Source organism: Sorghum bicolor, chromosome 2 (assembly GCF_000003195.3).
Source record: "Sorghum bicolor cultivar BTx623 chromosome 2, Sorghum_bicolor_NCBIv3, whole genome shotgun sequence".
Lineage (NCBI taxonomy): Eukaryota > Viridiplantae > Streptophyta > Magnoliopsida > Poales > Poaceae > Sorghum > Sorghum bicolor.
Genome location: NC_012871.2, coordinates 71,716,712 through 71,839,515, shown reverse-complemented (window position 1 = coordinate 71,839,515; position 122,804 = coordinate 71,716,712). Strand labels below are relative to the sequence as shown.

The following is a 122,804-nucleotide window of genomic DNA, read 5'->3' as shown; positions in this document are numbered from 1 at the left end:
GAGGTCGTCGTCCATGACTCCTCCATGGTATAATACTACTGTTCCGCTGTGGAAACCCGGGTGGGCATGCATCGATCGGGAAGCCGCCAAACTCCCGTGCGCCTGCCTGCTCCTCCCTGATTGACCGGTCGATTGCAGCGCGTGTGGTGAGGGAGGGTGACCACCCGCTCCCCCGCTCGTGTCGAGACTTCTCGAGGTCTCGTGGCGCTCGTGGGCCATGGCAATTTGGCGATGGCGTATTGAGATCGGCGGCGGGGAAACTTCAACCCGGCTTTGGTAGTACAGTGTATTTGTTTTGTTTCGGTGGAAAACGACTGACCGGCGGCGAGACGTCGGGTCGCAAGAGGGCTGCGACGCCCGTGATTCACATCTGAGTGCTTTCGGGGTCTACTATATGCAAAAAGCATCGCGTATTGCGTTCAAAAAGAAGGGCATCCATCGCGTTCCAACTTCCTTCCTAGGACAAAATGCTTGCGATAACAGGATGCAATTACGATGAAACTTTGGTACCTTGATTTTTTTTCCTTGGCGTTCCAACTTTCTGGTAGGGTTCTCAACAAATGTAAAGTTTCTATGATTGTTTTAGTTTATATTCTTCTAGAGTATCCGAAGCTCCAAACAAATTTTAGCTATGAATAACATCCTTGTTCAGAAATCATACCATATCCAAAATTACAAGAAGCAGCAGATTGAGCGTACTTCCTCCCTCTCAAAAAGACCGTTGTTGTTGACTTTGACCAATCATATTTGACCGTTCGTCTTATTCAAAATTTTTGTACAAATTCTAAAATAGATAAACCATTATTAAAATATCTCTAATGATCAAATAAGTCATATAAAAATAGATGATATCTATACAAAAAGTTCTAAGAAGACGGATGGTCAAACAAGATGTCTGAAACAACAATAACAGTCTTCTTAAGACAGAGGGAGTAAGTTCTTAATCTATTCTTGGAAGAAAACCCACCGTTATTTTAGTGTTGGTCGATGTGCACGTGTAGTTTACGTGAAAATTTACATGTTTGGCACGGCTCCTCCTTGAGTGTTGCTCCGGAGCCCAGAGATTTGTAGCGCGAAGAGTAGACACTTTTTGCAGCTCCAACTCCTTGCCCCAAAACACCTCCGTCACCCCTATAGCTCATCAAAAAACAGCTCCTCCTCAAGTGATTAGTATGGCTTCTCTGCACAAACTATTGCTAGAGCTGGAACTAAAGCCATACCAAATAGACCCTTAATGGCCACTTAATTCAAGGGCTTCTTTGGCACGACTCTTCTTATGACATTTTGTCGTGGAGCTGTGTTAAACAGTCATCTAAAAAATGTCTTCTTGCAAGGATCCTGGAGTAGCTAGAACAATTTTTTTTAATAGAGAAGCTAGAGCTACGAAAATATAGCTTCTCTCAGCTTCTGCTCACAAACTTCACATAATTATTAGAAAAATACCACTAAAGACATTTTTGCTAAATATTTTTGTAATGACTTTAGCTTTGTCAAACAAGTTGCCCTACAAGAGGAGCCAAAACCAGAGCTCTTTTAAGAGAAGCCAAAGTCCAGCCAGACTGGCACAAAAGAAGCAAAAGTCCTACCAAACTAGCACAAAATTATGGGAGCAATATATATGATGAGTATTCTATTATGGTTTACTTTAGACTATATTCAGTAGTATTCTATTTTTAGAAACATAATAGATTAATTAATGATTATTATAATCAGTTAAAATCTACTTAATATATGACTGGATCTTTTGTTCTTTTGCTTTTATATTTATATCTTTTTAGGGGGTGTTTAGTTTCCTTTTCATTCCAAAAAATATGAGTTTTGGTCCATCATTCTGCATAATGTAACTAAACATCATGCAAAATTTTTGACAAAATGGTTGTCAATCTCCATTTTAGATTTTGGCATCAAGAGACCAAAAAAGCCCAAAAGTGCCTCAAGTGGCCATAATAAGGGCAATAAATTCTGCATTTTAGATGAAACTAAATATAACCCTAATTTTTTGGCATTTTGTATTTTATCGTTCCAAAGTAGTTAGCATTTTGCATTCCATGGGAAACTAAACATGGCCCTTAGCATGTGTCTGCAGAATTATCATGGAGAATCTGAGAAAGGATAGCAGTAGTAAGGGCATGCTGATTCATCTTGGATCATAGCCGTAATTAGAGCATCTCCAACAGTTTTGTATCTTTATTCCTCATCTTTTCTAATTTGACATATGTCATGTATAGCGTGCAAATATGCACGCGGGCTCTGTGCTTGACATCAATTTTTCTCCTTATGCTTAGCGGGGCTCTTCATTCGTTTAGCGGGACTCTTCATTCGCTTAGCGGGACTCTTCGTTTTGTTAGCGGTTTTTTTTTGTTTTTGCAAAGGAAATTTGTCAAACTGTTGGAGATGAGATCTTTTTTCCCTATATTATTTTAGGAGTTGACAAACAACAACATTTGAGAAACGAATTTTGCCAAACGGTTGGAGATGCTCTTAGATAACATGGACACCCTAGATTATTGGTTGGATTCAACAGATTATTATAATCTTGTAGTCCATCTTTTTTTAGAATAATCCTATAATCCATTTCGACCATGCTAATAGAATACAGGCAAAATCATGGGCCTCCAAACACTTAACCCTTCCTTAATAAATAAAGATTTCCACAAGTTATTGATGAGATTCTAATTTGGATCGAAACTTGTCATATTAGAACGGTTTAGCCAATAACCCAACTAATCAAAACATGGAGTTGAGGTCTTGAGAAGTTTATTGTCGTGTTTGGTCTAATAAATTTGCCTCCTGGCTATATGCACGTGCCAGTTCAATGACAAATCACCATGTGAAAAGTCAAGATAACTCTCCCCTCGTAACAATCATTGGAAATAACAATTCTTGACACGTCGATATGTAACCCTTTGCCGATTTGATCAGATATTAGAATTACATATTTTACAGGCTCCAAAGGAATTTACAAAACTTGATATTTAATTATGCCAACACATGGATGGCATGAAAATTGAAGTTATTATATAGTTACAAGAAAATATGTTAATTCTTTATAATGGGAGGAAACAATCTTTACAGGTTGTATTTTTATTTGATACTGACTTAGTAGGCTGCGAACATTAACTCAAATTATCCATGTCATAATTAGAAAAAAAATAAATATATACATAGCATTACCCGTCTTTATTACCCATGGGCGTTGGATAGCTATTTTCTCTCTCGTTGCAACACATAAACATATTTACTAGTTATTAACCCATAATATAGATTATTACAATCTTATTAATAATCTAGATTATAATAATCCAAATGTGATCCAAGCAAACCCTAAGATTATTACCATTTGAAAACGTCAAATAGCTAGAGTGGTAAGAATATTGTGGCTTGCAAAAGGCTATGACCAATAAATGTTTGTGTTGTGTTGCAGCAAGGGTTGTGTTTTGTTCAACTTTTGAAAAGCGCTTGTGATGTAAAAAAAAGGCAGAACGTCAATCAAATGGATGAAATCTGAAGTTGCCTTGCTCTCGCATAGTATATCTTTTGAGCGCCTTGGACTCTATTTTTGGTTTTCACATTTTTGTCTTCCAAATAACTAGAAATAGAGTGGTGTTTCACATCCGATTCAAGACATATGGAGGAAGAGAGTAGGTTTCAGAGTTGCTCTAACCAAATAACTGAAAACTTTTTCACAGTACGTAACTTTTTAACCAAACAGACCTTGCAACTTACAAGGGAAAGCACTCGTGACGCAAGGAGGCATTCATCCATATCTCTATTGTTTTATTATTCTGAGTCAAATTTTCTCGATTCATGTAAACTCTTTTAACATTTTTAAACCTGGTTCGGAAATCTGATGAAGTTTTGTAGAACAAAATTTAAACCTTTCCACCAAATCATGTAGGAACTTATTGTTTATGAGATGAAAGTTTGTCCGATCTAGCTGTACATACGTGGAATATTTAAACGGGATGAATTAAATTTAAATAAAAATTAAAAATGGGAACAAGGAATGATCACTAAGCTTGTCACGCTAGATAGTCGTTAGCGGCTTGCGTGAATCATTTATTCCGTACCTCAAGTCCTAATATATCCGCGTTGATCCAATTGCACAGTTTGATGTTATATTGGATCATGCAAGATTAATTTTACCAATGTCATGCTAGGTCGTCCTTCTATCTTACTTTTTTTGTGATTCCAGATGAGGCTACTTTGACGCTTTCTTTCTGCTCTGTGATAACTCCACTACACTTTTTTCTTTCGTTCATGTTTGTTTTTTTCAAATACATATTATTATTAATCAATACAATATATTTGTCGCGCATCTAAATCGATTAGACCCTATTTCAATCCATTAGCTACTGATAGTTAACCACTTCATTCTAAATTAATAGTCATTTTGATTTATCTAAATATATAGGTTTTCTATATACTTAGATATACACTATTTGTAGATATATAGTAAAATCAATCTACATAGAAAATAAAAGTTCTTATAATTTAAAACGGAAGGAGTAGCTAACACTGGTAGCTCATAGCTAATATAGCTAACTAACTAGCTCTTATCAGCTGGTTTGGCCCCATTGATGAGATAGTTATTAGTTAGTTATTCGGCTAAAAATTATCTAGACTATTAGTTCGACATATTTGGATCAAAAGAGCTAATTATTAGCTCTATATGGACTACATTGGGCTTAATTTATGGATCAGATGGAGTCATCGAGAGTATTATAGTTTAGCTTGAATTCTATCTGGGCCAGTCATTACCTTAGCCCATAGACATATACTACTAGCCATTCCAATCGGCCCACCCGAGCTGTTCTTGGCTTTGCCTCAACTTAGCTAGTCAAACCCTCAAACTTGATTTTTTTTGAGAAATCGGGTTTGTATTCCAAGACTTGCAAAGACACCCTTAAAGAAAGAAAACAATACAACATCCCTGCACAGTCATCCTCCCGATCGCCCTCGTCAACAGTAGGGATGAAAATGGATTGGATACGAATGGATATCACTAATATCATATTTGTTTTTATATTTTTGGTCGAATTCGGATTCGAATACGGATAATATCAACCATGTCGGAAAAGATAGGATTGGATATCGACATCATAAATATACGATTTAAGTATTCGAATACGGATACGAAATCGGATATTGAATATTCGAACTCTAATACGGACAAATCTAAACTCATCTAAACGAATTCGGTCTCGAATATGATCGGAAAATATCCATACTGTTTTCATCCTTAGTCACCACTCACCAGCGGAATCGATGGGGGAACGCGAGCTGATCAGCCCAGATCATGCAATAGTTTATTTATCCGAGTTAATCCTGCTATATGCTTCGCAGTTGACCTGCAAAAGGTAAGCCGTGATGGTCCCTTCAGACTTCACAGATGTGGCCTGGCTGACCGCCTGGCCGTGTTTGGTTGCCGCTAGTAACGTTTGCCTATATCATGGATTCTATCAGGAACAGTCTGTCTGCATATATCTTGCAGTCACAGCTGCCCACGAATCCATGATGTTCCTGATGCGTCAAGGGACGAGAAGCTCAAGAAGGTCGACGCTTGGCTTGCGGCCATACGTCCATGCCACAGCCCCAGGCCGGGCCCCGGGCAGATTCAGGCCAGGACGCTGCCCTCGTGTCTCTCACGTCTACAGGAGTAGATCCATATCAGCTGTTCAGTGTATTCCGGCATCCATGGCGGTATCCAGCTCAGGGAAAACCACTGTTTGAAAGATTCAGCACGCAAAGTCAAATACAGCGCTTCATCTCGCGCAAAGCCAACAACAATTATTGGTACAGATACAGTGAACAAACTAGTCGATCGCCGGTGAGACGTAAATTAAACAATCTATACACACTTGCAATAATCGCTCGCCGGCCATGAATTCACTAAGACCAGCAATCCCTGAATTCTAAAACACGTTAACACGCGCCAGCTGATACAGAAGCAGAATAATTAACGCTGGGAGCAAGTGGAACACGGTCGGTCAGTCCAGCCGGAGCCCGGCGAGGTCGTCGACGTAGCTCCGCGGGCGTGGCACGGCCGGCGCGCCGGCGACGACGCTGCAGGCATCAGCAAGCGCGTCGTCGTCGTCCCCGCCGCGGATGCCGTTGAAGAACGGGTCCTGCAGGAGCTCGGCGGCCGAGGGCCGGTTCCGGGGCTGGCCGATGCATCGCTCGATGAATCCCCGCAGCTCGGGGTCCTTGAGCCGCTTGAGCGCCGCGGGCGGGACGCCCCGGGTGACGTTGTGGAAGATCTGCACGACGCTGCCGCACTCGGCGTAGGGCACCTCCCGCGTCACCATCTCCAGCACGCACATCCCGTACGAGTAGATGTCCACCGACTCCGTGTACGTCTCCGTGTATAGCTCCGGCGCCATGAACTCCGGCGTGCCCAGGATGGTGTGCGCCACGTGCGTCTTGTCCACGATCGCCGCCAGCCCGAGGTCGCCAATCTTCACCTGCACGAGCGCGCGTGCGTGCCGTTAGATTTAGATTTAGCCCGAGGTTCCAACACGCATCGTCATTCGTATCGTATGGATCGAAAGCAACATCTAACTAACAGACGCGGCACTTTCAACCAAAAAAAAAAAAAAAGCAGGCAGGCAAGCAAGCAGCGCGTGCGGAATCTCGCGCGGCGCCCGCGCGCCGACGGCTCATTGCTTGGTGCTGCTGCTGCTGCTGCTTATGGAAGCTTAGCTGGATTAACAAGAAAGCGATCGATGGTGTCAATATAACCAGCGTAGCAAAATTAAAGAGCGCCACTCTCAGCGTGCATCCCTTGGGAGGCTTCTCCTTTATTCCAAAGGCGCGCAGCCAGCACAGGAGCAGCAGCGCGTATCTCTCCATCTCGCCCGCTTGACGCGGAGGGAGGGAGAGAGGTACAGGTCGTCACAGAAAAGAAGCGGAAAGGGCAGCAGATAGGCCCCGCCACCAATCCCCTAGTGCCCTAATGCGCGGGTCGTTGTACATCTGGAGCACCAGCGCCAACAACCAGCACCAAATGACGGATCCAATTCAAAATTTATATACTTACTACGTATATTCTAATAATATATATGTATATATATCCTATTTTTCCATTATTATAAATCCTATAAAATTTGGCCTTATCGCGTTGTAATTGTAACTGAATAAAACAGGATCGCGCAGATAGCGTCGAACACGATGAAAGAATCTTGAATTGACGAAACAAATGATGTATCATCAAGCGCGGGGAGGGGGATCAGGGGGATTGGGATTGGGCAAGGCGATACCTGGCCGTTGTTGCCATTGATGAAGACGTTGCTGCAGTTGAGGTCGCGGTGGATGATGCAGGGGTCGTGGGTGTGGAGGTGGTTGAGACCCTCCAGGATCTGGCGCGCCCACTTCTTGAGCGCCTTGACGGAGACGTGGCGGTGGCGGTGGCGGTACTCGCGGAGGCTCCCGGAGGTGCAGACCTCGGTGATGAAGTTGAGCACGCCGGCGTCGCGGTCCAGCCACACCTTGTGGAAGCCGATGATGTGGTCGTGGCTGAGCGAGCGGAGGAGGCGCACCTCGGCGTGGAGGCGGTCCACCATGCCGGGGTCGCGGTCCGCCAGCGCGCGCAGCCGGACGCGGTTCCACGCCACCTCGATCCCTTCCTCCTGGTCGAACCCGCGGTACACCTTCTTGACGGACCCGAGCCCCAGCACGTCCGCGTATCGCCCGAACCGACCCGTCGGGTCCACCTCCTCGAACGCCTCCTCGCCGTCCACGCGGTCCACCGCCATGGCCGCCGCTACCTGCCCCGGCGCGACGGCGGGCGCTGCTGCGGTGGAGCGGCGGCGCCGGTTTTCGCGGGCACGGCGGGATGCGACGCGACGCGACGCGACGCGACGTGCCGCGGTGCGGCCGTGCGCGCGAGTTGGGGTGGGCGCGAGCGCGAGGCGGGCGGCCAGCAAGATCGAGGAGAGGGAAGGAGAGGACCGTTGCGCCGGCGCCTATTTATAGCGGATAGCGGTGAGGGAGGGGATAGCCGTGGATAGGGAGGAGGTTGGATGGCGTGGAGCGGCGCGGTTGGAGAGGAAGCGGCCCGCGCGGGCGCGGCGTACCGTGAAGAGTAGTACGCGCCTGCACCAGGCGGAGCCTGGACGCGCGAGTGGGCGGCCGGCAGTGGAGGGAGGCTACGAGTCGGGGACACGTATTCTGCTTCTGCTGCGCTTGTGCTAGGGCGTGCGTGCCTTGTGCACTATCAGGGATTTGACTGGGCTTCTTTGGGGCGCTCGCTGCGGATGGGCCGCACGGCGGGCGAGTGACGTGGTTTCTGAAGTCCTCGCGTGGACTGGCCCGTCGGGTGAGTGTGATCGAGCTGCTCTGGTTCGTTTTGTTATCTCGTCTGTTTTGATTGCGGCTTTGACGGAAACTCGATAAACCGATTGGCAGTTTGTTTGTCATAGCCACGCAGAATGGTACTAGAAAAGGTGTGGGTGAGGCAGGCTTACCTGGGTTAGCGTTGCTTGGCCTCTTCAACAAACTTTCCAAATAGCAAGATGGCTGTGAGAGAAGAAGCACAATCAAAGGATCAAGCCATCGGTTTAAGGGAACAAAGAGAGGCCAAGTCCCATTTTTTCATCAAAAATATGTGCAAAGTATGGCCCTATAGTGTGTCTTTGGTTGGCTAGCCAATCCCTAGCCTGGCTCTATATAGTTAATTTCAGGCTGTTTGGTTGCATGAAAATGCGTTGGAGCCAAGCTAGAGCTGACCATCCGTACCCCTTTAAGCTTGACTAAGATTGAACGCACGAATTAGTTGTTCTCCTAGAGCCAGGCCCGATGCAACCCCGTGCTCTCTCCGCTCACCTCCTATCTTATTCCACACCACAGCCGCACCTCGCCGCCGGCCTCGAGATGGTGCACGGTCTTCCCTCCCGATCTCATCGCTCCTCCATGGTTGCGCGCCTGTCGACAAAAGAGGCTCGACAGTCCAACCATGGGGATCCCCCGCGATGGTAGATTGTATAGTAGAGGTGCACATGATCAGGAACCGGATGGTAACAGAAACACGAGACACAAGATTTGCTCTGTTCATTTGATTTGATTGAGTATGACGTGAGTTGATGTTGACTAGGGGACCCCTCATCCAACGTGGACATTGTAGAGGTGGGTCGACGACATGGGCGCGGGAGCAGGCGATGCGGTTGGAGAGATCCGGTGTATGGAGCTGATGGCTAGTGAGATCTGGTTTGAGGAGGTGGCGGCGAGTGACTTTCGGCCTAAGGAGGTGGTGTTGGAAATAAAAGCAATTTAGCGATGCATAAATTAATTCCGACAACAAGAAAAAGGCTAACAACATATATCACAAATATATGAATTGTGGGGTATAAACCCCTATACCCTTACGGCTAGACTTCAGCTAGGAGGCTGGGCCCACTACGAGACGAGTTCAAGGCTTGATCCGACAGCTCGAGTTTCGCGCAAGGAAACAAGACGTGGAGATCAAGCAGGATTCTAGTCGGTTAGAATAGGAATTGATATCGAATTATCTATGGCAATTGTAACCGGCTAGGATTAGTTTCTAGATCTGTAACCCTGCCCTCCAGACTATATAAGGAGGGGCAAGGGGACCCCCTAGGACAGATTATCGCTCAACACAATCCAATACAACCAGACGCAGGACGTAGGTATTACGCCAACTCGGCGGCCGAACCTGGATAAAAAGCTTGTCCGTGTCTTGCGTCACCATCGAGTTCGTAGTTTGCGCACCGTCTACCGATAAACTACTACCGTGGGTATACCCCAAGGTAGACTGCCGACTAGCTTTCGTCGACAGTGGCGCGCCAGGTAGGGGGTGTGCGTGCAACTTTTCCGGCGAACAAGATGGTCACGATCCCAGCTTCCGCGACCGTGCCCGAAGGCCTCACGTTTACCGTCGGCCAGATCACGTGGACGACGTGCAGCGGCGGCTTCCCGACCACGGTCCCGAAAGAGATCCAGATCCAATCTGAGATCACGCCGTCTCCGACCACACGCATGACGGCACCAAACTCCCGACCACCGTTCCCACTCTACAAGGGAAAGGAGATCGACTGCTCGGACCTCCTCCAAGCGCTCGATCGCGCTGACTCCAAGCTACTCGAAGTCTCCCAACTAATAGATGGAGTTCTGCGCCAGCCCGACCAAGCCGCTCGAGCGGATTTTTCGAAATTCCGCCGGCCAACTCGTGTCGCTACACACGAACGGCTGGGAACGTCCCTGACGATAACCTCAACCCCCGCAGGACGATCCGTCGAGCTCAAAAAGGAAGACTATCCTTGCGGCCTGAACAACTCGGCCTCTGTTTACTCACAGCATGTCCAATCCGTTTTCAGCAAAGCGGGCTGGTCGCCGACAAGGAACAATCGTCACCACGTCAACATGGTGACCATCCGAGAGCTACGGGACGGCCAGGTGTCCAGCACCAACTCAAGCACCGGCTCCGTCCCCACCGAGGTTGTGAACACCGAAGACGAGGACTACGACCTGGATTTCCCTTCACACCCTCCGGGTTTCGACCGGTTCCCGATATTCCCCCCCCCCGGCGAGGGGATATTGTATTCAATGTCAGCGCCGACGAACCGGTCGTTGACGGAGAAACAGACGACCAGAGGCAACTCCGCGAACAGCGTAACGCCGATCGCGCCCGACGGCGTGCGGACGAGCAACAACAGACGCCACCGGGTAACCTCAACGATGCCTTTGACATGGTCGGGGACCAGCCGGTCTACAAAACGCCAAGCGCCAACGTGGCTGTCGCCATGGCCAACCTGGATCGGCTTCCTGACACACCCGAATGCCAGGGAGTTCGGACCAGTATCCGAGCACACCTGATCGCCGCGATGGGACAGACAGCAACTCTGCTTAAGAGAGTCCAGGACGTCTCTTATACGGAAGCCGCCTCCGACCAGACTCATCGTAGCCGGGCCTCGCCCAGCAGGCGTCGCCGCAGCCGCTCCCCCGACAACCGTCGAGGGGACTCACGGCGCGACGATGGTGGTCGAGACGCCGATGGCCGCCGCCAGCAGAACCGCGTACGCGGCCAGGAAGAAGAAGATCAACACAGGGATCTCCGCCACAACATCCCTCCCAAAGATGCCCGGGACCGCATCAACAGGCGCGCCGCAGAGAGAGCAGTCCACGAAAACCTGCGCCGCATCGAGTACGATGCGACCCATGGTCCCCCGGGCCTAAGGCAGTTCTCCTCACACCTCCGCCAGGTCGTGTGGCCCAGAAATTTCAAGCTCGAAAAACTTAAAAAATACGACGGCAAGGAAAATCCAGAGAACTGGATCACCCTCTACGAAATCGCCGTCCGATCAGCGGCAGGAGATGAGCACGTCATGGCTAACTACTTCCCCGTAGTCCTCGACCAAGCTGGTCATCAGTGGCTTCTCGGCTTGCCCGAGGACTCCTTCGACTCTTGGGAAGAGCTACGACAGGCTTTCATTGACAACTTCATCGCTACATGCGAACAGCCCGGAAACAAGTATGACCTTGAAAGGATAAGAGATAGGAAGAATGAACCTCTGCGTGATTACATCCGACGATTCTCGGATATGCGTCTCAAAATCCCGAAGATTTCTCATGACGAGGCCATATCAGCCTTTATCAAGGGCTTACGTTTCCATGAAGCGCTGAGGAACAAGCTGTTGCGTAAGCGTCCATCAACGGTAGCAGAGCTCCTCGCCACGGCTAAAAATTATGCCGATGCTGATGACGCAGAAAAACTAATCCGAGACGATGCGAGAGGCACCGACCAGCCCTCCCGGCGAGACGACGGTCGTGGCCGCTACGACAACAGAAATCATCGTCGCCCCGACAACCGCGATCACCGAGAGGGTTGGGATCGGCGGCGCGACAGCCGCGACGACTTCAGAGGAAAGCGCCCTCGCGAATACGACCACGAAGTAAACACGGTCAAACGTCCCAATGGACGACGGGACTACCAAGACGACTACAACAAAACGTTGAAGGGACCGTGCCAGCTACACCCAAAGTCTAACCATACCATGGAAGAGTGCCGCGTCCTCAAAAATATCTACACACGACGGGCCGCCCAAGAAGACACCGCCAAGAAAAGTAACAAACGCGACGGGCACGACCACGAAGATGAGGATGAGGACCAAGACAGGGACCCCCGACACCAATACGTCAGCCCCACCGACGTGGTCCACTCCATTTTCGGGGGCAAGGTCTCCACTGAGTCCAAGCGAGAAAGAAAGCTGTTGAAGAGAGCCTGCCTCAACATAGACAGCACGGACGGGCTGATCGCAGATCCGAAATTTCCCACCTGGTCCCACAGGGAGATCGCGTTCAGCAGGAAGGACCAGTGGGCCGCTATCCCAGAGCCGGGTCGTTTCCCACTAATTCTTGATCCTTGCATCAATAGCATCAGATTCGAGCGCGTGCTCGTGGACGGGGGAAGCTCCATTGACATCCTCTTCCGCAACAGCCTGCCCGCCCTCAAGATATCACCGGCCCAACTAAAACCTTACGACGCCCAATTCTGGGGGGTTTTGCCAGGTCAAAGTTCGGTGCCCCTCGGACAGATAACATTGCGTGTCCAATTCGGCACACCCGATCACTTCCGGACGGAGTTCATCAACTTCGTAGTCGCGGACTTCGACGGGACCTACCACGCCATACTGGGCCGCCCATCGCTGACAAAGTTCATGGCAGTCCCGCACTACTCATACCTAGTGCTTAAGATGCCCACGGAGAAGGGTGTCCTGACCGTCAGAGGCAACGTCTACACTGCGTACACCTGCGAAGAAGAAAGTTTCAAGATCACCGAGGCAATTGACCTCTCAATCCGCATGGCGGAAACAACAAACCAAGCCGCACAGCTGCCCCCCGACCAGCTCCGATTACCTGAGCAGGAGATAGCCAGAAAGAATTCGAAATCCAAGGAGTACAAAGAAGTGCAGCTGGTCGAGGGCAACCCCGAGAAGACAGCCCTCATCGGGGCTAACCTGGATCCAAAATAGGAAGACGCGCTCGTCAGGTTTCTAAGGGACAACGTGAGCGTTTTCGCATGGAAACCCGCAGACATGCCCGGCGTCCCACGAAACCTGATCGAGCACTCCTTAAACGTCTCGAAGACCGCAAGACCAATCAAGCAAAAACTGCGACGGTTCGCTCGTGACAAAAAGGAGGCTATTAGGACAGAAATAACACGGCTTCTAGCAGCCGGATTCATAAAAGAGGTGTATCATCCCGATTGGCTCGCCAATCCGGTTCTTGTACGCAAAAAGAATAATGAATGGAGAATGTGCGTTGATTACACCGATCTCAACAAACACTGTCCTAAAGATCCTTTTGGTCTTCCTCGCATCGACGAGGTGGTCGACTCAACGGCCGGATGCGAACTCCTCTCCTTTCTAGATTGCTACTCTGGTTATCACCAGATCTCGTTAAAAGAAGAAGATCAGATCAAAACATCTTTCATCACACCTTTCGGCGCATACTGTTACACTACCATGTCTTTCGGACTTAAAAACGCCGGGGCCACTTATCAAAGGGCCATCCAGCAATGCCTCCGCGACGAGATTCGCGACGACCTCGTCGAGGCCTATGTGGACGACGTGGTCGTAAAAACAAGGGATGCGAGCACCCTAATCGACAACTTAGACCGAACCTTCAAGGCACTCAATAGGTACAAGTGGAAGCTCAACCCCAAGAAATGCATTTTCGGCGTTCCTTTCGGTCTACTGCTCGGCAACGTCGTCAGTTGCGACGGCATACGACCAAACCCTTCAAAAGTCAAAGCCGTACTCGACATGCGACCACCAAAGAACGTCAAGGATATTCAGAAGCTAACCGGATGCATGGCCGCCCTCAGTCGTTTCATCTCAAGGCTGGGAGAAAAAGGCCTCCCCTTTTTTAAACTATTGAAAGCGTCAGAAAAATTCTCCTGGACAGAAGACGCCGACGCTGCGTTCACTCAGCTTAAGACCTTCCTCACTTCACCGCCTGTTCTCACAGCGCCTCAGCCCAATGAAGACCTGCTCCTTTACATTGCTGCAACCGACAGAGTCGTTTCCACGGCAATAGTGGTCGAGCGAGATGAACCAGGTCACGTCTTCAAGGTCCAGAGGCCCGTTTACTTCATAAGCGAAGTTTTAAACGAATCCAAGGCCAGGTACCCACAAATACAGAAGCTTATATACGCCATCCTGATAACGTCAAGAAAACTGAAGCACTACTTCGACGGCCATCGAGTCCTGGTGACAACCAGCTTTCCCCTCGGTGACATCCTGCGCAATAAAGACGCCAATGGCAGAATCGTGAAATGGGCAATGGAATTATGTCCATTTTCCCTAGAGTTCCAGAGTCGCACCACTGTCAAGTCTCAAGCCCTGGTCGATTTCATTGCCGAATGGACGGACCTCAATGAACCTTCCGTTCCAGATGTCTCAGACCACTGGTCAATGTTCTTTGATGGGTCCTTGAACATCAACGGTGCAGGCGCTGGGATATTGTTCGTATCACCAAACAAGGACAAACTCCGCTACGTCCTTCGGATCCTTTTTCCGGCGTCAAACAATGTCGCCGAATACGAAGCTTGCTTACACGGCGTACGACTAGCCGTCGAACTGGGGGTCAAGCGCCTCTATGTCTACGGCGACTCCGCTTTGGTCAACCCACGAGAAGATGGATCTCTACTGCAAAGAAATTCGCAGATGGGAAACTAACTTCTATGGCATAGAGTACATCCACGTGGTCCGGGACAAGAACCAAGCAGCAGATGCGTTGTCAAAGTTAGGCTCGTCTCGGGCCCAAATCCCGCGCGGTATTTTCGTCCAGGACATCCATGAGCCGAGCGTAAGCTCCCCCCTGGTCGACAAGCAACCCACCGAGGCAATGCTCATAGATGACGCCACCCCGACAACCGGCGGGCGCGACTGGCGTATCCCGTTCATCAAATACATCTCAGACGGGACAGGTTTTCAGGACAAAACAGAGAACGAGCGTCTCATCCGACGATCAAAGAACTACATCCTGGTCGACGGAAAACTCATGCGGAAAAACGCAAGCTCCGAGGTACTGCTCAAGTGCATACCCCAAGACGATGGTATCAAGCTCTTGGAGGACATACACGCCGGATCCTGCGGCAACCACGCCGCATCTAGAACGCTGGTCGGAAAGGCTTTCCGAGCAGGTTTTTACTGGCCGACCGCGGTCAGCGACGCAGAAAAACTGGTTCGGCGTTGCGAAGGATGTCAGTTTTTCGCTAAGAGGACCCACGTACCTGCCCATGAAATTCAAACCATCCCGTCGTCTTGGCCCTTTGCTTGCTGGGGGCTTGACATGATCGGACCATTTAAACCAGCCCCGGGCAACTTCAAGTTTGTCTTCGTGTTAATCGACAAGTTCTCCAAGTGGATTGAATACATGCCCCTGGTCAAGGCAACCTCCGAGAAGGCTGTGGAGTTCCTCAATCAAATCATACACAGATTCGGCATCCCGAACAGCATAATCACCGACCTGGGCACTCAGTTTACTGGCACCACTTTTTGGGATTTCTGCGATGACAGAGGCATAGTCATAAAATATGTGTCAGTGGCACATCCACGTGCCAACGGTCAGGTCGAACGTGCTAACGGAATGATCGTCGACGCCCTAAAGAAAAGATTGTACACCGAGAACGACAGAGCACCCGGTCGATGGATGAAAGAATTGCCGGCAGTGGTCTGGGGCCTCCGAACTCAGACCAGTCGAAACACAGGGGTGTCTCCCTACTTCATGGTGTACGGTGCAGAGGCGGTCTTGCCGTCCGACATACACTTCGGATCTCCCAGAATCGAGCACTTCGACCAGGCGACCGCCGACAACGCCAGAGAACTCGAAATCAATTGCATGGAGGAAAAGCGTTTAGTTTCATGTCTCCGAACAGCAAAATATCTCGCGGCAGTCAGGCGATACTACAACAGGAACGTCAAGGACCGTTCCTTCGTGGTCGGCGATCTGGTGCTCCGATGGAAAACAAGCCAGGAGGGAATGCACAAGTTATCCACTCCCTGGGAAGGACCCTTCGTCGTGACCGAGGTCACACGACCTACGTCCTACAGATTGGCATACCCAGACGGAACACGAGTACCTAACTCTTGGCACATCGACAAACTGCGACGTTTCTATCCATAAAGTTTTAATGACTTTCTTTTGTAAGTATCTTATAATTTTTTGATAATAAGATTCTCTATTTTTCGCTTATACCTTGTCATACACAGCACTCGGCAAAACTCATGCAATGGATGCTCTTGGCGACAACCAAGACAAACACGGTGACACGTCACTCAGATATTGTACAGCGCTCAAAACAACAGTCATGACAAAAAAGAAAACTTTATTACAAACTTTACATACAAAGTTTACAATAAATACCCTGACGGGCAGATACTAGTCTATTCCTACAGACTACTTTATTGGCCTAGCTGCTCGGGCTGATCACCCGCCTGGCCCTGCTGCCCGGACGAAGGGGTCGGGGCCACCGGCGCCTGGCTGGTCGAGACCGCAGGCGTCGACCGCCCATCTCCAGCAAAGGACGCGCCCGACAACTCCCTGGCCGACCTATCTGAGCTCGGCTGGTCTGGAGGAGTGGCCGTTCCGCACAGGTTGATGTCGCCGATCACTGTCGACGACAAGTCCAGCAGACTACCCCGAAGTTCGTCCGCTTCCTGTGGGCCGACTTCCTTCGGGTACCCCTTCTCCAGCCTGCTCAAGTCGACAAGGGGGTAGTGGGCGCGTACCATGCTGAGGACGTGCGCGCCGGCAAACTCCCCGGCGTCCTTCACAAACTGCTGGAGCCAGTCCCACGCCCGTTGCGCCTTCTGAACCGGGGTCAACGGCGGCGCGCGGGGCTGGCTCTCCGGGAGCTCGGGACTCATCAGGTCCAGGACCGGGGACACTCCCTTCCAGATCCTGCAACAGTTGACCTTCCAGGAGTCCCGGTCCTTGACCAGCTCATCCAGGTGCTTCTTGGCGTTCGCCTTGAGCACTGCAAACAAAACGAAACGTTACTTTCGGCATACCAGACAAGCAAAGGGGCAGGTAGCAACCAACAAGGCGGCACCCATTACCAGCTAACTCCCGGTCTTTTCGACTTAATTCCTCTTCCGCCCGCCGTCCGGACTCCTGTACACTGGCGAGCTGTTGGCCGAGCTGCTCCTTCTCTTGTTGGAGGCTCGCCACCTCCTCCTCCAAGTCTGCGTGAATCCTAAACTGGTCAGCGAAGCAAACTATACAAGTCTGCGAAACTGCTCGGAGCGTGAGACTAACCTTCCTGCAGCCGGTACTGGTCGGCCAGGCGACGAGCGAGGTCGAGACGACGCTCCTTCTCGGTGCTCATCTCGACCACCTTCTCTCCGACCTCCGCCCGCAACCGGTCTACCTCCGCGGCAAGGGCCTTGTTCTCGGCCATGACGCCTTCTATCTGGTCAAAGCACCGTTTCCGGTACTTCGCCGTTTTCATAACGTCCTACAAAGCAAGCATATAACAATGCGCAGAAGACAAGGCAAAAGAATGCGCGGCAGCTCAAAACGACGCTTACCTTGACTTCGTCGACAAGGCGCTTGGCCGCGCGCTCCACCCTGGCAGCCTCTTCGGACTCGGCAAGCTCCTCATGACCGATAAAGTGATCCCCGCGTTGGCGCCACACATACACGTGTTGGCGGCCATCACGGGGACGACCCTCGATCTCTTCTACCTCGTCGTCGGAGGCCGCCCTGGTTTCCTCCTCCTGGGCTGCGTCACCCCCGGTGGCGGTCCCAGGCGTCACCGTCCCTTGGACCAGACCTGGGGAGCACGCAGCCGGAGAGGCTCCTGCTCGGGGCGGCGGGGGGACCTCACTCCCCCCCGGCAGGAGGAGCGGTCGGAGACTTTCCCTTCTCCGAGGAGTCAGATGGGGGAGCCTCCCCAGCCCTGGTCGGGCTGCTTGTTGCAGTCGGCGCCGCGCTCGGGAGCTCCTCGGTGCTCCCAGGCGCGACTGCAGCAGTCGGCTGTTCTGTGGTCTTGGGGGCCGCATCCCCAGAACCGCGGGCAGGCTCGCCCGTTCCCTGGCCGGCAGTTTGGCCAGGGTCGACATCCGATGCCGCACTACAGGAACTAAAGTTAAAAAAAAAAGGGAGTCCAAAATACGTAAGTCGAACACTTACAGGTCTGACCGGCGATGGGTCGCGGTGAACCTCCTCCTCGCCCGGCCGGTCGGCGCCTGTGCCCCCACCTCGGCAACTTGCGGGGCAGCCGCGCCGCTGGCCACTCGATCAGTGGCGACCGGTGCAGCGTCTGGGCGGCCCCGAGGCCGTCGGACCAACGATGGCGCAGCCTCCTCGTCGTCGTCGTCGTCGTCGACGATCCGCACGAGCCGACGACGCTTCGGCGCTTGGCTGCTCTCCGCCGGTAGGTCTGCCGGCAGCTCCGGCGTCGGCAGGGGATCCACCGGCAATGGCCTTTTCCCCGCCACCCTCTCCTCGGAGGTCGGGACGGGGCGGGCTCTGCCTTCCTCTGGCGGGACCTCTCCCACAGGATCTTCCATCCCCGGTGCTAGTGATACGTACACTACGCACCGGTCGACATCACCGACCTGCAAAAGTAACAGAGATGAGCCAACTACAGGCGACATACGAATGATCAAACGAAGTCTGCTACATACCTTTGGTGCTGGTCGTCCTAGCTTGAAGGCTTGCACCCGATCACTGCTACGGGTGAAGCCCCCATCCGCGAAGTTAAACAGCTCGTTCAGCAGCTGTTGTACCTCCGCCTTCTCCAGGATCTCCGACCGCATCCTGGTCGGGTCTGTGCTTCCGGCATACTCATACGCCGAGTGCACCCTCTTCTGGCAGGGCATCACCCGGCGGCAAATGAAGTTGCCGACCACGCTAAGCCCATCCAGGCGCGACCAGTCGATCAGCTTCATCAGATCCGCCACTTGACCGTCGAACTCTGGGCGGTCAGTCCAGCTCGCCCTCTTCTCGGGAACGTACCCCACGTCGCAGAACGTGGAGCTGCCCGGTTCCTCCCTGACGTAGAACCACTTCCTGTACCATTCGGTCAAGGAGGTGTTCCATGGGCAGTGCAGGTAGCGATTCTTCATCCCATCACGGAGGTTGAGGTATACTCCACCTGCAACCTTGGAGCCTCCAACTGCTTCCTTCTTCCTCAGACAGAAAAGATACCGGAAAAGATCAAAGTGCGGCTCTATGCCAACATAGGCCTCGCACAGATGGATGAAGGTGGAAATAAGGAGAATTGAGTTCGGGTGCAGATTGCAAATCCCGATCTCATAGTACAAAAGAAGACCTTGAAGAAAAGGATGGACAGGAACACCAAAACCTCTCTTAACGAAGTCTTCAAAAACGACGACCTCACCGGCGCGAGGATCGGGGTAGCTCTCCCCCTCTGGTGCCCTCCAGCCGCCGAGCTCTGCGTCGTGCAGCAGCCCCATATCGACGAGGTCACCAAGAGATTTTGTGGTGCTGCGAGACTTCTTCCATTCCTTGGCCATCAGGTCGGCCCTCTTCCTGGAGTCGCTCTTCGCCATTAGAGGTGCAAATGTGGGCCGGAGTTAGGAAGATGCAGGTGATTGGAGAAGATGAGAACGGAAGGTTTGAAGGCAATGGCCGGAGAAGCGGTACAGGCGGTCCTATTAGGCCCTTATAAACCAGCGACCCCACCTCTCCCACTTCCTGTAATCTCGGGAAGTGGGCAGGCCATGCGGCGGACGCGGCGTTTCGGTTTACAATGATTATAGACAATTAATGCGGCGGAGTTTTCGTACCAATTGATGGTTTCCTTTTCTCAAACCACGCAAAGAGCGGTTGTACAGTTGCCAGGCACAGCTTTTCATGCATCCGTCTGACATATCGTCAGGAGACCCCGTCACGTCAACTTTAAATTTGAAAGACCTTTTCAAAAGTAAGAAGACACATACGCCAGTGAGTCAGCAATCCGGGGACTGCACCGACCACCGAGCACTCGACGCTCGGGGACTGGTCGCCCAGTTTATCAGCTCGGAAATTCAAGGACTGCACCGACCACCGAGCACTCGACGCTCGGGGACTGGTCGCCCAGTCTATTAGCTCGGAACTTCAAAGACTGCACCGACCACCGAGCACTCGACGCTCGGGGACTGGTCGCCCAGTTTATCAGCTCGGAACTTCAAAGACTACACCGACCACCGAGCACTCGACGCTCGGGAACTGGTTGCCCAGTCTATCAACTCTGAACCTCAAGGACTGCACCGACCACCGAGCACTCGACGCTCGGGGACTGGTCTCTCAGTCTATCAGCTCAAAGCTTTAAAGCATGCACCGACCACTGAGCACTCGATGCTCGGGGACTGGTCGTACAGTATAGTAACATGTAATTCCAGGCAGCGCACTAAGTGCCTGGGGACTGGTCGATTGGTCTTTTCGATTGCAGACGAGCATGACATGCTCGGGGACTGGTAAATTCAATTCTTTAGACCTTGCTACAAGGCTCATACTTCGCCTTCCAGCAAGCTCGGGGACTACATCGGTACGATGCATCTAGCGATGCATCTCAGTCTCAAAAACTACTTTGGGGAATTTTCTTTTGACCCTGGCACCACGTGCCTACGACACCTACTACCAGGCTCGGGGACTAAGTGGGCACACTTCACCTAGCGGTGAATTTGCTTGCTTTTTTGTTGCTTCTACCTTTCAGAAAGGCAAAGTGGGCACACTTCACCAGGAAAGAAATTTTTTTTAGAGCACCATGCATTCTTCGAACAACCTGCTTCTTCGATGACAACGTTGATCAATGAACCGTTTGGGCGATTTCCCCGCTCATTGAAGACGACAGGCCACGCTGATCGAAGAAGCTCAAGACGGAGTGTTGCATCACAATACATGGCGCTCGGGGACTAGCTGTGGGGGTATAAACCCCTATACCCTTACGGCTAGACTTCAGCTAGGAGGCTGGGCCCACTACGAGACGAGTTCAAGGCTTGATCCGACAGCTCGAGTTTCGCGCAAGGAAACAAGACGTGGAGATCAAGCAGGATTCTAGTCGGTTAGAATAGGAATTGATATCGAATTATCTATGGCAATTGTAACCGGCTAGGATTAGTTTCTAGATCTGTAACCCTGCCCTCCAGACTATATAAGGAGGGGCAAGGGGACCCCCTAGGACAGATTATCGCTCAACACAATCCAATACAACCAGACGCAGGACATAGGTATTACGCCAACTCGGCGGCCGAACCTGGATAAAAAGCTTGTCCGTGTCTTGCGTCACCATCGAGTTCGTAGTTTGCGCACCGTCTACCGATAAACTACTACCGTGGGTATACCCCAAGGTAGACTGCCGACTAGCTTTCGTCGACATGAATCGAAACTAGCACTACGGTTTGAACCAAGTTCACAGAATCTAGTGCTAGCAACAGAAATGATATGAAACCGAATAACACGGAAAGGATAGACATCCTTACAGTGATTGTCGGCGCGAAGGAAGAAGAAGAAGAAGACCGTCGATGGAGATCGGCGAACACCGGGCGTAGTGCGAAGAAGACGTCCAGCGAGCAGTCGCGACAGCGCTTCCCAAAAACCTGATACGTCCCCTACCCCGTGCAGGGACGCGAGGAGACGTAGGCTTCGGAGCCTGCTCTCCCGACACCGATGGCACGTCGGCGACGGGATGGGGAAGACGGCGGCAGCGCAGTAGTGTGACGAGGAAGAGATGAATCTCAGGTACAAGGGACGACGTCTCGCCCCATATTTATACACGCGTCGCACGCAGCAAATAGGTAAGCAATCAATCACCGTATTATGGAAACTTTACCTGCCGTTTACGCACTTGCCATAATACAAAAATAATTGAAACTTCCAAGTAGCAAAAGGAAGCCGCGCACCCGCAAGGGATGAAGCGGGAAATCGCCGGACCATTCACGCGCATGTCGTGCATGCGCGCCCATTGGCCCCGCCCCGCGAGGCGAGGCGAGCGAGCGCGCGTGTGGTTCTTCCTTTTCCTCTCCCCAATTGCTTCAACAAGATGGAGATAGCTCAACTTTTTAAGTTGGCCTCACTCCACTTGAAGTAGCAAGGTGGGACTAAAGTCCCCTACCTTTCCATATATACATGCATGTATGAGTGGGCCTTTGGGATTTATTTGAAATTGTTTGGCCCAAGGCCCAAAACATCTAACAATCCCCCACCACATCCCAAGGCACGCGAGTCATACTCCCTGTACCATAGTACTGTTAATATACCAACTATTCAGTGGAGACCGGTTAATAGGTGGCAGCCAGTGACTTCCCGCGCGAGGAAGCGCCCTCCTTGGCTCTCCCTCTTTGGTGTGTCCTTCTCTTGTGACGACACCCGGCTGTGGCACGCGAGGAAGTCGCTGGATGCCCTCCTCCATCGTGGATCTAACGTGAGGTAGTGTGGGGCGGCGTGGATCTCCTCCTCCGTGGCGGATCCAACGAGCAGCGGTGCAAATCTAGTGAGTAGAGCGGCAACGTGTGGTTGGGCTTGTTAGGCCCGTGGGTGGGCTTGGCGTGCTTATCGATAGCTTTTTGTTCTTGTTTTTTGTTTTTATTCTATTAAACGATGTGACTAGCAAATCACATTGGAATAGGTCACATTAACAGTGACATTTGCTTCGAGGCGTTTTTTATGTCCGTCTCAAAAAGTACCTTCTGTCCGCCTTAGAAAAGTTTTTTATGTTTGTACATTTTTTTGAATAAAATGAACGACCAAACTTGAAGTTAAGAAAGTCAAATATTTAATAATTAGGGATGGAGGAAGTACCAGACAAGTAGGTTACTTGCAATGATGAGCAGTAATGAACAAGAGAGAATTAGGTGTATGGCTCTGAAAAAACTTATCTTAGATAAATGGTCCTCTCTTTTTTTGACTTTGGCTCTATGGCCTCAAAACAAGATTTATTTGGCTTTATAGCCTTATGTTGGTTTTATGCAGCTAACGATGTTAAGTCAGGGGTAAAAAGATCGTTTTACCCTTAGCGAAAAAATAAAAAACAGAGTTTCTATATTGTTTATAACACCGTTAGTTGTTCAAAACTGACAGGAGGTCATATAGCCAAATATATTTTGTTTTGAAGTCATAGAGCTATTTTTTTTTAAAAAAAGAGAACCATACACTTAAAGACATGTTTTTTTGACCGTACAGCTAATTCTCCTAATAAACTGTGATTCGTCTGTCGTCCGATGGCTGCTTTGTTGAGCCACTGCATGTGATACATGAGTACATGACCGATGACCGATAACCGATGAGGAGTGTACCAACGCTATGAGAACCGACGGATTTCCATGATCAGGCCTAGAACCAGTACTTCTTCTGTATGTTGTTTTAGAATTTTAGATATTTTATTTGACTATTTATCTTATTTAAATTTTGTACAAAAATATTATTTATTTTGTTAAAACTTTAACTTTTCATTAGAGATATTTTACTTATAATTTATTTGTTTTATAATTTATATATTTAAATAAAATAAACAGTCAAACATGATATCTGAAAGTAAAAAATGTTACTTTTTTTTTTTGGACGGAATGAGCACTCTGTGAACTCGTTCGAGGGCGCTTTCGCCTTCACGTACGCAAAAAGATTGTGGCATAGAAATGTGTACACCCGCGTCTCAGCCTTGACTTGTCAAATTGTGCTGTGCCCACGACATGCGCACGTCATGCGCCAGGTTTTAGTGCTTCACAGTTAGGCCTTGTTTTAGTTTCCAAAATATTTTTTAAAAAAAATTTAGATTATTCATCACATCAAATCTTACGATATGGAGCATTAAATATAGATAAAAATAATAACTAATTATATAATTTATTTGTAATTTACGAGACGAATTTTTTAAATCTAGATAATCTACAATTGAACAATATTTGTTAAAAATAAACGAAAATATTATATTGCTCATTTTATAAAAAAAATAGAACTAAACAAGGCCTTACATGACGTATACGCCCACCCGAGTCAGCTCCATGGAGGCCCACGTAGACAACAGACATGCTGGGCACGGCTCCGCTGGATCCGGTGCCTGTATAGGCCGACATCTTCAGCGGTCGTGCCCGTGCTGCACCACCTAACGGCCCGCACATAGTCGTTGCTGTGCTCCTCCACACGTGGGCCGGCACGTGAAAGATAGGCAGCCTAGGCTCTCAGCCTCTCACATGGTTGCGCCGATGAGGTCAAGCGGATTGTTCAGGCCTTGTTTAATTTTATTTTTTTTCAAAATAGATAATATAGTATTTTCGTTTGTATTTGATAAATATTATTTAATTATGAACTAATTAGGTTCAAAAAATTCATCTCTCAAATTACAAAAAAATGTGTAATTAGTTATTTCTTTTATTTATATTTAATGTTACGTGCATGTGGCGCAAGATTTGATGTAACGGGAAATCTAGAAATTTTTGCAAAACTTTTTGAGAACTAAACAAGGCCTCAGTATGGCGCGGTTTGAATCCATATAGCTAATTTATTGAAATCTAAATAGATACAACTAATTGTTAGCTAATACTCATTAATATTTAGCTATGAGCTAATTACTATGGTGCGATTTTATTGAAATCTAAATAGATCTAACTAATCGTTAGCTAACACTCATTGATAACTATTGCACTAGTTGGATCAAACCATATAATAGTTAGCTATAAGCTATTAGTTATGAGTAGACAAAGTAGTTATTAATTATTAGATACTAATAAATCCAAACACGACCACATAGCCATATTTCAAGCATAGTAGAATACATATGTGCACTCTCCGTTTCAAATTATAAGTCATTCTAGCTTTTCCAGCTACATACTCCATTTGGCTAGAGTTTGGTGCAAAAACAGTCATGGTTTTTTTTTTTTGCGATGGGCTCCAATTCCAAAATCTTTGAACGAACCACCTTATAAAAATATAGCAAAAAAAAGACTACTCCTTCAAGGTTCATCTCTAGCACATTACTTAAACCATGTAGGTCCTACATATATGATTTTTAACAGTCTAACCAATCTCACGCCAATGAAGCATGGATCACATCACATTTTCTTTCTTGAAGAAGAGATAGCACACTCTCATATCGGTTTCTCTCTTCCACCAAACCAACAATCTAACCTAGTTCCTGAATGCTCACTCACATTCATCGACCTTGAGTATGTGCACTTCCAGTTCTACACAACAGAAACTACCACAGCTAAAGGTGATGTAATCAATCTTGACCGATAGCATGCAAAACAAAATCGAGTGACGCTGTCAAAGCCCTAATTTTGTAGCCGCTCACTGTCCCTGCTCCGACTGCTGCCGGCGCTGCGAGTGCAGATTCCTGGATCTGCTAATCTATGGCCTTGTTTAGTTTTGAAAAGTGAAAAGTTTTAGGTACTGTAGCACTTTCGTTTGTTTGTGACAAATATTATCTAATCATGGACTAACTAGAATTAAAAGATTTGTCTCATGATTTACAGCTAAATTGTATAATTAGTTTTTGTTTTCGTTTATATTTAATATTTCATGTATCACAAGATTTGATGTGACGGGAAATCTTGAAAACATCAAGCCTATAACCGCAGTCGAAACATCATACACCAGCCAACGTGCAGCTCCTGTAATCAATTCAGGCCAGACCCATCTGTGGCCTTGTTTAGTTCCCAGAAAATTTTGCAAAATTTTTCACATTCTCCGTCACATCGAATTTTTAGACGCATGCATGAAGTATTAAATATAGACGAAAATAAAAACTAATTACACAGTTTGATCGGAATTGACGAGACGAATCTTTTGAGCCTAGTTAGTTTATAATTAGATAATATTTTTTAAATACAAACGAAAGTGCTACAGTGTCGATTTACCAAAAATTTTCGGAACTAAACACGGCCTGTTTCACATTCATGCCCCCAGGATGATGATGATACGTGGATGGGGTACTGCTCTGCGCCTCTGCCCTCTGACAGGCATCCCATGCAGAATTTAACACACACATTTGCCCACCCGAGCATTTCCCCACAGGTCCACCACGGCCCCAACGCACGTGAAACGTCATTCGTCACTGCCAACGGGACCACCCGAGCGCGGGGCCCAGGATCCAGGGACGTAACAAAAAGAGCGCTTCCGGTGCCCCCAAAGAGCCGACCCCGCAGGCAGCCAAGGTCGCTGTCTGCACTCCACTGCAGGGATCCCACCACCGGTTTCGTGCCGCGGTTGCTCTGCTCACACCCACGCCACGCGACGACGCCCCACGCCACGCTTGCTCCGCTTCCGGCCAGCGCCCAGCCAGCCCCTGCGATTTCGCGCACGTCGCAGGGGCACAAGGGGCAATCCACGTGCCCCCATTAATTAAGTCAACATGAGTCGCGGCCTCCCACCCCACGCTGCCCCCGCCACCAGACGGGGCCACTTTCCCCAAACTGCCCTTCCCACCACCCCCTCCAAAACCACCACCTAGCTCCGCTCCCTGTCTTCGTCCCCCTTCACTCTCCGCTCCCCACATCCCGGCACCGCCAATGGCCGATTCGCCAAACCCTAGCTCCGGGGACCTCCCCGCCGGCGCTGGGGGCTCGACGGAGAAGCCGGTCCTGGCGGATCGACGTGTGGCTGCGCTCGCCGGCGCCGGCGCCAGGTACAAGGCCATGTCCCCCGCTCGGCTGCCGATCTCGCGGGAGCCGTGCCTCACCATCCCCGCCGGCTTCAGCCCCGGCGCTCTCCTCGAGTCCCCCGTCCTCCTCAACAACTTCAAGGTAATTTACCGCGCCTCCCTGTAACTGTCGCCCGCGCCACTCACTGCTCCCGCGGGATCTGCGAATTCCCGGGGCCTCCATGTCACGCCGAGGTTGATTCGGGACGGGGGAAAGAGGGATTCCGATGCGCATTAGCTTTATGGCCTAGTTTATGAGACATTTGCGCCGGTGGGATTGGCTTGTGGCGCCGGAATATCGCGCTTTTGCCCCGCGCTTTCGCATTTCCGGTGGTGATATGCGGCTTCTGGAGCTGCCTTTCCCGCTGGGTTCTCGGGGATATGGTTGTTTTTGCCCGGCTCCTCCTTTTGGGGCGCCCCTGCGCCATCTATTTGGTGCGGGGTGATGGGGAGAGCTGTTGCTTGTGCGTCTCGGGGAATTATTCTGTCCGGCACACACTTGGTGGCTCAGAGAACAAATCATCGCTTGGCATTTCTCTTGTGGGGGCTTTAAAGGGCCTTATTTAAGGAAATGTCTCCTCAGCCTCGGGTGCTATGGTACTGGTCTCGAGTGCTAAGGGATGGTACACTTCCATAAAGAAAACACCAAACTGCTGGGGGAAGGAAAGAGCGAATTTTGCAGGCTTGCTTGGACTATGGATGACCATTTCGTTGCTATTGTTTCTTGAGATTGGTTTAAGTGCCGTTTCTGGTTTTCATTCTTCTTTCTGACTACCCACAACCCAAAATAAGTGAGGATAGGATGCTTGATTACAGATTCATAATTATTGCTCTGTTCCAGTTTGTTGTTACTGTTGACATTCTGTTCTGTTCATTAGATGCTTGGCAAATATATTCTTCTGACTAAAGTAAAAATTAATGAAGTTAGTATTCATTTCAGATTTTACTGGTGGTTCTAATAAACCTTTAAGGGCTTAACTAATACAATATTGTCATAACAGAAACACTATGAACAAGTTGTGTGAACGTTGTTCTACACAATTTGATATTCAATTATTCATATAGATATAGTTTATCCTGCTGGACAGATAATCAATAAGCATTTGTTTCTATTTAGGTTGAACCGTCTCCCACAACTGGTACTCTGAGCATGGCTGCAATCATCAACAAGAGCACTCATCGAGACATACTGCCTTCGCCTAGGGATAATTCAGCTGGTAGTGGCCAGGAAGATGGAGGCTCTCGGGATTTTGAATTCAAGCCTCATCTCAATTCTCAATTGGCGGTATGGAACCATTATTGGAATGATTATTTTTGTAATTCTCTAGCACCATAGAACACACATCTTGAGGGTCTTGTTTATATGTGAGCTACCCCAAAAAAAAACTTTATCTTGTATAGCAGCAAAGGGAGTTTAAGCATTTTGTTTGTATGATATCACTAAAATATAATGTAGAAATTATCTTTAAGCTCTGAGGAGGGAAGTTATATTTCTGATGTACTTTACACCACTTCCTTTTAGCAGCATGATGCTCACTTATTGTTCAACCCGTATCTTATTAGTATTCAGAGATACAGCTAATTGGTTTCAGTGTTTTACATTTTAGATAGGATCATAGGAGCTATATATTGCATTCTGATTCATGGAATCATTTTTTTTTTGGTTCTTGTTTCGTATGAAAAAAAACACCCTCCTTTCTACTTTGTTCTACTACCTCTGTTCCGTAATAACAGGTGTATTCTCGTTTTTCATTTTGTCCATAATACTGTGTGGGCTGGAGTATCGAGGGAGACACTTAATTAGACCACTCAAAACTGAAACGTCTCATGCATGCGGGTATCCCAGCGCCGAAACGTTACATGCATTAATGGCACTTTTGGTCCATTAAATGAAGATGTGGATGCAAACGTGGCCCGTATACTGCTGGGCAGAAACGGAACGACGGTTAGCCTTCGTGCCCGGGGACACAAACGAGTATGCGAGTTCATACAATTTGCATGTGATTGAAGTTTGTCCTTGGTATCTGCAAACAGACAGCCTTGCCACGACTGGTAAAAGGGAACGGAGGGAGTAGCACTTATGTGCATGTTTCTTTGACTAAAATAGTAATTACCAATTTACCAACACCTTGATCTGTTACCGTTCTTTAATAGCTGAGTCATAACCGGTTACCTAGTGCCCCCCCCCCCCCCCCCCCCCCCCCGGGCTGTTTATTTTGGTAGTTCCTGAGTGAATTCTGGCATGAAGTTAATTTGAACTCTTGACTGTTATATTGGAATCCGACTACCCCAGTTTTGTTGGGTCTAGTCATGTTGTCACTAGTCTAAGTTTTTCTTCTTGGATTTGCTAGAAATAAAAAGAAGGTGACACTGTTTATTATCATGGTTTGGGAAAAAAATCCCTTTTGTGCCTTTGTGTATACCACAATTTCAAGTCTGAATGAGTTATGGTTCTGTTACATTTTGGCTTGATAACCTATAAAATGCTACACTGGAAAATGGATTGATTTAGGAATATATGTTATGATTTAGTGTTAGGACAGTTCATAGTGTGCTTACACATTTACAACAAGCCTGTGAAATTAGAATATAAATAGGAAAATCTGCAGGAATTTCATAGGAATAGTCCACGACTGAAGTGGTGTGGATGTTTCCTTATAAAATTTCCATGGCATTCCTGTTGCAGTGCTGAAAGGATTACTCTTTTTGTGGCTTCAGTTATTATCAACAAAATAGGGTGTTCTAACTTCAACATCGAATGAAATTGATATACGTATATTTTGTGCTGGGTCTTAACTAGTCTATTCTCATATGTGTAACAGTTTTCTTTTTATATAACTGATTAGTTTTTATGGAAAAAACTTCAGTATTTATTGTGATATACCCATATGGGGCTTCTGCGTTCTTATTCTTGTTGACTTACACTGCAAATAGTTTTGTATTCCATGACATTCATAGTGCTCACATGCAGGCTCCTGCGGTCAACAATCAAAATCGTCATGACACCCCTATGCAAAATCATAGCTCAAATCATGCCTCACCATCTAGCAATTTGATGACTGAAAATAAACCTCTCTGCTCACGGGAATCGAGTCACACAGCAAATGTTTCAAGTGCTCCAAACCAACCTGTTTCAATAGTTTGTCCATCTGACAATATGCCTGCTGAAGTTGGTACATCAGAGATGCACCAGATAAATAGCTCTGAAAATGCTGCCCAGGAGGCACAAACTGAAAATGTAGCTGAAAAATCAGCAGAGGATGGCTATAATTGGCGCAAATATGGACAGAAGCATGTCAAGGGAAGTGAAAATCCTAGAAGTTATTACAAGTGCACGCATCCTAATTGTGAAGTTAAAAAGCTATTAGAGCGTTCGCTTGATGGTCAGATTACTGAAGTTGTTTATAAAGGGCGTCATAATCATCCTAAGCCCCAACCGAATAGAAGGTTAGCTGCTGGTGCAGTTCCTTCAAGCCAAGGTGAAGAAAGATATGATGGTGTGGCACCTATTGAAGGTGAGTGTGCCATGTTTTTCTGTAATTACATTTTTCCATTGCATTGCAATTTCGACTTGAGCATACATATATCTAGTTTGCATTATGAAGTATTTTCTTGCTCATTTTGCATGTCTGTTTCAATTGCTTTTGTAACAACTTTAGTTCCTGAGTCTTCCAAAATCTTGAGAAGGAATGATTTGAACATACAATGATCATTTGATACTAAGTTTCTTAATGTTTACCTGTGACATTTTGTTGGGTCTGAGAATTCCTGTTAATATGCAGACAAGCCTTCAAATATTTATTCCAACCTCTGTAACCAAGTACATTCAGCTGGCATGATTGATACTGTTCCGGGTCCAGCTAGTGATGATGATGTTGATGCTGGAGGTGGAAGGCCCTACCCTGGGGATGACGCTAACGATGATGATGATTTGGACTCGAAACGCAGGTAAGACATGGTTTGTACTTTGGATTCAATATGCCCTAAAGGCTCTCCCCTGTCAATTGCTAATCCTGTACTCCACAACTGTGTGACTAGGAAAATGGAATCTGCTGGTATCGACGCTGCTTTGATGGGTAAACCGAATCGCGAGCCCCGTGTTGTTGTACAAACTGTTAGTGAAGTTGATATCTTGGATGATGGGTATCGCTGGCGCAAATATGGGCAGAAAGTAGTGAAAGGAAACCCCAACCCACGGTCAGTACTCATTTTGTTCATTATTTTTGCCACTATTATGTTTTCCTTCCTTTTGTGTTTGACATTCCAAGAGAATTTGAACCATTATCGGATAAAGTCGGGTTACATTATTTGGACTATAAACTAAGAAATGTTTGTAATCAGCATATCTTATTGCAATTGATCATTTGCATACCTATTGATTTTTGGCCCTTTCTAAAAAGAATTGTTATTACTATACTGGTTACTTGTGCCTTCTAGAAACTTCAGTCCAGAGTGGAAATGACCAAGAAACAACAAAATTTTCTACTTTAACTCTGATAAGCTGAAAGGTTGGCTTTCAACAAATTAGGAGACAGTTCTGGTAAAGATGTATGGTGGAAAGATGCAAAAACTGCTATGGACATCTATCTTAAATATGGAGAAGGAAGCCTTCTTATTAAGATCTGTCCATGTGTCCCTTCAAGCCTTCTTATTATTCTGTTGATTTGTGCTGCCATTTTGTACTGTTTGGCACCTGATTTGGGCAGATACTAGCTAATACTATTATGATGTGTTCTATTCCCTTCGCATAGATTGCATCTAACTGCACAAGAATTGAAGTTATGAGATATATGTAAAGTGTATAAGGAATATGAGGTGCTTCACATTTTGTTTATACCATCATACAAGTATCTGTTGATTTATTTATATACCCTAGCCTATCACCCTACCCTGCAAAAGTACATTTGATGTAGAAAATAAGCATTGTCTTGCACTGTTTTCCAAATATATGTAGTTTGCATAAGCAAAGTGTATGTTTTTAATTAATGGCATGAAGTCAAGGCAATCGGTTGGTTGGGATTTGTCTTCTACGCTTGGTTTGAAGCCTTTCATGTAGTTTAATTTTGCTGGGAAGTAAAACTTGAAAGAACTTACTCTGAATTGGGTTGCTAGCTAGGCATTTGGACTAATTCGTGTTGGTTTGATACCTACGGTTGCCAAAATTTTGATGGCACTGTCCTGGTGATAAGATTGGCAGGCCTCTAGTTTTCTGCACTTTCTTTTTTAAAAAAGACTTATTAGGCAGTGCATTCATATGGAAAAACATATTCACTTCTGTTCTTGATTGCAGGAGTTACTACAAATGCACACATACAGGATGCCCGGTCAGGAAGCATGTTGAGAGAGCATCACATGACCCGAAGTCAGTGATCACAACATATGAAGGAAAACATAACCATGAAGTCCCTGCTTCCAGGAATGCAAGCCATGAGATGTCCACAGCTCCCATGAAGCCTGTGGTGCATCCTATTAACAGCAACATGCCAGGCCTTGGTGGCATGATGAGAGCATGTGATGCCAGGGCCTTCACCAATCAATATTCTCAGGCAGCTGAAAGTGACACCATCAGCCTTGACCTTGGTGTAGGTATCAGCCCTAACCACAGCGATGCAACAAACCAAATGCAGCCCTCAGTTCCAGAACCTATGCAGTATCAAATGCAACACATGGCTCCTGTTTATGGTAGCATGGGACTTCCAGGAATGCCTGTGGCAGCAGTACCTGGAAATGCAGCTAGCAGTATTTACGGTTCCAGAGACGAAAAAGGAAATGAAGGGTTTACTTTCAAAGCCACACCTTTGGACCGATCAGCTAACTTTTACAGTAGTGCTGGTAACTTAGTGATGGGTCCATGAGTGTCTTGCTGATGGTTATACCTCCATGAATCACATTACTGTCGTCATGAAAATCTCTTCAGAAGATGCATCCGCACACAATTGGAGGCGGTCAAGGTGTACCTCCGGAGCTGCAGCGATGACACATGATGTCTTTGCTGCTTGGATGTACTCGCTGTATTGAACGCTGCAGCTCAACATTCGTTGTACAGCAAAACCAGTTATGATTAATTAGATTATGATAATTTGGTTATGTAAACTTCTTTCTGTACTGGAATATGGGATAGAACCAAAGAGCCATCTGGTGGCAAAGCTTTGTTATCTCCTGCATATGAACGATGCTAGTTTGATATTCATATATGAAATGAAATATATCATTTCACAAGTGCGGTTTCTTCAGATATACAAAAACCCGCTAGATTTCTGCAAACTGAGCTGAATTATTTCTCTGTTGATTTTCGGCCCCACTAGCGAAGATTTCAGAAGGGTTAGTTAAAAGGGTTGATGGCCTTTCTGATTGAGATCGCTCTTCAGGATCAGGATGCACACAGATTTTCAAAGCAAAACTGATTAACTGAAACATATACCCAAACTTACTACTACACATTATCAGGCTGGTAGTGACTGCCATCACAGCATCAGGCTATAGGTGTTCTACTCCGACTCAGTATCACTACAGGCTTCCTATATATAGTTTTAGTGCTCAGCCAAACATATCTAAACTACTACGAGGTTCTTAGAAAGTTACAAGAAACATTCTCCCATCAGATCAACATTCTCTGAAGTCAACACTAATGTCTAGTGCCATGCCGACGAGACAATCAGGGGCCTGTTCTTCCACCCGAGGTAGAGCACGCCGTCCCTCTCGGCGAGCTTGTAGTCCGGCGAGTAGCTCTGCAGCAGCGTCTTGATGGTGGCGTTGACCAGCGCGCTGAGCGGGGACGGCCTGAACCCGGCCATCATCAGCCGCGCCTTCCACTTGCCGAACACCTCGTGCCGTTCCACCCGTTCCTCGCCCTCGCAGGCCACCAGGTTCACGATCTCCCGAGCCAAGCAGTGCTGCTCGATGTTGATCCGCTCCCTGTCGTCCCTCGGCAGCGCCAGGTCGATGGACTCGAAGATGGCAGTATAGTAGTCCAGCGTCTCCGCGAACCGCTGCGCGAAGGGGGCCGTGTTGGTGTTGGACTCCTGCTCCACCAGCGTGAGCACCTTGGGCGACAGGCCCTTCACCAGCCTCAGGATCCGATCTCGGTGGTTCGCCGTGCTCACGGTCTCGTCGGGGATGTGGTGCAGCTCCAGGGTGAAGTTGACAGCGACGGCTTCGCCAGGGACGATGCCGAGATGCCCCTCCTCCACTTCGCTGCTGGAGATAGCGACTGCGTCGAACTGAAATGGCACCTTGTAGAGGCCAGCAATGTGTGACAGCCTCCTGCCAACCAACTCCAGACCACCGCCTCGGGCGTAAGCTGAGACTGAATCATCAATGCCGGTGATCCTCACGAACGGTGGCCCGCCAGGCCTGGCTGCAAGGGCTTGAAGGAGAGAGATCCACTGAGCCCCTTGAGCGATGTGGAAGTCAATGATATGGATCCTGTCTTCTCCCTTGACAGCCTCTGCGATTGCGCCGTTCGCTGACATGTAGCCGAACTTGAAGTAGGGGCAGGCCTCATACAGGAAGTGCATGTAGGAGAGGAGATCAGAACTCCTGGGCTCCTTACACTTCAAAGCTTTGTAGATTGAGCTGCCAGAGGCGGCGAGCCTGGCAACAAGACCTTCCACCATGTAGGCTCCCAGCCTCTCAAGTGGTTCACCAGACACTGAAACCTTCTTCCTCAGCTCTGGGATCATCAGATCAATGGCGTAGCTGTTGTTATATTCCACCGCTCTAGCGCAGGCAATCAGCAGCTCCTTCAGGTTCCCTCCGGGCATGCTCATCATGTGCTTCCACTCCTCGGGCTCCAACGAAAGTTGGTCTGCTATGGAGATCTCGAGACTGTTGACGATCTCTGGGTCTGTACCCAGCATTGCAGCCTCAAGATCCTTCAGTTTCTGCTTGAGATCAGTAGGGTCCTCAGTGACACACGATGCACTCACAGGTGATCCATTGCCATTTGTAGAGCCAGAGTGGCTGTCTTCAAGAGATACAGGGCTGCCACTCCCAGCATGGACACTTTGACTGGAGGGAGAATCATGCCTTGAACAACCAGAAGTTGCTGAGGAGTCCAGTGTGTACTGCTTGTGATTATCATGGTCTTCAGAGCCAGCATCTGGTGAATGAGACCTCATGGTGCAATGACGCTGCGGCACGACATGGGTGTCCGAAGCTGACTGGTATGGATAACAGAGGTGCTGTGAGTTACCAGAATACAGGAACTGCTTGGGAGTCTGCCTTGGGACGTCGCCAAAGGGGTGCACCATGCGGGAAGTTGGAGTGTCAGCCATACTGGTTCACTAGAGAGTCCGGTAGACTACAACTCCAAGTTATCAATTGCTTCTGGTAAGACAAGCATGTCAAATTTGAAGTCAATTCGTAGTTTGCAATTTGATTGCTGATATGTGTGAATATGTCTTCTAGTTGTCTAGGAGTAGTTTATGAAGATCAAACAGAATCTGCAACAGTAAATTAAGCATGTTAGAACAAAACCTACAGAGTAATGTACCAGTAAGAGAATTGGTACTGAAGTTTGACAGTGAAATATGAGAACTAAGTACGCAGCCTTGTCCCTTACAGAAATAAATTAGGTGTGCTAACTCAACAGCAAGCACTCACAGAAAATTAACTCCGCAAAAAACTTTTTTTTTTGAGAATTCAGGAGGGCAACAAGCATAGTTTGCTGTGTTCCTCAGAAAGCAAGTTGTGAAAATTCTACAGTTAGCACATTCGTTTAACTGCATCTCTAGTCAATCAGGAAAAAAAAAGAGTATCTCTCCCTCGAAAAGGTTCTCTTTAGTCTTTACTGAAGGTAGCATACAGCTATTTTCATCCATGCTAATGCTGAAAGGCATGACAGATCATATAACTAGTTAGCCTAATCAGAAAATGCTAGTTGTGAAAGCCAGCTGTACACCAAATAGCAGTCCCCAAATCCTCCAAGCAACTCCAAGAGAAGAGCTATCCATGTTATGTATTCTATATTTGGCTATTTTGGAAGAGAAAAGAAAGTCCAACAGCTATTGTATTTGGTTTGCTAAAATAGCAAGTCATCTATCCCGGAGTTATTGCATGGTAAATATAGCTTGCATGTCCCGCTAGCCATATGATTTGCCGTATAGAAAGACTGTTAGAGATTTTTATTTTTTTACATAATTTTCTATTTTAGAATTTAGCTAAATCTTGAATTTAGCCATCTATTTTTGTCAACTCTCTTGGAGTTGCTCTAAACCGGGCCAAAAATAGGACCACAGTAGCACACCAAACCTCAACGAACACAAGCACGACCAGCTATCTCCAAATTCCTGCTGACAGAAAGGGAACCCAGGTGGGCAGCAGGAGGATGCTGTAAGGCTGACCAAAGAAAAGCTACGATTCTGCGTCATGGCAAGGCATGTACACCGTACAATCTCCAAACCTTAACGTGCTAGTACGTACTGAATTGAGGTACGAACAGTCAACAGAAGGGAGGCTGCAGACGAGAGTCATAAAGAAGTATCGCCTTCGGTCTCGCAGAATTTTCTGCGGCAAACCAACCCCCGCACAAGGAGTTTGACCCGTACGTTGAACCACTGCCGGCACAAGAATTTTTTTTATCCTCTTAATATATATAAAAATTCAGAACATTAGGTGGTCAAAAGCTTCTAAGTTCTGTTTTTTTTCGGTCGCGGATGAAGAGATCCTTGTAAACGCGTACTAACCACCACTCGTGTGCATCGTGCTCATCCTAAGACCTAATCGATTGATTGACATGGTTTTTTTTAAAAAAAAAATAGAAACAAGAAATTCCCCACAATTTCACCATTCACCACAGAGCAAGGCCATGAAGGCATGAATGATGATGAATGTGCTGTACGAGCCTATGGGGGTTGTAGGCTGTTCTTGCAGGATACTTGCAGAAAAAACAATCACTTTTTAAGGAAAATGGAGAAAGTAAAAAAAAATCATCATTCACCAAGAAAAGCTCCCTTCAGAGTGGATCCCCCTTCAGAGTTCAGAGCAGCTTCGTTCTACTAATATTTTTTTTTTGTGGGTGGGTGGGTGGGTATTGGGGGGGGGGGGGGGGGGGCGCAGTTCCCACGTCTCTCAGTGTCACAGGGCAGAGAACAACGAACTGAGCGTCTAGATCGATTCACGCAAACCACTGCCACATGCCAAGGTCAAGGCAGCCGCAGTGAGACAGCGAGGCTCCGAAGCGGCACTAACAGGGGCAACCAGAGACGACACGCAGCCGGAGCAGAGTTACAGGAGCTTGAACCTGAACCGAGACTTGAAGCAAAGCAAGCAAAGACAGCAGCTTCCCATCCGTTTCGGTTGCCAACCACACACACACAGGCCCGAGCCCGAGCTAGTACCAGCTACCCAAGAACAAGAAGGCAAGCAAAGCAAGGCAGGAGGCAAGCACGTCGTACCTCTCCCGTCGTCCGGCGGGCGCCCAGGCGAGATCCTCCAGCTGCTGAGGCTACCGTACTCGGAGAGCGGAGCGAATAGCCAGGCCCAGGTAGCTGAGCCCCTGCTGGTCGAGCAGACAGGGAAGAAGAGGGAGGGCCGGAGGGGGGGCGCGGTAGCTGGGGAGAAGAGGCGGGGATGGTGCGCGCTGGGCAGTGGGCACGGGCAGGCAGGTGGTGGTGGCCCGGGGAGTGGGATGTTTCCGCCGAGGGAGGAGGGGAGTGGGGGCGTTATCGGTGTGGCGCCGCGTATTTCTACCCGCGTCGCGCGTCGCGCCTCGCCGTCCGTGCGTGGCTGCGTGCTGCGCCTGTGCACTGTGCTCGCCCGTGCGCGTCGTCCGCGGTTTTCGTCGCGTGACGCGCGGGCGGGGGCGCGCGGGACCCGCCGCCCGCCTATGTTCAGACCGTGGGTGGGTCCGGAACCAGACGCAGCACGGTGCACGCACTGACGCACTGCCCTGAACTCGCACCACGCGCGGGGACAGCAGCCCTGTTTAGGCCCTGTTTATCCAACCTAAAATTTTTTTATGCATCCCATCGAATCTTTAGACACATGCATGAAACATTAAATATATATAAAAAAATAAACTAATTACACAGTTTGGTTGAAAATCGCGAGACGAATCTTTTAAGCCTAGTTACTCCATAATTAGACTTAAGTGCTACAGTAACTCACATGTGCTAATGATAGATTAATTATACTCCCTCCCTATTGAAAAAAGGGACGTACTAGAGGGGAGACCTGATTTCGTAAAAACAGACGTCCTACACAGCTGAGGCATATCGTGGACGCGTTTGCCCTGCGAGCCGCCCGTTCGCGTGCTCCTCGGCAATCGCCCGCATTGAAGCCGAAGCGAGCCGTTTCACATTCACATGCATCGCCCGCTCGCCCGCAGTCTGCACCGCCCGCATGCTCGTCTCTCTCTGCCACCGATCCGTTCACATCGCCGAGCCGTTCGCAGTCTGCCGCGCGCTCGCCTGCACCTCTCCGCCACCGATGGCTCGTCGCGAGATCGCCGCTCGCCGCGTGCTCGCCGCGCGGTCGCGGCTCGCCGTGCGGTCGCTCCTCGCCGCGCTCTCGCCGACGCCGGTTGCTCTTCGCATGACATCGCAGCCTCGTCGGGATCCATTGCGCTGGAGGCGGCAGACTCCGTCGACATGGTTCCGGACTCCATCGACATGGTGCCGCCGTGCTGGACTCCGTCGACATGGTTCCGGACTCCGTCGACATGGTGCCGGACTCCGTCGAGTCTCTGTGTTCTCGCTGCGGCACGCTCCACGTTGTTGGTGGCGTATTAGGAAGAGATGCTTGCTACGAAGCTCGCCGGAATGCTCGGAGGTGTGGCCGTTGTGGCCTTCTTCACGAAGAATATGATATCCCAGTGAAGTTCCTCCATCTAATGGACAAGTTCGATTGCGAGTTCTACATTCCTGATGTCGATAAACTGGTTATGAGAGGTTCAAGCATCTACGTGACTGATGAAGTGCTGGAGAAGGTGGAGGCACACATCAGGAAGATGCAAGCAAAAACCAACAACGATGAAGAAAAAACCAGCACAAATGAAGAAAAAAACAGCAAGGTATTGTAGTACTCCCTACATCCATCTTACAATGACGTTTACCAAGCAAAAAAAACTAACTTGCATCCTCTAACTTGTATCAGGAAGAGTAGCAAGTGCCTCGGCTAGCAATGAAGGTTCACAAGGGATTTGCAATGGCAGCCTATCTTCCCTATCTAGTTTTTCTTTCTGAATGTGAGGAATCTTAATTTTGTTGCAACCTTTTATCTTCATTGCTTCCTTCAAAACAGTTTGTAGTGTCACAAAGATCCTATTTGCTCTCCATGGATTGTACTCCAAAAATGACTGCAAAAACATGAGAGAAAGAAATTAGATCATTTAAGCAGTCTTTGTTGTAATGAGACAAGAAATGCATTATCATGTAGTACCTGTTGAACTGCAGGAATTAAATCTTTTAATGTCTTAGCATCTTTCCTGTATTGAATTGCTTGAATTGCCCGAAAAAAGCCCAAATCTAGGATGTTAAAATCTGGAGAATTGGGTGGTTGACATATAAGCCTAATATCAAATCCATCTTGCTTAGCAATGTCACAAAATTGAGGATCATCCACTTTTAAATGTGATGGAGCATTATCTTGTTGAATGAATATTGGCTTGTTCACATCTTCTATTGGCCACTTTGCTCTAATTGCGGGCAGCACCTTATTTATCATGAAATCTCTTATCACCTCCCTTGTGATTGATTGAATTGGTTTGATTACTTCCGCTCCACGAAGACGGTTGTGGCTTCCTCTAATAGCTTGTTCAAAAGTGACTAGTGGAAAGCAACCTATTTTGCCATCAAACACACATTCACCATTTCTAAATCTTGGACGAGCACATACACACAAGAACATGATTCTAGGGATGTAGTTCTTGTTCTTGCAAGTGCGGTGTGGTTCATCTTCTTCGGGTAGCAAGTAGTACCTCTCTGATTTTTGAGAGAGGTAGAACCACTTCTCATCAATAAACACAAAGTCAAACAAATCTTTGAACTTTGGATCATCAAGCAAACCTTGGTCAATCATGTCAATGCACCACTTCAACCTAGTCTTCTTGTTAGCATCGGTAAGGTAAGGTTTGATGCTACTAGAGTGGCGCCTAAGCAAACCCCTTTTCAAATACCTTTGTATCCTACATTTGCTAACACCAATTCTACTAGACACATCTTCAATTGTCATTCTTTGTTTGAGAGGAATGTCCCGCAGTTTTTCCAAATCAATAGGAATTGCTTTACGACCACTTCTACCTTTCTTTCGATTATGAACCACAACTGGTATGTTTTGAGCTAATTGGTTTTTACCTTGCTTCCATATGCGCTGAACAGTTCGAATCTTAACTCCAAATTGGCTCATTGATATCAAAAAAATAAGGAAGACTGTCGTTATCATCTTCTAAACGAACGTTCAAATCAAATGGATTAGCCATTGCTTCTATGGAAAGAGAAGAAGTGGAGAAGGAAAGAAATGAAGTGGAGAAGGAAAGAATGGACACATCTTTTATATACGAAGGGGCTGGGCAGACGGACAGACGGCTCAGCGGCGTGCAGTTTAGGTAAACGAAAAAAAGCGCCAACAAAAGCGCGCTGAACGTCAAACGAAAAAAAAAGCGGCAAACAATGTGCTCAACACGGCCAACAGAATCAACGAAATAAGCGCGCGCCATCCAAAAACATGTGAAAATCTACTGCCAAAAAATAGCGTGGCCACCAGGGATCGAACCGACCACCTAACGGCCAACCTCCCAACTCGCGCTTGCTAGCCAATAGAACTACGAATCTTTCTTAGATAACAGGCACCCCGCAGCCTATTTAATAAGGGCAAAGAAGGAAAAATACCAATGACTCCTTGGTTATCATAATCATGTCCTAAACGTCCCTTTTTTCCAGTATGGAGGGAGTACTTAGGCCCTGTTTAGTTCTCCACCCAAAAAATTTTCATCCATCCTATCGAATCTTTGGACACATGCATGAAACATTAAATTTAGATAAAAAATAAACTAATTACATAGTTTGGATGAAAATCGCGAGACGAATCTTTTAAGCCTAGTTAGTCCATGATTAGCCTTAAGTGCTACAGTAACCCACATGTGCTAATGACAGATTAATTATACTTAATAGATTCGTCTTGCAGTTTTCTGACGAGTCATGTAATTTGTTTTTTTATTAGTTTCTAAAAACCCCTCCCGACATCCTTTCGACATATCCGATGTGACACCCAGAAAATTTTCATCTTTAATCTAAACAGGCCCTTAATAGATTTGTCTTGCAGTTTCCTGACGAGCTATGTAATTTGTTTTTTTATTAGTTTCTAAAAACCCCTCCCGACATTCTTTCGACATATCCGATGTGACACCCAAAAAATTTTCATTTCCAATCTAAACAGGACCTTAGGCCTTGTTTAGATACACAAAAAAACCAAAACTTTACAAGATTTCCCGTCACATCAAATTTTGCAGCACATGCATATTAAATATAGATAAAAAAGATAACTAATTATACAGTTACCAGTAAATCACGAGACGAATCTTTTAAGCCTAGTTGCTCCATGATTGGATAATATTTGTCAAATAAAAACGAAAGTAATACAGTGTTAAAATTCAAAAAAAATTAGATCTAACCCCTAAAAAAATTTTCATCCATCCCATCGAATCTTTGAACACATGCATGAAACATTGAATGTAAATAAAAAATAAACTAATTACACAGTTTGGTTGAGAATCACGAAACGAATGTTTTAAGCCTAGTAGTCCATGATTAGCCTTAAGTGCTACATTAACTTATATGTGCTAATGACAGATTAATTATACTTAATAGATTTATCATACCGTTTCCAGACGAGCTATGTAATTTATTTTTTTATTAGTTTCTAAAAACACTTTCTAACATCCTTCTAACACATTCAATGTGACACCTAAATATTTTTCATCTCCGATATAAACAGAGCGTAAAAAAATCTGGACCGCGCCCCGCGCCTGCCCGTTGGCCGTTGCCCGATGCCGATTGCCGCGGACGCGGAGCGAAACGGGGGCGGTAGGCGTCGCCGGAGTAAAGATGGAGAGGGGGCATATAATAGACGGGGGAATCGCGGGTCGCCGTCCACGGGAGTCGATTCTGACGAGTAGCGGTAGCTCGGCAGAATTTGATTCGAGACCGGAGACAACATTTGGGCCTTGTTTAGGCCTGGTTTAGTTCACCTTGAAAATTTTCTTCGTCACATCGAATCTTACGGCACATGCATAAAACATTAAATATAGACGAAAACAAAAACTAATTACACAGTTTACCTGTAAATCGCGAGACAAATCTTTTAACTCTAGTTAGTCTATGATTGGACAATATTTACCACAAACATACGAAAATGCTACAGTAGCGAAATCCGAAAAAATTTCGCATCTAAACAAGGCCTTAGTTCATCCCGAAAACCAAAAAGTATTCAAGATTCACCGTCACATCGAATCTTTCGACACATGTATAAATCATTAAATATAGACAAAAATAAAAACTAATTGCATAGTTTATCTGTAAATCGCGAGACAAATCTTTTGATACTAGTTAGTCCATAATTAGACAATATTTGCTACAAACAAACGAGAGTGTTATAGTAGCGAAATCTAAAATCTTTTCGCATCTAAAGGTTGCATCAAATTAACTGCAACTTGTTGCGGCTTGATGCCCACATTTCGGCGTTCAATCATGGTGACATGTGAGATGACGACGATATAATCGCTCTGCCAGCGACGGAAACTGCACGAGATCTCACGTGCGCTGGACTAAACGAGGGGTAGGTTCAGGGTAGTTTTTTTCGGGCTTGTTTACCCAAAAATCCAAAAACTTGTTTCTTTAAAAAAAAGCCAAAAAACTTTTCAAGCTATTATGGCCTTGTTTAGATCCAATTTTTTTTTTTTGGATTTTGACACCGTAGCATTTTCGTTTTTATTTGACAAACATTGTCTAAACATAGAGTAACTAGGCTTAAAAGATTCATCTCGTGACTTACATGTAAACTGTGCAATTAGTTATCATTTTTATCTATATTTAATGTTGCATGCATGTGCCGTAAGATTCGATGTGATGGGGAATCTTGTAAAGTTTTGGGTTTTTGGGTGCATCTAAACAAGGCCTATATCAAATCTTGGGACACATATATGTAGCATTAAATATATATATATATAAACTAATTGCTCAGTTTGTATATAATTTGCGAGACGAATTTTTTAAGCCTATTTAGTATCTAATTGAACAATAATTATTAAATACAAAAAAAATGGTATAGTGTCATCTACGAAAAATTTAGATCTAAACCAGGCCTAAAGGCGGTACTACAGTGTATGTACCAGATCGCAATTATTAACTTCTTCAAACACAAGCTGCTAGTGTTTTATCGCATTTGATGACCAAATTGAATAAAGGAGCTTCTCTCATAAAATTTTTTAATTATTTGATTCTCTTGTAAATTCAACTTTCGAATTGCTTTGTACCTCGCTTAATTTCGAATTACCTTGTACCTCACTTAAGGACCCATGGGTGTCTTTTTTTTTCTTTTTCTCCACAAGACATCTGGATTCACTTGCTCATGGTTGTTGCCGTTGTTACCTTGAACAAATGCTAGTTGGTCCCATCATTGCACCAACATCCAATGGCACAAGCACTCCAAAAACCAACTATGGAATCAACACTCACACTGGTGTTCGCAATCTGCTAGTCATTCAGCAGTATTTTTTGTTCTTATAATAAATCAGCCAACGATACTTTCTACCATGGCTTATCAGCCAACAAACAATCGAGTTATGCGTTTTCTAACATAGCAATACATAGTTTTTTTATTTATGTGTTTTCTAACATATATAAATCAAACTATTATTTTTTATTTTCAATGCTAAATTTAGATATTTTTATATTACAATTTATATTGACTACTAATTTAGATATTCTCTTTCCATTTCAACATCATTCAAATTTCGCCTCCACAAATCGTGTTCTATGTGGACCCTTTATTAGGTATTTTTCTTTTCCGATCTAGAGTTCTTCTGTTTAACTTATTGTTCTAAACTTACTTTTTATTAACTATACTAGGTGTATTTCCCTTTTATTTAATATAATACATATATCATCATAAAATCCAAAGTTTCATAGTGTTTTTTATTAATCTCATAATTCGTAGATTCTCTTGTTGAATGTGGGTCTCCTTTAATTTCAGTATTATTCTATGGATATAATAGATATATGCCACATCTTTTTATACCCTTACTTATATATATACTCCTACCATACGTACTAAAAGTACAAGGGGGAAAGTAAAATAAAAAAGTGAAATGATTGTGATAGTATTGCACATGTAAATATTCTTTTTGCCTTTGTACTGCACAAGTATGTCGGTACTGGCATAATACGATTAAAAACAAGTGCAAGCTCATGGTTTTCATTCGAGTACCGCACGAAGCACGCACCTTTTGCAGCGGAGCTCTCCCACACGCAGACGCAGGGCATCTCCATATATACTGATTTACAGCAGCCATACAACCATATCCCTTAGCTTTTCCAGCTCATCACAGCCTGATTTTTTCCTGTGTACACACAATTAAAAAAGCGCCGACGTCCTAATCATGCCGTAATCTTTATCATTACTTTCTCTCTTTCTAATAAGTGCGATGATTTCTTATCTGTCTCAATGTTATCCCCCCGTCACCTCCTTTTTTTTTTTCTCTCTCCTTTGATTTTGACAGTACTTTTGCATTGAGAAACCATTTTTATACGTCTCCTTTTTACTTCTAGTCGCCTGGTGGGGTCCATCGACACACCCTAGCTAACCATAGTGTGGCACTGGTATGTATAATCAAATAACAATAATAAATACAACAAAATGATACGGTACGCGCAATTGGATTTTTGAGAGATACTGACATGATGGCCGGGTTCGTATCCTTCTGGCAAACCAGAACGGTAGGCATCATGATGTAAATATGACTCTTTGGTTAATCATGGACCGCCAAAATTGTGGAAATCCGGAGGGGATCATGCTGCTTGAGCCTGGGGAGTAGCAGACTAGCTAGCTACTACGTACCGCCTTTTCTCGCACGCGACTATGAAGTATAGGAAAGCAACATGAAAGGTGTTTGTTTCTTGACGACAAAGAGGTGTCTATAACAAAATTTGAGCACTTCGCGTAGAGAAGGATCCATTTTCTTTACAAATTATACAAGGCGTCACCCTCACCCGTATCCGTATGCCACAGTCGTAGACCATATGGGTGCTTATGCTTTTGGGCTTCTGTTGCTGTACACCTACGATGTCTGTCACCAATCGCGAAGGAGACTCCACGTCTATCCTCAAGTGACGCTTGGGAATGTTCACATTAATACTCACTAGTACATGAGCTAGGAAAAACGATAGGTTTTAGAAATTTTCTCATAAAGTCAGAAATAATTGGCCATTCATTCTTCAGGCTTTAACTATTGATGATGGCAATAATAGCTACTACACCTGTTCTGTCTTTCAGATCTTGCTTGGCTATCTATTTGTTCTTGTTTGTACTAACTACATGACGGTGATGGCCTGATGGGTGGGGAACGACATATTGTTGCACCACGAGATGAGTGTAGGTACGTGTTGTGGACATCTACTTTGTACTGTGTAATTATAAAAAGATACAAATTAAGATTCTCAAATAATTTTGAAAAAAAAACAGCATTATTTAACATATTGTGAATTTGATCAGACAAGTTATCCTTTATAGGGAAACAAAGTGTCGTGATTGTATTTTTGAAAAAAGGTGAGTGCGGTGATTTGGAACGTATCACCGCGCCCAGCTCCCTCTGCAAGTATTGGACTCGTCAGTCTTCACTTCACTTCACTCTTCTGATTCTGAATTTCTGATTAGCGTGTGTTTGACACTGCTCCACAAACTCCACCATAGAGCAGCTCTAAAAAAAACTAAAGTTCGTAGATTATCTCTTTAGGTGCTCTCATAACTCTACAATTTTTTCTCGAACTGAGTGCAGAAACTGAAACTGTTTGGCTAAAAAACATAAAGTGAAGCTGAAAAACGTAGAGCAAAGCAATCTCAAATACCCCTAAAGTGAAACCAGCTTCTGCCGCCACTTCCACATGCTGATAACGTCTATGTTTACGTCCTGCGTACGTTGAGTGGAAGTGCAGAAACATCAAAACAATGACATGCCCATGTACGCCAAAATACTCGTCTTAAGAAATGTACCCGTCCCTCTTGCCAGTCTTCGGTACGAAACAGAAAAGACAGGGACCGAAGACTGAAGTGAAGCCGGCCGACCTGGGGGAAATTGCGGAGCTGTTGATCGAGGTGACAGTGGTGAACTTGCTTTGTCTCTCAAATAGGAGCTGTTGGTGGTCAATCTTAGACCAAACAGCTCGGTAAATGGTTTGACCTCAACCGTACCATGATCTAGAAAGAAAAGGCAGGATCGGCCAATACGTCGCGACAGCGTCGATGGGCTACGGCGACTTTCTTGAGGTTCAGGCGTTCAGCTAGTCTATGGCATAGTGGTGTTTGGTGGTGTATGCCATGTTGCCATTTGGTGGTGTATTTGCTCAGTCCAGTGATTGGAACTTGACCAGACAATAGTAGTACTGGAGTACTTGTTAGTCAGCTTCGTGTTATGTAAGCAAGTGGAATAGAGAAGATCGCGTCCGCCTCCTCGTGAGTCAGCTTGCTTTCATCTCGACTGACTTTGTCTGTGCCCCTTGTTAATATAAATAAAATAGCACAGGAGTGTAGTATAGTACAGGTCCTTTTCTGGATTCTCCATGTCAACATATGCATCATCCATGATGCCGTTTTGGCATGCTGCATTTATTCCTTCGGTTTGGTTTTGTATATGAGGCCGTGTATCCGCGGCCTTTTCTCGTCCTAACAAACAGATTTTTAGGCCTTGTTTAGTTCCAATTTTTTTTTTTTTGCAAAATATGAATATTGACACTTTTGTTTGTATTTGATAAATATTATCCAATCATGGACTAACTAGGGTCAAAAGATTTGTCTCGTCAATTTCGACCAAACTGTGCAATTAGTTTTTGTTTTCGTCTATATTTAATACTCCATGCATGAGTCTAAAGATTCGATGTGATGGAGAATCTGAAAAATTTTGCAAAATATTTTGGAAACTAAACAAGGCCCGAGAGATTTTTGGCGGGCAGCAAATGAAGTGGAGAAGGACGAAATAAGCGGCTGCCATACGAGTCACGCGTGACTCAGGCCCCGGCACTCCGGCAGCCGGCAGCGCTGTTGCTATCCGCAGTGCATCGGCAGTGGGAAGTGTGCCCTTCTAGATTCCCAAAGCCAGCATGCATGGCAGCGTGACACGACCAACTGATCTTCGATCGAGCGACGTATTCCGTACAGTATTTTTCCGGGTCGTTTGTTTGTTTTCTCCATGGGGTCAGTGGCCCACGCGTGGTCGCATGATCGCATCCATCTACGCGGTTTCGGCCTTCCGGGACCTCGGTTTCGTTTGTTCGTTTGCGACGCCCCGGGGAGATTCCACCCGGCATCGGGGTCGGGCGCGCGGTCCCGCTGGCGCCTCGCGGAGTCGCGGTTCACACGTGCCCGTGCGCCGGCCGACGGCGTCGTGTCGTGCCACTGCCATTCCTCGTGCACGCTGGCCAGCCGACCACGCCGCGTCGCGCGATCCGATGCCGATGCGACCCGCCTTGCGCGACCACAAGATCTCAGTGGCGGTCACGACACCAGGACACGAACTCGCGACGTGGCGCACGCAGGTTTTTTTTCCCCCGGGAACGAGAAACCGGCAGCCGCCGCGGGTGGCTGCTGCGTGCTCCGCTTTTGGGGCGCCCAGGGGGCCTAGCTAGCGCCGCGGTCGCCGCGCGTTTCCACGGTCTCGGCGTAAGCTTCACACCTGCCCCGTCTCCATCCACGGTCTCGCGCTGCTGTTTTCGCAGGCCGAAGCGAAACAGTACCAAGTTCCCCTCTAGATGATGGACCGGACCATGAGCACTTTCAACCAAAGCCCAACGCACGACCATGGATACCCACGCGGCCTGCTCCACGATTTGGCGGCCTCCCTGCCAAAAGCAACCAGCCCACCTCCCGTTCCGCAGGAGCAGGACCGCAGTCCGCAGCGCGCCAGCGGCCCAGCGCCGTTTCCACTTCCCAGCGCACGGTGTAAACCCCTCTCCCCCCAACTGGCAAAAGGCGGAGGCGGTTCCATCCCCGGCCAAATTGGCCATTAGCGCGCGGAGTCCCAATTCCGCGGCGAGCCTGCGCGCGCGGAGTCCCATTTCCGCGGCGACCCTGCGCGCGCGGCGTACGGCGTTGGTGCTTCGTCGCTCTCGAGCCCTAGCGCCGCTCCATCTCCCTCTATCTTCTCCTCGCCGCTGCGCTGCTTGGCGCCGCATGCTCCTGTGCTCCCCCGAGGAAGATGAGGTTAGGGCTTTGTGACCGTAAAGCACTACTCCTTCCTGTTTACCGAGGGGGTTTTCCCGGTGCATGTGGTACAGTACAGTCGAAGTGGTGGTTTTGGTGGCCTTAATTTGGTTCAATTATGGAGGCGGGGGGCTTAACGCGCTAGTGCTGTTCGTGGTCGCGGGTGCGCTAGTCTATTGCGTTTCCTCTTGTTCTGTGATTGCACGGTGGCAGTGCGGTGGTTCGGTTGGATCCTGTGGACGGATTTTTGAAACTAGATTTTCGTGATCATCGGTTCGTTCTAATGCACTGGAGATTTTGGGGGTTAATTTGGTGCCGATTAAAGTCGCTAATTCTGCTAGTAAAAGCAGCTAAAGAAATCTTCTAGTAAAGGCGAATTCTGACCATTTGTTCGTTAATCTCGGAAATATAAAAGAGGAAAACACTGATTCGTGCAATACTAGTTCTTTTCTGTCGGCATACACGGAGGATGATGAGTGCCTTTCATTCTCAGTTGTGTTACTGCTATCCAAGCTGTGGTTTACTTGTTCTTTGAGCTTCCTGCAAAGGAGCCACCTAGCGTTTGCTGATGCCGAATCTTCCTTCCCAAATTGTACTGATTTGCAACATCTTGTTCTCTGCTGCAGTGAACATGAAATGGACACAACGGAATGCAAGAGCTCACTGCTGGATAGGGACCGGCAGCTTCATCCATGTAACCCCGAAGGGATCGTTGCTGACATCGTCTCATGCAAAACACGTGCAGAGATTGGACAACTACTCAACTCGGGTGACAAAATAGCCCCCTCGATTGTTGAGGCGGTGCAACAATTCCCACAGCTACCACCACTACAGCCACCTACCGTGCACCATGGCTTACTAAGATTCCCCCATTCACACCCTCATCCAATTGACTGTTTTCAAGGAATTCAGACTCCATTGCACTGGTCCCATTCATGGCCTCAGTCTCATCCAAGTTGTGTTTCTGATGAATTTCAGGCCCCATTCATCCTTCCCCATCTGCAGCCTCAGTTTCACTCAAGTGGCACCTTTTATGGATTTCATGCTCCATTCCCCTTGCCCCATCCACAGCCTCAGTTTGGCTTCAGTGGCAAATCTCATGGGTTTCATGCTCCATTACCACTCAATGTTCAAACTGGATCATTGCACCTTGGGCTGCCTCAGTTACATCCAAGCCTCGGTTTTCATGCTCCGTTCACCCCCATTGGTCCCCCTGGCACTTTTCAAAGCCAATCTCCTGAATTCACTGGCTCTGGTGAACTCATGTTGGAGAAGGAGATAAGAGAACTCCTGTTTTTGCTGCAACCACCAAGTCTCCAGGTTGAATCTCTTGCAAATATGTACATGGACAGGTACGGAAAGCCTCTGCGAAATGAGGGACTCATCATAGATGGCCAGCAGCAAGGAAAGGCTGGTTGCAGCCTAACAGATGTGCTCATGCGACTTAACACCACCAGAGTGATCGAAAGGTTTCTTCTGATCTTATTCATCTCAGCTAGTTTTACTTTAGATAGATGTTTGCTTCTTAGGTTGCATTCTCAATATGACTCTGTCTGTTTCAACTTCAGAAAGGGACATCAGTATATTGTCCCAGTGGAAGATGCTCCTATGTACTTGGCACATGCTTTCAAATTGGGGATGTCTCCTGCTAGCAGCAATTCTAATCAGATTTTTGTTGTTTTCATGCCTGGAAGCAAATTCACTGAAGAAGATGTTCACAGCTACTTCAGGTACTGCTGTCTAACTTCAACGCTTGATGCATCTTGAGCCTTGACATGAACCATCCACCTATTATGTAGTTATGCATCTGTAAATAACATTATAATGATATTTTGGCCAGTCAATATGGCACTGTCAATGACGTGCGAATTCCACCTCATCAAGGAAGGCGAAAGTATGGTTTTGTGAGCTTCCATGACCCTGGAACAGCAAAACAGATCTTATCAGAAAGGATCCCTCATTTCATCTGTGGAGATCCAGTTCTTGTCGAAGAGTACAAGGAAAAACATGAATTAGAGTAAGGATACAATATGGTTGTATTTTGTTGCTTGCTACTACACATTGATATTGCATTACCATATGGTGTAGACCTACTACTACCATTTCCTGTTAAATGATATCTCTTGAATGGTTTAGCATGATAAAGCCTACTATATATATATATATATATGAGCTATTCCCTCTGATTCCAAATGCAGATCGTTTTAGACTTGTGCACAAGAACAAGGAATTGGATTAATAACCTTAGTGCCATTAATTTATTATGTATTGGGAAAGATGACTCGTTCTTTTTAATCTTGAGCTTCGAGGCTGGACACATCACCACGCTTGTGCACTATGCAATGGCCCACTGGAGACTAGCTACCACCTATGCTTGGCCTGCCCCTTCGCCCAGGCGGTCTGGAGCCTTGTTATTTCATGGGTTTCATGCGCCATTACCACTCAATGTTCAAACTGGATCGTTGCACCTTGGGCTGCCTCAGTTACATAAAAAAAAGAGTCATTCTTTTGTTTGAATGATAATATTTCTTAAATTGAGTCAAAAGATAGGACGAAAGTGTCAAATATGCATAGATGTTCTAAATCAACCTACGTTTAGAGAATACTCCCTTAGTTTTTCTTACAAAGCGTTTTCTGTGTCATTAGGACAAGGCTTTTATTGACAATTACTTTACTCCACCGATATTTACTTTATGTGATAATAATATAATTATAAGTAAGTACTTTTAGATAAGAATAGAATATCATCAATTTTGTGTCAACTATTAATATAGTAGTAATTATTGGTCAAAGGCTTGTCATGAAATGAAAAAAATCTTATAATTACAAATAGAGGGAGTAGTTGACAAGGGTAAGACGACCTACACTTGGAAAATGGAGGGACTATGTTTTAAGTACTCTTATAACTGTCATTATTCAAGACAGTTTCAGAAAGTTAACTCTACAGTTGTTTACTTGTTTCAACTTCAGACAGGAACGTCCTCCTAAGTACTTGGCTCATAGTTCCAAACTGGGGGTGCCTCCTGCTAGAAGGGATTCTAACCAGATTTATGTTGTTTTCGTGCGTGAAAGCAAATTCACTGAAGATGATGTTCGGAACTACTTCAGGTACTGCCGGTTAACTTTGGTGCTCAGTGCATTTGACAGAAGCCTCTACTTGTTATGCAACTGTAAATAACATTATCATGATGTTTCTGCCAGTCAGTATGGTACTGTCAGTAATGTGCGAATTCCACCTCAAGGAAAACGCATGTACGGTTTTGTGAGCTTCCAGGACCCCGGAACGGCAGAACGGATCTTATCAGAAAGGACCCCTCATTTCATCTGTGGAGATCGAGTTTGTGTCAAAGCGTACAAGGATAAAGATGAACTAGAGTAAGCACCCCCTCATTTCATCTGTGGAGAGCAATTTGGTTGTCTGTTGCTTGCTGCTTACATTTCCTGCCACACAGTGCAAACCTACTATTTCATTTCCATTAAATGGCATGCCTTGCATGGTTTAGCATGTTAGCACCTTGAATCCTTTTTGTTTACCATGTTCATGATTTTTTTGTGAGCTATGTCTTGATCTTGTAAATATTGTTCCTCAATACGATTTTGGAAAGTTAACTCTACATATGTTTTTAACTTCAGATGCGAACAGCATCATGGTTTTGAATTGGTGTTACCTTCTGCAAGATATGCTTCTAACCAGATTTTTATTACCTTCGATCCTGAAAGCTCATTCACCAAAAATGATGCTTGGAAATACTTTAGGTATTGCTGTCTAATTTTAGTGTTTGGTGAAGCCTCTACTTTTTGTGGCTTTATGTAACTGTAAACAATACTATCCTATTATTTCTTTCAGCCACTATGGTCCTGTGAATGATGTGCGAAAGAAACGCATGTTCGGTTATGTGAGCTTCAAGCACCCTGAGACGGTAAAACGGATCTTATCAGAAAGATGTTTAAGGACCTCCCACTTCATCTGTGGAGATCATGTTTTCGTCGAACCTTACAGGGAAAAAGATGGACCAGAGTAAGGATCTAATATTTTGCTGTTTTTCGTTGCTTGCTGCATACACTGTACTACCAACAGTGAACTTAGGAAAGTCACTGTTAATGCAGTGGGCATCATGCTACTGGGTTACCAGTTTACCACCATTTATTACTTCACTAGCCTTTGTTTCTTTAAATAAGTTATAAACTAAAATGTATTTACTGTTAAGCCTTTTTAGGCCTTAAATTTTTGGGTTTGGCTACCGTAGCACTTTCGTTTTTATTTGACAATTATTGTCCAATCATAGACTAACTAGGCTCAAAAGATTCGTCTCGTAAATTACAGGTAAACTGTACAATTAGTTATCTTTTTTATCTATATTTAGTGCTCCATACATGTACCGCAAGATTTGATTTGATGAAGAATCTTGAAAAATTTTGGGAACTAAACAAGACCTTAGTCTTGTTAGATAAGTAAGTCCCTGCAAGATAAGTTTATATACTAAAAAACATGAAGTAGTTTGGTATTCGTGGACTATTTCTTTGTCACCTTTGTGCAAGCTATTTTTCTTTTCTTTTTCTTTACATGTTCTGGAATAAAACATTTGTAATTTCGTTGCTTCATGGCAATGAAATTTGGGTTTGTGTGGAGAAAAAAAGGTTTCAATGTGTTGAAAAATACAGGATGTTGGCTCGGGAAGTTGCTGATTTTGTCCTTGAACCACATGCGGTATCAGATGTTGATGTTATTCATGAGCATCATACAGGTGAGTGCTGCACTTGCATTCGTCATTTGTCGCTGCAGGTGCATTTTCTAACCTGAAATGTGGCAATATATTTTCCATCGAGTTATTTCTCTGTCCATATCTACAGGAAAACAATTATTGAGTAACCATGATTTTTATGGGGAGAAGCTGAATAAAGGGCGTGATCAAGGAATTGTTACTGAAAAGAGCAGTATTAATGTTGCACCAGTCATGGCTTCACCACGAACACGAAACCTGTCTGTTCATTCTGTTAGTGAAGAAAGTCCTTCACAAGGTTGAAGCATTGTCCATGTTTGGCCTGTATTTTGCTGCACCTTTTCCAGTTATTTTTGTAGTATAACCTTACCTGCTTCTGTAAACCTTGTAGGTGACAATATTGTAGAATCATCACATGTTTTAAATCATTTGGATGATGCATCAGCAGATCTAGACAGGTGAGATTTTCTGTTTATATGTTAGCTACACACCGCTGCCATGTATTGACTTGTATAATTCGTTGATCTGATGGGTACTCTAGTCGTTATACAACATAGTAACACTGAAAACATTCCTTTGACTCAAGCTTCAAATTGCAAATGCAGATAGCCATTTAGAGCTTCAAAATATTTTTCTTTTTCAGATAATTCTAGTATTTGAGCACTTCGGACGTTGCTGTGCTATTGTATATCTTCTCTTTGTTTTCTCACTCATGGACAGTGCAGTCTATTTTGCAGCCATGGCTTGAGGCTTCCAGAAACCCTCGAGGATGTTTTCTGATGGGAATAACCCAATCTGCCAATGCACTAGGAACAGACTTAATATCGTTAAACACTCTGATGGGGCACTATATTGTTAGTTGTGTCTTGCTGATACATCTAGACAGATACTCGAAGTAGGTTCTTGTGGGGAAGGCGTACATACATCAAGGCCTAGGTGGATTATGTTGTCATGATAAGATCATTTTGCAATTCTGCTAATGTTGAAGCATCCTTGTGAATTGACAGTAACCATGCAATATAGTCCAAGATGGAAATGATATATGCAAAGGTAAGCCTCAGCTATGAGAATGGAATGATCCTTGCGTAGTCTACCTGTTCGCTTGCTTTTTGACATCCTCTGTTAATTTGTTGGGTCGTGCTTAATGAATCTCCAATTACGGACAGTTCTGCTGCCTTCGTGTATGGCGAAACATGTTGCTAATAGATTCCAGTGCTGGCCTTGTCACATCTTCCACCAGTCCGTGGCATGCTACCAAGGCCTTGTTTAGTTCCTAAAAAATTTTGCAAAATTTTTCAGATTCCCCGTCACATCAAATCTTTAGACACATGCATAGAGTATTAAATATAGACAAAAATAAAAACTAATTGCACAGTTTGGATGGAATTGACGAGACGAATCTTTTGAGACTAGTTAGAGCATCTCCAACAACTTGGTATTTCAACATGCTATACTACCAAATTTGCTAAAAGCATAAAAATCCTCCTCCAACAACTCCTTATCTCAACTTGCTAAATTTACCAAGTTGCTATCCAGAGGTTTCTACTGCCGAGATTTGTCAAGTTGCTATCCCAAGTTGCTATCCCGAGCGCAACTTGTTGGAGACTCATATTCTTTTACCAAGTGAGCGGGTCCCATCTGTCATCCTCTATTTTTACCAAGTGAGAATAGCAACTTATTGGAGACACATCATTTTTTCTTTTGCTAAACGAATTAGCAACTTGCTATAACTCAAGATTTGACAAGTGAATTTTACCAAGTTGTTGGAGATGCTCTTAGTTTATAATTGGACAATATTTGTCAAATACAAACGAAAGTGCTACTATTCTTATTTTGCAAAAAAATTTAGAACTAAACAAGGCCCAAAGTACCAAGTTTTGCACCTGTGCTGCCACCTCGACTGTAGTGGAGAAGCGAACGGCACCCCACGAGCTAGCCCGATCGCCAGAGTTCTGATAACGAGATTTCCCTGCGGGGACTAGCCATTTTAATTTTTTATTTACAAAACTGGATTGTGGGTCGGCACAGCACGAAGTCAGCCTGTGGGCCCATGCTTGAGCCGAAGGCCAAGCATGCAGGCCGCTGAGGCACGGCACGGTAGGCACACAGGCTAAGTCAATACGGCATATGCTGTGGGCCATGTCTGGCCCAAGCCCAGCCTAGCCTGGCCTGATGGCCATCTATACCTAGTCCACAGTTTTCTCTGTGCGTCGTTGGGCGCTTAGGGCGGCCCGTGCCGTGGGACCTCGTTAGACCGCACGTGCTAGGAGAAAAGTTCATTTTCAAATTTTTACTACATACTTATTATTTTTAGAAAGATACATGTATAATCTTTTCTAGACAAATTTTCTGCGACAGTTTCTTTATCTAAATTTTCAGCATGACTTATACGAGAATGTTCTTATGAGAACTTCATTAGGTACTCCCTTTATCCTGTAATATAATGTATTCTATCATTTAAAACTTGTCCTCAAATATAATATATTCTAGAAGACAAAAATTAATTTTATATTAAATATTTTATATTTATCAACCAATTACTATTAATTATATTGATAATAGCGTTTGATTAGGAAATAAATAAAATAAAGGTACATGTGTCTTTTATGTTCTTTCTTAATTTGTCTTAGAATTTCTAAAATGCACTATACTACGAGATGGAGGGAGTATTAGAACCAATGTTTTTTTATCAGCTTATCGTTTCTAATCAGTCTGGTACTAAAGGATGATTAATCGACGATCAGAATGATTAATCAACCTCTGATCCATCTAATTATCCGTATAATCGTCCAACATATAGCAGGATTATATATCATATATGTATATAGTTGTAGACTTACAGTTACAGCAGGGAAGAGGGAGGAGAAAGAGGAGGGAGGAGGAAGCAGCAAGCAACAGCAGACTGCTTAGATTGGAACTGAAAGGGAGCAACTCAGCAGATGCACGAGCAGCAAGCTCAGCAGCTGAAGGCTGGAGTTGTGGGTGAGGGCTGAGAAGAGAGAGTGGGGATGAGGTATATAAGAGAAACTTTAATAGGCCTGACCCCAATAAATATAGCCCATGTCAAAAGCAGCCCAACTGCCAATTTAACTCTGATCAGCTAAGAGGCCTGATCGGACGATCAGGTTCTTAATCGCTCTGATCGAATCAGAGGCCCTAATCGAGTGCTAAGTACCGATAAAGATGATTAATCATGATTAATTAGACGATCAGAATATATTGATTGGAACTACACCCAACTTTATACCACTTCAGCTAAACTTTAGCTAGCTAAAATTTAATTTGACGTGTTTGGATCCACCAGCTAATTGAAAACTTTAACCATTTTACCCTTCGTTAATGTCGTACCCGACCATCCAAGCTTTGCAAACTTATATAGGGACCTAAATACCTTTTTTTTTCTAAAGAGAAACTGTTCTTCTCCAACTGTTATTGTGCCAGTGTTCTCGATCTTTCTATAGGCAACTAAGACATGAGTAATTCATTTGGAACAAATTATCTAAGAAAATTCATTTTGAACACGAGCTGGATTGTTGAAATCAAGACGTACGATACATGGTGATGGATCCATCCATTACAGTCTGGGCTTGCAAAGGGCACCAAATTCAGATGAAATCTAAGACCTACGAAAACACAGAAAACTCATTCAAATTCAAATTCTAACACCATAAACTAGCTGCGTAGTAAGTACTCCTCCATTATCTAAAACAGCATCATTAGTCGCATGATCACACTTGCTTCGGTAGCTGAAGAAACCAGCGGTCTGAGTCCTGATCCGATCGATGAAGTGCGTGCAGTGCAGCGCTATGCAACGGGAACCAAGAACGCTGTCGGCATGGGAAGCATGCTGCGTTCCGGCGCGGCGGCGGTGAAGCCAGGTCCTGCGTACATGGCCCGTGCAGTGGCTTCCATAGTATCTCCTCCGTTCCGATGTCGCCGTTGCTGCCACTGCCAGTACTGCTGCTCTCGCCGTCGTCGAGCAACTCGGCCTGCGGCGGGCAGCGCTTGTTGTGCACGTCCCAGCGCTCGGCGGATGATACGCGGCTGATCGAGCACTTGCTACTTACGACGGAAGACGTGTGCCTGATGACGAAGACGACGAAGCTGGGATCGCCGCCTTCTTGTGCGCGTCTCATCGTTCTGCGGAGTCGCCCCCGGCCAAGCCTGAGCGGCGCGATGTCGGGCTCTTGCGGGAGGATCCACGACCGGCGCAGCTCTTGACGCTGTCAGCGGAAGTGGAACAAGGGCTTGATGACGCTGAGGATTCTGTGCTGGCTGATTTGGTCTTGTGCGCGTCCCACCTCTCGTCGGAGTCGGCGCGGCCGGGCCTGGCGAGCGGCTTTGGGAGGATGGCGGCGACGCACGGCGTCGGGAGCAGTGGCAGCATCTTCCACTTGGGCGGGATCGGGAGCAGCGCCGGGAGAGCTGCGTGTGTGCCACCTTGAGGTGCACGTGGCCAACCGAGATCGCCATGACGCACGGAGACGCACACGATCGAGAAGTGCCTCAAGTGGAGCTGAGCAGAGGAGATGAAGCGAAGAGGCGACGATGAGATGATCGTCGGTAGCGCAGGGACGCCGGGCGCGAGTCGGTGGTATCATCAGCCATCAGGCGATCGAGTCCAATCGGAGTCGTCAGAATTCATTGAGCAACGTGCCGCGTGGGCGCCACGCCATCTCTGTTCGATTACGTTTCGGTGCTCGATCCGACGCTGTGCTGTGCACCGGAGATGGTGGCCGCGGCTGTCCTTAATTTGCATCTTTTTTTTTCTATAAACATAGTGGCATCGGCTTCCAGCTCTTGCTAATGGGATTAGCTGGTTCCGATCAATTAGGATGTCTTTAGCTGGGTTTAGCGGTGTCTGTTTGATCTAAAATTTAGCTGGCGAATCTAAACAAGAGCCACATGAAGAGCTAAGGAACTACATCAGACTGCTTCGCTCTAGGCTTTCTACTATGCTCTAAAAACAGTCCATGACGGAGGAGATCACCTCCTCTAAAAAGTGGATTCATTGAACAATTTTTTGGTTGCTCCATCAGAATGAACTAATAGCAAAGTTAGCTTCCAGTCTCGTTGCACATAAACGAAAATAAAATCCGTTTCTAGTGGCCGGGTTGGCATAGTGCGTTTTCCATGCATTTTAATTTGGGTTGTACCCGTGTCTCAACCCAACCAACAATTGAACACAAATTAGGCCTTGTTTAGATACCAAAGATTTTAGATTTTGCTACTGTAACACTTTCGTTTGTTTGTGGCAAATATTATCTAATTATGGACTAACTAGGATCAAAAGATTCGTCTCGCGATTTATAGGTAAATTGTGCAATTAGTTTTTATTTTCGTCTATATTTAATGCTTCATGCATGTGTCGAAAGATTCGATGTGACTGGTAATCTTGAAAACTTTTTAGTTTTTGGGTGAACTAAACATGTAGACCTTAGCATAATAATTATCACCCGTACTTTTTCTGCCAACCAAGAGTGTTTTTCTCTCACAATAAATCAGCCAACAGTAATTTCAACCATGATTTTTCAGATCAGTGAACAGGCTCGAGCTCCATGAGAGCATGTTGTTGGCTACTGTAGCATTTTCGTTTTTATTTGACAAACATTGTCTAAACACGGAGTAACTAGGCTTAAAAGATTCATCTCGCAAATTACTTTTTATTCTTATCTATATTTAACATTCCATGCATACGACTAAAGATTCGATGGACGGAAAATCTTGAATTTTTTTTTGAACTAAACAAAGCCCAAGTTCCAGTCCTACCCAAGTCCACGCTGCCCCCCCCCCCCCCCACCCACCCAACCAATCACGCCCTAAGATACTACTTGTTGCTCGAAAAAAAATATATATTTTGAGATGTTTCGATTATTGGAAATTTAGAGTGGAGTTTGGAGTTAGAGTATGTAATGACGTCTGTGGTAGATTGTGGTATATATGGTGCACTTCCTACCAAGTGTTACACCTAACTTAACAATAATGCTGTAGAATTAAAATGCATTTTGCAATGCCAGACGACAAAAGCCTGCATCTTAGTAGTTTTTTCTTGTATTGGACTATTATTACACTACACAACATAAGATAAGATTTAGAGAGAATTGGCTTTGGGACATACAGAATGGTGGCCATTTGCCAACGGATACTAGGAAAAATTAGAATGCTCAAAGACATTCTGTTTCTTGTCAAATTTGTTGGCGGACACTACGTCTAATCAAACATTATTACAAAATAGATATAAAATCACATAAGTGCTAGAAAATTATACTATAATTTTTTTTACACTCTACATGATGAGAACTATAGTGTAAAAATATTATTTTATATTTTTTAGTATCTTACTAATATATTAACTAATTAACTATGGTTATCTTTGTCTATTTATGAACAGGGGCAAAATGGTCATTTCAGTGCAAAACAATATTTTTACACTATAGTTCTCACCATGTAAAGTGTACAAAAAATTTATAGTATAATTTTTTTGCATTTATATGATTTTATATCTATTTTATAATAATATTTGATTAGACGTAGTGTCCGCAAACAAATTTGACGAGAAACGGCTAATTCTCCTTAAGATTTAATACTAGGGCTTTGTTTAGATACGAAAAGATTTTAGATTTCGCTACTGTAGCATTTTCGTTTGTTTGTAACAAATATTGTCCAATCATGGACTAACTAGGATCAAAAGATTTTTCTCGCGATTTACAGTTAAACTGTGTAATTAGTTTTTATTTTTATTTATATTTAATGCTTTATGTATGTGCCGAAAAAATTGATGTAATAAAGAATCTTGAAAACTTTTTTATTTTTGAGTGAACTAAACAAGACCCAGGACAACCAAGGCCTTGTTTAGTTTCTTGAAAATTTTGCAAAATTTTTCAGATTTTCCGTCACATCGAATCTTTAGAGGTATGCATGGAGTATTAAATATAGATGAAAATAAAAACTAATTGTACAGTTTGGTCGGAATTGACAAGACGAATCTTTTGAGCCTAGTTAGTTCATAATTGAACAATATTTATCAAATACAAACGAAAGTGCTACTATTTCTATTTTGTAAATTTTTTTTGAAGTAAACAAGGCCCAAGAGGAGGAACCAACCATAAAGCTGCCGACCGACTTCGCTGTTCGCTCACGCCGGTTCCGCAGCGCCGTTCTCTCATCCTCCAAAGACACCACTTCCGGCAAAAACCCTCCAACCCCAGGCAAACTGCCATCCGCGCGCGGACTCCCGCTTCCGCCGCGAGACTGGGCGCTCGGCGTACGACATTGGTGGTCGCCGCCCGCCCCGCGCCTCCTCGTCTCCCTTCCCCTTCTACTCCCCACTGCGTTGCCTGGTGCCACATGGTTCTGTGCTTCGCTGCACCAGGAAGATGAGGTTAGTGTTCCGACTTCGGAAACTGCAAAGGACTACTCCTTGCGCTACCTGTCGTTGCTTGATGAGTTCTTGCGTGGGGTTCTTGGAGCATCTGGTACAAGTACAATACAACCGCCCAGGGATTTGGTTGGGTTTTCTGGAGACGGGTTCTTGGACCTAGGGGGCGTTCTTGGTCGGGAATGAGCAGGTTTATCTTGTCTTGTCTTGCGCTGGTGTGATTATTGGGATGGTCTTGCCGACTAGCTCAACTGGAGGAGTAGGATTTTTTTTTGTCGAACCGGAGGTTAACCCATTTCCATTACTGGAAGAGTAGGATTTGGTGAGCTTTGATTGGATTCTGGAGAAAGATTCTTGGAAACAGTAGTTCATGACCATTGGTCCGTTCTGGCATATTAAGAGATATTGGTGGTTTTTGGTGGCAAGATTAGAGTTGCTGATTTCTGCTAGTAAATACCAAATCCAGTCGGTTCTTATATTTGGAATCGCGAAATGGGGAAAATTGAATTCGCGCAAAATTCCTGTTGTTTAATTGTTTGGTTGAGGCAGAGAATGATTCAATATTTTGTTTGCGCGTGCACTACTGTTCTACATTCCTGCTGTGTCGTCTTCTTTCAATGTTCCAGAAAAGAACCGCCTGCATTTGTTACTGCAAAATCTTGCTCTGCAATGGTTTCATTGTTCCAACATCTTGTTATTGCTGAAGGAGACAAGAAATGGAGATAGATGAATGTAGGAAGTTGTTGCTAAATAAGGCGCTGCAGATTAATGTACCGAACGCCCAAAGGTTCGTAGACTACATCATCAGTCACAGATTGCCTGCAGAGATCAGACAGTATTCATCTGCCTCCATTCAGCAATTGCGCTCCCTGTTCAGTGATTACCTTGAAGCCCACCCACTGAGACAAGAAATTGATATGGATGAATATAGGAAGTTGTTGCTGAATAAGACCATGCAGATTGATGCACGAAACGCCCACAGGTTTGTTAACTACATTGTCAGTAACAAATCGCCTGCAGAGATTGCACGGTATTTATCCGGCTCCATTCAGCAACTGCGCTCCCTGTTCCGTGAGGTGATCACTTACCTTGAAGCTCACCCACCACTAATTCAGCAGTTACCCCTGCAGAAGCCACCTTCATGGGGACATGGTCATGGCTTACAGTTCCCTCAGCCTCAGTTGCATCCAAGCAGCAGCTTTCCTGGAAATCAGGCTCAAGTCCCTTTGCCCCATGGGCAACCTCAGTTTGACCCTAGATTCAGTTTTAACAGAATACAGCCACCATTGTTCCCGTTCAGTCCAATTGAAACAGTGCACCGTGGTCAGCTTCAGTTTTATCCAAGCAGCAGTACTGATAGAATTCAGCCTCAATTGCTTCCAGTTGTTCAAATTGGGCAACCACTGCCTCAGATTCGTCCAAGTGCAAATTTTAATGAGATTCAGCCGCAATTTCCCACCAATGTTCATTCCAATGCTCTTCAGAGCGCTGATCGAAATGCTTCTCAGAGTGTTGCTGGAGGTTCATCCAGAAGGTCCCAGCGTTGTTATAATCACTTCAATGGTGGTTGTAAAAATCGTAAGTGTCAGTATTGTCACTGGTCTTATCTTTCTGGGCTGAAGTTCGAGTTGCCAAATCACTCCCTTGAGAGATTGCCCTTGTTGGGAGAAGAGATCAGACAGCTCCTTATTTCACAGCAACCATCAGTAGTCCCAATTGAGCATCTGCCAATGATATACTTTGCAAAGTATGGGAAGTCTCTGTTTGTGACGGACTTCAAACCAGAGGTGCAGCAGCTTGGGGAAAAGGGTAGTTACAGCCTCATATGTCTGCTCATGAGGCTTGATACTATAAAAGTGATCGAGAGGTTTCATCTCATCTTATGCATCTCTGCTATTTTCCTTTCAATAACATCTTTAGTCTTAATTTGTAAACACAAAAATGTTTCATGTTTTAATTAGCGTTTCACTGTGATTACTGTTATTTCAACTTCAGCGATGGACAACAATGTGCAGCCCTGGGGGGAGATGCTCTTGAGTCAAGTGGCTCGGCTGCTGATTCCAAATTGGTGCTTGCTCCTCCAAATACAAGGCATATAGTTACAATTTATATTGCCTTCTCTCGTCAAAGCACATTCACTGTCAGAGGTGCTTGGAGCTACTTCAGGTATTGCCAATTTGCCATATGACTTTATCATGATATTTCTGCTGTATTGTTATGAAGTTGTAACTAACATTATCATGATATTTCTGTCAGGAAGTTTGGGCCTGTCACTTTTCTGCAAATCCTAGGGGCCATGAGAGGTTGGGTGAGCTTCCTGTATCCTGAGACTGTAAAATTGCTATTATCAGAAACCAGAAGTAACCGTCACTTGATACTTGGAGCGGTAGTTCATATCTTTTCCTCCATGGAAAAACTTGAACGGACGTAAGTATCTAATGCTTGTTTGTTTTCTGTTACATGCTCTTCCATTTTGTACTACCACACAAACTACTAGCATCATCATTAAAACAATATCTCATGTATGTTTGCTCATTCAGGCCTAGAATATTTTATGGCTGTCTTCATTTTTCCTAAAAAGTAACTGTTTTCCTCCGAGTTCTGCAAATAAGTTACTGGCTAAAGACTATTTAATTTTTGCTTCATTGGCGGGTTTCAATTAGTAAAAAGCGTGATGAAGATCGAGGCCCCTTCTTCTATGACACTGAACTTGTTTTCCTGTAGCAATCAAGCGTGATTCAGAGCTTGATTTCCATGCTTTGCTGCCCGTAATATTGTATTTTCCTGGCAGGTGCTGCACATCAGTACATTGATCTTCATTTGTGTCTATACATCTATTATCTAACTATACCGGCTATTGTAAATTTTGCAAGCCTGTCTTGTTCTTGATAAGTTACTTTCTGAACCTTTGTATTGCTAAGGTTTGCTTGTTTTGTTTGTTTTGTTTATTGTGGGTAACTTCCTTTAAATAAGTTACTGATCTTTGTATGGAGTTTACTAACTTTCTTATGGTTGTCTATGCACTTCTTTTTTATTACCTTTGTTCAATTATTCTCTGTTTTATTTACACGTCCAGCCATTCTATTTGTATTTTCGAATCATAAATGCACATTCTGTTTCCACCGTGTTGAAATTACAGGGTGTCAGGTCAGGAAGAAAGTGACAAGGTGTCAGATGTCAATGTCAGTTATGAGCATCACATTGGTGAGTACTGAGCAGATACTCTGCTTTCTGTTATCTCGACCTGCATTTAATAAACTAAAACTGCGATAATGTAATTTTCTGTAAGCCATTTTTGTTCTCATCATCAGGGGGAAAATCATCAAGCAAATTCGAACTATCTCCAGAGAAACTGAATAATGAGTGTGATAAAGTAACTAGTGCTGATAAGAGCAGCAGTACTGTTGCTCACGGAATGGCTTCAGAAGGTATTCGTGTGGAATTTCACCTTCTTCTTTTGTGTGTGTGTGTGTGTGTGTGTGTTTGGGGGGGGGGGGGGGGGGGTGGTGAAACTTCACCAGTTAGTATTTGTCTTTACATTTTTCGGCACATTTTCCTGTTCTTTTAACCTTACTGGATTCTGTAAATATCCTAGGTGACAATGCAGTAGAACCGTCAGATCTATCAAATCGTTCAGACAAGGCATCAGCAGATCAAGATATGTAAGTTTCCTGTATATATTAGTTGATTCAGCTATTTTCTAGTATCTGACCTCTAGGATGGTTTATTGATCTGGTGGTCATTTTAGATTTTGAGGATTTCGGATGCTACTGAACTGTTATACATCTTTTCTATTTGTCTTGTTGTATCACCCTCCTAATTAATCTGGCTCTGAACTTTGCAAACTATCTTGCAGTGATGATTCTGGACTTCAGGATGACCTTGCTGTTGACTCTTCGTGCTACGAGCAGACAAATTCGCCAACAGATTGTACATTGCCGTAGGATCATCAAACGTGTGCAGTAAACAAAAGCCAGAAGAACAGGACTGGAAGCATAGTTGAAATAGGTTCATATAGAAAATATCATTTTACAGCTCATTTTAAAGCAGAAACATATTTTCACAATGTAGGTCTCATTTCGAGAAAAGAGTGATATACTGTTCATGTATTGTTGCTCAATTGTTTGACCTCATAAGGAAAAAAAATATGTACATTGGTTGAATTCTTGTGCTCTGTTTATCCCTTTTTTGGGTCTCTGGCGTACCTGTTAAATCTCGAATCGTAGGATCATCCACAGGATGCTTTGCTTCCTGCTTAAGCACATAGTTCATGCATGATTTGCTTACGCTTCGACATCAATGAATCTGCGATAGGCTGTGCAGCTGAGCTTAGTGGGACCATATATATAGTTCTGCTCGTCATAATTCTCCGTTAGATAGCTGTTTTGGGCTGTGTGAAATACAAAAACCAGGTGGGGAGCGACTCCCCCCCCCCCCCTTTGACCGTCAAAAAAAAAATAATTCTCCGTTAGTTTCTTCTCTCCTCTCTCCTTTAGGATCCCAAGTGCTAATCGCTCTGGTCTGTGACTTGGAAATTCTGTCGGAGGAGCCTCAGCAATGTCTTTTCCCCCTCTCGAACAGCAATGCCTTTTTCCCCTCTCGAACAGCAATGCATATTTTCTTAGGAAAGGAAGCAGGTTAGGGTTTGAATTAGACAGGAATTAAAGTGAAAACTAATACTCCTAGAGCGGCAGGCACCCATTACGCTGGTACTGTGGCGAAGTCGACAATAGCGCCTGGTACGACAGTTATTCAACAGCCTCCACCAGATGATCAAGGACTAACTTTAATAGAATATAGGAGTAGATCCCAGCTACACTATTACGTATCATTAGGCCACAAAAGAAAATAAACTTACAGACAAAAGTTCTAACACAACAACCATGAAATGGTAGGATGTACAAGCCGTCTATGATTCATGATAACAAGACTTCAAAAAGGAAACCTCAAGGTCAAACGGCATTACAGAATTACAGCAGCACAGAAGGCTGCTTGTAATGGCACTCTTACACAGTTAGGCTACATTTTTCTAACGTAGCCATTTTGTTCCGTAGTTGTAGTCTATAGTAACTAGCAATCAAGGCGAGGTACTCCTAGAACTAGATAACAAAGTGTCCCTCCAATCATTCTGGCAACTGGCATAATGCATTTCTCTCTGATTGTCATCCATTTGCAACTGATTGAGGGCATTCGATGAGACTTCACCTTTAGAGAGGTGGTATGAACAATAAGTATAAGCTATAGTTAGTGATGTAGTATAAACCCAGTGAGCATCAGGTACCAAGTCAGCAACCAAGCCCATTTCCTGAGAACAGTGAACCATCAGTATTATGTAAACTGTTACCAAATAAACCCTAAAAATCAGGAAGAGATCATCTTACTGTTAGGAGCACGTGCTCAAAAGAAACCCATTCCCACCCCCTAGGCATCTACCGTCTTGAGACTAGTGTTTTCCTTCCAGACTTCTCTGCAAAACCTGTTAGCAGCAACCTCTGTCTGAATGTATGGTATGTCTCCAAGCTAGTCCCAGCCCACCTCTGGCAAAAACGCTCATCTGTGGGCACAAAGGAGCTCAGAGGAAATGGACCCTTTGGAGCTTTCTTCAATGAAACCAGAAAACGGTGGCGGGGACGGATCCTCTGATCAAGAGACAAGCTCAGATACATAGGATATTTCGTTAAGGATTGAACCTCATTCTTGAGTTCATTGACCAAGTAAAGATACTTTGGCTTGAGATTTTCCTCCAATGACAAAGATAGCACCTGACATGGAATGTGCAACAGTACATATACCATGAGACACATGTTCAATGAATAACGAACATAACTGAAAAAGGAAAGCAAGAATAGAAATAATAGGGAACAAAGACATGAGTGAAGTAATAATACCTGAGTAAGACTTGTCAATACTTTGAGAATGTCAGTGTTTCTCATACCAATGCTTCTCAGGAAATTTATTCGAGGTAAGATTCCATCCTCAATGCTGTAGTGAAGCAGCTGAGGGTGTTTTGTGACCATCTTAACTATGCTATCTTTGGGAGCGCCCAGTTCTTTTGTCAGGAAAAGCGATCGAGATTTCCATGCACTATCAATTTTCTGCACCAGAATCTGTGGGCTTAGCTGCACTACTTTCCCAACATCACTCTCCTCAATACCAACTTCCTCAATCAGATACCTTACTGTTGGCTTCAGAGAGTGCTCCACACTGTAAGAGAACATCGAAGGAGCAGCAGAAATAATTTGTCCTATTCGTGTATTCGGAACTCCAATGCTTACGAGAAAATCAACATGGGATTTCAGATTGCCAAGGGTGTATTCCAGAATCTGTGGCTGCCTGACCAGTATCCTCTTCATATCCTTGCTTTTAACCCCAGCACTTAGCAGGAAATCCAACCTTTCTTCTGCTGAAGCCTGACTGATTTGAAAGCAGGCCATGTGTCTCTCATAGATGTAAGTAAAATGAGACTCCTTTAGTCCAAATGTGCACAAGTAATCAATCAGCGGTAACCATTTGTCATCAAAGTCATAATCTTCTTGTAGTTTCTGGAACAGACTTCGAGAGATACTTGCATTTTTCAACTGCAACAACAAACAACGTTAACTCAGTGCACCCCGAAATCAATATGGACAGGTTACATTTACATGCTGAGTAATTTACCTCAACTTCACTATCCATGTTCTTAAGATCCATTGATGATCGTCCCACTTTACTCCTAGGATACAGGGACTTACTTTTTCCTGGACTGCCGTAGTTATCACGAGTTTTGGGTTGTCTTCCTTCCCAGTTTTCTTTTACCAGTGGAGGTTCCAATTCTGGAGAATTAGAGTTTAAGTACCAAGTAACCACTGTTTCTAAATAGATTTAGCATAGTTCTTAAGATACCTTGTCTCTTGCTTGAAGCACGAGGGCTGTTTGAATAAAGTACACCAGGATATTCCAAACCCGACATGTCATCCTGAAAAGGAAACCAAGCATAAAGTTAGGATAGTAGATATAGATGAAAATAACTAATGATAAGATTCCAATGTTACGTTCCATGGACAAATAAACAACAGGATATAAAAACACAATGTTTTTCCATGTTCAACATTTGCCTGTCATGTAATTCGAACTCAGAATTCAAAGATCTAATTTTATTGGGGTGCTCAGTGAAACATATGCATCTCAGGCAGTCATTACTGGAACACAACGGAAAAGTACTACATTCATAATGCATGCATACAATCTCTCTCTCTTTTTTAATATACACATATGGACTATGTTGGACTGATATTCAGTAAAAATGTGGTGCTGATCAGTTACGGGCATTCAGTTAAAACCTAAGCTAATCCTTTGAGCCATTATAGTGTTCCGTCACACTGCAGGAGATGTTTTTTTAACAGAGGTAACCTGACTTTTACCGAAAGCAAATGAAGGGAGGCACTCTCGCTCCATATTCAAATGTCTTCTGAAGAATATAGTGTTTGCAATATGGGTCACTGGGATTGGGAGGCAATCTGCCATTTATGCAGCTTCATACTTAGAAGCCATAATCTGTTGATGCTGATTCTGAGGAACACCGACCAAATGCTAATGATCAATCACGCCACACTACTTAGTTCCTTGTATTCACAATATGGCGCAGCTTGGGGAAACAGAGAGGGCACCAATAATGAATACAAACAATTTTACACCAGAGAAACATGTTAGAAGGAAACTGCAGGAGAACGCGAACATTACAAAGTCAGTAGTTCCAATCCTATAAGTCGAATCACATAAGTTGCAAAATGGTAGGCTAAACCTTACAGGTCACTAGATTTAAGGTAACTCTTCCATCATGGTTCGTTGCGTGCCTATACAAGGACACCCGTTTAGCTCGTTCAGCTCACGGTGCGAACTGTGTATTTGAAAGCCAATTGTGCTCCACATGCGAAACGCAAATAGCAAACGTCTTGTTCAATTGCTATTATTAATATGGCATTGATACGATGATATGATCCAAGGGTGGCAGAGATCAGGTGTCCCATCAAGCAAACCTATGGGGACGATGATAAGTGAGGAGTAGCTACTAGCAAATTGGCAATGGGGCTAACTTACATCGCTCTCGTAACCTTCGTCGTCATCCTCTTCGTCGAACTCCGCCTCCTCCTCATCGTCCTCGTCTAGGTCGTAGTAGGGGTCCCGGGAGCGGCGGACGCGGCGGTTGGGCTTGAGGAGGCGCACGTTGGTCTGGAGCGAGAACGCGACGCCGCCGGCGCGAGCGTGAAGGGCGGTCGCGGAAGCGGAGGCGCCATGGTCCCGGGAAGGGAGGAGGGCGGAGGGCCGGGCGGCGGCGAGCGGCCGCGGCAGCTGGAGCTGCAGCGCCATGGAGCGAGCGAGGGGGGATTGCGCGTACGGCGCGGCCTTGGATTTTTATTTTTGGATTATCTACGGCGGTGGGGGTCAGGGATCGGTGACGGTGAGTCGGTGAGGGGGGGCCGTTTGGATGGGGACGAAGGAAGAATCTTGCGGGCGGACTGACGTGGACCGCGGCGGGCAGCGGAATCGCACAGGGGAGGGGATGTCAGGAGGGTTTAACGCTACTGGGCCAAAACAAAGCTTGGGCCGCGAACTGCGGAGGATGGGCTGCAATCTGGGCGGCGGACTCAAGTCGCATGGTATAGGCTACGGCCTTTTTCTTATGCCACGGTCTAAAGTTTATTAATTGGGTGAAACTAATAAAAGACTAAATTTTAGATCACTTTGGCTCACTTATGTGATTTAATAATTTCAGGAAAAACTTATATGTCTAATGGATTTTTGTGGAGTTGTCTAATTTTTAGACATAACTTTAGACCCTTCTTTTGGAGTCTCTAGAGCCAAAGTGGTTATATGATTTGTTGCATGTTTGGATTATGAAACAAATAATCTTATTTTTTTATAAAAACACCAAAGCCAAATCTATATCTAAACCTAGTTATTTAATTATTTATTTAAAATAATATTAAAGCTTTATAGATAATAGAAAATAGTTATGGCTTCATGCTTCTTCAGAAAGAAACATAGGTCCACGAGGAAAAACAAGAAGCACACCCAAAGTTAAATCTTTTTACAAGGTTCTGGACTAGATATTGAGAGGGTACACAAAGTAATATACATTACTAGCTTGTTGCCTCCCATTTATAGGAACGAATGTAAACTGCTTGTTGGTTGTTTGAAACCAAACACCAAATAACAAGCTTGCCATAGAATCGATCATGATGGCACTAAAAAATGTTAAATCATTTCAGACTTACTACAGAAGTAACGAATCTTACTCTCTTCCAAATTCTTTTAGCTAATATTATCCTTTGTAAGTAACACAATATTTTTAAATGCCATAGTCAAATCTTGATTTTTAAGCGGACTATTATATGCTCCCTCCATCCTAAATTATAAGTCATTCTAAGAATCTTGTAGAGTCAAACTTTTTTAAATTTGACCAAATTTATATAATAAAATAATTATTATTGTGATACCAACTAAGTATCATTATATTCTTTTTAAATTATATTTTCATAGTATACTCACTTTACGTTACAAAATTTAGTATTTTTCTCTATAATTTTGGTCAAACGTGAAAATGTTTTAACTCTCTAAGATTCTTAGAATGACTTAGGCCTTGTTTAGTTCTAAAAATTTTTGTGAAATGGACATTGTAGTATTTTCGTTTGTATTTGACAAATATTGTCCAATCATGGACTAACTAGGCTCAAAAGATTCGTCTCGTCAATTCCGACAAAACTGTGCAATTAGTTTTTATTTTTTTTTATATTTAACACTCCATGCATGCGTCTAAAGATTCGATGTGACGGAGAATTTGCAAAAAAAAATTTAGAAACTAAACAAGGCCTTACAATTTGGGATGGATGGAGTACCAAATTTCTTGCAAAAAATTTAAGTCCATTAACACGATATCGGACTTCCTTGTGAAAGGAATTTGGAAGCAGCCCAATTCTCACGAGATATATGGAGTATAATCACACCGTCGTCGAAATCAAAATGGCCAAACTTATTGTCGACAGATCTTGGAAGATACGGCCAATGTCCAAATCGTATCAACATTAATTGCGTGGACTCTCACAGGGAAGTACTGCCAAGAATAGAAGAGGAGGATAAGCATGTCCATCAAAACACACCGATTTTTCTTCCGGAAAATAAAAGATTTTTCAGGGATAACGCCACGCCACGGGATCATCCGTCCACTCATCCACTGCCTCGTTTGGCCGCTACCACCATAGAGTCCACCGCGCAGGCGGCAGGCGGCAGGCAGCGCCGCACCAGGCAGTGACGCGCCACGGCTCACGAGTTGGGCGCAGGCACCAGGTGGTGTGGCCCACAGGAGCCGCGAGAGGGTTCTCCGGCCCGGGTCAACAAAACCTGACGGCGCGGAGCAGCCCGGCACTTCACACACCTCGCGCGCACACAGTCACCGTCTCGCCTCGCAGTCGCACTAGCACACACCCGTCCCCATCTCTCCCGGTCTCGCGCTCCTCTCCGCCGACCGCCGCGTCCGGCCGCGGCAACTCGACCTGCGACAGTCGCCATGGTGAGCTCGCCCTCCCTCGGTCCTCTGCCGTAGCGTATTCGGTCGATTTTTTTTCCTGTCTCTTGAAGAATCACAGCGGGGATGAAAAACGCTTGTTCTGCTTGGCTAGAACAATCCGCGTTGTTTTTTCGCAGATCAGCGTGCGATTCGATCCTCGGTCATGTCTAAACGTCTAGTTATCGTATTCTGACGCTGATCCGTCCACAGCTCGACGGTTCCTTTGGTGAATATTGTAATGCGTATGTAGTGAATATTGTAATGCGTATGTAGAATCTAGGTTCTGTGTGCCTGTGTGGTATATATAATTTTTTTTCCTGCGTGAGAAGATTAGATGATTCGCCCAGAAGAATCTGGTCTAGATTTTTAGATGGATCCAGTTTCTACAATTTATTTATTTCTGTCAGCCTCGTCTACCTTTCTGTCCCTTGTTTCTGTTTATTATAGCCAAGATTCTGATTCCACGAGCATCAAAGGAATCCAGGTTACAATCAAAGGTTAAGACACTTACTGTACGGGTCAAGAGCGGTTTCATCTTTTTGGGAACGTTGCTTCAAGATCTGCTTAAAAGTTATGCATGAATGCCATGTGTGTATTCCTATGCATCCAGTTAGTCATCTCCGTTCTTCAGAATTCTCTTTAGCTCAAACATTATCTTTTATGTTGTGATCTCTGTTCTTCCCATTGAAGGTTCAGAAAATTGGTGGTAAGGGGTGCCAGGTTTGGGATATGGACTAGCCACGTGTTGATTTTCCATATCGGGAATAACATGTGGTATCAGTAATTTCTGGCTTGCAAAATGCCAGGTTTTGGATACCGACTAGCCACGTGTTGATTTTCCATATCGTGAATCACGTGTGCTGTCAGTAATTTCTGGCTCGCAAAATGCCAGGTTTGGATACCGACTAGCCACGAGTTGATTTTCCATATCATGAATCACGTGTGCTGTCAGTAATTTCTGGCTCGCACAATGCCAGGTTTGCGATACCGACTAGCACGTGTTGATTTTTTTTAGAAAGGACGGCAAAAGCTTTGCCGTGGATCACGTATGCTGTCAGTAATTTCTGGCTCGCAAAATGGCAGGTTTGGGATACCTTCTAGTCACGTTGATTTTCCATATCGTGAATAACGTGTGCTATCAGTAATTTCTAGCTCGCAAAATGTCAGGCTTGAGATACGGACTAGCCACATGTTGATTTCCATATCGGGAATCACGTGTGCTGTCAGTAATTTCTGGCTCACAAAATGCCAGGTTTGGGATACCGACTAGCCATGTGTTGATTTTCCATATCGTGAATCACGTGTGCTGGTGTAGGATAAGTTTTGCATCATGTTTGCATGCAAACACATGATTCATAATTATTATTGTTTTTTTTAATGATAAGTTGATTTGCTTGGGCTTTCCGTGGGCTAGCCATTCTAATAGTCGTATATGGTAGAACAATTTCATGATTTGTGAAGATTTTTATTTGTCTCTCTAGGACACTTTCCAGAGGTGGAGAGTACTAATTCACCATGCGTTAATTAGGACTCCGTTAACTTGTTTCTGCTGAGATGGAATGGTTACAGGTTCATTTTTTAGAGCACCAAAGAAATGCTGTGGGCTTGATGTTCGTATTTCTCATAAGAATTTGCAGTATATTTCTTCTTCTAAGCTTTTAACAGCGAGTCCAAACTTGGTTATGCTTTCAAATCCTAAGTTTCAGTAGCATATCAATTATTATCTTTTAGGGAAATGAAAATTATATTCCCTTGACCAAGCAAATAGAAGAAGCCTCTAATTTTCAAAATGTTAGGGCAGATCTGAGCAAATCTGCCAATGGCACTATCCTTTTTCTGAAGTAACTGAAATACAGGGTGTGTAACATATTTTGTTTAAGTTACTGTTCCCTGTGCCATGTTAATTTGTATTTCAATTCCTTGGCACTGCACTGACCAAATGCAGTGTTTCTTTGTATCATCTCTTTGGACATGTTCTTGTCACATCATGTGGAATGATTTTTTTAATGATTCTGAACAGACTACCTCAAGGCGTCTTGCTGATAGGAAGATAGCACGATTTGAGAAGAATATCACAAAGAGGGGCTCTGTTCCTGAGACAGTCAAGAAGGCAAATGATTATCCTGTTGGGCCTATTCTTCTTGGGTTCTTTGTCTTCGTTGTCGTTGGATCATGTAAGTCCTTATGTTTATGATATTTTGTGGTTGATGGTCTTCCTGGATACTCTTTTGCCTTTAACAGTTGGTTGCATCTGCTGTCTGCCATCCTACCATATCTGTTCGGAACCATCTGTTCTAATATTTCAGTCATCATCAATCCTAAGTTCTCAACACAGTTTCTCGTCAGTTGTTATTTGTATTACAGCAACATGCTTATTATTTCAAAGGGTGATGCTTTATGTGCCTTGGCCAGCTAAATTGTGATAAACGATTAGTGGGCAGCATTTCTTTGCAAAGTAATTAGCACTTCAATTTTGAAGTTTGCACGATTGAACCTAAAATGATCTCATGGTTTACTCTAGATGTATTGGCTGACAATCGTAGGCATTAGCTGTTCCACTCTGATAACGATTTACAGTAGAATAGACTATAGAGGAGTAAAAAAAATTGCAGGCCAAGGGTTTTATGCCACCATAGTTATATACTTGCTCACTCAAATATCATGACTTTCAGAGAATTGTCAGTTCCATGTAGCCTGATCAGTTTCTTACCCTTTTGGTAGAAGCATATTATGGATTATTTGAATTTGCAGTTGAGTTGTTTACTCTCTTCTTCATGCAGCTCTCTTTCAGATCATCAAGACAGCATCAAACGCTGGTTTCTTCTGAGGAGAATTGGTCATTTACTTATAGTCCCTCAGTTAAAGTCTGAGGAACAGGGTTGACATATGCAGTTTGTCACTTATTAGAAACTATACAAGTGTATGGCGTAGCTGATACTCTATAATGTCGCCATTTTAATGTTGTACCGTGAGAGTTTTAAGTTATAATAGTCCATATATATGTAATGGAAGTGCTAATTTAAGTCACTTGGCTGACAGGAAAGATGTTGAAGTAATACATAATACATATCTAGTAAAGTTACAGTTCGAGTTAAATATTTTTATGCTCAGATTGGTCGTAGCATTGGGGTATTGCATCTAGTAATCTTTTGCAAAATTTCATCTTGGGTTTGCTCCCAACTTATGAGGTCAGTATGGTCTGCATTCTGAAGTTGTGTTTGTTACTGTATTATTTATATCCTAGGGTCAACGGTTTGCCTAGCAGCAGACTTACATAGCGTAAGTACAATTAATCTGGGCTTCGCAGGCAGCTTTGACTTTGCACGTGTTGGAAAGAACATTGCCAGTATAAATGCAGTACTCCATCTATTGGAAATTATGTTTCACTTTAGTTTTATTAATCGAACTTCTCTAACTTAGACTTAAGTTTTTTTAAACAATACGTTTAACATTTTTAATGCAAATATTTGTTGTCGTAGATGCTGGGTGTATTTTTCTGTAAATTTAGTTAAAGTTGAGAAATTTTGAGTTTTTGACTAAAGACAAATACAAAGTGTACTCTATGTATACAAAGTGTACTCTATGTAACGTGGAACGGACAGAATACATAAGCCCTGTTAAGGCCCTCCAATAGTTATGATGTTGGGCACTTGAGCTTGAGCCACAACTCTCCTAAAAAACGCAAATATTGCGTCCTGGCAACATAAAAAGGGTTCGGAAACGATATCCAGCTAATACATGCCGGTCACCCACCCTCTTTCCCCCTCCTCCCACTTCTCTTTCCCTTTGCTTTTAACGTCATCATGAAAAAAGCAAAGCATTTATTTCAAATTACTATAACTTTTAAATGATGTATTTATTTTTAATTCCGTCTACACCGGTGTGTTCAACGTGACGAGACGAACAAAACTAGACCCCACTTCTGTACGTTTCGAAGATTTTTATTTTTCTAGTAGCAATTTATATATATTAACTTATAACATATAAGTTATATTGCTAACTTATTCTGCTAAGTTATGCTGCTAACCTATTATGCTATGTTGTATTGTATAACTTCTGTTTGTGTATAATAACTGTGTAACTTTCTATATACACTAGCATAGAGCATCTCCAAGAGTTTGCCAAAACTCATTTGGCAAAACTTGTATTTTGGCAAGTGAATAAAACATTTGGCAAGTGAAAAATTGTTGTCTCTCCAATGGTTTGCCATATGGGCTTGGCAAAAAATTAAAAAGTAGGCCCACCCAAACCACCGTCAACTAACTTAGACGCTTCACCTGCTGGCCGCCTGCTGCACCTGCTACTGCACCTGGAAACATAGATTTGCATGGCACTGTTTTCATTTGTTTGTATGTGTGATTAAGAAATCAAGTGGCCGGCATGGTATTCTGTCCCTGACACCGATGTGAACCGTGCACTGTTTGCTCCTAGGAGAGTCTGGACGCGCGGGAACCGGGAGGGAACTTTCACTTTGTGCGCGGGAGAGGAAAGCCGCGCCGAAAATATCAGGATGGCAAGCCGATCGGTGCTCGCAAATATGCGCCAAAACACTAGGGGGATGGCAAGTTGTCAAATTTTGCCAAGTACTTTGCCAAACTGTTGGAGCATGTATTTTTCAAGTTTTGCCAAAATAACAAGGATGACAAGTGCTTTTGGCAAACTCTTGGAGTTGTGTAACTTATGTACATAAGTTGAATTGTGTAAATTATGTCTCCCTCTATTCCAAATTATAAAATATTTTGATAATTCTACATATATTGATTTTGTTATGTGTATACATTATAGTTGTGTCTAGATACATAGTAAATTCAATTTAGAAAAGTCAATATGCCTTATAATTTAAAATAGTGGGAGTAAACTTATGTACATAAGTTATATAGTATAACTTTTTTGAGAACGACTAAGTTAGCAATGTTGAGTTATTCCTCGAACTTATATTGTCTAGAAGCACTGCTAAGTTAGTAATGTTAAGTTTATCGTGAATTTTATACTTTTTAATTCCGTTTTATAAGTTATGAGCACATGCTTCTTAAAAAAATAAAAAAAATATTAAAGGACAGGTGATCTAGCAAAAGAAAGTGAAAAGAGAATCGAATGCCTTAAAAGAGAAAGAGAAACGATTTCTGTTCTATCCAAAAATAAAAAGTAACATATACACTTTCCAAAAAAAAAGAAAGAAAATAGCTGTCGGAAATTGACTGCTACTTTCGTTTCCGGTGAACGTTCGTAAAATAGTGGCGTGGTTCAGACGCCCTGGTCACCAAATTACGTAAAATATTTTGGCGCACCGAGGTTCCAGAGCCTGACTAGTGACCTGACTGACGATTTGTTCGCCCGTAACTTCGGATACCTGTTACCCCCGATGCCCTTATCAGTGATCAACAAACTGTCTCGAGTTTCTTGGGCGTGGTTTATGCTACCTCCTGGGCTGACTCCTGCCAATCAATCTTGCATACCCTAGTTCTTCATATTTGCAGCTGAAGGTTAATTAGAGTCGGGCAAATTTCAACTACCTTCAGAAAATGGAGAACTGATCGTTGTGTAGACTGGAGATATTGTTTGACGGCTAAAGCCAGGTAAATTTCTTCTTGGGATCCAACAAACTTCATGAGGTACATGGTTCCCCCTTCCCTGTCTTCTGTTCTTCTGCATCTGCTGGTTCCTGTCTACGTTTGTGTATCTGCATCTGCATCGCTTTCTTCAGAACAATCTGAAGGCTACCGGATTAGAGATATGTAAGTAGTCGCACTGCTTCCATCAGCAGTTGCAGTTGCCATTCTCCTTCAAGATATCATTATGCAACTGCATACAGTCCCCTCTTGTTCTTGATCCATCTCCTCACATGAATTCAACTTACGCAGAATGCCTGGCAGAAGTAACACCAGAGACGGGCGTTCCCCAGATGCAGTGAAGCCACTGAAGCCCATGAGGCGTCTTCTCAACAAGTACCCCTTCGCCACCGCCGTGCTTTCGTCGGCCACGCCTCTCTTCTTGGGCTACGGTGAGTATCAACTCATACAAGGCTATAACGAACTCGGATTGAAATTCTGAATTTTGATATGATTGCTATCTGATTGAAACAAATGGTAGTTTGTTTCCCAAAGCAGCGAATTTAATGTTTTTGTGCTATCTCATCTTATCTCGTTTTGATGCAGACCTCGCCGTCGTTTACAACACGATCGTCAGGGCGCACGGCCACCTGAAGCTCCTGGCGTGCACCGTCGCGGTTTCATCTAGCCTCGGCATGGTCGCGGCCGTGGGAGCGCAACGCCTCATCGGAGATCGCCAGACCGTGCTCCTCTCCGCCGCCGTGCTCTGCGCCGGCGCGATTGCCAGGGCCCTCGCCACCGGCTTGGCGCCCTTCACGGCCGGCGTCTTCGTCAACGGCGTCGGGATGGGCCTGGCGCTCACGGTCGTCCCAGCCTACGCCGCGGTGCTCAGCCCGTCCTCTGCGCGCCGCGCGCTCGCCGCGCACCCCGACGGACTCGTGTACCTCGGCTGCATCCTGGGGTCGGGCGTCTACTCCATGGGTTTCTTGAGGATTCCTGCTCACCACGCCTGGCGGCTGACAGTTGCCATCGGTACAGCCGTTCCGGCGTTGCTCAGCTCCGTCGTCGTCTTCATGCCGGAGACGCCCCGTTTGGTCGTGTCAAGGACGCTGGAAGAGGCCGAGCTCCGTCTGCTCGAGATAAAAGTCGAGTGCGGCAAACCGCACGACGGCTCCGACGAGCCGCTGGCGGTGACCAAGCGAGGCCGGTGGTGGAGGGAGGAGCTTGGGATCATTAGGGAGCTCCTGGTGCGCCCCACAGAGCCTCTTCGCCGCGCGGTCCTCACCGCTCTTGTCGCCAAGGTCTTCCAGCAGGCGTCCAGCACCGGGTCCATTCTCCAGTACGTGCAGCGCGCATTCCGCGACGTCGTCGTCTCGTCTAGGGCGGCGCTGGCGGTGTTCGTGTTCGTGTTGGTGATGTCCTTCCCCATGTCGCTCGTACTTGTGGAGCTCGGCTGGCTGCTGGTGAGAGCGCTCGCCCGCGGCTGCCGCCTGGGCAGGCGCGTGCCGACGGGCAGCGTGACCCCGCGGCAGGAGCAGCTGAAGTGGGTGAGGGGACTGTCCGCGACAATGCTTCTCTCGCTGATGGCGCTGGTGTGGATCGCGCTCGGCCCAGCGCCATGGGCGGACGCGTCGTCACGCGGCTGCCTGCGGTGGCTGCGGGCAGCGGTGGCGGCGGTGAAAGAGTCCGTCATCTCGGCGATCTAGTCAGGCTTCGCAGCGGTTTATCGTGTTTCCGAAGTGTACGGCTACTTGATCTTGTGTGCCATTTGATCATCGTACGTACTCGTCATTTTGTTCTCATGTGGTCGTCTTCTTGCGCGCGAAGGTGTGGGTGTGTTCTAGTACAGGCAGTTTCATAGATCAAAATCCGTACTGCTGTAGGGATGCCGCAGCGACACGGCCGCCGAGCGATGCAGCAGCACGCCGCACGCGCAGCCGCAGGGCACTGGCAAGGGCGATGGCACACGGCGCTGGCACGGCGCGCAGGACGCGCGGCCGCCGGCTGGCCTGGCTCATGGGCGGCGATGGCCGCTGGCATGGCACGAGCATGGAGCACGGGAGGCAATGGCCGCGCGACGCACGGGCCACGAGCACTGCACGGCATGTGCGACTGGATGTTGTTGGATGCGTTCTCGGGGCCAAGCAGCGGCGGTGCACGAGTCGCCACTGGCCAGGGTGCGGGCTCGGCCGGCGTGGCGCGGCAGAACGGAAGCAGGATCGTGCGGACTGCAGGCGGCGCACGGCTGGGCATGACCAAGGATGACGTGAAACCACAGCACGCGCCGAACGCAACAAACCGCTCGTTTCTGCGTTTCACCTTCTTGGATCCAACGCCGAAATCATTAAACAAAATGCCGCGTCAACTTTTTTTCTTAACTATCATAGTGTTTTTTGCCATGGAAACCATCTCTAGTTCTAGGTCGGGTTTGCCCTAATGTTTGTGGCGCTACTAGGACGAATGGCGGGCTTCGCCAGGGTTGCGCGCCTGCAATATGTAGTGCCGGTATAAAATTGAATTGGAACGCTTAGAATTGGTTGACAAATTTCAGAAAATAAAAATGAAATCAAACAACTTACTGAGTTTTGTCTCATGGTAGTTTATTAAAAAAAATGCCAGTGTACTGCTACATCACGTTTTGTATTGCCCCGCTATGGATCTTTAGTCGAGGCCGACTTAGCATCTTGAGAGTTTTGTCTGCCCAAGTCAAAATTGCCACCCAGCAGTGTCCAACTCCAACATGAACGGGCACACGCACTGAAGCACATGCTCCCTTTTTTTAAAGGAGGAAAATTCCTCTGCTTTTTAGAAAGCAACAGTACCAAGTAATAAGCTGGGGATACCAGTTCACAGAAAAAGATCAAACAGAAATAAAAGCCAATCAGCGCCTAAACCAAAGTCAGATCTCTATATCGGAAGCAGATGATCCTGGCTTGAAGTCCTTGAGCCACTTGGTGATTGTCTCTTTCACCTTGCCGACTTGATTTTGATCCTCCTCTTTAAGCTTGATGCTCCACTTCTGCAGCAATGACAATGCAATGTACATAACATCAGTGGGAGCCTGGGGAAACTTCTTGTTAATAGTCATCTTGTTTCTGGACGTCCAAAGAGCCCAAGCAAAGCCTGAAAATATAAAGATGATCAATCTAATCGGAAAGGGCCCCTTCTCCCTAAGCCAGGAACTGCAAAAATCATCCCAAGATCTAGGATTAGAGTCAAGATGAAAGATCTCTTTTAACATCTCCCAGATCATAACAGCCAAATGACAATTGAAAAAAATATGGTCAACAGTCTCAACACAATTGCAAAGACAGCAGATTATAGGACCTTTCCACCTCTTTTAACCAAGTTCACAGCTACTTGTAGTTCACATGCTCCCTTGTTCGTTTGGCTAATAAGCCATAGCAGAAAGTACTTGGCTAATTTGTTGTGATAGAAAAATACTGCTGAATAACTAGCAAATTTGGCTAATAAGCTCAATCATGCAAACCTAGTTCTTCACATTTTACGGATTGTTTTCTAATCCGTGCTAGTCAATCATGCAAACCCTAGTTCGTCACATTTGTAGTTAGGGACACTGGCGGAGTGATCTTGAAGGTGAATTAGGGCATTCCAGCCTGCAAGATGATTTCTCTACTAGTAGGCACAACATATAGAAACCATACTCTTCCATGGATGGTTCTTCAAAATAAATTTATCCAATCACGTTCCATCTCTTTCCTATCAACTACCTATCACATTTCTTCATATCTTAGTTTTTATTTAGTTATCTAAATCATTTTCTTCTTTCTTCATTAATTACAGAGTCATATTATCATTTTGATTAGTTGGTACTCTAATCAATGAACGTGGAAACTGCCAAGTTTATAGGTTGAGATTGCCGATATAGAGGCAAATTTTAACTACAACATTCAAAGAGGAGTGTTGACCATTGTGTCTTCGCAGCTGCCATAGCCAGTACATTGATTGTTGGTGATGGAAGAATCTTCATGAGGTACATGGTTTCCATGTCCGTTTGTTCTAGTGCGCTGCTCTGGTTACTGCCCAGGTTTGTGCCTTTGTGGAAAGCGCCAACAAAGTCTGCATCTTTCTTCAGAACAATCTGCAGGTTAACTGCCTTCGATCAACAACTAATCTCTGCTCCTCTCGTGTTCCTGATTCATCGTCTCACTCTCACCTGAATTCATCGATATGCAAAATGTTTGAGAAAAGTAACAACAGAGACGGGCGTTCCTCACATGCTCCCATGAGGCGTCCTCTCAACAAATACGGCTTCGCCACTGCCATGCTTTCGGCGGCCACGCCTCTCTTCTTGGGTTACGGTGAGCCAGCGCTATAGACAGAGTCGGATTGAATTTGTGGATTTTGATCTGATTATTTCTGACTGAAACACATGGCCACATAACTCGTAATCAGAGAATTTAATCTGTTTCCGCTATCTCATTTCATTTTGATTCAGACCTTGCCGTCGTTTACAACACGGTCGTCATGGCGCGGGAAGACCTGAAGCTGGTGGCGTGCACCGTCGCGCTTTCATCTCTCCTCGGCGTGATCGCGGCCGTAGGAGCGCAACACATCATCGGAGACCGCCGGACCGTGCTCCTCTCCACCGCCGTACTCTGCGCCGGCGCGATCGCCCGGGGACTCGCCACCGGCTTCGCGGCGTTCACGGCCGGCGTCTTCGTCAACGGCGTCGGGATCGGCCTGGCGCTCACGGCCGTCCCAGCCTACGCCGCTGAGCTCAGCCCGTGCTCTGCGCGCCGCGTGCTCGCCGCGCACCCCGACGGACTCGTGTACCTCGGCTGCATCCTGGGGTCGGTTGTCTACTCCATGGGATTCTCGAGGATTCCTGCGCACCTCGCGTGGCGGCTGTCGGTTGCCATATGTACCGCCGCTCCGGCGTTGCTCAGCGCCATCATCCTCTTCATGCCCGAGACGCCCCGTTGGCTCGTGTCCAGGGACCGGGAAAACAATGCCCGGCACCTGTTGTCCAGAACGTCGGCGACGCCGGACGAGGCCGAGCTCCGTCTGCTCGAGATAAAAGTCGAGTGCGGCAAACCGCACGACGGCTCCGACGAGCCGCTGGCGGTCACCAAGCGAGGCCGGTGGTGGAGGGAGGAGCTTGGGATGGTGAGGGAGCTCCTGGTGCACCCGACAGAGCCGCTTCGCCGCGCGGTCGTCACCGCGCTTGTAGCCAAGGTCTTCCAGCAGGCGTCCGGCATCGGGTCCATTCTCCAGTACGTGCAGCAGCGCGTATTCCGCGACGTCGGCGTCCCGTCCAGCGCGCTGGTGGTATTCGTCTTCGTGTTGGTGATGTCCTTCCCCATGTCGCTCGTGCTCGTGGAGCTCGGCTGGCTGCTGGTGAGAGCGCTCGCCAGTGGCTGCCGCCTGAGCAGGCGCACGCCGACAAATGCTGGCAGCTTGACCCGGCGTCAGGAGGAGATGAAGGGGGTTAGGGGCCTGTCCGCAACAATGCTGCTGTCGCTGATGGCGCTGGTGTGGATCGCGCTCGGTCCGCCGCCGTGTGACCCTGTCCGTGAGACTTGGAGCATACAATTTCAACATGCTATCCTACCAAATTTGCTAAAAGCATAAAAATCCTCTTCCAACAACTCCTTATCTCAACTTGCTAAATTTCCCAAGTTGCTATCCAGAGGTTTCTACTGCCGAGATTTGTCAAGTTGCTATCCCAAGTTGCTATCCCGACACATATTCTTTTACCAAGTGAGCGGGTCCCATCTGTCATCCTCTATTTTTACCAAGTGAGAATAGCAACTTATTGGAGACACATCCTTTTTTCTTTTGCTAAACAAATTAGCAACTTGCTATAACTCAAGATTTGACAAGTGAATTTTACCAAGTTGTTGGAGATGTTGTCACGGACATCCATCCTTTTTGTTTTTGTAAGATCGGTTAGAGCATCTCCAACAGTTACGCAATTGGAATTTGCCAAGTCTCTAAACCTTTTGCCAAAGGAAAAATAACTCCATCTCCAAGTGTTTGGCATTTTTGACTTGGTATTTCCCAAAATAGTGGACTCAACTATTTTTGTTTGGGATCTTTTTTTGATTGGTGTGCTTCACGCGAGATTTTTTTCTCTGCGCGGGAATTTCCGTCGCCCGTCGCCGCCAGTACACGAAGTCGCAAGTCACCGCCGTTTCTGTGAATCGCGGCCTCCCGGTCCGCCAGTCCACGAAGTCGCAGTTCGCCAGAGTTCTGTCGTGCGCCAGTAGTCCACGAAGTCGCAGGTCGCAGAGTTCACGTCGCGCGGGAAAGAAGAGTTCGCGCGGAGAAGAGGAGTCCTTGCGGGAAACTACCGCAACGCATGGGGAGGTCGCGCACGACAAGGAGTCCAGGAAACTCGGGATATCAAATTTGCCAAGCCATTGTGCTTATGCAAAAATGCCAAGTTTGGTCCATCAAATGCCAAGTTTGCCAAAATGCATAAGTCAAATGCATAAGTATTGGAGAGCAATTTTTAAAATTTTTGGCAAATTTCTAGAATGCATAGTCTAATTGCATAACTGTTGGAGATGCTCTTACCGGCGTTAACGAGTGCGGTTTGGTTTGGGGGTGTTATTAGTATTTTATCATGAATTAATTAGGTTCAAAAGATTTATCTCGTAAATTAATTTTTAGTTGTGTTTTAAGTTTCGTAAATAGTCTATATTTAATATTTCATACATATGTCCAAATATTCAATGTGATGAAAGTTAAAAAAACAGGAGCAACCAAACACGGCCTAAGCAGAGACCAAATAAGCGCAAGCTTGTTTCCTTTGACCGCCATATGACCATCTTAGCACCTGTTTGGATGCATTAGTTGCTTAGGGCGTCCGCAATGTTGATCCAGTAGTAAGGTCAGAGCATGGGCCCAAAGAACAGACGGAATGAGTGATGCATCGAACTCACAATGTTGATTCGGAAACAAGGTAGGGCTTGACACATGCAGAGCAGTAACATCATCGAGAGAGAACAAAGGAGAAACAAGTCTGTTGCCCACATCTCATTTTTTTCTATTCCTTCTTACCCGGTAGTAAGACTACTCCGTGGCAATGAGTGACGTTTTTTATTTTCAAGCATCGTGTTTGACCGTTCGTCTTATTTAAAAATTTTATGTATATTATAAAATAAATAAATATTAAAGTACACTTGATGATAAAGTCATAACAAAATAGATGATGTTTAGATAAAAATTTGAATAAGATAGATGGTCAAACAAGATATATATCTAGAAGTAAAAAACGACACTCTTTTTTAGACGTAGTAGCTGTGGCGAGTTTGGATCTAAACCAAACCGACCCAAAGAGTTGGAATGAGGATGAGTTGTGGTGTCCGTGAGTCTTTCTCGACTCTAACGGACGTTCTTATCGGAGTCGTTCTCGTTTCAAAGTTTAAAACACAATGTGACGAATGACGACACAGCTACTCCCAAGTTTTTACGTGAACAAGAAGCCATAGTAGCTCCAGCCCATACGAAAAAATTGGTACGGAAATCGTAAACTAAATTATCACGTTGCTCAGATTCCTTAATCACCCATCAAGTGTAAGAATTTTTAATTGACCCCGAAATCTGGTTCAATCCCTAAGTCAATCGATCAATAATTCACAATTTTCGTAACTTGTTTGCACGCACAAGCTTCCCCAAAACTAAAAAGGGCTCCTTACGGATCTTCTGATATGACCACGTCACAGTTGCTCTGATCCGCCACAACCATTTGTTTGTTTTCTTGGAAACGTCGATCAGACTTTCCTCTCAGAAATGGAGCACTACTACTGCTAATCGCACTAGACCATCAGTAGTACTACCATTTTCTGATACTGCAGCACTTCAAGCAGAAAGCAAGGAGCTAGGTGCCAGCGATGGCTTCGGCGGAGCTCCCGGAGGTCGTCGAGCGCAAGAAGAAGAGCAACGTCATGTATGCCTTCATGTGCTCCATCCTCGCCTCCATGGCCTCCATCATCCTTGGCTACGGTACACTGCAGGACACTGACGATTCATGTCACCAAATCGTCGTTCTAATTTTGATGTTCAATAATACATGGGGGTCACAATATCTTTCGCACTGTTTCACTTGGAAAGACATTGGGGTGATGAGCGGCGCGGCGCTCTACATCAAGAAGGACCTCAAGATCACGGACGTGCAGCTGGAGATCTTGATGGGCATCCTCAATTTCTACTCGCTCATCGGCTCCTTCGCGGCGGGGCGGACGTCCGACTGGATCGGCCGCCGGTTCACCGTCGTCGTCGCGGCCGCGTTTTTCTTCGTCGGCGCCTTGCTCATGGGCCTCGCCGGCGGCTACGCCACGCTGATGTTCGGCCGCTTCGTGGCCGGCGTCGGCGTGGGCTACGGGCTGATGATCGCGCCGGTGTACACCGCCGAGGTGTCCCCCGCGTCGGCCCGCGGCTTCCTCACCTCCTTCTCCGAAGTGTTTATCAACGTCGGGATCGTCCTCGGGTACGTCTCCAACTATGCCTTTGCCCGCCTGCCGCTCCACCTCGGCTGGCGCGTCATGCTCGGCATCGGCGCGGCGCCGTCCGTCCTGCTGGCGCTCATGGTGTTCGGCATGCCGGAGTCCCCACGCTGGCTCGTCATGAAGGGCCGCCTCGCGGACGCCAGGGTCGTACTGGACAGAATCGCCGAGACGCCGGAGGAGGCTGCGGAACGCCTGGCCGACATCAAGGCTGCCGCTGGGATTCCCCACGAAGCCGACGGCGACGTGGTCGCCGTGCCCAAGAGGAAAAGCGCCGAGGAGAAGCAGGTCTGGAAGGAGCTGATCCTGTCCCCGACCCCGACCGTGCAGCGCATCCTGCTTGCGACGCTTGGCCTCCAGTTCTTCCAGCAGGCTTCAGGCGTTGACTCCGTCGTGCTGTACAGCCCGCGCGTGTTCCAGAGCGCGGGCATCACCGACGACGACCAGCTCCTTGCCACCACCTGCGCCGTGGGCGTCACCAAGACTGTCATCGTGCTGTTGGCCGCGGTCCTCCTCGACCGCGTCGGCAGGCGCCCGCTGATGCTGACCAGCTCCGGCGGCATGGCCGTCTCGCTCGTCGGCCTCGCCACAGGGCTCACCGTCGTGGGCCGGCACCCACCCGCCGAAGTTCCCTGGGCCGTGGCCCTGTGCGTCACGTCCACTCTGGCCTTCGTGTCGTTCTTCTCGATCGGCCTCGGGCCCATGACTGCGGTGTACACATCGGAGATCTTCCCGCTGCGGGTGCGCGCTCTGGGCTACGCGGTCGGCGTGGCGTGCAACCGCGTGACCAGCGGCGTCGTCTCCATGACCTTCCTGTCGCTGTCCAGCGCCATCACCATCGGCGGCAGCTTCTTTCTCTACGCCGGCATCGTCACTCTCTCGTGGGTGTTCTTCTTCACCTGTCTCCCGGAGACGCGCGGCCGGACGCTGGAGGAGATGGGAGAGCTGTTCGGCACAATTGACGCGGGCACCGAAGCAGATGACGCTTCCGCGAGACTCCTTTCGTCAGAGTTGACCACATGATACTGTTTTTGCGCTTTGGTTTGTCTGCACGTAAGTGTGCAATTATATGTGGTAATGTGTAAAGTGTTCGTGAATGTACTTTTATATTCAAAAGTAGAGTAAGTTTTGAACCGTGTTATTTGAGGGTGGGGCTTTGGTTTGACGGCGTGTGTCTTGAAGCATGCGACGAGGGTGCTGCAACAAAAACTCTAGCGTGCACCGGTGCTGGAGCTCAGGCGCCCAGGGTCTCTGCACCCTGGATCTGCCACTGAGCAAATTATTATACTCCCTCCCTATCCGAATCTCCAAAAATTTTTCATCCATCCCATCGAATCTTTGCACAAATACATGGAACATTAAATATAGATAAAAAAATAAACTAATTACACAGTTTGGTTAAAAATCGCGAGACGAATTTTTTAAGTCTAATTACTCTATGATTAGCCTTAAGTGCTACAGTAACCCACATATGCTAATGATAAATTAATTATACTTAATTGATTTGTCTTGCAGTTTCCTAACGAGCTATGTAATTTGTTTTTTTATTAGTTTCTAAAAACCCTTTCCGACATCTTTCCGACATATCCGATGTGACACCAAAAAACTTTCCTCCACCATCTAGGGGCTAAGTGACGTTCTGGACTTCCTTCCTAGTTTCACAAAGAATGACGCTGTGGATTGCACTGCCCCTGCCCTTCTGTCTTCCGTCTCGATCCACGCAGCCTCGTTCCACAGTGCCGCGCGCGCCAGCAGCGAAACCTGTCCAAACGTCGCGCCCAAACACGCCTGTGCCGCGCGCGCCAGTCAAACATCTCGCCCAAACATGCCTACAGCGCCATACAAAATCACGGCCAAGTAAAAAAAACCCAAACACGCCTGTGCCGCGCGCGCCAGCCAAACGTCGCGCCCAAACATGCCTACAGCGTCATACAAAATCACGGCCAAGTAAAAAAAATGCCACAGGAATCGAACCCCCGCCCTCGCCCACGAGCGCGGCCAAGTAAAAAAATGCATAGGCCACAGGAATCGAACCCCCGCCCTTGCCCACGAGCGCCTTGGCACCAGCCCTGATAACCATTAGAACAAAGAATGTTTCATATCTAGATTCACCCGCGCCTCTATTTAATAAGGGCAAAACCGAAAAATTACCTCATAATTAATGACTTCTTGGTAAGCACAATCATGTTCTAAACGTCATGTATTTCTAGTATATGGAGGGAGTACTTGCTCTAACTCATTTAGGGTTAACTAGCTAGTTGGTAAACATTTAGTTAAAATTTTGACTAGTCTATTTATTGGACCTCTATTTCAATAGGCTAGGACTAAAAGTTAATTGATTAACTATTCCAATACATTCAAACAGGATTATGGTCATTGACGCATGGTCATAGCAGACAAGCAGGAATTCGTGTCCGTATACTCCCCGTGACTGCGCATTGGAAAGCTTGGGTATAATATGAGAAGGCAAGTTTAGGTTTTTGTGGTCTATGTTAATAAATTTTAGTTTTGTCATGTGTGCTCATTTTTAAAAGATAGATGTTATACTCACTCCATATCCATACAGGTAATTGAAGTCATTGGACAGCGCCAGGATCTCTAAAACATAACTTTGATTTCTTATTTTATAAAAAATATTAAAAAGTAAATATATATATATTAAAGTACTTTTTAAGACAAATCTATTTATAATATAATTTTTATATTTGCAAATAACAAATTAAAAGTTATTTGTGATTTATATTGTCGTTGTTTGACTCAAGTTTGTCTAATAACTTGAATCACCGTAGTGTTCTGAAAAAAAACAATTTAAATTACCAGTATAGGAAGGAAGTACTATTTATTTATTTAGTGATAAATGGTGGCGTGGTGGGTATGCCGATGCGCTTGGGTATACATTTGGTGAAACAAATTATAGAGAAAAATAGCCTTCGCGGTCCAACGCCACGTCCCTGTTGACCAGAATAGGGCCCATGATCATATCTTCTACCAGACCCATTTCTTGTTGTCCATATATACGGCGTTTCCTTCGATACAACACTTCACTGAACCACTGCACAGCACCTTGTGTCCTTGTCTCTAATCGCTAATCAGAGACCACTGTTAATGATGGCTTCCGCCGAGCCCAGGAAGAAGAGCAACGTCAAGTATGCCTCCATGTGTGCCATCCTCGCCTCCATGGCCGTCATCATCGTTGGATATGGTACCTATACGGCCCATATCTTTCGTTGTTTCCATTTTGCTTTATAAGAGTTTTGTAGGTGAAGTTTTGTGTACTATCCAACTATTTTTGCAGACATCGGAGTGATGAGTGGAGCAGCAATATACATCAAGAAGGACCTGAATATCACGGACGTGCAGCTGGAGATAGTGATGGGCATCTTGAACATTTACTCGCTCATCGGTTCCTTTGCGGCAGGGCGGACGTCCGACTGGATTGGGCGCCGCTTCACTGTGGTCTTCGCCGCTGTCATCTTCTTCGCCGGCTCGCTGCTCATGGGTTTCGCCGTCAACTACGCCATGCTCATGGCTGGCCGGTTCGTGGCTGGCGTCGGGGTGGGCTACGCGATCATGATCGCGCCCGTTTACACCGCCGAGATCTCGCCGGCTGCAGTCCGCGGCTTCCTGACGTCCTTCCCGGAAGTGTTCATCAACGTCGGTATCCTGCTCGGTTACGTGTCCAACTTCGCGTTCGCTCGCCTTCCCCTCTACCTCGGCTGGCGCGTCATGCTCGGCATCGGCGCGGCGCCGTCCGCCCTGCTCGCGCTCATGGTGTTCGTCATGCCCGAATCACCTAGGTGGCTCGTCATGAAGGGCCGCCTCGCGGACGCCAGAGCGGTGCTGGAGAAGACCTCCGAGACGCCAGAGGAGGCCGCGGAACGCCTAGCCGACATCAAGGCTGCGGCAGGGATTCCGATGGACCTCGACGGAGACGTGGTCTCCCTACCCAAGGAGCGAAACGGCGGCGAGAAGCAGGTGTGGAGGGAGCTCATCTTATCCCCAACCCCGGCCATCCGACGCATACTGCTCTCGGCCGTCGGCCTCCACTTCTTCCAGCAGGCTTCTGGCATCGACTCCGTCGTCCTGTACAGCCCGCGCGTGTTCAAGAGCGCCGGAATCACCGACGACAACAAGCTCCTGGGCACCACCTGCGCGGTGGGCGTCACCAAGACGCTCTTCATCCTGGTGGCCACGTTCCTGCTGGACCGCGCGGGGCGTCGGCCTCTGCTGCTGACCAGCACGGGTGGGATGATCGTCTCGCTCGTCGGCCTCGGGACGGGGCTCACCGTCGTGGGGCATCACCCGGACGCCAAGATCCCGTGGGCCGTCGCCCTGTGCATCCTGTCCGTCCTGGCCTACGTGTCGTTCTTCTCGATAGGGCTCGGCCCCATCGCAGGTGTGTACACCTCGGAGATCTTCCCGCTGCGGGTGCGCGCGCTGGGCTTCGCGGTCGGCGTGGCCAGTAACCGCGTCACCAGCGGCGTGATCTCCATGACATTCCTGTCACTCTCGAAGGCCATCACCATCGGCGGCAGCTTCTTCCTCTACTCTGGCATCGCCGCGCTTGCGTGGGTTTTCTTCTTCACCTACCTCCCGGAGACTCGAGGTCGGACGTTGGAGGAGATGGGCAAGCTGTTCGGCATGGAAGACACGGACATGGCTGAAATAGAAAACACCGCTGCTAAAGAGAAGGTAGTGGAAATGCCCACGAGCTAGAAGGAAACCAAGGAACAGCTGCCGCAGCTTCAGTCTCACAGAGCCGAGCTATTCGCTTTCTCAGGTGCCGTGTGCTGCTGCAGCCTGCTGCACGTAGGACAGTCCGACGGTGACGGCGAGGCCCTATTAGAATATACGTTTTCATGTACAAGATATGCCGTGTAGATTATAAACGGCATATCTTTCCTTACTTGTAGAGAAGGTTGTTTGATAGATATTCTTGATAGGTTGTTGTAATCCTAACTTGATGTACAAGCCATGCTGAGGGCTGTTCTCAGATTATATAAACATGCAACCGAGGATCCCTAGGGGTAACCTCGTTCATCTACTTTCACACGGTATCGAGCTCTTTTTTCCTCACGGAGTTCTTCCATGGCGTTCGCTTCTTCATCCTCCGGGGTGTCTGCTGCTGTAGCACTCACCACCTTCCTTCCAGTCACCGAGAAACTCACCCGCACCAACCATCAATCATGGAAGGCACACGTTCTCTCGGCGCTTCGGGGGGCACAGCTCGCCGATTGGCTAGAGGCCAATGCCGAGCCGCCGGCCAAGTTCCTCACCAAGATCAAGCCTGATGATCCCGACAAGGCCAACCCCGACTACGCTACTTGGGTAGCCAAAGATCAGACAGTTCTAAGCTATCTGCTCACGAACCTGTCTAAAGAAGTTCTCGCTCAAGTCAACACCGAGGTCACCGCCAAAGGTGCATGGGCGGCCATTGAGGGACTCTTCGCGTCCCAGTCACGCGCCAAGATCATCACCACCCGTATGCAACTCGCTACGATCACCAAGGGTGCTTCCACCATTGGGGAATACTTCACCAAGATCAAGGCGCTCGCGGATCAGATGGCGGCTGCTGGCCGCAAGATTGAAGATGAGGAGCTTGTCTCCTATGTCCTCACCGGCCTTGGGGAGGATTTTGACTCCATCGTTGCAGCCATCTCCACCTGTGTGGAACCGATCTCCATCCACGAACTGCTCGCTCAACTCACCAGTCATGAGCAGCGCGTGGTTCTTCGCAATGGTGGTGACCAGCAGCCCTCGGCTAACGTCGTCACCAAGGGTGGTCGTCCCACTGCCTACCACAACCGAGGCAACGGTGTCGGCCGTGGTGGTGGTGGTGGTGGCCGCAATGACCGCGGTGACCGCGGTAGGCGCGGCTTTGCCCGTGGAAATCTCAATGGTGGACGCGGTAGCAACTTCATCCAGGGGCTCATCTGTCAGGTCTGCGGAAAAGAAGGTCATCCGGCCTTCCGTTGTTTCAAACGCTTCAACAAGGACTACAATGGAGGTCCCCCACAAAAGTCTGTCTCCTCGGCCAGCACCTCTTCGTATGGTGTTGACACGAACTGGTATGTTGACTCCGGCGCAACCGACCACATCACCGGGGAATTGGAGAAATTATCCTTCCGCGACAAGTACCACGGCGGCGAACAAGTTCATGCTGCCGACGGGCTAGGTATGAAGATTACAAATGTTGGTCATAGCTTTTTGCATACCCCTAGTAGAAATCTTCGTTTGCATAAAATTCTTCATGTTCCTCAATCTCATAAAAGCCTTTGCTCTGTCAATCGCCTTACCAAAGATAATAATGTGATTGTTGAATTTCACCCCGATCATTTTCTTATCAAGGAACAGGTGACGGGGAACATACTTCACAGAGGTCGGTGTGAGGGTGGTCTCTACCCTTTGTTGCTCCCATCGAATAAGTCGTCCAATAAGCAAGCCCTCCATGCTGTCAAGCTGGCTGCGTCCTTGTGGCACCATCGTCTAGGACATCCCTCTACTGCTGTAGTTCAGGAAGTTCTAAATCGCCACAAGCTCTCTTTCTTCAATGATTTCAATAAGTCTAGGGTGTGCGATGCATGTCAAAAAGGCAAAAGTCACCAGTTGCCTTACCCTAGATCAACTAGTTTGTCTTCTAGTCCTATGGATTTGATATTCTCCGATGTACCTGCTCCTAGTTCCATTGGTCGAAATAAATATTATGTTAGTTTCATTGATGATCACACCAAATTTGTTTGGTTGTATTTGCTGCGAAACAAATCTGAAGTGTTTGAGCGTTTTCGTGATTTCCAAAACCTTGTAGAACGACAGTTTGGATGTAAAATTCGTGCCATCCAAACTGATTGGGGAGGGGAGTACCAATCCCTGAACACGTTCTTTCAGCGGGTTGGCATTGCCCACCTTGTTTTCTGTCCTCATGCTCATCAACAAAATGGGGCCGCTGAACGTAAGCATCGCCACATAGTTGAAATGGGCCTTACTCTTTTGGCTCATGCTTCAATGCCCCTAAAATTCTGGGATGAAGCTTTTTCCACAGCTGTCTATCTGATCAATAGACTTCCCTCCAAAGTCATCGCCAATGACACACCCTTCCACCGTCTCTATGACACTAAACCTGACTATACTCTTCTCCGCACCTTTGGCTGTGCTGTGTGGCCCAATCTTCGTCCCTACAACCAGCACAAACTAGCCTTTCGTTCTAAACAATGCGTTTTTCTAGGCTACAGTGGTCTTCACAAAGGATATAAGTGTCTCGATCCAAAGGAAGGGCGTGTTTATATTTCCCGTGACGTTGTGTTTGATGAGCATGTTTTTCCCTTTGCTGCTCTTCATTCTAATGCTCGTGTTCTGCTCCGTAAAGAGATTTCTCTCCTTCCTGAACATCTTCAACCTTTTTCTACTAGCCCCGGGGGTGCAAATATGCATGATCATCGTTTGTGTTCTTCTAACCCTGCTAATGCCCCTGCGAGTTTCTCTCATGCTGATATTTCAGGAACACACGGTGATTCATTTGGTGAAGAAACGGTGTCACACGGTCCTGATCTCTCCAGTGGCGACGGGCGTCATTTTATGTGCTCCCGAGTCTCCGACATCACGCCATTTGAAGCAGATGCACCAGCCGCTACTGCCGAGGACCCAGGCGCATCCGCTTCGGGATCGGCTCCGCGGACCAGCTCGGTAGGCGTCACAGCGCCTGCGCACTCTGATCCGGGATCTTCTGCACCAGACTCCGCCGAGCCTCCGTCTGGCTCTACGTTGCCTCCGCCACAGCCGGATCCGATCGCCGGGGGACATCTGACCGCGTCGTTGTCTGGTGACGCGGGACAGAACTCGAGGCTGATCCCGATCACTGGATCCTCTACGGCTGCGACTACAGCTGATCCTGCGCCCGCGGCTGCGACTCCTACAGCTGATCATGCGCCTCCTCATGCGCCTCCTCTGCCTCAACGGCCTACAACACGTCTCCAGCGTGGAATCACAAAGCCAAAACGATTCACTGATGGTACAGTCCGTTGGGGTATGCTTTCTACTCTGAATACAGAAGAACCTTTCTCTCTTCAAGCTGCACTAAACGATAAAAATTGGTCTCAAGCCATGGCAACTGAAGCCTTGCTGCGCAATAAAACCTGGCATCTTGTTCCTCGTCCCAAGGGTAAAAATATTATTGGATGCAAATGGGTGTACAAGGTAAAACAGAAGGCTGATGGGTCTATTGACAGATACAAAGCCCGCCTTGTTGCCAAGGGTTTTAAGCAACAGTATGGTCTAGATTATGAAGAGACTTTTAGTCCGGTGGTAAAAGCAGCAACTATAAGATTGATTCTCTCTATTGCTGTCTCTCGTGGTTGGTCTCTTCGTCAGCTTGATGTTCAAAACGCTTTTCTCCATGGTATTCTAGAAGAAGAGGTTTATATGCAGCAGCCTCCTGGTTATGTCGATAAGAATCATCCAACTTATGTCTGCAAATTAGATAAGGCACTTTATGGACTTAAACAAGCACCCCGTGCTTGGTATGATAGGCTATGCAAGCGGTTACAAGCTCTCGGTTTTGTTCCTTCCAAGGCTGGCAAGTATTGTATCTTTGTACTTGTATATGTCGATGATATCATTGTTGCAAGTTCCTCTTCTGCAGCTACAGATGCACTGTTGAAAGATCTTCAGCGTGATTTTGCACTTAAGGATCTCGGTGATCTCCATTATTTTCTTGGCATTGAGGTAAAGCGTGTTTCAGATGGCCTGATTCTTTCTCAGGAAAAATATGCCACAGATATCTTAAAGCGGTCTGGTATGCACAATGCTAAGCCTGTGGATACTCCTTTGTCAACCTCTGAAAAATTACGATTGACAGATGGCAGTCCGCTTGGTCCAGATGACTCCACTAAGTACAGAAGTCTAGTTGGAGCTCTTCAGTATCTTACACTTACACGACCGGATATTTCCTTTGCTGTCAATAAGGTTTGTCAATTTCTTCATGCCCCAACTACGGTTCATTTCAGCTCTGTCAAGAGAATTCTTCGATATGTTCGTGGTACTGTTGGTTCTGGCATTAAGATCAAACGTTCCAGTTCTACTCTTGTCAGTGCATTCTCTGACGCTGATTGGGCTGGCTGTCTTGATGATCGTCGGTCAACCGGAGGTTTTGCCATCTTCTTTGGTGACAACTTGATTTCTTGGATGGCACGGAAACAACCTACTGTATCACATTCTAGCACAGAGGCTGAATACAAAGCACTGGCTAATGCTACTGCAGAAACAATATGGATTCAGAAACTGTTGACTGAATTACGTGTTCCTCATCCTCCTGCAGCTCGGTTGTGGTGTGACAACTTGGGTGCCACTTATTTATCAGCCAATCCTGTTTTTCATGCACGCACTAAACATATTGAAGTGGATTTTCATTTTGTTCGTGAGCGTGTTGCTCAAAAGTTGCTGCAAGTTCGGTTCATTGGCTCTGAAGATCAATTAGCAGATGGTTTCACTAAAGCTATTGGTGCAGTTAAGTTGAAACAATTTTGTCACAATCTTAACCTTGTTCGTGGCTAAGATTGAGGGGGGATATTAGAATATACGTTTTCATGTACAAGATATGCCGTGTAGATTATAAACGGCATATCTTTCCTTACTTGTAGAGAAGGTTGTTTGATAGATATTTTTGATAGGTTGTTGTAATCCTAACTTGATGTACAAGCCATGCTGAGGGCTGTTCTCAGATTATATAAACATGCAACCGAGGATCCCTAGGGGTAACCTCGTTCATCTACTTTCACAGGCCCAACCCGAGGACTCTTGTGCATTGTTACAAAAACTTTCTTGTTTGTCTCGTTCGTAGTGTACTCTTTTGTGGAGCGCGCGATGGCGTGAATTATTGTTGTCAGTGTCGCGTGTGCTTTGCAAATGCAAGTTGCAAACCTGTTGTTTTGTTCCAAGAGGGACTATTATAAAACTTGATTTTAGAAGACTAATCATTTTATTCGTAGAGGTGTTTGGATGCACATGTATATACCTTATTCCACATATGTCAAAGTAGATTGTGGTGGGAATTAAACTAAATTCCAGAAAGCAATTTAATTTCTTGCCTACATGTGCTCTTAGTACATCGATCATTAAATATCTTGATGTGAATTCAGTGGTGGATGTGCTATGAGCACATGCCCTTAATGGCACATTTTACTTTAACCTAAATTTCACCTCAATTCGTTTGAACACACATATATTAAGATATGGATAAAAGTGCATCCAAATAAGCCCTTACTAAATTTCAAAGGTAGTCAGTCTATTTGCGTGAGAAAGTCTTAAAATCAATATCTCTGAAAATAGAGCACAACTTTATTAACCACTAACAACTCTAGCCCCCTAAATCCTCTCCTATCTCACTCCATCAGCTATCACCCCTCTCTTGGTAGCACTAGCGCGGTAGCGCCTCTCTCTCTCTCTCTCTCTCTCTCTCTCTCTCTCTCTCTCTCTCTGCAGACTCTATCTCCCCTATCTTCCGATCCTCTTCGGGTGCAGGTGATCGCACGCGAGGCAAGCGCAAAAGTCTGGATACCTTAATGGCTCTGGTGTCATGACAGCTCTGAAAAGAATAGAGTGTGAGGGCCTTCAGGAGCCAAGTCATGTTGGCCTCGCAGGCTCGCAGCTTCTCCAACTAATCAAGCAAAAGGGTGAGGTCTGGATTGCAGCATGTGCAGTGCATCTAAGTCAAGTTTGGTCTTTCTAGTGTGATAGTGTCTAGCGTTTAATATTCTCTGGTTGCTTATGTCATTTTAATACAACCACAACTCAAAGTCTATGTGCATGCGTTGCATCCCGTGTCATGTATCCAAACTACTTTCATTCCTCCTAATACAATGATACACAACTTTTCTATGTATTTGTAAAAAAAAGAAAAAAAATCACGCGAGGCAAGCGGGCTCTCCAATGCAAGATGATTTTTTGAAGGTGAATGCATCTACATTGACTATCAACCATCCATCTGACAGTGGAGTCCATTTATGGACTAATATCAATTAGATTCACACTTGAAGGTGTACAGGTGTAGGTTGCTTTGTAGAATACATAAAGATGATCTTTCTATAAGCTTTTGTCGATTAAACGATGGAGTGAGGATCATTATGTTCTCACCATTTTTAAAAGCATTTCTTGCCTTAACGTGCCACACATTGGAGCCATCCTCGGTAAGATTATTTTCGTTTTAGGTGGTGCTTTAATTGTCCATAGTGGTTTCCATGGTTTAGAAGATTCATGATGATCTGAAGTCTTCTATCAAAAAAATGATGATCTGAAGTCTCGCTTATGCCATTTTCACTCAGAAAATGATGAAGGCTTTCCATACTCTTGAGGGAGTATTCTGATTTGATGGTGTATATATATCCGATTTGGTGTGTGGACAAGAAGGAAATTCATCCCACAAGAAGTGTAAGTGGTACTATGTTCTTTTCGTCATCTTTGTCAAAGTATGATCGAACAATCTCCTCATTCCAACTGCTTGCAATCTCATCCTCTTTTTTTCTGCAGTCTTATCCATGAGACAGAGAGAATGCACCTTCATAGTCTTTGTGTTGGGAGACGATTGAAGTCTGTTCATGACGTGCTTAGGCCACAAACAATTGGAGGCCCATTTGCTTTTGTGCGTGCGTATGCACCACGGCAGGGCAGTCGTAAACTCGAGGTCTGTTTTTCCAGGTTTTGTGGCCCATGCAAATTTCAGGTCCAGATTTTTATATTTCTATTTTTAGTCTTCTATTTCATTTGATTTATTTATTTTTTTGTTTACATACTTTTATATCCAGTGCAGTGCATACGTTTATATACATGAACGTACACTTATCTGTACGTATGCATAGCCTACTTTTATAAATACCTCTAGAGGATTGATGCTTATTTTTTTATTCTTTCTACCACTTTTTTTATTTTTAGTAAAAATTGGCAGGCTTTGTGAAAACGTCTTATAATTTAAAACGAATGAAATATTATGAAAAAAAAGATGCTTCACCTACCGTGGATTTATGATGTGTGCACGAGACTCTCATACATTGCAGTGTCTACCACTATCTATATGACTATATGGTGATTCTTTTCACTAAACTTTTTTCTGTTGCTGAAGTTTAGAGCAACTTCAGTAGTAGACTCCAAATCAAGGCTCCCATTTTTAATTTGGGTGCCCACCCTCGTTTTCGTTGGCCTAAATTTATATACTTCTACTCCAGCAGTGGCACCCAAATAAAGGCCCCCAAATTCTTTTAGGTAGACACTGACGAAAGGGACCCGCTCCATCCTCTCTATGAAATGAGCTATACTCACGGGAAGTGGAGTCGTGGATTGGGAGCGCATGCAGTCGTGGCTAGCGGCGCTATTGTCGGCGTGCAAGCGACTAGGGAGGAGAGGAGTTGAGCGCGGGAGGAGCTTAGCGCCATGAGGTGCCGCACCCTATGGAGGAGTTGTCCTCGGGAGAAGCCAAGCATCAAGGAGTGCCGCACCCGATGGCGGAGCACCGGGGAGGAGCCGAGCACCGGGAGGGGCACAACGCTCATCGGAGGGGAGAGGGGCGTGACCCAGCGGTGGAGAAATGCCGCTAGTGGAGCTCGGGGGTGGAGGGAGGGAGCACGACGGTGGATATCAGAACCATAGAGATAGGCGAGTCCACGTTATATGTGTGTGGGGAGGAAATGACCATACTGTAGGATAGGGTCCGAGGTGTTGAGCCAACAGGAATTAGGCCTGGGGGAGGATTTGGGTGCCCAACCAAATATGTGGTCTATAGTAGAGGCCCTGCTGGAGTACTGTTTTTGACTTTGGCATCCATATTTATTTAGCTATTGGGGTTCAAGTAGGGGCTCCGCTAACTAGGTGAGGTGAAAAAGGAGAACGCTTGCCCGCTTAGGGCTCCGTTTCTATTTTAACTAGACGATATACCCGTTGTTGCAGATATCTTATGTTGTATGTATGAAGAATTTCTATAGGGAAATTAATAGTACTTCTTCCATCCTAACTTATAAGTCATTTCAAAATTTTAGAGAGTCAAAATATTTTAAGTTTGATCAAAATTATAGAAACAATTACATATCAAATAGATATACTATGAAAATATAATTGAAAAAAGAACTTAATGGTACTTAGTTGATATCATAAATATTATTATCTTATTATATAAATTTGATCAAACTTGAGATACTTTGGCCTCCAAAATTTTAGAAATGACTTTATAATTTGAGATGCTTGGGATTATTTATCGACATCGAATCGAATAGTGCAAAGCCTTACCAATTTGGAGCTAACCCACTCGGTCATTAATCAGGAAAAATTCATGGAGATTTGGAGAGAGAGAGAGAGAGAGAATCCAGGAAAAATGTTGAGTGCAAAACAGTCTAGATTCAGACTGCGTGCAGCCCTACGCTGAAATCAAGGTTTTAAGTCCGTTCACTTGAATTTATTTACCAAATCTAAGTGACAGAGCTCGAGTCAAAATTAGAGGGAGAGGAGGAGAGCAATTGTACTGTACCTTTCTTGTTCATCACTCTCTACCTGCTGCAACCAAAATGTTTTCGAAACTAAACAAGGCCTCACTCTCTACATGTTGCAGCGTACAACCGTATCACTATATGCACTGAGGCCTTGTTTAGTTCCCTCCAAAAACTAAAAACTTTTCAACATTCTCCGTCACATCAAATCTTATGGCACATGCATGAAGCATTAAATATAGACGAAAACAAAAATTAATTATACAGTTTGTCTGTAAATTACGAGATGAATCTTTTAACCCTAGTTAGTCTATGATTGGATAATATTTACCACAAACAAACGAAAGTGCTACAGTGTCAAAATCTAAAAACTTTTCGGAACTAAATAAGGCCTGATTTGTGAAGATGTTGACCTGTGCACTAATAAATTATTAGTAGGTGTTGTTCATTAGCTGAATTGCTTAGAGCAGCAGCTTTGCGCTAACATGATCTACACTTAGTGTCCTTATAAATTTGCGACCAGGTGGACACTGCTCAGGTTAATTTAGTGTAGATCTATCAGTTATTTAGTATTTTTTCTAACAAATTAGTGAATAATATTTTTAGCTATAACAAAAAGTACTATTTATTTATCTATTATGAAACAAAAATACTGTTAAATGACATCATTGCATGCACACCGACGCTGGCATGATATTTATTTGTATAATTGGAATAAACAATATGCACGTGCCCGTTGCTACATTGAGGATTCACCGCTGGCATGACAAGCACACGCGACGCTGACACCAATAAATTCAGCCTGTCTTGCAGAAGTCTCTAGCTGAACCGCTGGACCACGCCGTCTCTCACTCTCTCTCCTGCCGCCCCACGAGTCCACGAGGCCAATCTTGCCACGCTGCTTCAAGTTTTTTTTTTTTCTTTTTGTTTGTGGGAGTTGAGCTCTGCTCTGGCAAAAGACGCTGCATCAATCATTGGCTCATTGCCAGCACTGCAGGGTAGTTGGTTTTCCTTCCATCTACATGGTGGGCATTTCCACCACCTTCTCCTTGGCAGCGGTGTCGTCTGCTTGAGCCATGTCGATGTCTGGCATGCCGAACAGCTTGCCCATCTCCTCCAGCGTACGACCGCGGGTCTCCGGAAGGCACGTGAAGAAGAAAACCCACCCCACCGCGGCGATGCCGGAGTAGAGGAAGAAGCTGCCGCCGATGGTGATACCCTTCGAGAGGGACAGGAAGGTCATGGAGATCACGGCGCTGGTAACGCGGTTGCACGCCATGCCGACCGCGAAGCCTAGCGCGCGCACCTGCAGTGGGAATATCTCCGAGTTGTACACGCCCGTGATGGGGCCGAGCCCTATCGAGAAGAAGGCGACGTAGGCCAGCGTGGACGCGATGCACAGAGCTACGGCCGACGGGATCTTGGCGTCCGGGTGATGCCCCACGACGGTGAGCCCCGTCCCGAGGCCGATGAGAGCTACGATCATTCCACCCGCGCTGGTCAGCAGCAGAGGCCGACGCCCGACGCGGTCCAGCAGGAACGTGGCCACCAGGATGAAAAGCGTCTTGCTGACGCCCACCGCGCAGGTGACGCCCAGGAGCTTGTTGTCGTCGGTGATCCCCGCGCTCTTGAACACGCTCGGGCTGTACAGGACGACGGAATCGCTGCCAGAAGCCTGCTGGAAGAAGTGCAGGCCGACGCCCGATAGCAGTATGCGTCGGATCGCCGGGATTGGGGAAAAGATGAGCGCCTTCCACACCTGCATCTCGCCACCGTTCCGCTCCTTTGGTACGGTGACCACGTCTCCGTCGAGGTCCTTTGGAATCCCCGCGGCGACCTTGATGTCAGCCAGCCGCTCTGCGGCCTCCTCTGGCGAGGCAGAGGTCTTCTCTAGCACAGCCCTGGCGTCCGCGAGGCGGCCCTTCATGACAAGCCACCGAGGCGACTCGGGCATGCAGAACACCATGAGCGCGAGCAGGGCGGACGGCGCTGCGCCGATGCCGAGCATGACACGCCAGCCGAGGTGGAGCGGGAGGCGAGCGAACGTGAAGTTCGACAAGTAGCCGAGCAGGATACCGATGTTGATGAACACTTCCGGGAAGGACGTGAGGAAGCCGCGGGATGCCGCCGGCGAGATCTCGGCGGTGTACACGGGCGCGATCATACCCCCGAAGCCCACACCAACTCCGGCCACGAAGCGTCCCACCATGAGCATGCCGTAGTTGACGGCGAAACCCATGAGCAACGCGCCCACGAAGAAGATGACAGCAGCGAAGACGACAGTCAAGCGGCGACCGATCCTGTCGGACGTCCGCGCGCCAGCGAAGGATCCGATCAGCGAGTAGACACTGAGAATTCCTATCATGATCTCCAGCTGCACGTCCGTGATCTTCAGGTCCTTCTTGATGTACATCGCCGCTCCACTCATCACCCCAATGTCTACAGAGTTGATTGACAGTACACAAACTTCGTCTACAAACTCTTGGAAAGCAAAACGAAAAATATTTCGACAACGATGAAAGAACGGGTACCATAGCCGAGTATGACGGAGGCCATGGAGGCGAGGATAGCACAGATGGAGGCATACTTGACGTTGCTCTTCTTCGTGGGCTCGATGGCCTCTGCGAGGTCGGCGGAAGCCATCGTTAACTTAAGGGCTACTTCTTGATCTCTGATTAGAGACAAAATGTGTGATTTACTGAAGTGTTGTGTTGAAGCAGACGCATATATATAGAGTACAGACAAAGAGCAATGGGCCAATGGCCAATGGTCTGATACAGGATAGGATCATTTCATTTGGTCCTCCAGTCAATGATGGCATGGCGCTGGACGACTGTGACTTGAGTAAAGGCAGCTCAGCTGCTTTTCTCAACATATACATTTTTTTCTGAAAAATGTACAAGCAGATACTCCGTACTCTCTATTCGTATCAAAATTAGAAGTTGTTTTAGACAAGATTTAGGTCAAATATTGAGAATAAAAATCAAATAATTTTTAAATTATTGAGTTTGTAAATAAAAAATATGAATAGATTTATCATGAAAAATACTTTCATAAATATATGTATATATCATTTTTTATAAATATTTTTATAAAAATAAAAGGTTAAAATTGTGTTTTGAAGACCGTGTCGCTGTCCAAAACGAATTCTTAAATCTGACGTGAAGGGAGTATGCTCCTCCCCACGGTGACGTGGCCCTTTGACCACCAAGAGTCCGAGAACAGGCAGTTCGGCTGCTTCTTCCTCCATCTTCTCTTTCTTTCTTTCTTAACTCCCTCTGTTTAAAAAAATAACTTCTAAAACAGTTAATTTATCCTAAATATATATAACTAATAATATTTACGATAGATATCACTAGCTTAATTTGGAACATATTCTCATAACAAACCTAGTTATTGCGCCAAAGCTTCGGTGCCACCTCCCCAGTGCTCACGGGAGCCATTAGTGTAAAAACACTCCACCAAGCTCCATTTTCAAACATTTTCAAATGACTACAATAAGTATCAATCTAGATGACCATCACCTTTAGGAATGAGTTAGAATTTAAAAAAATATTTTTTTTCATCATTATATATAGTACAACTGTCTTTTCTTCTCTAATACACATGGCCAGCGAAAACAAAGTCCTATAGCTATACCTTGGCCTTGCACTTTTTTTCCTCCTTTGCGCTTCTCCATCATCTCCTCAAAGAGCTTATCTGCCACAGCAAGCATCCATCGCCTTCACTCTTCACTTGTTGAGCCTTTGTACCATTTGATCCTTGACAAGTTGACATCTCCACTTTATGGCTTCATGAAGCTCAACTCTAGGTTGTAGACTAAGCCTAACCATTTATATCACATGAAACATGATAGTGCACAAGTATTATCAGTCAATTACCAAAATCCAATTAGGTCTTTCAATCAGCCTCCACCCTCACCTAACCACCTTCAGATGTCCTTTTTAGTCTTGCTCAACATGGGCTGAACCACCACGGCCACCGGTATGGTCACCGCCCCCAAGCCCCCTTCTAAGCTAAGACATTGGTGTTCCTTGCCACCCTCCTCCTAAACCCTAACTGTTTTTCTCAAATGTTTTACCAAACGACATTCAGCTCAAGCAGAGATGTTGCTCCATATGAGAAACTGGAGCCGAAGCTGGAGAGCCGTTTTAAGAGCCAGATCCCTACATGTAACTTCTGTCCCACAAAAAATTATACGTCCAAATTGTGTGCATATAAGTTTATTATAACTTTTCAAAAATGGAAAGTTGCATCAAACGACTATAGGTCCAACTTTTTTTTTTTTGACAAGTGACTATATATAGGTCCAACGTTTGGGTCTCATTCCAGCAATCGTCCGTTGACTAGCAGGCCCGCACACGCATGGCTCGAAAATTAACACGGCCCATCCACATGCCAATGCCACACCATATAGTAATTAGGATTAAGGATTACATATGTGTTATTATTAGTTACTCCCTCTATCTCAAATTGTAAGTCATTCCAAGAATTTTGGAGAGTCAAACCATTTTCACGTTTGACCAAAATTATAGAGAAAAATACTAAGATTTGTAACGTAAAGTGAATATATTATGAAAATATAATTAAGAAAGAATCTAATGATACTTAGTTAGTACTATAATAATTATTATTTTATAATATAAATTTAGTCAAACTTAGAAAAATTTGACTCTCCAAGATTTTTGAAATGACTTACAATTTGAGATGGAGGGAGTATAATAGTACTAAATTAACTAGGAAAGATCATCCCGTTGGTTATAGTGGTCTAGCAGGTTCATTGACCAACCTACATTTGAACTCTCGGGCCCTTATTTATTAGATTTAAAAAGTTTTTGCCGTTTCACTTTCGTTCGTATTTGGTAATTATTGTCTAACCATAGACTAATTAGGCTCAAAAGATTCGTCTCTCAAATAACATACAAACTATGTAATTAATTATTATTTTTATTTATATTTAGTATTCTATGCATGTACGACAAGATTCGATGTGATGAAAAATCTTGAAAAGTTTTTGAATTTTGGGATCAACTAAACAAGGCTTCACTCGTCTCTCGAAATTGGGGCACTGACAAGGTACTTGAAGTTTATTAAGCTATATATATGTGAACCACACCCCAACCCCAGATTCCAATCCCGTGAGGCGTGAGCAGTTGATTAAGCCTAACTTGCTGCGTTAACCAACGGTTACCATTTGATAATGATAAATAATATCCGCATGATCGCAGAACGACAAATTAAATCCATTAGATCATGGTAGATATCGTTTCCTTATTACACTTTCTCCATGGCTTGCTTGACTCCCTCAGTAAACCACTACCAATTTTCTAGCCTCCATGACTCGTGCAGCGAGGCAACAGCACCACCCGTTACACACAGCTTATATAGTTATTACAGGACGAACTAACGTGACTGACACCTCTAGTAATGTACACTACACACCCGGCAACATGCCATTGGCGGCCACAGCGACTCCAACAACTTGCTAGCTAGCTCACCCATCTTACGGACAAAACAAAGCACGAAACACAGGGCATGTACTTAGAAATGAATTAAGAAGCTTTAAGAGCCACGAGCTGGCCGGCCTGATCGAGCTTTGCTGGCTGTCGTTCTCCAGCTGCACCGGACCAGCGAGCGAATCTTCCCACGTTACTTCACCCTAGCTATCTCATATGGCAACAATGGCAGCTAGCTAGCTGCCTACTGCTCAAGTTCTTCGCATGAACCCCCTCAATAAGACCCTCTATTTTGAAGTCATTAGTTGGTGGCGGCCATTTCGAGCTTCTTGTCTTTCGTGGCTCCGTCCTGGGGTTTCAGGTCGTCGTCGGTGGCGCCGAACAGCTTGTGCATCGCCTCCAGCGTCCGGCCGCGGGTCTCCGGGAGGAAGGTGAAGAAGAACACCCACGCGAGCACCGCGACGCCGGCGTAGAGGAAGAAGGCGCCGCCGATGGTGATGGCCTTGGTCAGCGAGATGAAGGTCATGGAGATCACGCCGCTGGTCACGCGGTTGGAGGCCACGCCCAGTGCGCAGCCGAGCGCGCGCACGTGCAGCGGGAACACCTCGGAGCTGTACACCCACGTGATGGGGCCCATGCCGATGGAGAAGAAGGCCACGTAGGCCATGGTGGACGCGATGGCCACACCGATGGCCCAGGGGATCTTGCCGTCCGGGTGGTGCTCAATGACGGTGAGCCCGGCGGCGAGGCCGACCAGCGAGATGATCATGCCGCCCACGCTGCTCAGGAGCAGCGGCCGCCGGCCGACTCTGTCGAGCAGGAACGTGGCCACCAGGATGAAGAGCGTCTTGGTGACGCCCACCGCGCAGGTGGTGCCCAGGAGCTGGTTGTCGCTGGTGATGCCGGCGGCCTTGAACACGCGCGGGCTGTAGAGCACCACGGCGTCGATGCCGGACGCCTGCTGGAAGAAGTGGATGCCGAGGCCCGAGAGGAGGATGCGGCGCATGGCCGGGGTCGGGGACAGGATGAGCTCCTTCCACACCCGCGCCTCGCCGCTGTTCTGTTTCTTGGGCACGGCGACCACGTCGCCGTCGAGCTCCTGTGGGATGCCGGCGGCCGCCTTGATATCAGCGAGCCTCTCCGCGGCCTCCTCTGGCGTGTCGGAGGTCTTCCCCAGCACCACCTTGGCATCCGCCAGGCGGCCCTTCATGACGAGCCACCGGGGCGACTCGGGCATGCCCAGCACCATGAGGGCGAGCACGACGGACGGCGCCGCGCCGATGCCGAGCATGACGCGCCAGCCGAGGCGGAGCGAGAGGTGAGAGAAGGCGTAGTTGGAGACGTAGCCCAGAAGGATGCCGAAGTTGATGAACACCTCCGGGAAGGACGTCAGGAAGCCGCGGGCCGACGCGGGGGACACCTCAGCGGTGTACACGGGCGCGATCATGAGCGCGTAGCCCACGCCGACGCCGGCGACGAAGCGGCCGAACATGAGCATCCCGTAGTTGACGGCGAAGCCCATGAGGAAGGCGCCCGCGAAGAAGATGACCGCAGCGAAGACGATGGTGTAGCGGCGGCCGATCCAGTCGGACGTCCGTCCCGCGGCGAAGGAGCCGATGAGGGAGTAGACGTTGAGGATGCCCATCAGGATCTCCAGCTGCACGTCGGTGATTCCCAGGTCCTTCTTGATGTATAGCGACGCACCGCTCATCACTCCGATATCTGCAATGCAAAGACCGGCCGTACATCATGAGCCCATGCCCATGCAAAAAAGCAAAAACTAATCGAACCGTCCGTTTCTTCTGCGGCTGATGCTAATGCTAATTTGGTTTGAGAAAAAAAACACTGATTGACTGATAAGCTCAAGCGAGTGTTTGTACCATAGCCAAGAAGGATGGAGGTCATGGAGGCGAGGATGGCGCAGGCGAAGGCGAAGCGGACGTTGCCCTTCTTCCCGGGCTCGACGGCCTCTGGCAGCGCAGCGGAAGCCATCGTTGACGGCCTCTTGCTCTGCTCTGTGCTGTACTGCAGACTCGATGCCGATGGTTTATTAGTGGTGCTGTGTGCTGTACGCAGTGTAGTGTTCTATCTCAAGGACGCAATATATAGACAAGAGGAGGCAGGATCACCGGTCGGCTCCATCCAAGCGAGTTTCAAACGAAGAACTGGAAAGAAATACGGGCCCACATGCGGTCACTGTTGGTGTGGGCCACTGCTCCCAGGTTGCAGTTGCAGACACCGGCGTCTTACTGAGCTGCATGAGAATGACCACTGGGTCCGGGATCCTGACGTCATTGGTCCCACTGGTTGTTGGCTCGTCCGGCGTTTCTTGGGTTCCGAAAAATGAAAAGTTTTCGGTGTAGCATTTTCGTTTGTTTGTGACAAATATTATCTAATTATGGACTAACTAGGATCAAAAAAATTGTCTCGTGATTTACAGTTAAACTGTGTAATTAGTTTTTATTTTCGTCTATATTTAATATTTTCATGCATGTACCATAAGATTCGATGTGACGAGGAATCTTGAAAACTTTTTGGTTTTTCAGATTGAACTAGGCCTTGAGCTCTCTCTCGTCTATGCCAGATGGGACAACGGCTCTCCTTTGATAAGCTGAATTAGGTAATGCAAGTGACAATAAACAATTGTAAAAGCGCGCGCACACCAGTGATTGATTTGCTTTCTTTGTAAGTACTTGTAACATGATATCTTTGGATTATAAGAGCCAAGAAGAGGGGAAAAGTTCACCCTAGCTAGTGCAGCCTACAGAGAGACTTTTTAGTGTGCGTGCAAAAATCATTGTTGTTTTGCATTAACAAAGTCATACAGGTAGCATATTATAAGGCAAAATTTTAGCTTCTTTCGTCAGAAAAAGACAAAGCAATAACCAGCCTATGTACTGGTAACTACCGAGCTCGTCGGCCCAGGACTTGTTTAGTTCCCAAAAAATTTATAAAATTTTTTAGATTTCCCGTCACATCGAATCTTTCAACATATGCATAAAACATTAAATATAGATTAAAATGAAAATTAATTACACAGTTTGGTCGGAATTGACGAGACAAATTTTTTAAGCCTAGTTAGTCCATAATTGGACAATATTTGTCAAATACAAACGAAATTAGTACTATTCATATTTTGCAAAATATTTTGCAAGTAAACAAGGCCCTAGATAATGTGGATACCAACTTTTTTCACTGTAATGTCTCGATCTTTTTCAGTTCAAAATATTTTTAAGTAACAATGATGATTCTTATATGTATTGGATTCTGTGATAACACAAGGACATGTTTGCTAGTAGAAATTAAAGTACCATTTTTTTAAAAAAAATCAATGTAGAATGTATACATTTTATAATTATAATTGATATTCCTTTTATATTTAGTGACTTTTCCTTTTCAATTATTTGGAGATAAAACTATTGATTTTATTAGTTAATTTTGTCTTTACTACGTGTGTTATTACATGGGCTCTTTATTTAGGCATCACTCTTTCCAACTCACATGGGAATCAAAATGATTTTTTATTTAATTCATAATTTTTAGTTTACTAGCTGTTAATTGTATTGGGTATGTACTCTTTGTTTAATCTAAGTAGTTAGATCATTATAATATCCAAAAGAAGGATCTAAATCTTTTTCTGGATTGATGTGGTAGTTTTTAGACCCTCTCGGTGAATGTTCTGGTTTTTAAATATTGTTGTATTAAGATACTAGATCAGTGTGTTATATGTTGGCTTATAACTTGTGCTTAGTTCATAGCAAGGAATTTATGAAGAATAAAAAATATGGGTCTACCGAGGCTGCTCCACTCTACTAATTTTAGCTCTACTCTAAAAAATATAAGTGTGACGTTTTCTTTGTTCACATCTATTCCATTTCACACTGTTCAAATCTCTCCTAGTATCACCATCAAACAGAGCTGCAACCTCTGATCTTAGCGCTGCCACCTCTAAAATCACTTGTGTTCTTGATAGCATTTGAGGGAGTGGAGAGGACATTTTAGAGATGGTTCGAGGGGGAAATGTTTTGGATTGCAGGCGTAAAATTAAATATGAGACTGCTTTAGCTTTTTTTTAGTGAGAATAAAAACCATTGTAAGGTTCAGAGCAGAGCTGCTACATGATGGAGATGCCCAACTTTAGAGCAGAGCTGCTACATGATGGAGATGCCCAACTTCAGAGCAGAGCTGCTACATGATGGAGATGATGGAGCAAAGCTAATTTTAATGAGGTGAAGCCCAAACACCACCAGTACAATTCATACGTTGAGGTCAGATGGCCATGTGCACCTTGCAATAGACTACTAGTCTACTACTAGTGATTAGTGAATAAACTGCAACTTGCATTGCAACTACGTTCACATGCCACATGTACACAGCTAAACGTTACAGTACCTGAGAAAACCATAGCTTACTACCTACTCGAATCTAATTTACTGTTTTAAAATGAAGAACTCGTCCTACCGGCTGAAAATGTTATTCCAGGGGCAACGCAAGTCAGAGATCATTGCCTTCATCGCCCCAAAAAAATGCCTGCCTCAGTTTGAGATCCATAAATTAATTTTTAAAAAATCTTTATTCGGTGATGAAAGGGTTTCCATCATATACTCGTATAATTGAAGCGCCAAAACTATTTGCGGCTTCTGGGTTAATAATTGTCCTGTTCCAGCTTCCAGCCAGCTGAGCATCGTTTCCAAAAAAAAAGTATGACTGATTGTTATATAAACAGTAGTATTCGTGGTTAATCTATGACTTGAACCAAATTTCAAAGAAAACAATTCAGCATTTCAGCCTAACTGATTTCCTGTCTCCGGCTATTGAGCAGCCAACAAGGTAACAAGTGGCCTCGTATTATCAAGAAACAACAAATGAGCACTGCAACTTGTCAATAGCTGATGACATAGTAATTTACAAATCTGAAAATTTCAGATAACCAAAATCTCCCAAATCTCAATAATACTTCAACAATTCTTGTATGTTCCCATGATAGCTAATCATCCTTGTCGTTCACAAATCTAACTTCTACTTCCTCAATTTTTTCGAAGAAAGGTTGAGCTTTATATTAGAGATGAACATGTATACAATCATCGGTGCTCTCTTGAACCACACCATCAAAGAGAGATGTTTACAAGCATGTTGGCCTAATTCATAAGCAACCCTATTATAAACTCCATTCCAAAAGATCATTTTGTTTAAGTTTTATCTAATGAGGTGTTTAAAACTTGATTAGTTATGTTAAAAATATATTAGCATCTATAATTAATGGTCAAAGTTTGAAGGTCTGACTTAGGACAAAACTAAAGTAACATATATTTTTAACAGATGGAGTAACCTTTTTATCCAAAAATCAGCAAAATAGCAAACCTTGAAATAGGCTATATAGTACAGTCTTGAAGCATAAGTGAATTGCTCACATTTTCCTATCACCTTAAGTTCTTAAGTTGAATGGATAGGAGCATGCAACTCATTTTGTACTGGGGCCAAAGTTCTTGAGTTTAAATCCTGACTATTAAAGTTAAATAAAATATAGAAAATAAATGTTACTCTCTCGTATATTATTCCTAGTGTATAGTGAATTCCTGGCATTTCCCTACCACCTTTTGCATTATATAATGCAAGTTACAAGTATGTCCATTTGTTAGATATGTGCACATAAAAGGGATACCAGCTGAAGGTTATTACTTTAGACAACCACATGTTAACTAATCAAATATATTGTACTTTGTTCTTACGATTCAAGTCCTATAATTGGAAAAGGAACTCTAGTAGTTTTTCTTGTTTCATTTAGTATAAGTGGAGACACATACTTCAGTAATATCAAGGGCCTCCTATCCTATACAAAACCTTCACGTTAATGCACATGAAACACACTAAAAAGGTAAATTTAAAAATTCTCAAAAAATAAAATAAAAAATAAGGTCATGAAGTTGGTAGTCTTTCATCACCATTAATAATTAAAGGTGATGTATCTATTATGTTTTGAAAAAAATACTCACAATATCTTATTATAGGAAAACATAAGGTAACCCCCCCACCCCCCCTAAATTACCCACTTTTACCACTATCAAACATTATCTAAAGCAATATCTAAATTTACATCTAAATTACCCATGCTGCCATAAATGTAAATAATATAACTAACCACTTTAATTTTCTTGTATTTACTCACTTCTGCAATATTAAAAACAAACTGAAATATCTCCTTAAAACTACATAAAATTACCAATATATGCTATTATAAAAGTTTTCAGTAACCATAGATTATGTTATATATGTTTTTAAAATGACCCACTTATATCAATATCAATCTATAAAAAAATAACCTAAAGTAAACATACATGTTGTGCCATCATATAAAGCAAGTATAGAACACATGCGGCTTAAATGACAGTATAGAAGCATGCAAGAGTTTCAAAATTTTAGGAAACATGAAAAATCCCACCTTCACGATTCACATACCAATGAAACTAGCAAACCATTTTTAAATTATATCATGATAACAAATTGTGTAAATTACTGCTTTAGATCAATTTATACATATTATGACTGAAACATTATGATATATCTATATTGGTAGTAGAATTGTAGGCGCCATATTTTCTTTAAGATTCACTATAATTCTTTGATAGATGAAATTCAACATTTTGATCCGCAACAAATATTAGTGTAGACTAACTGTACCATATAGCCTCCTTGTGGTTCTTTATATTTATTTAGAGTACGCAATGATCATGAGACTTAGATATTAATATACACTTGAGGTTAGCTTGTTGACTCATCTTAGTTTTCACTTCAAGCTCCACCAATGATCTTGAGTGCCATTGTGGTAATTAATGTTGCAATGTATGTAGAACTAAAATACTTTCATAGAATACAAAGTAAGAGTTTTGACTAAAAAGTACAATGAGCACAAGAAATTTGTACTTACCCCACAGATAAAAAATGTTGCGACTAATAATAATAAGATGAAAGTGAAAATATAGATTTATGATGTCAAAGATATGGCATGCAACAAGACATGGCATATTTTGAGCTAACACATTGAAAATACAAGGGGATGTGCGACGGCGAAGGGAAAAACTCTATGGATATGGGCGAACAAAACATATATATATAGTACTAATTGATAAGTTTATACTACAACTGAATAGAACTTATAAAGTATATCTATGTGTATATTGAATTAAAAGGGACAAATAAAGAGTAAAGATAAATTTTGATTAGTTGTACACGATGCCTTTAGATATTTATTTACGTATCTTAGGATCTAACCCGTGTATGAGTATAGCTGTAGAGCTCGACAGACTAGAGCTTTCGAAAAGACTGACTGGTAAAGTACAGTAGGTGTACGACGTAGATCACTTCATGAGTCCACGATTTTCTGGCCCAATCGGCTGGCGAGATTGTCGTTGAAGTTTATCGGACTTTTTGGAGCGGCAAATTATTGCTCGAGACTCAGGCCTTGTTTATTTGGCAAAATTTTGGTTTTTTGGCTACTGTAGCACTTTCGTTTTTATTTGACAAACATTGTCCAATCACGGAGTAACTAGACTCAAAAGATTCATCTCATAAATTTCAGATAAACTGTACAATTAGTTTTTATTTTTATCTTTATTTAGTGTTCCATGCATGCGACTAAAAATTCGATGTGACGGAAAATCTTGAAAATTTTTACAAACTAAACATGGCCTCAGCATGCCTTGTATGGCATCCATCCGTCAAACTTTGCGAAGAGGCAGGGCGAATGGACGATTTGCCCGGCCGTCAGGCGTGCACGTCACCCGGTGAACGAGCCTTTCTTTACTTTTACGTGCCCCGGTGAAACTGCTTTGTAGTACCCCCGAATGTCGTGGAAATCGGTCGGGACCAGGTGCGCTGCACTGTAAGAAAAAACAATAGTGCACTGACCGGCGGACAGCGATGTGCGAACGGGAACGTGCCAGCTCCTCCGCCGTATAGGTATAGTAGGTGTACTCTCTGCCTCCGATAGAGGATACAAAGTAGGAGTACAATATTAGGATACCAGTACGCAGGCGCGGCCGAATCTGTGTTATCTGTCGCTGCGACGAGCCTGCATTGACCGAGCCGACCTCGCCCTCGCCCAGGCCCAGTCGCCCTCGCGTGCCTCCACTCTCCAGTGGTGGTCCAGAGACCGGCACTGTAGCCTGTACAGGTACTGGGATCACAGGAAGATCAGACCGACGATCCGTTCTTGGGCAAGGAGATGGAGATGTCACGTGTGCGGAGTTGGCTATCGGCCAAGCGCAAGCGCGTCGAGGTGGATCACTACGCTACTGCACCCCCGTCACGCGCGTAGACTTTTACTTGGGCGACTTCCGCGGCATGATGACGAGGGGGCGTCGCTCTCGATCGGCTGCCGTCCCCGTCGCGCGGTCCCGTTGCTTGGCCGCAGTTTGCTCCAGCAGCTGCAGCTCCACCGGTGGTTGCGACCCCGGGGTCTCTGCTCATCTGACCCCCAGCCGGCAACGCGCAGCCGCCCGCGAGAGGCACACAGCCACACAGGGATAGGGGATGGCGGGCGTCTAGCTCCCCTCGCCAATCGATCGCGGATAGCCCACTCCGATCGCGTTTTTCTTTTGCTGTCGGCCAGGAAACCCATCGCCGTCGCGGTGCCACATCTCACTCTCACGGAGGAAACGCGACTGCAGGCCGTGTGCTGACTGCTGACCCGGATTTCAACGGGGGCAGGTCGACATGGGTGCACCGTGCACGCGCGCTTATATATCTGCATATCTTAATTAGCTCCATCGACAAGCCACCGTGCTCCATGCTATAATAATAATATAAGATCAGGATAAGCGTCTATCTATCTACTGAATTATGCATGCATGGGCGATCCGCAACGCAAGTGCAGTTCACACCTCGTAAACCGAAATGATGCATACAATAAACCAAGCGACCACACATGTGTGGACGACCGCGACGAAATGGTCCAGGCTGCAAACTAAAATATCTGTTTTACACCCCTAGACTAGATAGTTGTGTGATACGGGTCAGTGGTTACCTTATCCATCTTCCATGTTCAGAGAAAACGGCTCTCCACACTTTGTATTGGTTGATGTCTTTGTTACATCAGCTTTACAGCATTAACAGCCGCCTTTCGTCCACGCTATTGTGTATATAAATTCCGTGCAAATCAAGGATCTAGGCGGTAAGAGTATCAACGTGACGTTGATTTGTTTGACCAGCTCTCGAATTTATTTGGCGAACGCATCAGTTCAGTATCAGTACTACTTACGGTAGGGTACAAGTAGTAGACTACTAGTACACCGGTGCAGTGCAGAAGGTCAACAAGTCAACGGAGAGAGCTGGCTGCAACTGCAAGCATGCTGCAACGTGTGCATTGATTGGGATCGATCACCGATGACGAGGATGTGATTATGAACCACTGAAAGGACGCCCGGCCTGATAGGATAGCGCTTCCACCAACCAAAACTCCCGGCTGCAAAAGAACACGGACATTTTCCTACTTGTTGATTTACGGTTTACCTCAACCTCATCTCATGGCGTCTCCAAGGAAAACAACTGCTTGGCAACGATCTGTGCTCTCACTAAGATGCACGGTCAATTCGGTAAACCACATCAGTCAATCAGCATTTTTGGCTTGTCTCTGTTTGGTCCTCTCTAAGCTCTTGTTTACTTTCACACTAAAACCTAAAATTTTTCAAGATTTCTTATCTCATCGAATCTTTAGACGCATGCATAGATTATTAAATATAGACAAAAATAAAAACTAATTACATAGTTTGATCGAAATTGACGAGACGAATACTTGCGCAAGATGACACTGTGCATGCAGTGGAAATTTGACGAAAGGTGGCCATGGGTTTTCCTTCAAGTGAAGTCAGAGGGGATGGCCCGCCCGAGATTCCCTTCGGAGCCCAACCTACCGGTTGCCGGCCCATCACTGAGATTGGTCAACGCACGAGCTCGAAATTTTGGCGCCGAGCTCTCTTGGTTTCAGTCTTTCAGACTCTGGAGCTCACACCCAAATCATGCATGCAAGATAACGATGGCCTGGTTTAGATCTATTTTTTTTAGATTTTTATACTAACACTTTCGTTTATATTTAATAATTATTGTTTAGTTATGAACTAACTATACTTACAAAATTCGTCTCATAAATTATAGGTAAATTGTATAATTAGTTATTTTTTATCTATATTTAATGCTCCGTGCATATATTATAAGATTCGATGTGAAGAGAATCTTAAAAAGTTTTTGAATTTTGGGATAAACTAAACAAAGCCGACGTTGTTTTGACTTGTGATGCTCATCAGGCTAGCGTTGGGAACAGCTGATCGGAATCTCAGGCTAGATTTCATCACAGCATGGTTAAATGTTACTGTCACAGTGTCGCAGTGTCATATCGCCGTTCACCGACGGCACCTTAGGCCTTGTTTAGTTCGCAAAATTTTTCAAGATTCCCCGTCACATCGAATCTTACGGCACATGCATGGAGCATTAAATATATATGAAAACAAAAACTATTTACACAGTTCATCTGTAAACCGCGAGATAAATCTTTTGAGCCTAGTTATTCTATAATTGAATAATATTTGTCAAATAAAAACGAAAGTGCTACAGTGCCGCTTTTCACCGGTTTTTGCCAACTGAACAAGGCCTTATTGTATTTTGCCGAGCAAGTAGCAGTGTTTCTTCTCCCTCTTCTTCTACTTCAGTATGGGCGAGGGCGACAGATACGACCGGCCGGGGAGCCAGACAAGCACGTCGCCGGTTGCTCACCCACTGCTCAGCAATCTACTTGTACATACGATGCCAAGAGGTCGAAATCGGTGAGTTTTTAATACGCCTCTGATGCAAAAGGCCGTTGAAACTGTGGTGCATTTGGTCCAACAAACGAATCAAATGGATAATAAACTAGCTAAACCGCAAAGGTCCGGGGTTGGCTCGTATCAAGAAAGATCAGTTTCTTAAATCGCATGAAGAAGCCGGATGCTAATCAGCGACAGTAACCGCTACCGAAAACGTGGGACACACAAATAATTGCACTACACTACACGCAGCCGTTTTATGCATACAAAAGGTCCCGATCCTGCCATTTGAAAACGGGAGACGTGCATCCGTGGAGATTTCGACAGATAATAATTGCACTATAGACACGCGAGGTAGGAAAGGTTTAATGATTTCGAAATAAAGAGAGCCACAAAAAATATTCCCCATTAGAAGCGTATACAAATTTGAAGTGCCCATCAAAGAAGACCGGAAAGTTAGAAGTGTGGAGACAAATTAAACTGGCAAATTGAGTTACTACACGCAGATAGACACATGCAAAGCAATGTGCCCTATGATTCGTCCATTTCCGACAGTTAAACTGGCTGCAATCTGTGCAACGCAATACACTCAAACCATCTAGCAATAATATATATATCTAGTTAACGCCTCTAAAAATTCATCATAAAATATATTTTCATATTATACTTATTTGATACCATCGTTTGGCTGATAAACCATGACAGAAAGTACTGTTAGCTGATTTGTTGTGATAAACCATGACAGAAAGTACTGTTGGTTGATTTGTTTTGAGAGAAAAACACTATTAAATAACTGGTAGATTCAGCTGATAAGCTCAAGCGAACAAGTTAATTATTTATTTGGTAGAGTGACTGAGTGAGTATATGTTTGAAACCAAGTGCACGCAGACATGTTGGGGAAAAAAGGTCAGGCGAAGATCGAGCACACAATTTTTGTACTCTCTTTCTATGACAGGAACCCATGAAGGTCTTGTGGTGCTTTTTGTGTGAAAGCCGCCATAAATTAGTAGTGATGGGACCAATGAAACAGGTAGGTCTGGCAAGTGACTAGTTATACTAGTCAACAGACAGCGTACTACAAGTTCACAGATGATGCCGCCCACCTCCTGCTTGTTTTGTTTTCATGTTCGTTGCGGTGATTAACAAAGTGCCCCTAAGATTGCTAGCTAGCTTCTAGTTTGTCCATTTGATATAATCACCTAGACGGCTGCATGGTTGAAATTAGGGCCTGAAGAGATGAAAACAAATGGTGAAAAAAGACCATGCTGATCGAGGAATGATTTTGTATCGTTTTCCCGACAGGAAGGTCTCGGAGAAAATCAGTTTTTCAGGAAAGCCGCCATAAATTAGTATTGATCTGAGTTTACAGTGCCTTCCGCCCGCCCGTATCACTACCAAAATGGTGGAGTTCTGCTAGTGTTTTTAGTTAGTAATAAAACACTACCACTAGTCAAACACTAGGGAATCCTTACTAGGAGGCATTTACTAGGAAAAGTTTATACTAAATTTTAAATGCTAAAACACTAGGAGAACTCCACATTACTAGGAGAAATTGAAAAATCTGTTGTGTATGCTTGAATGCATATCCATTGTCGTGACCTCACTGCATTAGCTGACAATTACTACATCCGTAGCAAACTACTTACTACCTCTCAAAAAAAAGCATGTTGTATGCCACGTAAAATAATTCACATTTGACTAAGTTTTTACAGAATAATATTCACATTTATACGTATCCAGTAGTATGTTGTATCTTGGAGTCATATGTGATACCCATTGGGAATCCCACGGGTGACATGAAATCTACTTACCGGTGATACCAAACACCAACAATATCGCTCCGTCTTGAATATAATAGGTTTTCGGTTATCCTAAAATATAATAGATTTTCTATTATTCTAAATCAAACCATCCTAAGTTTCACAAAATTTATTGAATTAAATGTAGAACTTGCATCTTGATAGTAGCTAAAAGTTGCCACATATTTTTTTAAGTGTTCATGCTACACCGCGGACATGGATGATCGAACAACTTGGTGCTTACTAAGCTACCTATGTGGCAAAGGGGAGCTTGACCAACACAACCAAACCCTTTTGAGACTTACATATGACTCAGCCTCCATATATATCCATCCATTCTCCTCCCTCCTCCCAAATAGGGATATTTGGAAATCAAGTGGATGAAATGAACCCCACACACTAATATAATGACACACCTATGGATCCATGGTAGGAGGTGACCAGCCCCATCTGTGTGAGCAAGGTACCAAAGGGCGCTAGGCAGGCACCAGGCCACTGCCCACTGCCAAGTGTGAGCAAGGTACCTTCATTAGTAGGCATAAGCCACTGCAAAACTGAGTAACAGAAAACATACGAGGACAAATCTTCAAAATGAACGACGACTTTTTTCCTCATATGCATAGGAGAGCGGCGCACATGTTAACAATAGCTAATTCATGAGCATAACCATCACAAATGAAGGTTATGAGAATCGCTAGTCAAACTAAGGAATCTAATCTAAAAGATAAACATTTAAGTTTATCACCCTCTTAATATATTTCCACAGATATCTGCAAAGCTAGGAATGAAAGGTGACAAGACGGGGCGAAATCCAGAGGTACATAGCAGTAGTGAGACAAGAATGCCAACACAAACACCAACAAAAGCAATAAAGCCCCTCATACTGTCTTCAAAAAGGTAGGCATGCTGTTTCACAAATTGCTACTTTCTGTTATCACAAATACGAGTCCATCTAAGTTTGTCAAGCCAAACTTTTGAATATCTTCAACTATCAATATCTAAAAATATTTATATAGATTCAAAGGACTTATCTTCAACTATCAATATCTAAAAATATCTTCAACTACCAATATCTAAAAATATTTATATCAATATCTTCAACTATCATTATATTTATTATGAAAACTACTCTCCTACTTTTTATTTAAGATAATAAACTTTTATAGATATTGCTAGACAAAGTGGCATATTAGAGACCATGTCGATGTCCCAATTCTGCTACGATGAAGGGCTAGGAGCTGATCTAAGATAAGAAAGATCTGTTGTAAAGCAAGTATGTTTCAACTCAACAATTGTACTTTCAGTAAGCTAATATGCATAAAACACTACATACAAATCTTCCTGAGGCTTTGTCCTTTTTGCCAGAAAGGTTCTAGAAACTCATATAATGCTTAAATGCTAACCTACACTTCATCAGTTCATCCAAACATGATTCCCTTGGAGTTAATACAGATAAACATCAGTTTTGTAGTACAATAACATACACAAACAATAACCAATCACAAGTTTCTAATATCAGATTTTCTTGTATCATCCACCTAATGTTCATAGTTACACCTAAGATTTTTCTAGTGAGACACCCAACATGTTTTGCGATGCAAATTCAGAACAATTCAATGAAAGGAGAGAGATGACTGTTTCAGTCTGCTTAGCAGTTTTTTTTTTCAAAAAAAGATCCAACAAAGTCAGCTTATATTAATAAAAAGGAAGCAGATACATGCACTAGAGGCATAATACAACTTAAATAACACGCTCGACGAGAATTACCGACCAAGGTGAGAAAAAACTAAGGGATAACTCACAACCAAGGAAACAACATAGAACCAAGAGAAAAGGCCTATTACTCATTTTCTTTCTCAACTTCTTCGGCCACAGTAATATTGCCCCTCTTGGATGAACCATTGCGCGCGTGAGCTAGAGCGGTAAGGGCCACTATCACATTAGAGGAGGCTGTTAAAACATAGGATCGATCTAGCAGTAGAATAGAGGAGTACAAGTTTTCTATTTCATGATAACCAAGTATTTCAGTACATGATCTACTAGATTCGAGAGAGAAGGAGAGAGAGGGCAAATCACTGACCGTCGGAGAGTGTAGAAGTGGTGGATCCAGATGCCACCATGGGGTCGATGTAGATCTGCTCATGGGCAACGACGATGAGGGAAGGGGAGGAAACCGTGGTAAAGTCCAGTGAGGGTGTTATCGATGGCGGCGAGGAAGACTAGCAGAGGTCGCTTCCTGTCACTTGGCTGCGCCCCTGCTCGAGATCCGCTTAGGGTTTTTTCGGTCGGTTTAGCGGCTCATAGTGAACCTCGTACTAAGAGCCACTGGCCCCTACATTTCTTTTATAGCACAGGGTGACAGGGGCCCTCCAACCATAAATGGGTTGGGTCCCCCGATCAGGGCGCGAGTCAAGGCCTGATTAGGTCGTTGGGCCTAATTAGTGGAAGATCAATCCAACAGAGGCGACCCCTTGTACCTCTCTAGGTACAGAAATAGCCTCATCTCAGAGTTCCAACAGTTCAATTTCTGTAGTAGCTTCTCTTTTACAGTGAGCTGGCCTTCTATTTCTTGTCCCACAGCGCTCACAAAGCCATTCTAGAACCAAACTAGTAAATGTTTGGTTTCAAGAAAAACTATAGTAGCATAGCTGGCCAGCATATTCATCCTAAGTAGAATGATTAACACTTGCAACTCATTTGCAAAATCACAATAATGGATTACCTCCATCCTCTGAGTCGTCACCTTTCCCCCGTGAATACTTAGCCACCTTCATCTCCAGCTCATGGTCAGGGGTGGCCCCAGTAAATGACATGGTACGCGTAATAATTTTTGAAAAAAAAAACAAAATAGATTAGGTTAGGGTTCGGGTGCTCGATTTCGCACAACACGGTAGGAAGGGAAGAGAGGGGTGCTCATACCTAGTTGTTGTTGGTTGCCGACGAAGGTCCAGACGAAGACCTGGAGAAGGAGACTACGAGGCTCACATGGCGTAGAGCGGCGACAAGAGAATGCGCACGCGTGAAGGGTGGATGGGAGAAAGAAGAGAGATTTACTTGTATGACCCTTCCGTGTATGACCCTTTTTTGAACTTCCTTCTATGGCCCTCAAATGAACTTTCACTCCTTTTATGGTTTTTCGTCCGTTTTCAGCACTTAACAGTATTAAGTGGAGGGTAAAAAGACCATAATGCCCCTGGCGTGAAAAAAAATCACAAAGTTTGGAGAGTAAAACCTTGCATTCAAACTATTCATAACTCTACTTTTATATCTCACTAGGTAGTGTGCCCGTGTGAAGGGTCGAGATGGCGGACTAGAGGGGGGTGAATAGTCCTTTCTAAAATTTATTACGCCGGCTAACCGAAACAAATGCGGAATTAAAACTATCGGTCTAGCCAAGACTACACCCCTCTATCTAAGTTCTCTAGCACCTTGAAGAAATCCTAAACAAGCAAGCAAGGTGCTACCTTAGCAAGAGCTCTCCTAAACAATTCTAGGAGCAAGGTCACACAAACCTATGCAACTAGTACTTTGCAAACCGGGGAAGCTCCTACACAAACTAGTGAGGCAAAGCGCACAAAGCCTAAGCTCACTAGCAAGCTCAATAACAAGGCAACTAATGCCAAATTAGAGAGCGCAACTTACTTAGCTACACAAACTAAGCAATGTAACTAACAAGGTTACACAAACCAAATTAGTCACGCAAGGGAACTACTTCTAGCTACACAAGCAAGAAGGTAACTAGCAAGCTACACAAGCTAACTAATTACAAGAGCAACTACACAAGCACAAATATATGAAAGTAAATACAAGCTTGTGTTAGGGACTTTCAAACCAACAGGAAGAACAAAGTTGACACAATGATTTTCTCCCGAGGTTCACTTGGTTGCCACCAAGCTACGTCCCCGTTGAGACAAGCTCCAAGGTTGCCGCCGGTCCTCTTGCTAGTGGTGACCCGCAAGTCACACTCTCCCATGTGGAGTGCTTACCACAAGCTCTAGCACTTGACCCGGCCGGACCACTTGTCGCTCTTCACGTCTCGCTCAACTAGAGTTGCTCTTCGCGATCCCCGCGGGGTGAGCACCGTACCCCTCACAATCTCTTCTCCGGAGCACCGCACAATCTCCTTGCGTGCTTCGACGGAGTCACAAGCCACCAAGCCGTCTAGGAGGTGGCAACCTCCAAGAGTAACAAGCACCACCGGCTTGCAACACGAACACCTAGTGCCACTCGATGCAATCTCTCAACGCAACGCACTAGAATCGCTCACTCACACAATCGGATGATCACTATCAAGCATATGTGAGTTAGAGGCTTCACTAGCACTCCCCAAGCATGGACACTAAGTCCCAAGGGTGCTCAGCACGGGCCAAGGCCGGCCACCACTTCTATTTATAGCCCCAAGGGCTAAACTAGTCGTTGCCCCTTCACTGGGCAAAACACGTGGGCACCGGACGCTCACAGGGAGCCACCGGACGCTCAACCCCCAGCGTCCGGTGCTCAGGCGTCAGCCACGTGTCACTAGCCGTTTGAACACGACCGTTGCCGCCAACGGCTACTGCGCACGCGCGCCTGACACGGCACCACCGGACGCTCAACTAGTCCACACCGGACGCGTCCGGTGCACACCGGACCTGTGCGCAGAGAGCTCCGCAAACACGCAGGGTCACCGGACGCAAGCCACCGGACGCACCCTGAGCGTCCGGTGCTCACCGGACTCATGCGCAGAGAGGGTCGCCAAACCGCCCGCACACCGGACGCTGAGCACCGGACTCTCTCCGGTGCGTTCGGTGCACTCTGCTGCACCCGACAGCACACCGGACGCTAAAGGCCAGCGTCCAGTGCCTCCGGCGCAATAGAAAATATGCACTTCATTTTCTCAAAAGCGCAGAAACCCACACCTCTCTCAACCCTAGGAACACCACCTCCTTTGTAAAGTGTGCCAACACCAACAAGTGTACACCACCATGTGCAAGTGTGTTAGCATTTTCACAATCATTTTTCCCTAAGGGGTTAGCCTCTCAACTTGCCACGCCACTCAATCCTAACACGTATGCAAAGTTAGATCGCTCAAGTGGCACTAGATGACCGATATGCAAACAAGTTTGCCCCTCTTGATAGTACGGCCATCTATCCTAAATCCGGTCATAAACTTCTCTACACACCTATGACCGGTGAAATGGAAAAGCCCTAGGTTATACCTTTGCCTTGCACTTTCCATTCCATCTCTCCAATGTTGATGCCACACATGCACCAACCAATCACCAAATGATATGATTCACTTCATATCATCACGTGACCGTATTGGTTCATCGATCTTGACCTCACTTGCTCTTCACCGTTGCCTTGGTCCATCGGCGCCAAGTGTTGCTCAAGCTTCACCGTCACACACGGTCCCTCGCTTCAAAGCCTCCAACTTGCCCTTCACTCTTGCAACCAGTCCATCAAGCCAAGCCTCATCATGATCTTCTCCACCTTGGTCACAAGACTCCATGTCATGTCTCATATGCAATGAGCTCCTCCATCATCACATAATCACCTGTGGACTAATCTCCTGTGTATCTCACATAAACACTATTAGTCCACCTAAGTTGTCACTCAATTACCAAAACCAAACAAGGACCTTTCACCGTGCGTTGCTACGGGATAACTAACAATTTATACTAAAAATACATAGATCGCACAATAAAATTTTAATATCAACATTAAAATAACATTAAATGCAAACCACAAAGTTTTATGAACGACGTCCTAGGCTCACAAACTCTACTTTATAGACCTTTCTATGTGTTTATTATAAAAGTTTGGTTATCCCGTAGCGGTGTTTTCCAGTGTGTTGTCCCAATACAATATAAGCGTCTATTGTATTCTTTTGAATGATAGAATGAAGGTTTTTGTAGTAATTTTTTAATTTAAGAGGTGACTTCTTGTTGCTGTTGGTCATATTGTAGATAATGCATCAACAATCCTGTTAGATATGAGATGGCCGTAGTGAAATCATATATAAGTAAATTTGACCATATGGAACTGCACAGAATTGGCGCTAATGATTCTTGCCACATCTCATGCGGGCCAACATAGAAGTGCACATAATTGGCATTAATGATTCCTGCCACAGCTCATACAGGCCTCTGATGGACTACTACATCTCTAATTACATAGTGAAGTCAGACTCTGAACAAGTCACTGTTGATAGTGATCTAATTGGAAAGCAGCTGATCAAAACATATCGAAAACTTCTCAATGAAGTGCAAGTAAATAGGCTAGCAGTTTGACAATGCTGTAACAATGAAAATATGCATTCCGTTGCATAGTTGCATTATACTATAGTGGGGTACTTCAAATCGTCTTCTCATTATTGGTATCACTCAATTTGTTTCAAATGGACACTTCAAAAGGAGTACAATGCTAAAATTTATTTTTTTCTTGAAACAAAACCCATCTTATTTTCAAAGTAAATCATGATTAACACTATTTTCTATTTTTAGAGCCAAATGCATGGTTCTATTATTAGTTCATATAAAGATTTAATCGTGCATTATAACTGCTATCACAATAGATAGGATTTTGGCAATTTTTAGCATGACTTGCCGTGTCATGTATACAGTTTGACCAATGTGCAGA

The 122,804-nt window shown here is 45.3% G+C and overlaps 13 protein-coding genes across 17 annotated transcripts; 8 read left to right on the top strand and 5 right to left on the bottom strand.

The window, feature by feature from the left end:
• On the bottom strand, window positions 5,713-8,073 carry LOC8078962 (probable serine/threonine-protein kinase WNK5). Its single transcript, XM_002460884.2, has 2 exons — window positions 7,260-8,073; window positions 5,713-6,464 (listed from the first exon to the last, which is right to left on the bottom strand). The coding sequence occupies exons 1-2, from the start codon at window positions 7,752-7,754 to the stop codon at window positions 5,991-5,993; spliced, it is 969 nt and encodes a 322-aa protein (XP_002460929.1). The 5' UTR covers window positions 7,755-8,073; the 3' UTR covers window positions 5,713-5,990.
• LOC110433107 (WRKY transcription factor SUSIBA2-like) lies at window positions 26,342-32,821 on the top strand. Of its 2 annotated transcripts, none has more exons than XM_021454760.1 (6): window positions 26,342-26,705; window positions 27,720-27,887; window positions 29,574-30,117; window positions 30,385-30,550; window positions 30,641-30,799; window positions 31,893-32,821. In XM_021454760.1, the coding sequence occupies exons 1-6, from the start codon at window positions 26,472-26,474 to the stop codon at window positions 32,455-32,457; spliced, it is 1,836 nt and encodes a 611-aa protein (XP_021310435.1). In that variant the 5' UTR covers window positions 26,342-26,471; the 3' UTR covers window positions 32,458-32,821. The 2 variants fall into 2 exon arrangements, with proteins under 2 accessions (XP_021310435.1, XP_021310436.1); XM_021454761.1 differs by lacking the exon at window positions 26,342-26,705 and adding an exon at window positions 27,096-27,393.
• Window positions 32,989-37,264, bottom strand: LOC8058364 (chitin-inducible gibberellin-responsive protein 2). Its single transcript, XM_002460883.2, has 2 exons — window positions 37,000-37,264; window positions 32,989-35,046 (listed from the first exon to the last, which is right to left on the bottom strand). The coding sequence occupies exon 2, from the start codon at window positions 34,876-34,878 to the stop codon at window positions 33,235-33,237; it is 1,644 nt and encodes a 547-aa protein (XP_002460928.1). The 5' UTR covers window positions 34,879-35,046; window positions 37,000-37,264; the 3' UTR covers window positions 32,989-33,234.
• On the top strand, window positions 38,227-38,961 carry LOC8078961. Its single transcript, XM_002463047.2, has 2 exons — window positions 38,227-38,615; window positions 38,699-38,961. Exons 1-2 carry the CDS (start codon window positions 38,244-38,246, stop codon window positions 38,705-38,707), a joined length of 381 nt encoding a protein of 126 aa, XP_002463092.2. The 5' UTR covers window positions 38,227-38,243; the 3' UTR covers window positions 38,708-38,961.
• Window positions 47,768-53,896, top strand: LOC8078960 (putative zinc finger CCCH domain-containing protein 51). 3 transcript variants are annotated; one of them, XM_021452343.1, is made up of 12 exons: window positions 47,768-48,010; window positions 48,637-49,479; window positions 49,705-49,740; window positions 49,851-50,027; window positions 50,981-51,118; window positions 51,212-51,385; window positions 51,644-51,766; window positions 51,858-52,028; window positions 52,673-52,755; window positions 52,862-53,029; window positions 53,123-53,189; window positions 53,457-53,896. In XM_021452343.1, exons 1-12 carry the CDS (start codon window positions 48,006-48,008, stop codon window positions 53,509-53,511), a joined length of 2,040 nt encoding a protein of 679 aa, XP_021308018.1. In that variant the 5' UTR covers window positions 47,768-48,005; the 3' UTR covers window positions 53,512-53,896. The 3 variants fall into 3 exon arrangements, with proteins under 3 accessions (XP_021308018.1, XP_021308017.1, XP_021308016.1); XM_021452342.1 differs by having other exon boundaries at window positions 49,579-49,740; window positions 53,469-53,896; XM_021452341.1 differs by having other exon boundaries at window positions 47,769-48,010; window positions 49,579-49,740.
• LOC8078959 (putative zinc finger CCCH domain-containing protein 51) lies at window positions 59,885-64,276 on the top strand. The gene is made up of 7 exons (XM_021452783.1): window positions 59,885-61,976; window positions 62,105-62,275; window positions 62,366-62,536; window positions 63,249-63,313; window positions 63,421-63,537; window positions 63,705-63,771; window positions 63,966-64,276. The coding sequence occupies exons 1-7, from the start codon at window positions 60,826-60,828 to the stop codon at window positions 64,051-64,053; spliced, it is 1,830 nt and encodes a 609-aa protein (XP_021308458.1). The 5' UTR covers window positions 59,885-60,825; the 3' UTR covers window positions 64,054-64,276.
• On the bottom strand, window positions 64,880-68,547 carry LOC8058361 (transcription termination factor MTERF9, chloroplastic). The gene is made up of 6 exons (XM_002460880.2): window positions 68,186-68,547; window positions 66,992-67,064; window positions 66,767-66,921; window positions 65,998-66,687; window positions 65,491-65,871; window positions 64,880-65,414 (listed from the first exon to the last, which is right to left on the bottom strand). The coding sequence occupies exons 1-5, from the start codon at window positions 68,453-68,455 to the stop codon at window positions 65,539-65,541; spliced, it is 1,521 nt and encodes a 506-aa protein (XP_002460925.1). The 5' UTR covers window positions 68,456-68,547; the 3' UTR covers window positions 64,880-65,414; window positions 65,491-65,538.
• On the top strand, window positions 75,766-77,981 carry LOC8058359 (polyol transporter 5). Of its 2 annotated transcripts, none has more exons than XM_002463043.2 (3): window positions 75,766-76,228; window positions 76,514-76,653; window positions 76,808-77,981. In XM_002463043.2, exons 2-3 carry the CDS (start codon window positions 76,515-76,517, stop codon window positions 77,905-77,907), a joined length of 1,239 nt encoding a protein of 412 aa, XP_002463088.1. In that variant the 5' UTR covers window positions 75,766-76,228; window position 76,514; the 3' UTR covers window positions 77,908-77,981. The 2 variants fall into 2 exon arrangements, with proteins under 2 accessions (XP_002463088.1, XP_021310312.1); XM_021454637.1 differs by having other exon boundaries at window positions 75,766-76,387.
• Window positions 80,400-84,054, top strand: LOC8058358 (polyol transporter 5). Its single transcript, XM_002463042.2, has 3 exons — window positions 80,400-80,523; window positions 80,661-81,733; window positions 84,028-84,054. Exons 1-3 carry the CDS (start codon window positions 80,400-80,402, stop codon window positions 84,052-84,054), a joined length of 1,224 nt encoding a protein of 407 aa, XP_002463087.2.
• LOC110432447 (putative polyol transporter 1) lies at window positions 83,809-85,838 on the top strand. The gene is made up of 2 exons (XM_021452887.1): window positions 83,809-84,175; window positions 84,284-85,838. The coding sequence occupies exons 1-2, from the start codon at window positions 84,064-84,066 to the stop codon at window positions 85,696-85,698; spliced, it is 1,527 nt and encodes a 508-aa protein (XP_021308562.1). The 5' UTR covers window positions 83,809-84,063; the 3' UTR covers window positions 85,699-85,838.
• Window positions 87,690-89,690, top strand: LOC8078958 (polyol transporter 5). The gene is made up of 2 exons (XM_002463041.2): window positions 87,690-87,877; window positions 87,971-89,690. Exons 1-2 carry the CDS (start codon window positions 87,781-87,783, stop codon window positions 89,389-89,391), a joined length of 1,518 nt encoding a protein of 505 aa, XP_002463086.1. The 5' UTR covers window positions 87,690-87,780; the 3' UTR covers window positions 89,392-89,690.
• LOC8078957 (putative polyol transporter 1) lies at window positions 98,789-100,902 on the bottom strand. Its single transcript, XM_002460879.2, has 2 exons — window positions 100,667-100,902; window positions 98,789-100,574 (listed from the first exon to the last, which is right to left on the bottom strand). The coding sequence occupies exons 1-2, from the start codon at window positions 100,776-100,778 to the stop codon at window positions 99,154-99,156; spliced, it is 1,533 nt and encodes a 510-aa protein (XP_002460924.1). The 5' UTR covers window positions 100,779-100,902; the 3' UTR covers window positions 98,789-99,153.
• LOC8078956 (polyol transporter 5) lies at window positions 103,344-105,693 on the bottom strand. The gene is made up of 2 exons (XM_002460878.2): window positions 105,472-105,693; window positions 103,344-105,313 (listed from the first exon to the last, which is right to left on the bottom strand). Exons 1-2 carry the CDS (start codon window positions 105,581-105,583, stop codon window positions 103,893-103,895), a joined length of 1,533 nt encoding a protein of 510 aa, XP_002460923.1. The 5' UTR covers window positions 105,584-105,693; the 3' UTR covers window positions 103,344-103,892.

What these genes read in the sequence shown, in the direction of transcription:
- LOC8078962 (XM_002460884.2), bottom strand. Translation starts at nt 7,754, where the DNA reads ATGGCGGTGGACCGCGTGGACGGCGAGGAGGCGTTCGAGGAGGTGGAC. An exon ending in TCAATGGCAACAACGGCCAG is followed by an intron (nt 6,465 to 7,259) that starts GTATCGCCTTGC and finishes GCGCTCGTGCAG; the next exon opens with GTGAAGATTGGCGACCTCGG.
- LOC110433107 (XM_021454760.1), top strand. Translation starts at nt 26,472, where the DNA reads ATGGCCGATTCGCCAAACCCTAGCTCCGGGGACCTCCCCGCCGGCGCT. An exon ending in TCCTCCTCAACAACTTCAAG is followed by an intron (nt 26,706 to 27,719) that starts GTAATTTACCGC and finishes GTTTCTATTTAG; the next exon opens with GTTGAACCGTCTCCCACAAC. An exon ending in AAAGGAAACCCCAACCCACG is followed by an intron (nt 30,800 to 31,892) that starts GTCAGTACTCAT and finishes TCTTGATTGCAG; the next exon opens with GAGTTACTACAAATGCACAC.
- LOC8058364 (XM_002460883.2), bottom strand. Translation starts at nt 34,878, where the DNA reads ATGGCTGACACTCCAACTTCCCGCATGGTGCACCCCTTTGGCGACGTC.
- LOC8078961 (XM_002463047.2), top strand. Translation starts at nt 38,244, where the DNA reads ATGGTTCCGGACTCCGTCGACATGGTGCCGGACTCCGTCGAGTCTCTG.
- LOC8078960 (XM_021452341.1), top strand. An exon ending in ACCACCAGAGTGATCGAAAG is followed by an intron (nt 49,480 to 49,578) that starts GTTTCTTCTGAT and finishes TTTCAACTTCAG; the next exon opens with AAAGGGACATCAGTATATTG. An exon ending in GATGCTTGGAAATACTTTAG is followed by an intron (nt 51,767 to 51,857) that starts GTATTGCTGTCT and finishes TATTTCTTTCAG; the next exon opens with CCACTATGGTCCTGTGAATG.
- LOC8078959 (XM_021452783.1), top strand. Translation starts at nt 60,826, where the DNA reads ATGGAGATAGATGAATGTAGGAAGTTGTTGCTAAATAAGGCGCTGCAG. An exon ending in ACTATAAAAGTGATCGAGAG is followed by an intron (nt 61,977 to 62,104) that starts GTTTCATCTCAT and finishes TTTCAACTTCAG; the next exon opens with CGATGGACAACAATGTGCAG. An exon ending in ATGGAAAAACTTGAACGGAC is followed by an intron (nt 62,537 to 63,248) that starts GTAAGTATCTAA and finishes TTGAAATTACAG; the next exon opens with GGTGTCAGGTCAGGAAGAAA.
- LOC8058361 (XM_002460880.2), bottom strand. Translation starts at nt 68,455, where the DNA reads ATGGCGCTGCAGCTCCAGCTGCCGCGGCCGCTCGCCGCCGCCCGGCCC. An exon ending in ACGAAGGTTACGAGAGCGAT is followed by an intron (nt 67,065 to 68,185) that starts GTAAGTTAGCCC and finishes TTTCCTTTTCAG; the next exon opens with GATGACATGTCGGGTTTGGA. An exon ending in TGCTTCAAGCAAGAGACAAG is followed by an intron (nt 66,922 to 66,991) that starts GTATCTTAAGAA and finishes CTAATTCTCCAG; the next exon opens with AATTGGAACCTCCACTGGTA.
- LOC8058359 (XM_021454637.1), top strand. Translation starts at nt 76,260, where the DNA reads ATGAGGTACATGGTTCCCCCTTCCCTGTCTTCTGTTCTTCTGCATCTG. An exon ending in GGCTACCGGATTAGAGATAT is followed by an intron (nt 76,388 to 76,513) that starts GTAAGTAGTCGC and finishes CAACTTACGCAG; the next exon opens with AATGCCTGGCAGAAGTAACA. An exon ending in GCCTCTCTTCTTGGGCTACG is followed by an intron (nt 76,654 to 76,807) that starts GTGAGTATCAAC and finishes GTTTTGATGCAG; the next exon opens with ACCTCGCCGTCGTTTACAAC.
- LOC8058358 (XM_002463042.2), top strand. Translation starts at nt 80,400, where the DNA reads ATGTTTGAGAAAAGTAACAACAGAGACGGGCGTTCCTCACATGCTCCC. An exon ending in GCCTCTCTTCTTGGGTTACG is followed by an intron (nt 80,524 to 80,660) that starts GTGAGCCAGCGC and finishes ATTTTGATTCAG; the next exon opens with ACCTTGCCGTCGTTTACAAC. An exon ending in GTCCGCCGCCGTGTGACCCT is followed by an intron (nt 81,734 to 84,027) that starts GTCCGTGAGACT and finishes CTGATACTGCAG; the next exon opens with CACTTCAAGCAGAAAGCAAG.
- LOC110432447 (XM_021452887.1), top strand. Translation starts at nt 84,064, where the DNA reads ATGGCTTCGGCGGAGCTCCCGGAGGTCGTCGAGCGCAAGAAGAAGAGC. An exon ending in CTCCATCATCCTTGGCTACG is followed by an intron (nt 84,176 to 84,283) that starts GTACACTGCAGG and finishes TCACTTGGAAAG; the next exon opens with ACATTGGGGTGATGAGCGGC.
- LOC8078958 (XM_002463041.2), top strand. Translation starts at nt 87,781, where the DNA reads ATGATGGCTTCCGCCGAGCCCAGGAAGAAGAGCAACGTCAAGTATGCC. An exon ending in CGTCATCATCGTTGGATATG is followed by an intron (nt 87,878 to 87,970) that starts GTACCTATACGG and finishes CTATTTTTGCAG; the next exon opens with ACATCGGAGTGATGAGTGGA.
- LOC8078957 (XM_002460879.2), bottom strand. Translation starts at nt 100,778, where the DNA reads ATGGCTTCCGCCGACCTCGCAGAGGCCATCGAGCCCACGAAGAAGAGC. An exon ending in CTCCGTCATACTCGGCTATG is followed by an intron (nt 100,575 to 100,666) that starts GTACCCGTTCTT and finishes TCAACTCTGTAG; the next exon opens with ACATTGGGGTGATGAGTGGA.
- LOC8078956 (XM_002460878.2), bottom strand. Translation starts at nt 105,583, where the DNA reads ATGGCTTCCGCTGCGCTGCCAGAGGCCGTCGAGCCCGGGAAGAAGGGC. An exon ending in CTCCATCCTTCTTGGCTATG is followed by an intron (nt 105,314 to 105,471) that starts GTACAAACACTC and finishes TTTGCATTGCAG; the next exon opens with ATATCGGAGTGATGAGCGGT.